Genomic DNA, 140,294 nt, shown 5'->3' with positions numbered 1-140,294 from the left:
CGGGGACCGTCTCTCCAGCCCCAAGAAACAGGTTTCTTAAAGAAAAGTATTTCAGAATGGCTTCATAGCTCTCAGAATGTATGTATAAAAAACTGTTTTAAGGAAACTTTTAAACAGTGGGCAAGCCATGACTACTGAGGGAGCAGAGTTAACTTTCTTCAGGGCGTAGCTACTGGTGAGTTTTCTACAAGCCAGCTAACACCACACCTGGCACACGTAGGCAATTCTAACTGAACTCAGTGGGTTTTCTAACACAGACAGTAACGTGGGAGAAGGACACATGATTTGGGAGAAGGAAGGGTAAGATGGAGCGGGAAAGGGATAAGCGGAGAATTGGGAGGGAATATGATCAAATATGCTCTAGACATGAATAAAATTTAAAAAACCTCAAAAACATTATGTGCTTTAGAATATTTCTTTTAACTGGGAAAATACTCAGATTTACTTTTAACAATATAGGCCACAAGGGCTTTATTACAACATAAGTGTATTACCGATCTCAAATACTAAAACAACTATGAATTAAATCAACTGTTTTCATGGTAATGATAATGGATGGTGAGGGTCCTAGATAAAACTGGCCTATCACAGAAGCCCTAAAAGAAAACGTGAGGTATCTGTCATAGAAAGACAACAACAACAACAACAGCCAAACATTGTGATTAGTGTACAGTTATCTAAAGTCCCTGATGCCTACAAGTAAGAAGAGTGTGTAACTTTCTGGCTTACAGAAGATGGTGATGTGAGAAACATGTCCCACAAGCTATCCTTCTTCCTGACAGCTCAGGAGCCATTCCCCTATGCTCACTATGAATGTCTTAGGAGGGGCTGGTTTGTTTTTTAAATCCCATTGCTTCTCTCTCTTGCTCCAAGATGATGCAGCATAGCATCAGGGAAGAACGTGCTCCTGTTCTGATATTTGTAGTAACAAAGACTTCTACCACCTCTCCTGCCTTGTCCTCTCACATAAAAAGAAAAACCCGAAAAATCTTTCTGGAAAATTCCTAGCCATCAAGGGAACGCAATTTATGAAATGGTTATGAGTCAATATCATTTAAATATGTGTGGTGTTACCATGTTAGATCCAACTGCTCGCTGTGGAGGTGTGCTTTGGTCACTACTCAATACATATGAATCTGAAAAGATTTTCTTCCTCCACCGAATCGCCTAGCATTTGGTTTTGATTCACAAGTACATCTACACCTTACATAGCTTTTATATCGCTCTAAAAGAAAATAAACATCCCAACACTTCCAAATTAATTAAAATGCCCCAACTTTAAACAGTCCCTTCTTTGTGTCAGTTCTATCTGTCCAAGGTGAATGAGCTCTGAAGCACAATATGCCAGGAAATTCGGAGATCCGGTACACTCATGTCCTAGCTGCAAGCACAACAGTCTGTGAGAATGGTGACATCACTCACTGCTGCCTACACAATTCTTGTGCAATAGTTACTTGGAATGAAGACTTACTCCTCTTTTATTTACTTCAAAATCATTCCCCAAATATGACAGCAATAAATCTTTTTCAAAAGGCTTAGAATTGCTCATTGTTAGAACATTAATGTTGAAGTTACCAAGTTCCATTCCAGATAGCAAAAGTTTAAACATGACCATACTAACTATAAACTTGGCTCATAACATTAATGATCTCACACCAGTCTGTAGGCACTACATGAGTGGGAAAAAAAAAAAAAGAAAAAAAAGAAAGGAAAAAAGAAAGACAGAAGATAGCAAAGAAAAGAAGCTAGCGAAAGAACACAGCAATGAATGCATTAAGCCATACAGCTTTCTGTTGGCAAGTCACTCTGAGCAAAGCCTCGCGTGGAGGTGCACTGAGTGGATTTCCTACAGAGGAGTTAGCATGCCTATCCTTTATAGGTGCTATAATAAACTAGAATCATGAGAGCAGACTACTGAAGTAAAAAATAGCTTATGATTCTAAGCAAGGGCTGTGATGGATATCATTAGAAGGACACCCATAAATAAACCTCAGTTCTAAAACTGAAATAAATAGTGGCAGACATGGCTATTTCTAAGAAGTGTTTCCTTTATTTTATACTAAAGTACAGAACATTGACTCTATTAATAATTTCTGACAAGGACTAACTGTATTAAGCAACACACTATGAAAATAAAAAAGTGCTAGCGAGCACTTCTCATCTATAATCTTCCATAATGCAGCTGCTACGTGTAGGGAAGTCAAAGTTAGGTCTTTATCTCTCACAAGTACTAGGAGATGTGTTACTGAAACAGACAAAGCAAGTAACAAAACGAACAAACCCAAAGGGGAAAACGATGAGCATTTCTTTCTGGAGAACCTGGTAGGCTGTACAGCCAATGGGGATGTCCAATGCAGGAGTCACTATGGCAAACAGTACAGCATGTTCTTAGAAAACTAAAAATAGATGTTCCACATGAACCAGCAATCCCACTGAATACAGCCTCACAAGGAGACATCTACATGTTTGTGTTTGTGATAACATTCACAGCAGGCAGGAGTAGAAGCAACCTAGATATACTTACAGATAGATGAAGAAAATATGGCATATGCACACAAAGGAAAAATATCACACTTAAAAGGGAAGGAAATTCTTATTACACACCATGGATGAGCCCTGGAGAATGTTTGCTAAGTGAACTGAGCCAGTCACAAGACTGTGGGAGTCTTCCTAAAAAATGGGACTGTATGGAGAGAGTGAAAGGGTAGAAACAGATCATTCTCCAGGGCCTACGAGGAGGAGGTACAATTTCAATGCTGCCAGGTGTATAACAATGTGAAATACTCAGCAGTATCAATCTACACACATAAATAGTTATGCTGGTTAATTGTACATGACTTTTACTTTGCCTACAGTTAAAATAAAAAACTTCTTAAGGTGAACTCTGGCTGGAAGGAGAAAAAGATTATGTCAATCCTTTGCTCGTTAGTGATTAGGCAAACTGAGTGTTGATGACATGCAGAAATAAGGTATAAGTTTCATGATGCTTCCCCAGAGAGATATGGAAGCTAAGGACTCAAGCCCAAAAGAGCTCTAAAACCCATTTTTATAAGAACAACAACAAAAAGGGTTTTGTCCTTCCTCACTTGTAGCCCAATGACTCCCATAGAAACATGGGTACGACTCTATGATATGGCAGCCCTGTTCCACTCTGGACCTTGTCTGCCTGTTGCCTTGTCTTCCTTACTGTTGGGTCCACTTTCCTACTTAGTTCTTTTCACTGCTGCTCTTGGTTCTGCCCCAGGAGCACAGAGAGGACAGGAATGAATAACCTAGCTCTTTGGCATGAACAACATTTTATGGTTAAAAAGCATCACCAAAAAAATGCAGTAATTTTGAAGTCTCTCGTTTCTTTGCAGTGAGTCCATTAGCCTAATGATAAACAGTAGGATAATATCACTTTAAGTTGCTTTCTCTTATAACAGAGTTTAAAGGACTGCCATGACAAAGACTAGCTAGGAATACTTAGCGTGACCCCCGTGAGAAAAAAAATCCCCATGGCTCAATATGATCTGAGTAGACACAAAGGCATGCCACACTGCTTATAATTTTAGACTTTCTATCATAAAGTGCAAATATGACAGGTTCTAGAGTAAATTAATTTCTGTTTTAATTAATCAACAAGTCTTACTGCAACATTTCTGGATATCATTTTGTTGTTCTTGCTGGTCCCCTCATGCCCTGCTAACACCTTGTAACTTGCCATTTCCTGTGGCCTCTTTTAGAATGTCCCTACTTCTTCAATCACCTGGAGTCAGACCTTGAACCACTACCTGGCTCTCTTGTTTTTTTCCTGGAATTACCCTCATAAATCTAAATGTTCAACAAAATACTTTAGACTAAAGATTAGAACAGAAGCATGATATGTTCTGATTAACCATCAAGTTCCATTTTATTTGTGTTAGAGATTTCATCTATTAAGCACTTAAGCTGCGTAAAGTGATTAGAATGTTTTCAATCACTGTGATCTCTGGGGTAATTTGCATGTATATAAACATGAACTAATACTAAGCACTAACTAGCACCAAACACTAAATTACTGAAGCACTCTAATCAATTACTTATATTTCATCCCTATCAAAATCTCTTGTGTCTTAGCACTAGAACTTTATTTCAGGAAATAAGGAAAGCAATTTGGGCAAAAGCACTGTGCTCTCTAAATTACACTTGTAGGCTACATTATGTACTAAAATTCTTTTGAATGGTTCTGAAAAGTCTGGTTTCAAGTACTTTTTAGAAGCTGTATTGGCTTTTAAATAGGTTGGAATTCACCTGAAAAGGGAAAGAAAATGAGTCAAATAAATTAAAGGTTATTAAAATTTCAACAACATACTGAATGAATGAACATGCAGTGAGTTTCCTTGTGCTTGGTATTTCACTGATATATATCTTCAACCGAAGTAAGCAAAGGGTTCCCTTTGTATCTCTTACTTAAGTTAAACCACATGAGTAAGTTTAATACTTGTCAAATTTATGATACATTTTAATTTTAACACCCATTTCAGTGATTAAGAGACGACAACTACATTTCTACTTTGATATTTTTCAGTATTAAACAAATTATGGCTGGATATGGTGACACACACTCCTGTAATTCCAGCACAGGCCAGATGGGTTGTGCAATGAGTTCAAGGTCAGCCGTGTATCCATATCAAAACCCTGATTCAAGACACAAACAATCCCATTTCATTTCCTGTTTAGGAAAAGTCACGATACAGTTATTTCTTGAAGTGCCTTTTTTGTTCTGTTACATAGTTATTTCCTCTAAGATTAAACCTTCAGGTCGGCTTAGGCAAGCTGAGCTGCCTGGAAGAAGCAGAGACCAGCCAAGATGTCGAGAATAGACTAAGAGCAACTTGAGCCACATAAAAAGAATACTTTGGGATTTGATGAGCTGCCTGGTGGGTGTGCAGTATACTCCACGTTTCCAGCTTACATGAGCTGTGTCCATGCTTGGTGGGCTTTGGTGACACAGGTGTTTTTGAGTCTTTTCTGCTCCTGTAACATCTCAACCATATTCCTGTAAGTAACCCCAGTAAAACTCATTGGCTCACCAAGCTGGACTATAGTGGTATCTGTATTTTGCTTTGTTGTTGGTTCCTTATTTAGTGAATGTTCACATCTCCTCAGGAATAATGTTATAATCATCATCCTCAAATTAAACAAAACAGAACCTATCAGTCCTTTTTTAAAAAGTTTTCTTCGTCAAACATAAGGTTTTTCCTGCCATTACAATTCTTTCTAATAGATGCAGATACATGAAAAACTGTATACAGTTTTAAATTCTATTGGAGTTGAAATTGAAGGGACTACCAATTTCTTTTGGGAATTATGCCAGTAATAGAGTTAAATTAAACTTGATACAAACAATTTTAATATTTTAAATATACTCTAAACACTATTTAATTAGAATTGAGATACTAAGTCAGGCATGGAGAGGAACACCCACAATCCTTACGTTTGAGAGGTGGAAGCAGTAAGATCAGAAGTTCTAAACTACCTTGGCTACACAGCAAGTTTGGGACGAAGCTGTCTCTAAAAATAATGACAATAAAATTTATTTATTAAAATTAATATATATGATGCATATATGCATCAAATCCTCGACTGCATTTTTAAACATAGAAACTGCTGTGTTCTTTAGCTTTTCTATGATGAATTTAGATGCCGGAGAAAAACTGTCTGATTTTCCTGATTAAAGTGTCACAGTGGTGTTTTCAGAATCCCAAGGTAAATACAAATAGCAGGTGTTAAAAATCTTTCAAAACCCTCAAGGTTCTTACTAAACAAGTAAAGATAATATTGGGCAAATGATCACTACCTTCCTTCTTATTGACATGGAACTGTTTTCCAAGTAGCTAGAGTTTTCCAAGGAATATCACTTTATTAAAATTAAACAAAGCCAATAAGTAAATAACCTCACACAGGGGGTAATCTTTCTTCTCCTTGTATGAAGGTGAGTCTCTGTATTTTAACTTGCTAATTCTGTACCAGCAGAGAACTAAGTGCTGGCAAGATTCTGGTACTGTCATTTCTATGGCCCATCAATGGGTTTTCTACTTTGTAACTATCTGTCCTTCCTTACCTGCCTAAAAGGCAATCTAGAAATGGATCAGAGGTTGTCTCAGTACTGATTGGTTGTAATAAAGAGCTGGCAGCCAATAGCTAAGGCAGGAAGGAGGAGGGCAGAACTTCTGGGCAGAGTGAGGCAGAGAGAAGGAGAGAATTAGAATCAAGATGGACACAGCAGAAACAGACAGGGACTGTAACGGTGGGGAGGTCTTGAGCTACCCATGTGACCAGTCAGGTTGTAAGTTAGATACTTGTGTTAAGTTAGATGAGGTAGCTGGAAGACTGAACTAGCAAAAGGCCTAAGCCTTAAACTTAATTAGTAGCCGCCATGACATTATTTACACTACTGGCGGTCCTTGAAAAGTCTCCCTGTAGGGGCACTGTTTTTGGTCCTGGAAAGATTAAGCCGTTCTGTGTCAATGACTCTTTTAGTAGGACTTGAAGACTACTATCAAAGCTTCACTGGTAAAGGAGTTTTGGAGACAGGTAAGAGTTTGAAAGCCGTATTAGACCCTTTTACCTGCTGTGTCAGAAACTGTAGACTGTCTTGATGAGATCCACTGCAGGGCATGTGGCATGGCTAGAGCGGTATTCAAGGGGATCAGATGACATCACTGTAAGGGCGAGTGGGAGACTAAGCAGGAAACTCAGAGGTGGTACACTAGTGAGAGCCAGTGACCACCAGCAAGTATTCTGTGGGTGTGTCCTTTTTGTAAATAGATCAAGTCTCGGGGGCCACATGCTTTGGATCACAACTGCACAGGTCTGCTATCACAACACAAAAGCAGCAGTAGATCATATATAGTCTAAGTAATGTAGATTTTTTTCTATTAAACTTTACTTTTTTAATGGGACAATTTAGATTGTGTTTATATAATTTAGATAAAAAAAAAATAAGGACCCGAACTTGGCAAATATGCTGGTGAAAATACATTGTTACTTTTCCTAAAAACCCTACTTTACAAAGACTTGTAGCTATCGTATTAAAATCCTAACACGTTTGTGCAGATAATGAAAAGGCTTATGGGTCCCCCAAAAACCTCTGTTTTCTACGTGAAGATGTACTTTCTTTTTAGTGAAGGAGAAAATGTTAAAAAAAAAAAAAAAAACCCCAAAGCTCAGTAATGATTAGCTCCCGTCTCTGCCCACTGCCCAGGCCTTTAAAGGGCCATCAATGTGTTATCACGAGAAGATCGCTGGCTGCAGCAGTTCTTCCTCTATACCTGGGTTCTGCTGCTGGCCCTCCTTAGCATCACGGCTCCTTTGGAACTATGTCCTACACTTGGCAAGCAGCTGCTGTTTTCTGACACCCTGTTACTTGTGTTTCTGATTTGTAAGCCACAGGTCAGAGATTTGGCTCTGGTGAGGACAAGCCGGCAGAGTTATGTCCCTTGGCTGAGCAGCCATCTGAAGGGCCATCTGCAGTAGGTTTTACCAGAAGGAGTGTGAAGGACAGATCCAAGGCAATTTCTAATCTGAAGTACTTTGTGCACGGATGACTCTGCCCACGCAGTTATGGTGCCATTATAAGAAGCAGGGGTCTTTATTTCTTTATTTTTATTTTATCTTTACTTCTTTCTCTTTGATCAATCAGTTGCCATGTCTGCTTTCACAGCCAACTCTTCTGTTAACCTTTCTCTTACACAATCACCAAAGATTCTTACTGATCCTCTGTTCCTAGTTCCTCCCCTCATAAATCTATTTTATCAAAGTGGTATTCCAGTAATCTTAAATAAACTGAAAAAATTGTCATTCCTCCAAGATCACACTCCTGTTCAAGTGTCCATATAAGGAGACAGTTAGGCCTCTCCTGTTCCTTCTGGGTTGCCAGCCCATGCTCGCTTGTTTTGATATTTCTCAAGTCCCTCTAAAAGGAATGAAGCTCCTTGTATACATCTTTATCAAAGTTTAACCTATTCCATTAAGCCTTCTTTGTCGACAGATGTCAACTATCCATGCCTTCAATTATTTTATTAGTGTTTATATCTATATGCCTACCCAAGAACTTCTGGGCCTAGCGTACTACATTTTTAGAATATACCTTTTAGTCCTTCTTTCTCCTTAACAAATATTTAAGGAACAAGACCTTACTTTCCCATCTTTTTATCTATATACCTAGTACAATTAAGGGCCTTGTGAATCTACTCCAAAGATACAAGGACTTCACTTATTCTCTCGTTAATAAACATTTCCTGAGTTCCTTCTGTATGACAGAAATAGAGGCTAGGCATTCATAGAGGGAATTACATTTAAAAATTGAAAAATGATTCATTCAATCTTCCATTGTTTGGTAATATATATTTTTCCCATCAGAAAAGAGACAGAGCAGAGAGCTCCTCAGCTTCTCTGGAGTCAGGTTTTCATAGTGTGACTTGTTATTTTCATAAGTTCCCTAGGCAAATATGATCATATTTAGACTTGAGTACAAAAATCACTCTCAGCTCAAACATAGTTGATTTTATGAATTAAGACCACTTAGATTATCTTGTTTCTGTTCTTTTTCCTTTTGATGCAAAAACACAAGATCTTATTGCCTATTCTAAAGCTCAGAATTATAGAAGTTGGCTTTAATACTCGTAGAAAATGGGCTTTCCAAATCTTTAGGTGTCACAGGGAAGGGCACCTGGGTGGTAACTTTGCTCCCTCCCTCTGCATAAGGAAGTGTTCTTGCTGAGGCTGAGTTTGGTTCAAGAACTAAGAAAGCCTGACAATTATAAGCATTCCCTTAAAAGGATCTCCACAGACTGTTAGTTCAGTTCTTCTGGAACCGTGATGAAAGGAAGCGCCTGCAAATCATTAACTCTTTTGGAACAGTGAATATAAATAGTGATAGAGGAACTGAACTTTCCTGACTCAGTAACCTTGCCACACTTAGATATATTAGCCGCTGTATAGTATATGTATTAAGGTCATTGAAAGCCAAAAGAAACTATGCTGAGATAGACTTCAACTCTTTCTCCCCAATGTTAGTAATGAGAAAACACTGGATCTTGATTAATTAAATTGTAAAAGAAAGTTAAAGGCATACAAAATATGTGTTCTCATATTTATACATAACCAACCCAAAACACTATACTATGTTAAAACAAGATGGTAAAACCAATCTAATCACTTTTATTGAATAAGCATGCTAGTCACGAGTAACAGGTCAAACACAAAACAATATTAATTGCCAAGACACTCTTGCTTAGCTCCATGAATGTATCCAGAAACCTCTAGTGAGACTGTTATATCAGTAAAGTAAATTTTTTATTGTTGCTGTTGTTTGTTTTCTTTTTAAAGGATAGTTCAATATTTTTAAGGAAAGGATACCCCAAACAGTGGAAAGGATACACTGCCTTCTCAGCAAAATACTATTAAAATTTCAACATTAAAAAAAATCCTAAAGGAAAATAGTTTGTAAACTAAGGACTACTCAGCTATCATACGTTGGAAAAGTAGAACACAATTTTACATTACAGTAAGGGATAAAACTACACAAGAAACACTGCTATCAAGTGAGCTTTCTGTTGTCCTCTTTTTAAAATGGAAACTATAGCAGCAAAATAATATTTCTTTAAGCCTGAACTACTTGCCTATAAAGATCAACCATCCTGCTACTAACAGTTGTAAAACTAATACTAAGTATTAATTTTGTAGAGTATGTGTGGTGTGCATGTGTATGCATGGGTATGGACACTGGAGGTTGACAGCTACTGTCTTCCTTGATTGCTCTCCAATTTACATATTGAGGCAGGGCTCTTGAATCAACCCAGAGCTCACCAATTCAGTATCTCACTAGCCAACTTCCAGGGATTCCATTTCTGCCTCCCAAGTACTGAGATTGCAGGAGTCATTATACCCACCAGGCACTTACATGGGTGCTACTACCCAGGCTCTGGGATCCACATGTGTTCTCCAAGTGCTTTCACTCACTGAGCCTTCTCTCTTGCCCCAATACTAATTACAAAATATGGTGACTTCATTAATATTTTTCTGTGTTATCCATTAAAAAGAATTTAAATCTTAATTAGTTTTAAGATCAAATTTGACACTTTGGTAGCCAAGTAAGCAATAAAATCACATTTTAAAATATATCACTAGACAAAGATTCTATTTGAAAAGTAAGGTTGGAGAGACGGCTCAGCAGGTAAAGGCTTGCTGCCAAGCCTGACACCCTGAGTTCAATTCCCAGAACCCACATAGTGCAAGGCAAACTGAGTCTGGCCAAGGTAGATATGTGTGTGTGTGTGTGTGTGTGTGTATGTGTGTGTGTGTGTGTGTGTGTGTGTGTGTGTGTGTTTAAGGCGGTGCACACAACATGTGCACATGTGAAGCAGGAGTAATTAAGCAGGCTATTCAAGAATGCATCATTTCAAAATTCTAATCTCAAGAAAGAAAACTGCAATAACATTTGGTGGTGGTCATAGTATTGACATTTTATACAAAGTGCCCATCCTCTGACATATTTAATATTATCAAAAAATACATTCATAAGCCTTAAAAGCTGAACTCACTAAATAACTACAGAGTGAGTACTCATTTTGAACCGTCCTCACTGGGACTGGAGAAGGCCTGAGGTTGAAAGTCTTCAAGCACAGCTACACACACCCACAGTGGACTACTGCAGACATGGATGTTTGTTTGTAACACTGGGTGGGGATGAGGTGGCAAGCACAAAGGGCATCCTTTCAAAAGTTCACCCAGCATATGGAAAATCTTACTTTCTCGTTTATATAAACTGAAACTGGTCCTGTAACTCAGATAAATACAAGTCTTCTGAAATAGAAACATCACGGCAGCCTGACTAAACTTAGTGCTGCTCTCAATGCTGGGCGTATATTCCGAGCTCTACCTTCAGCAGACAAATTTAAAGGTACTGAAAAGGAAGCGGTCTTTCTATCACCAGACTTCGGAATGAAGACTGAAGAGATGTTATGGACAATACTGGCCCTCTGTTGGTGACTTACACAGTATGATGCATTGTCTCCCTCCAGACAGTTGTGAACCACCCACTTCTGTCAAAGGTTGTACTAACTCACATCAAATTAGGCTTGATGTGAATGGGCCAACTTACTCCAACCACATACTAAATTAGGAACATGATTTGCTTCTTTTCTCTTTTTTAAAGGTCATATGCCTGGGACCTCTACAAACAGTAGTATTATTAAAGGGAAAATTCTACTTGGTTCCAAGAATGGTAAAAACATCTTCGCAGGGGAAACTGTTGATTAGCAATTGAATGAAAGTAAAAACATAACTGTGAAATAGAACCTAAAAATAGGATGCAGAACTCGGCAGAACCACAGGCCGGCAGTGCTATTTGTATCGAATGCCTTGAGAGTTACCTCTCCCTTTTCCTTCCCATTGTATCCTGGAGCCACTAAACAGCATTAGGTTACATGAAGAAGCTTGACAAGAAAGCATTCTCAGTAATAAACTTACCTGCAAGCTGTTAGCTGAAGTCCACTAAGTGATACAAAGTCCGTTCTTTATAAATGTAGGAAGAATAATACAGTGTACTCTTGTGGCTTTAATGAACTATCTGCTTATTTAAATACAAAATTGACATGTTTGTAGAATTGGGTGTGCTGTGTAATTTATACGGTAGCTTGTAGTGTCTTCTGATTTTTCCTTAGCCGGGCACTGTGGCTCATGCCTGTAACACCGGAATGTTAGAGACTCAGGCAGGAGTAACGCCAAGAGCAAAAGGCCAGCCTGGGCTACTACACAGGTCATGAACACAAAAACGGCATAAATAGTACCATGCAATCCATATCTTTTTTCTTTAGTGAAGAATAAAATGGGGGCTAGAGGGATGACTCAGTGTTAAAGCCTTGCACTATTACTGTGTGGTTGCAGGGGTCAGAGTTAAACTCCCATCACCCAGACCAAGTACTTTAGAAACTCTTCCTCTAGGGGATATAAAGCCTCAGACCTCCACAGGTCCCCGCCCACAGATACATACACTTTGAAAAAAGAAGAAGAAAAAAGGTGGGGTTTTTTTTCATAAAAATAAGAAAAATGGCTTATTAAAAAAAAGCCATAGAAATTGATCTATTTATAACCTTAAAGAAGTTTAGAGGGGGAAAAAAAGAACTTATTGAAATATATGGGATATTCCAATAATGAACAGTTTGTTATAACAAATATCTGACCATTAGTTGTGGCAAACTATTTCCTCTCACAGGAATGAATGCACATTATCTATATTTAGTAAGATAACATCATAGAGCAATATACAGCTATTTCCACTGCTAATTTACATAATGAAAAGTGGAAACGTTTGCTGTTTCCACACCCTGAGCCAAGGTATATAATTATCTTTGCCAAATGTTCAGCAATCTACAGAGTTTGAGTGCCTGAGACATCATGAGTAGCCAGGACTGCATCTGTTTTAGGGACATTTATTTAAGAAGGGAGAACTCTGACATAGTCTATAATCCTGTACGAGTGTGGTTTAGACTTTTATTTAAATAGAAAAATGGTAATTTGTTCAGGAATTTTTTGGAAACTAACATTTGCAACTAGAATATTTAAATAGTACTTTATAAAGATAGTACATCAAAAAATAGTGAAAACTTTAAGGAGAAATATTCCATTGTTGGTAGGTTTTTAGCTCACCATTGTGTGCTTTATATATAGCAAAATAAATAAAACTATACAAATAAATCTAACATCATACATAAAAAACCCCTATGGTATTAAGAGGGGACACAGGCAGGCTCTAGAGACTTCCAGTCTTGGTGCTGGGAGCCAGGGAGCTCCTAGCACTGCAAACTCTCTTCTTGTCCTGTAACTGGACCCAAGGACAGCCTTGAGAAATGATTCCCACCTCACCAATGCGACCTTACCTTCGGAGACGGCTCAGGGAAAGGACTAAGAGCTGAGGTGTACACAAGCTTGAAGGGGCTACATGGGCTAAGCACATGAAAAGGAGACCCTTGAATACACACGTGTCCTTGGTCTACAAAGAAACAATTTTAGTAAAAAAAAAAAAAAAACAAAGCAGAAAATAGAAGGAAAAAAGAAACTTGAGTACAAATAGAGATGAGTGAGTACTTGGAAGAACGTCAGGGTCCTCTCTGAAGGCACCACTGCACTGACAATTGCCAAAGTGCCAGACGATAGACACAAGGCCATGTCAAAGAGAAGATGACTCTAGGTCTCTCGCATGGACCTAAACAACGGCATCACGTGAAAGTACTCTTGGTTTAGGAAAGGAACACATTTACGACAATGAATAGTGGGCCAGCAGGAGGAAACTGGGTCAGAGCACTGTAGAAGGGTCCACTTAACACTGGGATGAGAATGTGCAGCGAGGCTGCAAAGAGGGTGGAAAACAAAGTCGTACTCATCACACGGCTGTCTAGACAGAAGCATGTCAATAAATGTACAAACAGTTCAAAATACTAAGGACAGTCTAGATACTAAACATAGATTATGTCATAAAAATAAAGAACTAACCTGAAGTCATGTGTGTTCCCAGTTCAAAGGTGATTTCCTCTCCACTTTATTTAGTGATGCTGTACATATTCCAGCAACTGCTGGTTATTATTCTAACAGAGTCATTCTAGGCAGCGTGACCAACCAATAGCACAAAAGCTTCTCTAGGGTCCCAAAGTTACTTTCAGTTTCAATCAGAACTCCGCAATCGATAACTGCGTGCCCTGAGCAAAGACTGAATTTAACTTAGGACGCACTCATTTCCATTACGTTCAGAAGCTCAGGGTTCTCCATCTACATTTTCTGGCTAAGCTGTAACTACTCAGAGCAGAAAGCTCTGAATAAAAGCCACAGGGAAATGAGAACTCAGTCTGAGCATGCCATGGGACTCAGCTTGCAAAGGCACTAGGTTGTAAGACACGAGAACTAAAGGCACAGCCTGCAGCAAACGAGATAAATAGGCAACTCTGAGATTAGCCAACTGTTCTCACATCACAGTACACCTGGCTTTTAAGGCCCCTTAAAAAGGAGAAAGAAGGACCACAAAGGTCCAGTTATAGAGGAGACAGTGACTCTGACTCCTCTGTCTTTGCTATCAGAGCAACTCAAGTGTGCCTTCTGTTACCTGAAGTAACCTATGCAAGGCATAAGGAGAGATCTCACCACTCCCAAGTCAAGACAGGCGCCATCACACTGCTCTAAGAATGATCTGATCTGAAAGCTTGAGTTTTTAAATATTCAAAAAATAGAAGATTACACAAATAAATTGTTAGGTCTGTGACCAAAAGTATTAATAGTTTATTATAAAATGTACATAAAAGATGTGAGTAGGAGCTTTTCACACATTAACTCATTTACCTCCATATCTATCCTTTTCCCTGCCTTGACTCTGAGGTCAATTAGGTTTCCCCACTGCATTTGCTTGTTGAGTTTCTATGTTGATTAATTTTATCACTGCTGTGAACATGTACTTGACAGATAAGACTTAAGGAAGAGAGGTATTTAACATAGGATTTCAGTGACTTCAGTCCATTATGGCAAGAATGCTGTAATGACAAGAATTTAGAGAAATAGACAGCCCCCAAGGACACGCTCTCTGTGAGGTACTTTCTCCAAACAGACTACTTTCTACAGTCTCATCACCTCATGCACTCTGTGGAAAGTTTTAACCCAGGGTTGTCCATGATGAGCCACACCTATAATCCTAGCATTTAGGAGGTAGCAGAAAGATTATGGGCTCGAGGTATCCCAAACTACAGAGTGAACTTGAGGCTAGCATGAGATATATGAGAACATGTCTCAGAAAAGAAACAAAATTAGTCCGTATGCTAAACCATTCACTAGGTAAGTGTCTCAGACAACACACCCACTGAGATACTCACATTTACATTTCACTAATCCCCAAAGATTGGTCAATCTAATCAAGTTGACAAGATTAACCATCACAATTTCTTTAGTCTCCCTTTTCATTGTCCTTTCTCCTTCTCTAATTAAAAGAAAGGAAAAAAAAGGTCTCATTATGCATCAAACTCTTGGTCTAAAATTTTCCTCCTGTCTCAGATTTTAGAATAGATGGGATCATAGACATGGACCCTGGTATCTAGTTGTTGCAGACCAATCTTATTGTTTAATTCTGTTGTAAGTCACTTTAAAAATGAGAAACCCTTTTTAGAGACCTACTTCTAAACCTTTCAGAGACCTACTTGTCAATCTAACATTCAGAGGTAGGTAAAGCAGATTTCTTTGATCTAGGGTCTGTATTCCATATTCATCAATCAGCATAGAAGCAGCTAAGAAGTGCAGTTCATTGACTCCATGAAAGCTCAAAACTAATTCAAAAGAATCCGCAAGATCAAACAGTTATGGCAATAACGTTATGCTGTGATCTGCCTTCTCACTGTTTTGACATTTGCAGTGCTGGTATAAAACCAACAGTAGATAAACCCTGAACTGTCCCAGGCACTCAGTCAGTGACAGCAAACTGTATGGTAAAGGCCTTTGATCTCTGCATCTTGTCAGGCACTAAGCAGTGATTACAACTAAAGGCTTGTTTCAGCGAAGAAGCACCTTGATCATGTCCTGACGAAACAGTGAAATTATCTTAACTTTTGAAAACTCAACCTTTTACCATAAGAGTCTTTGGGAGACCCTACTCATCCTGAACACAAGAGCATGATTGTTGTTTTGAGGAAAAACATTTCTGCAATTATTTCAATTGTGAGCTAAAATGGTAAGATTCTTTACACGTATACACCTGACATTTGAAAGATCAACTCACAAGTTCTCAAGTTTTGATTACTCTAACTAGGCAACAAAGTTTCTCATCTCAAGGAAAATTAGAAAATTTTTGTTAACAATGATAATATGGGTTTTCAATAAAAAGTTAGTGTTAAAACAAAATGGAAACTGGCTGTGAAACTGACCAAACACTGGAATACTTCTCTGGAGATGAGTGGTGATTTTGTATAAATATCATTTTTGTATGACAAAAGTGTATCAATGCTTGGAGGCTAAGTGTAACCTGATGAATCACTACTTCCCAAATGACCAGTGCAGAATGTTATGAAGCCACAAATGGGCAAGTGATTCACTCCAAGTGTAAAATACACAATGTGTTTTAATGAAAAACATGTTATGAAGAGTTCATTGACTTGGTTTTAGATCTCACATTATCCATAGCACAAGAAATTATTACCTGTTGGATTTTGGTACGGCATCAAAGGATAATTATAATTATCTGAAAAAAGATGCTCAATGCCCTTCCTTCCTTAAACTAGATATTTTTTTGAAGCCAGAAGTTTCCACCTACAAGTTAAAAACAACTCAGCACATACAATAGATTGAATGAAAAAACAGATTTAGGACTCCATCTGTCTTCTTTTAAATCAGTAATTAAGGAGTCTGGCAAAAATGTAAAAATACTACGACTCCTCTAAATGTTTTCTGTTTGGGGAATTTTTTTCCCTTTTTTTGGTCTGAAATGAATGCTACTTAGATAAAAATCCATAATGGAATTTTACTGTTGTTATTTCAAAAGTACTTAATATAAGCTTTAACTTTTCTACTTTAATTCCTAGTAAAGGAATCACTAATAGCATAATCCAAATAATCAAAACTCTTTGGAGTCTTTAATAATTTCTGTGATTCTAAAGAGTCCCAAAACCAAAAGTTAGAGGTTATTAAACCAAAGCCACACAGTCTCTCTTTTATACAGGACAATAGGTGCAGATACACAGTTGACATTAGGGGCAGGAGACATCTGTACAGAGTTTGGCCATAGGGGAATTTTAATCTAGCAACATGGCAGCTCTGGGATATATCCAAAGATCTAAGTTTATATGATCTCACAGGAATATGGACATGCCCTTAGTACATAGCTTTAAACCATAACAATAAAGGTAAGGTTAGTTTGTAAAAGGAAACAGCCATATTTGAAAGTGAAAATCTAATTGAGAGGCAGACAAAGTGATGAATCAGAGAAAGATTTCACAGAATGACTCAGAGATAGGATATGCCCAACTCACACAAGAACAGTACAAGAAAGAAAGGCTACTTAAGAGCAGAGAGGGGTGGGGTGAGAAAGAGAAAAATGGTGTGCTAGTGTGTATATGGCAGTACTACAAAAACAGGTTACATAGAGAACGAGCTAGACACAGGTGAAGACAGAATGAATGAACAAGCCAGAGAATGAGGAGGAGTCAGAAGATTAGAACATATTGCCAAAGTTATGAGGCTGAGCAGAACAATTAAGGCAAAAGTGAAGAGAAGCCAGGTAATCAATAAGCTTGGAAAATTAGATTGTACAGAGGCTAGAAGCTTCCATGCCTATGCCTATGCCTATGCCTATGCCTATGCCTATGCCTATGCCTATGCCTATGCCTATGCCTATGCCTATGCCTATGGACATTTATGAGCATGATGCCTATGGACATTTAAAAAAAAAAAAATACCCTGGGCTCAGCCAAACCATGTACTCACATAGCCTGGATACATCTCTTATCTCTTCCCTTCATCAAAGTGACATTTATATTTGGTTTCTTTTATATTCTGGAGTTCTGTGTCTGAGTTCAAGTAGGATACCCACACCCACATACATATGCTATTCTTCACTACTAAGAACAAGGCGACTAACACACACAAAAACCGTCTTAGCAACTACAACCCTACACTTCAAACAGTACTAGTAGATTTAAAGGTGTAGTCTTTACTAATCTGCAATCAACAATACATAATTGGGAAGCAAAAGGGACCAAAAGGCCAGGGAACCCAGTTAAACAATCCTGTGCAGAACAAGATGTGATGTTTGTAGAGAAACAGATTTGTATTTCTAATGAGAATTCAGTTCTGACATTGCCTTGTTTGATATATTGGTTACCCAGTCAAACTACTCAGGGCATAGCTGGAACATAAACACCTTGTTCTAATCACACATCACCTACTCTGTAATGGCTTCCTTAGGACTGCTCTGAAATCACCATCACAATTGATTGCAGCCCTCCAAAATTTCTATCCTCCTACACAGTCCTAATGACACTTCATAGACAATGCACACACATGTACTGTGAACAGATACAGATCACATGTTTAATTCTTGGTGTCAGTGTTTTTTCTTTCACTGTCCCAAATTAAGATTTTCAAATTGAGGAAAAGCAACTATTGATTACACTGGCTGTTTCTAGGGGGAAAAAAAATTCCTAAATCCTAAATAAGATACAAGTAAAATTGTGGTCATGAACCACTCATAAATTGAGACAGTAAGTATCCTGTCACTGAGCCAGTAATTCTAAAACTAGGAACTGACTGAATCTCCTGGAACTGACAAGTAAGGGCACAAGTAAAAGATTAAAACAATGAGTCACAAAGAGTCCAAGTAAGGACTGCTTACAGAAAACCTGAAGCTACAAAATATTTTTCTAGGAAATGACATTAGCAGCTTTATCTCTTGAAACAGAATAGTCTTGCATAAATACAAAAGCTATAAAACTCTACTTTTATTTCATGCAATTATTGGTATTTTCATTTATATGACCAGGACATTACTTATTCCTGCACAGGGCAGATGGACATTTAATACACTGCCGAGCACTGTTGTGATGAATTCCCTTAAGGCTGCTTCTTGGCCTGCTGTTTTACATGTACCCTTAACTACTTGGTGGATGAGCAAAATACTGTGAGTTTAGTAGCTGCATCAAAGCCTAATACGTTACTTTAGACTGTTGAGTGGGAGATTTCAAAAGACACTAGAGGAAAAGTAAATGCGATTTATGTTCAGCAAACTATATAACTAGTGACAAAATGATCTTCAATAAATGAGTTAACCCTCTAAGACTATCTGCAAACTGAGTGTTGTACTCTAAAAGCTTATATATCCTCACAAACAGAACCCTCCCAAATAGGACGAGTGCCCTTACAACTAGGAAGACCCTATATGTGTCTCTTGATTCTTATGTCCTATGAAGCTACTACATAAAAATGACTGTGAACAAGGAAGTGGTCATGTAGCACAGATTCTAATAGCCCCTAATTCTAAGACTCCTTAGGTTCCATAACCGTGAGGAAAGGAAAATCTCAGTTGTTTATAAGCCAGCTTGCCGATGATATTTTGCTATAGTGCCCCAAATGAATTAGGGTGTTAGGAGAAAATTAACATGGGCCCTCCAACTTTACACTTCTTTAATTTTACTAATGCTGTGACCATTTGGCAGAGACTAATTTAGTGGGGCAGAATATTAAATACTATTTAATGAAAACACCAGTGGCATTAATGATTTATCCTACCTATTTAAAAGTAACACAATGCACATTACTGTTAAGCTAAGTATGTCACACAATGCAATGAACAAACAATATCGAGTCACCTGAAACTTACAGGATACATGTTAGATAATATCTTTGCATACAGTCCCTAGAAAACTAATGAAATATAATTGATTAACCAGCTACAATTTATCAAATGAGTATTAACTTGTTATTACAGCTATCTAACAAGATAGGTACATTCTCTCCTTTAACCTAAGAAACTGAGGGCAAAAGAGACTAAACAATTCATATAAAAAACGAAGTTAAAAATTGTATATCTGATACTCTAACTTAGGAGTCTTTACCTCTAAAGCAAACTCTCTCCAAAACAGTATTTCTCATTCCTATAGGACGGCAAGTTTGTCAGAGTCAAGTTTTAATAACTGTGACAACAGAAAAGGTAAAAGTGTAAATCTGTGAATAAATCTTACTCAAACATGGGCTTAATAACTGAGAATATGGATAAATCTAATAAAATGAGTTCTGAGGTCAGTTGAAACACTAGACCAGTTTCTAGGGTACCTCCCAAATATCAAACTTAAATGATACAATAAATTCACTAAAACTTAAGCAGGTTAGCCAATCCACTTTCCCAGACACAGCAGAAATGAATATTTTTATGCTACATAAATTATACATTAACCACAAACGGCAAGTACATTGTTGAAAGGACTACAGGAATCCAAGGGAAGAATCGAGAGCCTGGTACACAATGCAGGTACCTGAACTAGAGACCATCGTTTTCTTAAGGAAGGGGAATGAGCTGCAAAAGGATGTGCTGAGTTGATTTTTTATTTCTATCACTTTGTCTATTCTTGAGATAAGACAATAAAACTTCCCCAAACACACACACAAATATTCAGAAGAATATTTACAACTAAAATGCTTGAACAGTCAAAAGAAAGGAAGTTTCTAATTATTACACAAGGCAAACCTAACACAGAAGACATGAAACTAACAGCTATGCTACGACTCACAGTGAAAACCCATCAGAAGGTTATGACGGAGACTACATGGGATAACCATGCGCTGGTATAGTCAGAACTTGCTATGTGGTCACTGTTTTTAGGGAATGCACGCCCTCCAAAAATCTGATTGATCGCGGAATTTTCAAATTGGTATAATTTAAACAAGAACTCAAGTTTAAGGTACCATCTAAAACAATGGGGTTACTTATAGAACATTGTAAACAAGCACAGCAGAATTCACATACTTTTAAGTACATGTGGAATATTTAACAAGATATATAATACGCTGGGCCAGAAGACAAAGCCTTACAGAGAATCATGCAGAGCCTGACTACAATGAAATTAATTTAGACATCAGCACAAGAAAATAGCTGGAAAACTCCCAAATATTTGGAGATTAAACAGCACATTCTGCATCATGTCAAGGAACAAGTTAACAAGGTCTTGGAGAAATATTTTGAGCTAAAGGAAAATGAAGGCATAATTTCTCAGTTCCTCTTCAGTCAAAGAAATCACCACCAGGAAAGGAGAAGGTAGGTGTATTAGGGAGAACTGGTTCGTTTGATTATGGGTGTCATGGGGTAAGTGTGAGACCCATAGCAAGTAGGCCATTAGGCAGAGTAGCCTGGAACTTTGGGGCAATGAACTGATGCTACTATCCAGGTGGAGTTTCTTTACAGCAATCCCAATATTCCTTTTGGGACTTCACGTCACTGAATTAGACCATCAGACATCTGGAATTGCCTGCTTTACCTAGCAAATTCACCAATTATTATATTATATTATATTATATTATATTATATTATATTATATTATATTATATTGGCTTTACTTGCATGTGTTTGAACAACTGGTATCTGCAGCCCAGCCAAATTGGCATATAAAAAGTGGGTCATTGGAATAAATTAATGAGGTGCATCGAAAGCTGTGATGAGGGGATACTTGAAGTTTTAAATGCTTGCATCAGGAAGAAGATGTAAGCCTCCCCCCACCAACTCCCCAAATAACTTCTATTAGAAATTTGAAAAATAAAAAGATAGAAGGAGAAAGGAAAGGAACAAGTTAATCACAGGAAAGGAGGACGACTACTACTTTTCAGACAGACTACTTCAGCTGGTTCTTGTTTCTTTAGTAACTGGAATTGAACCTAGGGGCTTCATACATCATACAGTTGCTCTCAACAGAGTGGCATGACCTGACCTCTTTGTACTCTTAGGACAGGATCCCAATAAGTTGCCCAGGCAGATCTTGAGCCTGCAATACACCTGGGTCAGTTTCATTAACAGTGGGGACTCCACACCTGCCAGCTTCAAAGGCTTGTAATGATATACAGAACTTGCCAGTTGCAAAGATCTAGCTGTAGCCTCTCTCTGCTTACATGGTCCAGAGAGAATTTTCACAGAAGCAGGAGCTACGTGTGCCTGAAAGGTAGTTAAAATCTTTAACTTATTTTCTTTCTTGTGTGTGTGTGTGTGTGTGTGTATGTGTGTGTGTGTGTGTGTGTGTATGTATGTGTGTGTTATATGTGTGCGTACATGTGCATATGTGTGTGCAGGCCAAGGGATGATGTCAGGAAGTCTCTCTTAATCTCTTCTCCACTTTATTCTTTGGAGATGGGATCTCTCTCTCTGAAAATGACAGTCCCTGATTTGGCTTGACCAGAAGGTCAGCAAACAGTAGAGTTCTTCCTATTTTCATCTTCCCAGCACTGACATTACTGCTATACAAGGTCATGTCGGCTTTTTGGTGTGGGGACCGCGGTCCTAAGCTCAAGTCCTCATGTTTGTGTGGTAAGCACATTTCTGTCTGAGCCATCAGGCCCTGATTCCTTCATTTTCAAGAAAACATTCAGTCAAGTAAGTGGAGAAACATACGTGTGCAAGACCTAGACTCTGGAGTCCTAAACTGCCCTTGGGAGCTCCTGTGGCAACATTCTGTGCCTTGGGTGCCTTGCACAGTACGAGGAAAACCTGTAGACTTGGGCTACTATGCTGTAGTCATAGGGTACAATGTCATCATGCCTATCTGCTTCATTTGTTTCTTTCTTTATGGAAATGTGTATTTCAATTTTATCATGGTAAAACATAAATCTTATATTTAATATTTTTTAAAAACATTTATTTACGTCTGTGAGTAACATCTATATTAATATATATTAACTTTAAGCTCATACATAGGCTAATATATAAAGCACCCCTTTGTCAATCAGAACCCCCACCTCCACTGAAATATTTACTAAAAAAATGAGAATAAAACCAAAACAGAACAAAACCAACAAAACAAACTTCCTTCTGTAGGTTAAAGGAATGGGACATCCATTCTTTATGGCTCTCCCCAGAGCAGAAGGCCTGAGGGGCAGATCCCAGTTCAATTTCAGCCATCACATAACAAGTTCAAACCCCAATTACCAATCTACTACCACACCAGGACTCTCTTTATTAATCACGCATCATTTTGTAAATGTCAAATATCAGGAAATATTGTCTGTAAAAATAATCATACAGAGAAAAACTTTAAACCACTTTCTTCACAAACTTCAAAAATGTGTAACTATTCTAGCAAAATCACAAGAGTAGAATAGGACATCTCTATTGCTAAAAATGCATTTTTAAAAGTGACATTTTATATTTATTTTCTTTAAAAAGACTTGAAATATATTTGTCAAAAGTGCTATGTTTAAAAAAAAACACATCGATCTTTTAAAAAATCTTGAAGGGTTTTCCAAAGCAATGAATGTCACCCAACTCGAAACAAGAACATTTATCTCTCTCAAATAAAAACAGTTGCATTTACTAGCTAAAGCTAGAATGTTATCTTCTAAATTTGTTTTCTTGAGTTAACATGTCATAATCATGTTTGAACATGAGCTATTTTTGTTTCATGATGTTGTAATAAAATTTTTATTATAAATAAGATGTCCTCAAGAATAATACTTTTATTTTATATGAATTCAAAATTAAACAAGTGAAATAAAAAAGGTAAATATTGATTCAAGCAAAATGTCATACGTTAGCAAACCCACTTTCAAATAAAAGGCTTTCCTTCTTTTTCTGAACAAAATTAACTACATAGTCTTTACTTATTCCAGTCTGGGTTCCGACTGCTGGCACTATACCCCTTTTAAAAATACCTTCAGGAAAATGAACCTCTCCTAGCCTATAACACTTCCTTGAGAATTCCTATGTGTTTAGAATATTGAGGCTATACCATCTGATACTTTATCATATTCATGTGTATGATTTCATCTATAAATGCATCTGACATAACTATGCTCTCTGGGGCCAAAAGAGATGTGTGAGGTGAGACAACAGAATAGTTCTGAGGAACAGTAGCCATTAATCTAGTACACAGGCTCAACTTCTCTCTTCACCCTAGGAACTGGGTCTACCTCTTTCACGTCATTGGTATTATATACTTTTTGTATATATAGGCCCTTCGATACTACTCAGTTTACTAAATATGCTTAGTAACTATTACCAACCCTTTGACGAATCGATTTCAATTGACGAGTAAATTTTTCAATTTACTTTCAGTATGTCATGGTTGGAAAAAGTACTAGAAAGTGATCTGCTCTGTAATTATAACCAAGGGAACTGAACTGTAGGGAATCAAAGGCCATCTACATTTTATCAATACAAGTTATCAGTAGCATCCTGTTTTCAAAATAGTTTTATATGTATTTATTTGACATCACTAAAGCCCTACTGAGGCAAGAAGAGAAGAAACTAATCTTACCTAAAGATAAAAACATAACTAAAACGTACTGATTTACTCATATCTCACTTATAGTTAACAACCCTGGGGTCTTCACAGGATCACAGTTTCTACTAAACTGAATAACTCACAATTCAAATAATATTTAAGATAGAACTAGAAAGAAATCTGCATTCATATGGTCACTAGTAGATTCCTACCTGTCCTTGAGCCACACTACCTCATTCACTAATGTGCTCCATTACTGAGTTTCAAATTATAGAAAGGGAAAAGAAGCATAATACAGTAATTTTATCAAACTTTCCTATTTATATTACTCCTATCCAAAAATGTGGAAAATCTACTATTCTCCCAACTTTGAATGTTTCAAATTTATTTATTCAATTTGAAGAAGTTTGATCTACATTTCTTGTGGTAACTTTTATAAATAAAGTTAAGTAAGTTATATTTCTACTTTATTACCCTAAAAGTTCCCTTGTGATCTGGTCCCAGTCTATCTTTCCAGCTTCATTTCCAACTGCATCCACTCTTTTAGTCACAACAGATTATTTCTCAAGAACACCCTGTACTTTCTTGGTTTCCTCTGTTAAAAATTCCTTTTCCCACTCACTTAATCTTATTCAAACTTTATATCTTCTTCAAGGACCAGGATTAATGCAGACATCCTGATCTATAACACTAAAATTAATCTCACCTTCCCACATGAAGCTACTGGGCAATCTCTGAACTTGTGTTTCACCCAGAGTTCACTGTGCTCAGACGGCTATCTCTCAGGTTCAGCAGGGAGCTGTTTTGCGGGCAAGGGTAGTATCTTTCTATCTACCACATGACACTGTGTGTTTGGGGGAGGGGGAGGTGTTAAATGTAAAGCCCCCAGCAAACTCGGTGCTGCCTTAACATAGGTGTTCATCAAACATGACGAACAAACATGACATGACAAACATGTCACCATTAGCCCCTCAGCTACCATTACAAGGGTTCTTTCTGAAAAGAAACTCAATTATATTAACATTCAATTTAATCTGGATGTTCTCCGCCATCTAAAGGACAGGGCTCTGGTTCTGAGCATAGGATTCAAGGCAGGCCCACCATGACCTGCACTACTGTACTTCTCTAACACTTTCAACCCAAATTCCTGAAGACATGTGTATCTGTGTACACAACCTCTTTCAGCTATCATGGTATCAAATTCTCACCTATGCCCTTGCACCTATATCTGCAAGGATCCATCTGCATCCTGGATACCCAATTCCAATATCCCACCCTGTAAACCATATCCAGGGAAAACATAACACAGTAGTTATGCTCCTTTAGTTCAGGTGTAATACTATACAAAATAACTCCATTTCTCTAATCAGATGGAAATGCAGCAATCAGCAAAGCAGGCTAAAAAACAGATGGACTGCTACTGCACCAGGAAGCACTATATGGAGGGCAGGAAACTGCTCTGTCAGGAAAATGGGGAAGTCCCATCTTTACAAAAAGCCAGATCTATATACATTATAATTTATCAAACATCCTAGAATATTAGTCAAAGCTTTCATTTTGAAAGAGCAAACAAATTTTCAAATGCATATATGCCCTCTATGTTGCTTTTATTTAAAAAAAAAAGAACACCCTGCTTTTTAAAACACTGTTTCTGAAAAACCCTTAGATTAATGAGTTTTATTTGTTTTGCAGTGTACAGATGTAATCTAGGGCACAATGTGTACTAGGCAACTGTTCTCTCATTGAGCTATGTCCTCAGCTCATTCAAAAAACTTTTTCTGAGGCAAGCTTTCACTGGTTGGCCCAGACTGGCCATGAAACCCCTCTGCGGCCCAGACACACTAGACTTGGGATACTCTTGCCTTGGTTCCAGAGCAGCTCGCATATAAGCAGGTGCCACTACTCCAAGCTTAGAAGTAGTTTAGCAAGAGATTTTGAATGATCTGCCTCTTGTGAATTTACATCATTTAAATATCATTTCCTACTACAGTTATATGTAGAACCTGCAGAGCTTAGCTACCCTTAGGCTGTGTTCTCCTTCTGCAGGCTAGTGTCCTAGGTTGCTCTAGGCCACCCAGAAGGACTTTAGAAGATGTTTGTTCTTTGGCCCCACTGATAACTGTTACAATCAATTGGCAAACCATACGAATAAAACTAAGGAGGCAAAAGAGGGGCATTTTTCTCTTGGTCTCTTTAGGAGGCCACAGTCTTCTATCAATCCCTGAGTTATACTACTAGAAAAGACTGAATAATTTGTGTCCCAAGTTGCTTTTAACATTATTTAACATATTCACCTGTGCTTCCAATAATATAAAATAGTCTAGCAACAAGCATATTTTCATTACTAATTAGCTGACTAAAAACACTGAGTAAAGATCTTTATCCATCTGGTAAAATGGAAGCATATTTTATTCCAAAAGTCTTATCATGATATATAGTACAAGCAAACAAACAAACAAAAAAGTAAAGAAAAAGAGAAAGAAACAATATTGTTTTTTAAATTTCACTGGAACATTACTGTACTCTACCTGTGAATTATAACAATGAAGACAAGACCAAGTAAGTAAGGCTGATGAATGAAATGTTTTCTTAGTTTTCAAATCCTTGACCATTTTCTAGTATAAAGGAGATGGAAATCTCACCTTATATCACAGTAAATGTACTTTCACACATCTGCTACTGACATTTTTGTAGGTAACAAGGTAAGTTCATACAAACTTCACTTAAAACTAAACTCAATCAAACTCCCACAGAATAAAAAAATACAAGGACCTGTAACACTCCAGTATTTGTGTCTGGGCAACACAGTATGTGACTGAATACAATGAAGCCACAGCAAAGCTTTTTCTTTTTAACTCCTTCCATAAAGCTGGTTTTTAAAATATTTCAAGTTACTGTAAATATTTTTGAACAAATAAGCGTATTTGGAAAACTTGCAATAATTTATTAAGATTATACAACTAAAAAACTAAACACTCAACCCAAAGAAAGGAAATGGGAAGATATAGCCTAACATTCAAAATTAGGAAATCTGTTTACTGTTTACAGAATCGAGAAAATCAAATGCACAGAAAAGAATAAATCTAACTTCCTATCTGTTGAGTACATACATATTATTGATCTAATGAATTTCTAAAGCAAACAGAGAGACAGAAATTAAAATAAAATTATTTAACAAGTTAACGGATGCCAACTGCCTTCAGTCAGGAGAAAAGAACTTTATAGTCAGAACAGAAGAAGCCTGTCAATTACATCTTGAGATTGTTTGAACAAGATAATTCTTAAAAAGTAGCTATGTCAATACTATACATTTTTAAAGTGGAAAGCAGACTAAGTTAACTACACAGACAGGAAGTAAAAACAGGAAAATGAATTGCAGAGCTTTAAGAAACATCAAGTAGAAAAAAAAATCATATACAAAGTTAACCTTTAAAATTCTGGGAACCCACTAATATGCTTAAAAGGGAAAACAGAAATCTGACCTAATGTTTAAACCTTACACAGGTACATGTGATGATAAATAGCGTTTATATCAACATACTTGCACACATACAATGAAAGGACTTAGGCAGATAGTTTACTTCCATCCAAGTAGGCCAGGAGTTTGGAAGGACAGTAATTCTAACACAACAAAGGTGGCAAATGCTGAGATCACTCTAGAGAATTTAATGAAGGCTTTCTTCAGAGCCGGTCATTATTTTGAAGGGTCCTTTTCATTTCATGTTGTCTCCGCTCAGAAACTAGACCATAAGCCATTTGCTACCCATCCTAAGTGTAAGGTACTTTGCTTCCTCAGCTGATCTGTCTGCCTGGGTTGCTCTAAGGTGAGACGCTGCAGTCTCCAGTTTAGCAACTCATAGTAAAAGAGTGGGGGACCAGGTAAAGAGTGGCTACCAGCCTTTGTAGCCTTCACATGGCTCTAAGTTGAAGTCTAGGGAAGAAAGGGGGAAGAAGGCCTGTCTCTGCTCTTTATTCTCAGAACTTACCTATACAACTTTCAGAGTGTGTGATCACATGCTAAAAAGTTCACTAAGAGTTTATACATAAATTAAGGATATAAATTGAATAAGGTTATAATAGAGAATGTCTACATACATATCCACTAGGAGTAATTATCTGGCTAAACATTCATAATTTGTTGCAAGCTTATAGGTTCATGGAGAGTTAAAAACCATAACTAAGTTGTCCCTGAAGTTTTGTATAGATAATATTTTATCAATATTTTATCTCCTGTCCTTGCACCTGTGGTGTTTATCTTTAGCTCCTTCTTTATGACCTTCAGTTAACGGTTTTTATAATCCCTTAGAAGGTGCTCTAGATTTTAAAAGTCTGATGTTATCTCAGAAGCAATTAAACAGTTCTGTAATAAAAGAGGCTTGGTTGTCTTTACCTGCATCATCATTCTGAAGTGGTGGTAACCCTATCATGCTGTCTGTTTCTGCAGAATAAACGTTCTTTGCTCTCACTTACTATTTGAATCTAGGGTCTTCCTTCAGCGATTTCGAACCCTAACAATTAATAGTTTATTACTGCATCTGCTTTGAAAACAGTGACCTATGTGAAGGCAATGATTCAGTAAACTAAAATTCATTCATTTAGATTATTCATATTAATGAAAATATTATATTAGTGGTTCTTAAGTTTTAAAATTTATTTGAAAATTGGATACTTTGTCTTTGATATTTCTTCCTTTGCTTATTTACTTAGAAAAAGGACCTTACTACGTACATCATGGTGACTTTAAACTTGTAATCCTCTTGCCTCAGCCATCCAAATGCAAGAACTGCAGGCATGAGCCACTGTTTCTAATTTTAAAAAGCAGATTCCTACACCTTACGATAAAACTACTAAGTGGAGCTTATCTGTTGTAAGGAGAGTGTGTCCTAACATACATTTTTGATGAAAGTACACTTCCTAAGGCCATCGGAAGTGTACTCCTCACAGGAATGGGGCACTCATTTTAAAAGTACAGCCTGAGAAAAGGCCTATTCCAAGTCACTTGAGTAAAGGAATGGGTGAGAGTAAGCTAAGTACTAAGTAAGGCCCAGAAGCGGAATATATCCCATTGTATCACAGTGTATCTCGGGCAATTCAAGGAAGCCAATATACCTGGTACAAAAGCAAAGAAAAGGTGGTTAACAGTCTGCAGGGGCTCATCGAGCAATGAAAGGCACCAGGGACTCAAGCATGAGCAATGCCTTTCTTACAAGATTATAGATTCAGATATAGAATGATTAGAGTTGATGGTAGGGAAATCGAACCAATCTTCCTTCCCAACTTCTGTTTTCTTAATGAAATAACAAGATTATCACCCAAAAGTAGGTAAAAAAGATATGTTAAATGTTGCAAACATAATATGATTATCTTACAGGAAAAATAAGAAAGTCAACTAAGGCAGCTATCAGAAATAATGAAGCAGTTATTCACCAATAAAAAGCAAGTACTATCTTCTCCTTGCCCCCCATTCTCACCCTAGAGGATCTTCTTTACTACAGTCCTAAAAGGAGTCTTACTGTGTCACATCCTATGAGTTTCTATTTCATAGCACAGAAACCCGAAGACATAAGATTGACATAATCCAATATTTTAACTCATGTCAAAAAAGGTCATAGGTGAGAAATTCAATATGGAACTATAGTTCCTAAAACCTTAAGGATCCAGGTCCTTTCTCCAGTCAACAAATCAGTGTACAAGGTTAGCAAGAAGAAGGGATCAAAAAGAAATAGCTTTTTCTTTCTTTTTAAAAACAAACAAAAAACATAAAAGCTGGTCTCATGGTCCATGAAAAGGCCATAGAGAAAGACACTGCAACCCAAGAAAAAAAATGTAATCAGGGGGATCCTTAGAACACATGGGACATGAAACAAGTGTGGCAGGCTGAAGGTTTACATGATGATGGGGGTAGGGGCACAGTTGGGTTGAGATAGAATGTAGCAAAAACTAAAGATGCATTAATAATTCTTACTAACTCCCAGTACTTTGAAAGCTAATGACAAAAATAAATTAAAAGATTAAAAAAAAAAAGCTTGATGGAGGTGTCCTGCATGGCTGGACAATCGTGCTCCTATAAGACAAGGGTTATTAAATGAAAACCTCAGTGCCAGGCATGGATTAGCTCCCTGCAAGCTAATAGTCAAAAAGGTCCTATGGGTCTCTAAAATAACATGGACTACTATCATTGGTTTTGGTTGGCTATTCATAACAACATGCTAAGAGTCTACTGTTGAACACACCATACATTTTGATAGAACAATATAAAGCAGTTAATCTTGAACTGAGAAAATTTCTCCTTACTGTCTAGCTTTCATAGTACCAGAAAGTGCTAGGCAGTCCCTCAGGGGGAAAAGGCATCAATGGTCTGGATCCTACATACTGTAGCAGTGATCTGGCAGGCAAGATGTGCCTGCCGGTGCAATACTGACATGACTATTTTAGGGGTAACTAAAGGCCTTTGATAGGATTTGAAGCCTGTTACAAAGGAGGAAATTTCAAAAGTTCATGGCTGGTGAAGTCATAGAAACTGTACAAGAACATATTGTTACTTTGCTAAAAATGCTCATGCTGTCAAACTGACTTCTAAATGTTATGTTTATATATCTGTAGATATATGCTGCTCTGAACCTTGATCCAGAAAAAGGTCTTTATGCAGTCAGCAGAGGTTAACACAGAAAACTATAACTGGTCAAAGTTCTATGAGGCACTGAACACTCAGCTCCATATGGACTCTCTTGTCAACCCACTCCTCAAGGCCCAGGAAACATTGTGGAAGAGGAAGCAGAAAGAATGCAAGAGTCATGTCAGTGATTGTGCTGTAGAAGACAAGAATCTTTCTGAGCGCTCACCCCAACAGCCACTGGGTTCCATCCTCCTACAGTCTATCCAGAGCATGCCCATTAAATGCTGAACTGAATATAAGGCTGTAAACCAATGTCAAATGTGTTGCACAAGTGCCACCATGGTCTTCTTTTTCTGTTCTTTCTTTTTTTAAAAGATTTTTTATTTACATTTCAAATGTTATTCCCTTTTCCTGTTTCCCAGATATAAGCCCCCATTCCACACCCCTCCTCTTCTTCTATAAGGGTGGTCCAATACCCATCTACTCCCCTTCTGCCCCCTGACATTCCCCTAAACTGGGGTGCAACCTTGGCAGGACCAAGAGCTTCTCCTTCGATTCATGCAAAGCAAGACCATCCTCTGCTATATATGCAGTTGGAGAAATGGGTCAGTCCATGTATAGACTTTTGGTAGTGGTTTAGTCCCTGGTTACTTTGGTAGGTTGGCATTGTTGTTCTTGTGGGGTTGCAAGCTCCTTCAACTCTTTTAATCCCCCAAAGGGGGTCCTGTTCTCAGTTCGGTGGTTTGCTGCTAGCATTCGCCTCTGTATTTGACAAGCTCTGGCTGTGTCTCTCAGGAGACATCTATATCCTGTTCCAGTCAGCATGCACTTCTTAACTTCATCAATCATGAAGTCATTGTTTTTGATAGCTGAGTAGTACTCCATTGTGTAGATGTACAACACTTTTTGAATTTACTCCTCTGTTGAAGGGCATCTGGGTTCCTTCCAGCTTCAGGCTAGTGTAAATAAGGCTGCTATGAACATAGTGGAGCACGTGTCTTTTTTATATGTTGGAGCATCAATTGGGTATATGCCCAAGAGAGGTATAGCTGGGTCCTCAGGTAGTACCATGTCCAATTTTCTGAGGAACCTTCAGACTGATTTCCAGAATGGTTGTACCAGTCTGCAATCCCACCAACAATGGAGGACTGTTCCTCTTTCTACAAATCCTCGCCAGCATCTACTGTCACCTGAATTTTTTATCTTAGTCATTCTGATTGGTGTGAGGTGGAATCTCAGGGTTGTTTTGATTTGCATTTCCCTGATGACTAAGGATGTTGAACATTACTTTTTTTTTTCTTTTTTTTTCCCTACCCCTGAACATTTCTTTAGGTGCTTTTTGGCTATTCTATAATCCTCAGCTGAGAATGTTTTGTTTAGCTCTGTACCCCATTTTTTAATAGGGATATTTGGACCACTGGAATCTAACTTCTTAAGTTCTTTGTACATTTTGGACATTAGTTCTCTATCAGATGTAGGATTGGTAAAGTCTTTTCCCAATCTGTTGGTTGCCATTTTGTCCTCATTACAGTGTCCTTTGCCTTACAGAAGCTTTGCAGTTTAATGAGGTCCCATTTGTCGATTCTTGATCTTAGAGCATGAGCCATTGGTGTTTTGTTCAGGAAATTTCCCCCAGTGCCCAGGTGTTTGAGACTCTTCCCCACTTTTTCTTCTATTAGTTTGAATGGATCTGGTTTGATGTGGAGGTCCTTGATCCACTTGGACTTAAGCTTTGTACAGGGTGATAAGAATGGATCGCTCTGCATTCTTCTACATGCTGCCCTCCAGTTGAACCAGCACCATTTGTTGAAAATGCTATCTTTCTTCCATTGGATGGTGTTAGCTCCTTTGTCAAAGATCAAGTGACCATAGGTGTATGGGTTCATCTATGAGTCTTCAATTCTGTTCCACTCATCTATCTGCCTGTCTCTGTTCCAATACCATGCAGTTTTTATGACTATTGCTCTGTAATACTGCTTGAAGTCAGGGATGGTGATTCCCTGAGAAGTACTTTTATTGTTGAGGATAGTTTTTGCTATCCTGGGATTTTTGTTATTCCAAATGAATTTGCAAAGTACTCTTTCTATTTCTATAAAGAACTGAGTAGGAATTTTGATAGGGATTGCATTGAATCTGTAGATTGCTTTTTGCAAAATGGCCATCTGTACTATATTAATCCTGCCAATCCTTGAGCATGGGAGATCTTTCCATCTTCTGAGAACTTCCTCAATTTCTTTCTTCAGAGACTTGAAGTTCTTGTCATACAGATCTTTCTCTTGAGTGGTTAAAGTCATACCAAGATATTTTATATTATTTGGGACTACTGTAAAGGAACTATTACCATTTCCCTAATTTCTTTCTCGGCTTGTTTATCCTTTGAATGGAGGAAGGCTACTGATTTGTTTGAGTTAATTTTTTATACCCTGACATTTTGCTGAAGATGTTTATCAGGTTAAGTACTTCTCTGATGGAACTTTTGGGATCACTTAAGTATACTATCATATCATCTCCAAATAGTGATATTTTGATTTCATCCCTTACAATTTGTATCCCTTTGACCTTCTTTTGTTGTCTGATTGCTCTGGCTAGGACTTTGAATACTATATTTAATAAGTAGTGAGAGAGTGGGAAGCCTTGTCTAGTCCCTGATTTTAGTGGGATTGCTACAAGTTTCTCTCCATTTAGTTAGATGTTAGCTATTGGTTTGCTGTATGTTGCTTTTTACTGTGCAATAGATATGGGCCTTGAATTCCTGATCTTCCCAGGACTTTTATCATGAAGAGGTGTTGAATTTTGTCAAATGCTTTCTCGGCATCTAATGAAATGATCATGTGGTTTTGTTCTTTCAGTTTGTTTACATAGTGGATTACATTGATGGATTTCCATATATTAATCCATCCCTGCATCCCTAGGATGAAGCCTACTTGATCATGATGGGTGATCGTTTTGACAGGTTCTTGGATTCGGTTTGCAAGAATTCTATTGAGTATTTTTGTGTCAATAAGGGAAATTGGTCTGAAGTTCCTTTTCTTTGTTGGGTCTTTTGTGGTTTAGGCATAAGAGTAATTGTGGTTTCATAGAAGGAATTGGGTAGTGCTCCATCTGTTTCAATTTTGTGGAATAGTTTGGATAGTATTGGTATGAGGTCTTCTATGAAGGTCTGATAGATTTCTGCACTAAACCCATCTGGTCCTGGGCTCCTTTTGGTTGGGAGAATTTTAACAACTGCTTCTATTTCTTTGGGAGTTATGGGATTCTTTAGATAGTTTATTTGTTCCTGATCTAACTTTGGTACCTGGTATCTGTCTAGAAAATTGTCCATTTCCTCCAAATTTTCAAGTTTTGTGGAATATAGGCTTTTGTATTAGGATCTGATATTTTTAAGTTCCTCAGATTCTGTTGTTATGTCTTCCTTTTCATTTCTGATTTTGTTAATTTGGATATAGTCTCTGTGACCTCTGGTTAGTCTGACTAAGGGTTTATCTTATTCACTTTCTCAAAGAACCAGTTCCTGGTTTTCTTGATTCTTTGTATAGTCCTTTTCATTTCTACTTGGTTGATTTCAGGCCTGAGTTTGATTGTTTCCTGCCTTCTATTCCTCTTGGGTTTATTTCTTTTTGTCCTAGAGCTTTTAGGTGTGCTGTTGAGCTGCTGAGATATGCTTTCTCCTGTTTCTTTTTGCAGGCGCTCAGAGCTATGAATTTTCCTCTTAGCACTGCTTTCATTGTGTCCCATATGTTTGGGTATGTTATATCTTCATTTTCATTAAATTCTAAGAAATCTTTAATTTCTTTCTTTATTTCTTCCTTGACCAAGTTGTCATTGAGTATAGCATTGTTCAACTTCCATGAATATGTGGGCTTTCTTTTATTATTCTTGTTATTGAAGACCAGTCTTAGTGCGTGGTGATCTGATAGCATGCATGGGATTATTTCTATCTTCTTGTATCTGTTGAGGTCTGTTTTGTGACCAATTATATGGTCAATTTTGGAGAAGGTATCATGAGGTGCTGAGGAGAAGGTATATCCTTTTGTTTTAGGATGGAATGTTCTATAAATCTGTTAAATCCATTTCATTCATAACTTCTGTTAGTTTCTCTACGTCTCTGTTTAATTTCTGTTTCCATGATGAGAGTGGGGTGTTGAAATCTCTTACTATTATTGTTTGAGGTGCAATGTGTGCTTTGAGCTTTAATAAGGTTTCTTTCATGAACATAGGTGCCCTTCCATTTGGAGCATAGATATTTAGGATTGAGAGTTGATCTTGCTGGATTTTTCCTTTGATGAATATGAAGTTCTTTCTTAATGACTTTTGATTGAAAGTCAATTCTATTTGATATTAGAATGGCAACTCCAGCTTGTTTCTTCGGGCCATTTGCTTGGAAAGTGTTTTCTAGCCATTTACTCTGAGGGAGTGTCTGTCTTTGTCTCTGAGATGTGTTTCCTGCATGAAGCAAAATGCTGGGTCCTCTTTACATATCTAGTCTGTTAGTCTATTTTTTTAAATTGGGGAATTGAGTCCATTGATGTTGAGAGATATTAAGGAACAGTGATTGTCGCTTCTTGTTATTTTCGTTGTTAGAAATGGAATTATGTTTGTATGTCTCTCTTTTGGTTTCATTGCAAGATTATATTCTCTCTTTCTGTATGGTGCAATTTCCTTGTATTTGAGTTTTCCATCTATTATCCTTTGTAGGGCTGGATTTGTAGAAAGATATTGTGTAAATTTGGTTTTGTCACAGAATATCTTGGTTTTTCCATCTATATTAATTGAGAGTTTTACTGGATACAGTAGATTGGGCTGGCATTTGTGTTCTCTTAGGGTCTGTATGACACCTATCCAGGATCTTCTGTCTTTCATAGTCTCTGGTGAGATGTCTGGTGTAATTCTTATAGGTTTGCCTTTCCATATCACTTGACCTTTCTCCCTTACTGCTTTTAATATTCTTTCTTTGTTTTGTGCATTTGATGTTTTAACTATTATGTGATGGTAGGAATTTCTCTTCTGGTCCAATCTATTTGGAGATCTTGTATGTTTATGGGCATCTCTTTCTTCAGGTTAGGGAAGTTTTCTTCTATAATTTTCTTGAAGATATTTATTGGGAGTCTTCACTTTCTTCTATACCTGGTATCCTTAGGTTTGATCTTCTCATTGTGTCCTGGACTTACTGTATGTTTTGGGCTAGGAGCTTTTTGCATTTTACATTATCGTTGACAGTTGTGTCAATGTTTTCTATGGTATCTTCTGCCCCTGAGATTCTCTCTTCTGTCTCTTGTATTCTGTTGGTGATGCTTGTGTCTACGGCTCCTTGTCTCTTCCTTTGGTTTTCTATATCCAGGGTTGTCTTCCTTTGTGCTTTCTTTATTGTTTCTACTTCCATTTTTAAATCCTGAATGGTTTTGTTCAATTCCTTCACCTGTTTGGTTGTGTTTTCCTGTAATTCTTTAAGAGATTTTTGTGTTTCCTCTCTACGGGCTTCTACTTGTTTACTTGTGTTTTCCTGCATTTCTTTAAGGGAGTTCTCTATGTCCTCCTTAAAGTCCTCCATCATTACCAAAAATGTGATCTCAAATCTAAATCTTGCTTTTCCAGTGTGTTTAGATATCCAATATTTTCTTTGGTGGGAGAACTGGGCTCTGATGATGCCAAGTAGTCTTGGTTTCTGTTGCTTAGGTTCCTGCGCTTGCCTTAGCCATTTGGTTGTCTCTGGTGTTTGCTTGTCTTGCTGTTTCTGGGAGTGACTTGACCTGCTGTAGGCCTCTGTGTCAGCTCCTGTAGAACTGTTTTCCTGGTTTCCTTCAGCCTTTCCTGAGAACAGGTGCTCTGCTCTCAGGTGTAGGCGCTCCTGTCTTCCAGCTCTAGGCGCTGGCAGGAATCAGAAGGGTCCTGCCCCCGATTACTCCTAGGTCCTTGCACCCAGGGGGCACAGTTGGCACTAGGCGATTCCCTCTTGGGTCTGGAATGTGGGCAGAGGGTAATCTCCTCTGACTTCTCAGGAGTGTCCATACTTCTGAGGGTCCAGCTCTTTCCCCCCATGGGATTGGGTGCAGGGATCTGTTTGGACGGTTCAGTTCAGTCCTGGGTGCAGGTAGTGGCAGCTGACTCTTCTTACATTCCTGTGTCCAGAGGCCCTGTTCGGTTTCCTCTTGGACCAGGGATGTGGACAGAGAAGTGGCAGTCTGTCCTGCAGTTTCAGGATGTCTGCACTTCTGGATGTTCAGCTCTCTTCCCCATGGGATTTGGGTGCAGGGAACTCCACCATGTTCTTCTTGATGAACATTCTGAAGGGGGCTGTCCAGATGTTTCTCAGCCCCAAGTTTCATGGTTGGTTTTAGATTTGTGTTGACTATTGATACTTATTTACTGTATAAATATAATTTATCATTTGTATCATGAAACAAAAAAGAATGTAAAAGTGCTATGAGATGCTGTCTTCTGGACATAGCAAGACTGTCATCAGACTCCTAAGTTCACACCAGCTGTGTTTACCTGCATAAGATCAAGCCAGTCAAAATTTCAGTATGGATAAGGAGGGGTTCATGAGGCCCTGTGTCTAGCTGAGGAGCTATTTGCAGTTAATGGCTTCTGGGATAAAGAAAGCAATTTTCTTTGGGGATGCGCCCACTGGTAGGCTGCTCATACTCCAGTAGACAGGCCCACACCCATGAATACATGGGCAGCACTAACTGGACTCAGTGGCATGTAAAAAATAAAGAGAGAAAACATGACCTTGAAAGTTGTTATGTTGGCAGAGATGAGGGATGAGGGATCGGTATGGAAGGTGTAGTCTAAGGGCATTTCAGTGTAGATATGGGGGCTGCATATGATCAAAATGCACTGTATACATACATATATGAAATTCTCAAATAATTGATAAAAATAATTTTATTTTATGTATATAAGTGTTTGCTTCTATGTATACATGTGTACCATGTGAATGCCTATTGTTTACACAAATCAGAAGTGGGCATTAGATCCTCTGAAACTGTCATTAGAGATGGATGTGAGCACCCATGTTGGTACTAGGAACCAAACACAGGTCCCCTACAAGAATAGCAAGTACTCTCAACCACCGAGCCTAATGAAAGACTGCTACTACTATCACTACCACCACCACCACCACCACCACCACCACCACCACCACCACCACCACCACCACCACCACAGCCACTACCACTACTAAATATTAAGCCACTCTAGGACTAATAAAATTCATTGTTAAATTGTTCCACAGTCTGACACACTTCTCCCTTACCTCATTAGTCAGAATATGGTTATATGGCCACTCAGAGCTACAAAGGAGAATGCTAACTGTTTTTAATGAGTTCAACTGAACACCGGAATCCTGATACTAAAAGGAGGAGAGATAATGGACTAGGCGACTGGGCTGTACCCACAAATCTAACTGGACCTGCCTCCGTCTCTAGTATCAATGCCATCATGAGTGAACATCAGACCAAAGCCTAGCCAATAAGAATCTGTCACCTCAATGATCATTTTTGGGACAAAAATCAAGAAAGTTTTTCTCTGAAGAGCTGATGTACAATAGGGGCCCCAACTACTGTCCTACAGAGAAACCGGTTTACAGAAGATTAGAAAAATTACACATAACAGCAGGGTCTGGAGCTGCAGAGAAGAGAACCTTCTAACCCTGCTTTCATGAAGAGCCATAGCAGTATTCTTATCAGAATTCTGTGTAACAGCCCCATTCCTTCACACTGACCTCCTTTGTTTGAGCTCTTTCCTTACAAGAAATGATCCTTAAGGTGTCTTATGAGGAAGTCATATTTTAATGTTCTTTGTTATGTCTCTTTGCTCTAGAGCAAGACAAAGGTGGCAGAAGGACGATGATCACGTTCATTACATAATCACAGTACCCCTGGCAATTCTCATCAAAGCGGAGGCTGGAGTAGATTCATTGCTATCCCAGCCATTTCCTCTTCCTGCCTGTGAGGGTCACTCGAAGGCCACAGGCTTAGCTACAGCTCCTGCTCTGACCACTGAGATGACCAAGTGATATGCGGGATGATATGCCACCTCAAAGCAGAAACCTTACAACCTAGCATGAGTCCATCATCACTCTCCCTCTGTTACGTTAAGTTATCTCTGAGGAAGCTGCATTCCAGGCCCTAGATAAAGCCAATATGGAGCTGACCTAGAGCAAGATAAGAGGTGTTTCAAGCTACTGAAAATTATGTCTTTTTATTTTTATATTTATGCATACAAACATTTACTTACCTGAGGAGATTGTCTAAATTATTTATTCATTTCTATGTCTCTCTCCCTCCACTCCCTTATGTGTATATGCATTTGTGTGTGTGTGTGTGTGTGTGTGTGTGTGTGTGTGTGTGTGTGTGCGCGTGCGTGTGTGCGCGCGCACGATATTTCAGTGTTTTGGCCTGTGTGGATGGTCAGAAGTTAATGTCCCGATGTCTTACTCAACTGCTTGCCATCTTACTTTTTTCAAATGGGTTTCTGACCCAACCTGTGCTCACTGCTAGGAAAAAAAAAAAAAAAAAAAAAAAAAATCCCGTGCCAAGCTGTCTTTAGCTAGACACATCTGACTGGGTCCTACTCTCCAGGCTCTGGAGAGGTGGAACAGATCGTTACAGCCTGGGCCCTGGCTGTGCTGCCATACAGCCATGGACAAAAGTCAAGACACTTTGCCTTTTAGAAATCAAGTGTTTTGGGACTCTTTGTTTCATTTGTAAAACCAAGGATAATACCACAAAGTATACCTTGTAGCTTTGTTGTGGAGGAAAAAAACTTGGCAAAGTGCCTAGTTATACTGAAAAGGTACAATAAGTATTTGGTTTCTGGTTTGTGGGAAACCAGAACAACTCCTTGGCTACAAACTATAAATATACTCAATGAATATGCAAAATCCAAGAGATACCCCAAGAGTAGTAAAAATCTCAAGAGTTGGGTGTTGAGGGAGAGAAGACAGGCCTAGACAGAATCACAAGACACAATCTCCCGCAGGCCCTTGTACAGTGTTCTGTGCTTTGTGACTTGCTGGTAGCCCTTGTCATCTTCCCTACTCCAAATGTGCTTGCGTGTTTAGTCAACAGGTGGATTCATAATGAGCCGCTGGGGATGACAAGAAAGCAACCAGTGTCGGAAACTCTTCAGTGGGACTACATATCCCAGGGTAGAGAATACTTCATCAAATGCTGAATGACTTAAAGAATGTTTTGCAATAAAATTTCAATAATACATTTCAGATGTATAAGTCTGTTCCCATAAACAACAGATGGTGCAAGATCAGTAGATTGCAACTCTAATGGGTAATAGAATAAATATATTCTATAGACATGCAAATGCCTCTTGTCTGTTTTGACAGGATGCCCTTCCCACAATGTCCATTTCACAGCTTCCTGTCTGTCTTATGGAAAGTAATTGTAAAAACAGAGCTGTCGCATTTCTGCAGGATTTGCTTGGATTCAAGTATAAGGGGCCAGGGTGTGGTTTGAAGGTGACCCCTTGCATATGGACTAACCAAGACTCAGTGAACTGACCTGGCACATTTAAAGTAGTATATTATTTCAAATAGCTCGAGGAACAGTTTTGTTGAGAATACCCAAAATTCCTGCAATAAAGATCCAAACGGAATGAAAAAGGAAACCTGCCAGAAATATTAAAGTATGATATGGTTTATATTACAACCAATACTAATCCAGAATTTTAACCATAACAGGTAAAGACAGTAAAATAAACCATCCAGTGCGGCATTACTCTAAAGAGTTGAGCTTGATGCACAAGTTAGTGTTTGAATAGTGGCTCTAAGGATTCCTCATCTTACTACAACTAGGATGGCATGTATGAAACCTGTAGCATTTGTCACTGTCTAGCCCAGGCTACCTCAAACTCATGAGTTTCCAACCTCACCCTCTTGAATGCAGGGCTGCAGGCATGGGCCACACCTCTGGCCCTCTTTTGCTTGTCCTACTTTGGTGTATTTTGTGAATATACATCACTTACTCACTGCCTGTGACACTTCACACGCATGTGCAGTAGAGCATGTGCCATCCTGTCTACAATTCTTGAACTTTCAGGACTTGTGTTTGCTGAGAACAGGACATTCTGAAGCTGGATCGTGAGACCTTAAGTGTGGGAGGTCCACACTGAAGCTGCGTGTAGCTGGTGAGGCCACGCCTGTTTTTCAGGTGACTGATGACAGAAGCAAGAGCATGAGTGTGCATGAGTGTGTGAGGGAGGACCAAGTGAGCAAACTCTTTTACCAGCATCCACTGCTAAAATAGATACCTAACCCACCCTTGAATAATCACACTAATTAGTGTGACTGTCCTCGGGCCCTAACGATCTCTAATCGTTAAGAGCCCATCTCTAATACTGCTACAAGTGAACTCTGGAGAAGCATCCAAACAACACCAATTAGAGAGTGAACTTCTGCAGACAGAAAACATTTCTCCTGTATCTTTATGTTTCATAACAGCTCTTACATATGCAGATATTATTAAAAGCAGGACCGAGTTAGACCTTAATATCTGCGTCCAACCAAAATGTTTGCTGAAAACACATTTAGACCACTATTACTTCAGACCAAAGAAATAATTACAAGTCTTATATGTAGACTAATTATCCAGAATTTAAGCCAGGTATTTCTGTTTTTTTCCCTCTTTCCACTCCCTGCCTCTGTCCACAGCACGAGGGTAAGAGGAGGAAGCGCCCTCCAACTGCTCAGTTCCATCCTGGCCTGTAAGGTACTGAGATCATGGTGGGGACATCTGGAAGCCACACTTCAGGAGCTCTAAGTTTACTTGCTAGAATGCACACGTGATTTGAGCTTTTAAATTTTACTATGCTTTAAAAATTATATTGTCATTTTTTTAATGTGTTACCTTTATTTTTTGAAATGTAATTACCAGGTTACCTTTTTTAATTTGTAAAGAAAACCAAACTTATGTACCATGGAAAACTTACACTTCCTAAGTGTGATTATCAATCAAAAGTAGCCCATCTCTCTGATATGTGTATCTATCACACAACCTGAAAGTCTGAGGAACAACATCTCTATAAGAGTCACACAACCTGAAAGTCTGAGGAACAGCATCTCTATGATAAGAGTCACACAACCCAGAAGTCTGCGGAACATTTCCCTGAGAGGTCTAGAATTCCTACAGGGGAAACAACTCAAACTTCTATGAGACATCCTAGTCAAACACTGTAAACTCAACAGAGGAATATGAAAGGGACTAAATTTAGTGTTAGCTTATTTTTCATCCAGCCCTCAGGAGTTATGAATATATCACTTTTGACTTTATGTTAATATGTTTCATAATTTAAAGCTTAACCAATTCATAAGGTCTTCTTCCTCAACTTTAATACTTGTGTCTTACTACTTGGTATTGCTCCTGCAGAACAGAAACTACACGATGAAAGGCAGTGATTCCGTATGACTGCAATCGTTACAACAAATGGTATCTGACTGGTCTCTCACTCCATCTGATGCTAATGTTTAACTAGCTATTTTGAATCAGTACAAGGATGCAGGAAATAAAAAGCAGGGCAGGAAACTCAATTGGCTTTTACATGACTAACTTGCAGCCACTGAGTGCCACCTACAGGCAAACACAACTCATTACATTAAGCTTTAGGCTAAAACTTTCCATTTCCAGAGATACTCAACCAGCTTGGGTTGACAGGAGGGAAAGTGAACATTTTAAGCCTTTATCCAGCCTTGGGCACACATGAGGAGAAATGGGGTTTAAGTTTTTATGAGCCTATACCAAGAATTCTGACGAGCTCATTTCATCATAGAGCCTCTTCAGAGATGGGAGGGAGTGAAGGGCATGGACAGAACCTTTGAGTGAAGAGAGAAGTAGGTAGAAATAAATGTTTGCTTCATATTTCTAGGAACATTTATCAATTACTTTACAGAAAAGATTAAAATCAACTAATATTCATAATGCTTATATTTATTCAAAACTTAGTGATAAACATTTATTTTAAGTGATCTCTACAAATACAGAAGTCAGAGGACAACTTCTGGGCATCAGTTTTCTCCTTCTGCCATGTGAAGTTCTTACCTTAAATTTAAAATTAATTTAGAGAATTAATTTTCCTAAATTTACTTTCCTTAGAGGGCTTACAAGTACTTCAATAAAGGTTTTATTCCTAATACTGTGAATGTACAAAGCACTCATAAACGTAGTGATTTATGGTTTAAAGTGTGCTAACAGTATGTCAAAAGTAAACTTTCACTAGACATTGTCTAGGATGCAAGTGTCTAAGAAGTCACATAAGAACTAGGCCTCAGACGACAGGACAGACGTGCCTCTGACTCACACTTCACCCCTTAGAGTCCAGAACCCCTTTAGGTCGCCACCACCTCTCACGCTCAGACACTGACAAATGTCTGTTAGTCTCCTCTCCTCTCTCCTTACCAAATATTAGTGGCTCTCCAATGTCCGATCCTGCATGTCTAAACCCCAAGATGATGCTGTGTGGTGACTAAGCTTTGGGGAGGTAACGTAGGCTCGAAGATGAAATCAGCACAAAGCAAACTGGTTAGCACTCTGCCTTTGACTGTACCGTCTACAAACCACGACCAGCAGGGTCTGTTAAACTGGTTAGCACTCTGCCTCTGACTGTACCATCTACAAACCACGACCAGCAGGGTCTGTTAAACTGGTTAGCACTCTGCCTCTGACTGTACCGTCTACAAACCACGACCAGCAGGGTCTGTTAAACTGGTTAGCACTCTGCCTTTGACTGTACCGTCTACAAACCACGACCAGCAGGGTCTGTTAAACTGGTTAGCACTCTGCCTCTGACTGTACCGTCTACAAACCACGACCAGCAGGGTCTGTTAAACTGGTTAGCACTCTGCCTCTGACTGTACCGTCTACAAACCACGACCAGCAGGGTCTGTTTAACTGGTTAGCACTCTGCCTCTGACTGTACCGTCTACAAACCACGACCAGCAGGGTCTGTTAAACTGGTTAGCACTCTGCCTTTGACTGTACCTACCGTCTACAAACCACGACCAGCAGGGTCTGTTAAACTGGTTAGCACTCTGCCTTTGACTGTACCGTCTACAAACCACGACCAGCAGGGTCTGTTTAAGTCAGAGCTTTCACCAGTCTCTTTAGCTGCCACAGACTACCATCTGTCAACCAGTCTCCTCCATTATTCACCATCAAGATCATAGCCACTCATGTCATGTTTGCGCAACATGACCACACCACAAATGACAATTCTTGAAAGACAACCCTTTATGGTAAGGATGAACACAATATTGAAAAATGTAATGTTTGGTATTTTCATATGAAACAAGCCAATTTAAGTCACTTATGAGAAGTGTATTAAAAATAAGCCTTAATTAGATCTTATAGAAAATTTAATTATATTAAATTATAACTTATGTTAGTTACATGTTATATATGTATTTTAAATTGTACTGAACCCAACAAGATAGAGTTCAGAATTTAAGAAATACCCACACATACATACTTAGATATATGCACAATTAAACAAACAACAAATTAGTATTAGTTTTGCCTACTAAATTATCTAAAAAGAAAGAAGAAAAAGTTGCAGTATAAGCTTAATCTAAAAGAAAATAACAATAAAAACTCCTTTAATCCATAAAAACCTTTAAATAGTACGTGGTTAAAGAACAGGGGGATAGAAACTATCAAGCAGTGATTATTTGAATTTCAGGTTTATCTGCTGCAAAGAAGAGGAATAAAGTAATTTCTAAGTTCCATTTCTGAACACAAAAATTATATCAGTAGAAATTTCTAGGGCTCGCTTTTAATTTTGGTTAAACAAAGCAAATATTGAGGGGCCTCTGCAATGCAAATGCCTCAACACTTAAGCTTCCCACACAAGGCTGGGAAACACACACGAACTTATTTATTTACTTCCATTGTATTGCACAGATCCACTGAAGAAAAGACATCCCATGACTCTGTAATGCAGTGATATTTAAGATGTATACCCTAGATTTGTAATGAAGAGTCATATAGGAAGGGAGGGAGGTTTCAAACTGAGTCAAATTTCAAAAAAGCAAAATGTCAAGTCACAAAATCCAACAAACACCACCAGACAGAACTTCCTGCATTTACTGAAACTTATCCACAATACCAATGACCAAGCAGGTGTGTGGTTTTTAGTCAATCATTCCACAATACCAATGACCAAGCAGGTGTGTGGCTTTCAGTCAATCAGACTTGAAAAGCATCTAAGAACAGTTTCGGCCCACTTTATTCACCATTTGGAGAAATTTTACTCACCGAAATTTTTGAGGATGTCTCTCTTATATAAGTCATTTAATGTTCTCATTGGTATTAGTAAATACGATTTTGTACATTCAGCTAATGTACTGTTTACTGTACATTAAATTTACTTTGATTCTGGTCTCGTTTAGGCCACGAGGAGGCTGGTTTTCACAAGTGGAGCAGTTAACAAACACTAGGCAATGGAGCTTACATCAGTGAATAGAGTACTCGGTCCCCTGAAGAGAGGCATGAAGTGGACGGCACGGACGCCCAGAACATCACGCCTGACTCACCTTCGGCTTGCGGGCTTCCTCTCCCCGTCTCCGGCTGCCTTCACATTGGCACTTGCATCTTTCTTCAACCGTTTTGCGATTCTTTCTCTCATCAGGTTCTTCTCATCCTCCTCCATGGAGCCATCGTGCTCTGCACTGTCATCTTCAGCATCCTGTGAAAGCTGAGGGTGAGAAGGATCCAGGCACTGTGTCCAGAGACTCATCTGAAATGCCTGCTGAGTTCTAGGCCAGGTTTGTTTAGTTTGTTTAAGGTGTTGAGGACTCTTCTCCCTTTGGGGTAACCCCTGAATTCTGCTCTAGGCAAGTAAGACAGGATCCCAAGGATGGTTGGCTCCCTTCACTCCCAGCTCTTCTGTGCGGCTCTCCCTTTACATCACCCAGGGTTCTTGTCTACACACAGTGCTATCCTTATCCCAGCAGAAATGTGGTTCCTGAGGCAGCTGACCAGCACATCAAGCAGGAACTGATTCAAGAAGGGGAGAGGCGGTACACTGAAGGAGCTGAGGCAAGCACCTTGGGAGAACACCACAGAGTGCTCCACAGACCCAAAGATCACACTAAACTCCCTTAGGCTCCTATAATCTAAGACACTCATCACTATTCTTTTGAAAGCTTTGCAGAGTCCCAGCTGCCTACCCTCTCCCTGACATAATCCCCTTCGAGTCATTTTCTTTATCCTGAAACACTGTCATTCTAGAGACCCAAATGTTCGCTTTTTTCCTGTCCTACCTCTTTAGTGATATATTTCTTGACTTTATTATTAACACAGAATTTTAAAAAAATACTACTAATAGATAAAACCTTCCCACCTCATATTCCCCTTCCCTCTTATTTTCATAGCACTTACTATTTATTTACATGGTCTTTGTTTCTCAGACAATTAAGGAGAATGTGCCATGACAGTTAAAGGTACGGCCTGCTGTCTTACTATTTTCTATTTAGTTTTAGAATAGTTTCCAGCAATGCTGGAGGAGAGAGAAAGAAAAACTACACCAACGGTGTGCTTTACTTCCTGTGGTCCATTGGACTGCTGAGCCTTGGGAAGACAGTCATGACTTGAGGACTAGGAATCTCACAGCAGTGATTTTCAAAGACTGGTTATTTGTTAAGAACACAAAATCCACAGAGGCATAATGACACCTGCCTTCAATCCTAGCAGTTGGGAAGCAGTGGCAGAGGCAGTCCTTTCTCTAAGAGTTGGAAGCCAGCCTGATCTACAGAGCAAGGCCAGCCAGCTCTACAGCTGAGACCCTGTCTCAAAGCAAAACAAAAACCACAAAAAACCTACGTATGAATATACATTTATACGTTGATTTTCATACATAGAAAATATCAGTATAGAATCAATCAGATAATTACTTGATTACTTGTAAATACAAGTCTTGTTGCAAACTTAATGAACCAATAATCTTTATGGATAAAAACTGCACATCTTTGGCAAGATATTTAAGTTATTTTTAAGAAGAGACCTGTCATGTTAGGGCCTGAGCAGATTTAAAACAAATCCTTTGCAAAGTCATTAGATTCTGTTTGAGTGTAGGACACTTTCTGGGGAAAGGACCCATAGATTAAATCATTCCTAAGCTTTGGGATCTAAAGGTAACCCATATTCTAGTCCATATTATTGTAACCAGATGCTTCCAGAAAACTCATCTCAAAATAGACAAATTGTCAATTAATTTTCATCTACCACCAAACCTGAAGCTTTTTCTCTCTTGTACCTTGCTAACAAGGCCACTAACCCAGAAAGTTGTGGTTATCTTAAACTCCTTCCTCAATTCCCTTCTTAAAGCAGTCTTCCTTCAGCAACTTCCCCATAGCTCCCTTTACTGTGGTCTGCTTCCTCTCATCTGTCATCTGTAATGTTGCCAATGATGTTGTTTGTAAAATGCAAATCTGGCCACAGTACCTTTCTTCCTTACCAATACCCTCCAACTGTTCCTCATTACATTTAAGATGAGACCAACTCCTGACCGTGGCTATGGCACTGTGTAAGGCTGCCGACCCCTTCACCCCCCCTTCTCATCTCACTCTCCCTGTCACCACCCCAGTCACCTGCTGTCAGCTCTTGGAACATGCATTTCCAGCTGTCCCACTAGGTCACACTGGCATGGGTAGCTCCTTTATATCCACTCCTCTTACTGCTCCCACAGCAAGTTTCTCCAGACTTTAAAGCTCAGCTTACCTTTCCTGAACAAAACCTAATCTGTGCTTAGCTCTCCACACACGCCATCTCCTCTTCTGGGACTAAGCTAATGTCTAGTCTCCCATAAAAGAGAACACTTTTCTCTTTCAGGAATGATTTTCTCACAAAATCAAATATTCATTCTCTCTGCTACAGCTAATCAGAGAACCCGCTCTTTGATACGGAAATAGGTAAATCTCTGTGGATACTAAATTATACACTCTTTTGAATTATGCAATGTATGCATTAATAGGTGTTATCTTGACACGGTATTTATAAAATTTGAAAAAATTATCATTCACATAATTCAGAAAATCTTGTGGTTTTTATAATTTTTACTGTACATTGGTAAATGAATTATTCCTAATATAAACAGTGAATTAATCCAGTAGCTGTATTTATTTACCTTATGCTAATCCCCAATAACTTCACAGAGAAACCAAGATTTACTTAAAACTGCACCTAAATAGCTGAGTAGTTAATGATGTGCCTTAAACCTCTATGCTAATCTGACTCCCTCCCAGCCCCAGCCAAGATACTTGCATATTATCATTGGTCTAACTCTTAGAACTCCCTCCAAAAGGTTCCAACTCCTCTCTCCTTAAGACACATCTGAATCTTCCCCTCCCTAGAAGATAGCTAGTGGCTATCCCACCCCATGCTCTATGCTGCCCCACCCTTGGGTGATCAGCATCCATTCACTTAGTAAATGGTAAGAACTGTTTACACACGCTTGAGACGTGGAATTCTCGGTATAAGCATCACAATGCTGTGTCCGAGTTGAAACAAGATGTGTGGGCAGAGAAATCAGCATTTGGATAACATAAGGGTAAACTTTACGCAGCCTACAAAACATTATTTCTACATTTATTTAGTGTGTGTGTGTGTGTGTGTGTGTGTGTGTGTGTGTGTACATAAGTGCATACTTGCCACAGCTTGACTCTCCTTCTCTGTGGGCAGGGAAACTGAGCTCCTGTCCTCAGGCTCCAGAGCAAGCACCTTTACAACTGAGCTATCTCACTGGCCTTTCCTTCTGCGCCCAACATTGCTAGCTAGTAATAAAGGTACAGCCTTAGAAGAGGCTCTTCTGAAGCATGTGTTAAAAAGGAGTGCACTGTTATAAACAGCTCCTCTATGAACTTCTCATATGCACGCAGGATGCTCACTGATCACATCTAAACCTTTAACACAAGTTATTGCATTTGAGCTTAGGTCCTGTGACACAGAAAAGGCAGAGCAGAAATTCACATGTAAGACTGCAATTCTGTAGGGAAATAGACAAATCTATTTAGAAGTAAATATTCTGATAGTAAGAGAAATTATTTTCATTTAAAAATTGCAATTATATTATATGTTTTGCTTAAAACAGTAATTTGTTTGTAGAACTCTGACCTATTTGTAACTTGTTCAAGCTGTATTTATACTAAAATGAATACTCACATCTTCTAAATCTCCTGTTGCATCATCTTTTTCACTACAAAAATAAGTAAAACAAATACATTTTAGCTTCAACATGAAACTAATAAAAGGATTTAATTATCTAAAGTGTAAACTAGTTTTCTGGAATTAATGATTTTTTTTCACCACAGCATTCTCAGAATGGCATTGTCAAGCAGATGGGAACATGCTCGAATGGAGCCACCTTTTATAAACAGCGGAAGAAATATGCTGCTCTATTAGTAGATACAAGAATTCCTTCAATTTTTTTTTAATTCAAATAACCACTAACAAGACTATTCGATCTACAGAAAACAACTTTTCTATAGCTTAAAAGATGCTGGCTAAAGAGACCAAGTCCTACAAATTAAAGGATATTTTGAAATACGATTTTTAAAGATGAATTAACCTCAGTACAACAGTATTTTATCTCCGTGTGAGACATGGGCCAATATTTTGTTGTAATGAATACATTTAACACCAATTCACCTCCCACCTCTCAAACAAAGGCAACGAAGACAATTAAGACAGATTGCTCTCAAGTCTGAAAGTTGTGAGAATTTGTACACAGCAGATGAGCCCAGAATGTGGTAACGTCTTCCAGTAACCTTGTACTCTCATGGTCAGACATGATACCAAACAAAACAACTCCGAAGACAGTTAGCACAGCAATACGGAACTAAACATGATATTATTACAACGAAGTTTCCAGTAGTCAGACTAGCCTGTGATTAATCACTTATCAAAATGTATTATTGCTTTGGCTGGGCTTATGAAATATAATTTATGAGCTCTGATTTTTAACAAACCAAGTGAATGAGAAGAAGCCTAACAGCAGGAAGTCAGGTCATGGCTGCACTGCACTGACCTTTCGACGGCCGGGACAGAGCTGAGATGCGGATCGTCCTTCAGCAGGTCATGGCTGCTTTTACTTCTCCCCTTCATGCTCTGGGAAGGAAGGGACGAACAATAGAGCTGAGAGTAGGAAAGGAAAGGTCTTCCGAAAAGGTAAGTTAACAAATTCACATGAAATTAGGTAGGGACATAGTATGCTTAGTAAAGGATGAGTTTCTGAATATAATCCTTCTATCAACTGAACACAGGATTTTTACTTATTTATGGTAATTAAGTTTTACTTATTTCTTTGTTTTATAAGGCACAGTCTCTCCATCTAGTTCTAACCTAGGATGGCCTTGAGTCTTCTCTGCAGCGCAGACTGACCTAGAGCTCATGATCTTTCTCTGTCAGCATCTTGCAATGGGATTCTAAGTGTGCAGCACCACTCATGGATCTAAACACTCTTTTAGGATCATCTCCCCAGAACAAGTGACGCTGTCAAAAAGAAGTCAGTGGCTCGCCAGCTCTGAGTACCTATGGTTCACATACAACTGATTAACTTCTACAACCCATGGATAAAAACAAGAATAAATTGAGACAAATGCGTACTACTACCCTTTAATATACAGTAATACACCACATCCAGAGTTGGCCTGTGACCCTCTGTGTCAACCTCTTCACTGACAAGACAGACAATGAAAATTACACTGACAAATAGTGGGAACAAGGTTGTAACTAAGGTCCACTGCAGGTGCATGTTACTTATTAGTAATGCTAAATTTATAAAGATGAATTCTTGTGCTCCTGAGAAATCACAGAGATTTTATTTATTTATGTTTTTAATTATTTATTTTACGTGTATCAAGTTTTGCCTGTTTGTATGTTTGTGTACCAAAGCCTGGATCCCTCAAGATCAGAACAGATCGCCTGGAACCAGAGTGACAGACAGCTGTGAGCTGCCACGTGGCTGCTGGGAGCCAAAGCTGAGTCCTCTGAACCAGTGCTCTCAGCCACTGGGCCATCTCTCCAGCCCTACAGAAAGATGTCAAACGCTCTTACGACAGCGACAGCGTGCATGTGGTTTGTGAAGTGGGTGTATGTTAATTAGCTTAACTCAGACATTCTATTGTATTTACATAGGTTGTACACTATATATATAATTTTATATGCCAGTTTAAATATATTACTTTTTTAAAAAGAAAGTTCTTCCCAGTGTTGCATGCTATAATACTAACCTTCAAGACCAAAACAGGAAGATTGCATATCTGAGGCTAGCTGGGGCTATTTAGCAAGGCCCTGTGTCTAAAAGTTAAAATTAAAAAAAGGACCAAAAAAAAAAAAAAAAAAGGAGGAGGAGGAGGAAAAGAAAAGAAGTCCTTGTTGAGCTCTCAATGAAAACTCACTTTAAACAGCTAAAAGAAAAAAGAAGTAAGACTTGAAAACAGGAAGAACTTTTAAGTTAAGCTGAATTAATCATCCCCACTCTAGGTTTTCCTTAACCTTTCAAATTAAGCGAGCACGAAGACAGAAGATCAAAGGCAGACTTAAACACACACCCCTTCCCACTACAGCAAACCACCAAAGCTGAGAAAGCGACCAGGAAGAAGGAAAAGTAGAAGGGTCTCAGACCCGGACGGAAGTCTGACTCTCTTTAATGCTAATGCTTCCTGAATGACCTATGTTAAGGTCATTATTTGACTAAAGTGTTTAAATGCTGGGAAAAACAACCTAAATATACTTAGTGAAGTCTACATAAGGAGCTTTGCAAGAAAGTCAAAACTAACCATGGGCGTGTTTAAAAATGAACACTAACTGGCACAGACCTGAACTTCACACAAAAAATACAGAGGCAACAAAAAAAAAAAAAGAAACCAGACAGAGTACAGGAGGGAAGGAAGAAGACAGAAAGAGCTATAGGGCATGCTGACAGAGGGGGACAGCACTGGTCCACAGCCAGGATGTCTGAGTAACCTTTAACTCTGACAGTCCATTCCTGTGGTAACCTCTCCATCCAGGCCATGCTGCCCAGTGTTTTAGGCAACACTAGTCTAGATGGTGTATTTTTTGTAGATGATTAACTTGGATCAGTAGTCTTTGGGATCATGTTCCATCATCTAAGCAAGTGAAGGCCTTAAGAGCAAATGTATGCAAGAATTCCCAGAATGAGAAGCAACATAAAAATCACCCCTGGGTATCCAGAGTGCAGTTTAAGATATACAAACTATTTTATTTTGTCCCACATATTTTGGACTTAATGGACTAACATACAGAATTATGTTTCAACCTAGAGTTAAATAAAAATCAGCCACAGTTTGACAAAGAAAGCACTCTTTGGGCAAAAGCACTCAATTAGCTATGAATCCACCTGACAGTGTTATCTCCCAGATTCCATTTCGTCACACACCATAGGAATGATGAGAAAGTCAACAGAGGGCTTTCCTGAGCCGAGATACGGTTATTACAGCATCCTTCTATCATGCAATCCAATCCGAAAGGAAACAGGTCAATCTGGCAAGTCACTTAACCTGGGTCTCAGTTTCCGCAGCTATAAAGGAAGGAAGTTGGACTAGATCCCTTGGAGCTATAAAATTCTATGATTTCAAAGAGGTTTTCATCAGGTAGTACACAGATACTGAAACAACGAAGAAAAGCTAATCCACGTGGGAGAGACACCTTGTCAGGAATACAGGAGAGAGGTGAAAGAGTGTGTGTAACCTCACACTGATAATCCACAAACCAGAGGGGACTCGGGTTTCTTCTCCCACATACAGTGAAGCCTCAGTTCAGACCTAACAATCTTAACTGCACTGCAATCTAATTCTGGAATAACGCTTACCACTGTGCAGTCATTGAAAAAGAAACCTGAGAAGCAAGTGACTAATGAAACAATTATTTTTAAGCCTTTTAGAAATATTTAATTTCATGCAAGCTCTGAAACTTCAAATTGTTCTGTCACTAAAGGACTCACTTAGCTTTAGTTTTAGTTATTTCAACACTTACAAATAAGAGTAAATTTTAAAACCACTTCTAATATTCAGCCTATTCTTTTTTCTTATCAAGGTATCATTTTAACAAAAAAAAAAAAAAAAAAAAAAGAAAGAAAGAAAGAAAGAAAGACAGGAAGAGGAACTTGAGGCAAGACTATGGTCTGAAAATAACTGTACATGAACAAAACAAACAGATAAAATTAAATTTGGCTTTTCTCCAGATTTCCAAGTAACTTCTGTCTTCTAAGTCAGTAAATTTCAAACTGTTGCTTTGTTTTCTCAAACTTAACTGCCCGCTTGCTACAGTAGACAGAACAGATAAATGGGCCAGAAGGAGCTCAAGTCACCAGGTGGAGGCAACACATGCTCTCCCAGCTGCTTGAACACAAGCTCAGGCTGCTTCTTAGGAAGGACACTGACAAGGTTTCTCAGCACCTCTCTATGCTGCTTGGACAGAGGGTGGTGGCCTCTGTCTAATAACTGTGATTACATTACAAATCATTCAAGTTTTAAGTTCAAGAATAAAATACCAATTATAACAGGTAATGTAATGCTCTATTTTAAGACAAAACCTTTAAGGGCATCTTTCAGGATGGTACAATGTATCAAAGTGTCTCTATTCACAACCCCAGCAGGTACATACTACTTTTATGTTTCACAAAGAAAGCCTGAGCGTGAAAGCCGTCATTGAAGATCACAGTGTCAGTGGGAAGTGGGCTCCACGGGTTTGTATGATCTCAATGACACTGAGTCTAAGCTCCTACTCTAAGGTCAATTCAGAGATGAATAGAATCTACTCTCAATGAGCTTACAGTCCGGAACTTTATTCAGCCATTAAAGCAAATATAAAGTATAGTGCTGGACTGATATGCAATGAGAATAGAGTCACATCCTTCCTTTGCAATAAAGCAAAAATATCTGTTTTTACAAGAATTGCAGGGCAATATGAGCAACAGACATTAGATTACACTCAGGACAGAGCTACAAACACTGGAGAAGACATCTAGAAAAGAAGGTAGTTTGGATGTTAAATAAATAAACCTCTAGCATCTAGTGGTGGAACAGGACACTGAGCAGGAAAACTGCTAGCAGTGATCCACACGGAGCCCTACTGTGGGGATCCTGCTGGTTCTCAACTATTAACTCCAAGAGAAGGCAATGCTGATTGTCTCAGTGCTCATTCACCTCCAGGGGAAAAAGTGCAGCTCACACATTTAGAACCAAAAGACTCTACAAGTGATTTTCTTTGGGTACAAATATCACAATCTGCTTCAAATGTAAGCAAATGTTCCCGTAGCGTTTTCAGATGTTTTATGATGAGACGCAGCAGTCTGTGGAAGGGATTGGTGAAATAAAAGGTCATGGGGCAATATACAGGCCAAGACTCTACAGTGAGACACCTGGCTAATCCCAGCTGTAGCTTCTTACTAGGTATGTGATCACAGTGAGATTAAGGTTATAATCCACAGGCATTATTGTGTACCTTGCTTTCCTTATGAATAAATCTAAGTATTTATATAAATAAGGTCAACAATACCTATCTCTAAGGGCTGTAATAAGAAGTGAGAATTAATGAAGCCAATGCAATATATAGAAATACATTAAAATGAATATTAAGTAACCGAGTTATTATATTATATGTATATAATATATATATTATATATATGTTATTATAATAATGATAAACACAGTCATATAGCAAAATAAAAGGCAAATAGTAACTAAATTCTGAATTTATAAATTTGAACCCTATTCAAAATACTTTAAGACTGGTTTCAACTGACAAAAAAAGTACAAAGATTAAAAATAAATAAATACAAACCATGCTTCTTTGAGAGGAAATCGACTCAGAATCTGCACAAATGACCTCAGAGTAGCACAATGTGCAGTCGCTAGGCGAGTGAAAGGCAAGTGTGCTGCTCCAGGAGAGCAGGAGACAGAGAAATGAGAAGGACAGGCCACTACCTGACTGACTCGGTTCACTTCCTCCTCCTCCTCCTCAGCTTCTTCTCCGAAAGACAGTAAACTAAAATTTCTATCAAAAGAGAAAGAAAATCATGAGAAAAGTTAGACAAAATTCACAAATACCTCACTTTCGAGCAATAGCATAGATTTCTAAGAAGAAATTCACTCTATTTACACAGTATTAGTCTTCAGTAGGAGGGTTCCAGGATCTTGGAGCGAATGGCTTGGCCTCAGACCGCCAACGGTTCACCTAGTACCCGCAACTAATGACCACAGATTTACTCTGGGTATTATCGTAATGAACTCACTGCCATATGACAGAAGTAAGCTTTTGATAGTTATCAAAGCTGGGAGAAAAATAAAAATGAATAAATATAGAAACCTGAGGGGCTGGAGAGATGGCTCAGCAGTTAAGAGCACTGACCGCTCTTCCAGAGGTCCTGAGTTTAACTCTCAGCAACCACAAGGTGGCTCACAACCATCTGTAATGGGATCTGATGCCCTCTTCTGGTGTGTCTGAAGACAGCGACAGTGTAGTCACAGACATAAAATAAATAAATTACACACACACACACACACAAATGTAAGCACTATTTTAATACCTGACAAATACACTTTAAAATTTTAAAATTAAGAAACACAAAAAGTTGATGGGTAGAAAAGGTCCCATATCTTTCAAACTAAACAATAACAGAAACTCAGGTAAGATAAACTATAAGTTATTAAAGCACTCTCTCAAGTTTTAGAAAAGTAAAACATTTGACAGAAACTGAATAATGAAAAAACATCTACATGCAAGCAATGACCACGAACACCTCTCACACCTGCTCTGAATGAACACAATAGGAAATGCACAAAGAACTCGGAATTGTCATCAGGCTAGATGGTAACACGCAAACACTATATCCTAACACGGTGACAATGACCTCTCAGCAACAATGAATAGGACTGAAAAGTCAATCATGAAGTCAAAGAAAGTCACACTGACACAAAGCGTGATTTCAGCACAGGACAGGTGCTGTTTGTCTTAGTGCCTGGCTCCTGTCCATCCGTGTATTAACGCAGTGTAGTGTTCTGACCGTGTGGGAGCCCACTGTGTACTCAGCACCTATGCTTCTGGTGCTACATGGAGCCCTCAGTTAACCTTCCTGACAACCAGGGATCGTGCTTATTACAATGGCCCCTGTGTTTGCCACGAGGCAAACAAAGCTCAGATAGACTGAAAAACTTTGCTTAAGACCTGGGTGTGGCGGGCCCATACATAGAATTGTCTGACTCTAATAATGAAATTATTAATGTAAGAAAAAGTTAATGTAAACAACATTGGTATAAATGCTAAAGTCTATTAAAAATAAATTACTATTATAAGACAATATCTTTAAGAAAAACAAAACAGTAAAGAAAATAGTTTTATTTAAAAATATAAAAAGATTATATTGAATAGCACCAAAGTGGATTAAATAAAGTATGCGATCCTATAACACACATTAAAAGTGTGCTTTATGATGCTCATGCCTTCTCAAATTCCTTCTACTAATTCTTTACACAAATGGTTATTTCTCAATAACCCAGCTGTGAGTTATAAGCTACAGTGAATACTAAGTATTTATTTACTAATACATGTTATATGGCCATGTAAGATGGCGTTTTTGGTTTAAGTTATATAATGTCATTAAATGTAAATGTTCACTTTAAAATAAACACGCTTATAATTCTGTTAGTGCTCAGGTTCAAAATGATATTCCCCTCTTTAGTAAGCAATCATGACAAGAACCAACTAAGTTATTGTCACTATTAAAGTTGAAAAAAAAATCTTTCTATTATGATTACTTTGTGCCTTTGGGTTTCAATTTCTTGATTTCTTCCTCTGCCTTCTCTTTCTTGGGCTTTTTAATTTCCCTTGGAATGATGTCATCAAAAGGGTTAAACAAAACCTATGAAAAGAAGTATTTTGAAGATATTATTCCGGTATATTTTTTATTTTACAAAGAAGTGAAGAGTGATACTGAAGTTCTCGGACATTAGCGTCGACTTCTTCCCTACGTAAAGCTCATCGATACAGTGCTATGCAGGTTGACAACAACCGTGCAGCTGCTTCACTGACTGCCCCAAAACATCACGTTCTTTCCAAGTAAGACACTCTACCATACCTATTCCACAGAAGGAAACATAAGGCCCAACCTACACATTTGGACTCCATATCAAATGCTCTTAAAGATTACTTCATTTCCTCAAAAGATAACTCTTAACTTACCTAAAATCCTATTCTTTGAGCAAAGAAATCTAATTCCTTTAACTCACAACCTAATTCATTATGGCTTAAGCTTTTCCTTCTTTAGATTATTATCTAAAGTTTCATATTGAAATCCAAAGCCTTTAATTTAAAAAAGTCCCCATCAGGAATTGTGCTTTATTAAATAGACAGGAATGAGCCGCGGTGTTTAGTATAGAGCCTTTATCTAAAGGTTTAACGGTGCCTCTTAAAGGACGCCTCACAGTCATGCTCCTACCTCACAACTCTTGATTCTATGTGGATTGCGGGGTCTTTCTTCATCATCGATGTCTACTTCTGTCAGGCGTAGCATGTTGTACACTGTATCCCCTGTAACCTACCACAGAAAAACAAGAAATGTGATCAAAAACGTGTGTGTTCATCTTTTAAATAAACAGAGCAATTTTTAAAATATTTTAAGTAAATGGTATACTTCTGAAAGTGTTTGAAAACAATTAAAAGAGAATGTTATGTTTAACTAAGAGTAAGTACAGTTGACACTGATGGTGACGCACACACTTGATTCAGGCTGGAAAACAGCTGTGCTCAATTTTTATCTTTATTTTTTTGCTCAGCCTCTTAGTAAACCTTCTTTGATGTTTCCCGTGTATATAATATGGTACTAAAAATACACATACAGCGTCAACCTCCTTACTGAGTGACAGTTCATTCAAATATCACAAACAAACTTGAACTTAAAGCAGCTTAAATATTAACAGTATGAGAAATACTATTAATCATTGCCTAATTTAATTTGCAGAAATATCCTAGAAGTGAAAATTATATTACCCTTCTTGTACAGATTTGAGGACAGAGGTTCAAAGAAGTTACAGTCCCAACAGTGGGAGCATCTCCACTTATGATTGCTATGCTATATGTCATCTCTCATGCCTAGATTATATAACAGACACTGTAAAACACAGCACAAGATCGGAACTCAAGTCTCATCTGGCTTAAAAAAAAAAAAAAAGAAAGAAAGAAACAGAGGCGGGAAAAGACCATTACCAGAAAACCCTGGGTTAGGAGTGCAGCCAAGAACAGAACAATGTGTATTTACTAATGGATGCTTTTAAGAAATAAGCAACAAGGTTGCATCTCTACAGTTTGAGATGACACGATTTCAGAGGTTCAGTTGTCCAACTGTACTCAATTGTTTCCCTCCTTTGATTGTCAAACCCTCTTTTGCATGGGATGTAAGGAAGCAATTCTTACTGAACCAGCAGAGGGGGCTAAAAAGCTATTCATGTTTACTGTGTCTAAGAATTAACAGGAATACTGAGATGAGAAAAAATGGTGAGAGGAAGATGTAGTCAAGATCCCACTTTAAAGAGAACTGCTCTAAACTCCATGGGAAGATCGCCTCCCTTGTTTGCTGTTAAGTGTGAGCAGGACTAAATGGACACCGTCCAAAGTAATACTTCTGGTAAATTATAAATACTAATACATCCTCCACTTTAAATTTAGGAAAATTTATCATTGGTAAACCTTAAATTACAAAATATTTTTGGCTAAGTATATTTTTAAAAGTGTAAAGCAGCCAGGCATGGTGGTGCATGCCTACCACTCGGGAGGCAGAGGCAGGAGGATCTCTGAGTTCAAGACCAGCCTGATCCACAAAACAAGTTCCAAGACAGCCAGGACACAGAGATATCCTGTCCTGCCCCCCCCCTCCAAAAAGAAAGGAAGGAAGGAAGGAAGGAAGGAAGGAAGGAAGGAAGGAAGGAAACATGTAAAACAACACTGGTTGCGTGGCCATCCATAAGTAGCTACTATCACTGCCATGACTTAAAGAACACATTGACACCTTGACAAATGACTGACTTGAAGCACAGGCAGTTCAGGTAGCTCTTTACAGTTCTTCATAATAAGAACATACTCCATCATTTTTGAAAATATTAAGCAAACCAGTATAACATTTTTTTTTTTTTTTTTTTTTTTTTTTGGTTCTTTTTTTGGGAAAGCAACTGTTATATAAGTTAATTGTATGTATCACAGAAGCTTAAAGAATAACATAAAATCAAAACCAAACTGTATTCTTAAAATAGGGACACAAACCTTTCCAAAGATGGTGTGCTTATTGTTGAGTTCATCTGCTCGACCCAGGGTAAAGAAAAACTGGCTGCCATTATCATGTGGACCGGCATTTGCCATGGCAACCAGTCCTCTCCTATTAAAACGCAACCGTGAGTGAAACTCATCCTGAAAGAATGAAAGAGATTTAGTGACTGTAAGACCCTTCATATTCAATCAGCTACTCAGCAGACCAGCAAGGCTCAGACAACTTCTAATCAAAAATGCCGAAGCTTTATTTAACTGATTTTGAAGTATAATCAAATCCAAATTTACTATCTGTTCAACACTCTTCAGCCTGAATTCAGCAGCTTGTATCTTCTAAATATATTCAGCCCCATAACTGTCTTGTGGAAGTCTACTTACAGAGGAAGGATGCTCAAAGGGAGTCAGATCTAAGTCTCATTTCCCTACTCGCCTTCAGAGTCCTCCAAACTCTTAAAACCGCCTATTGTTTTTCCAAGAAACCCATCCACAAACCACGGTACAGCCGCCAGCTACTGCTGCTTCCCATCTTGTTCCACGTGTCATGAAGCAATGGGTTTCTTCCTGCTTTTCAATTCAGAGAATCTACCATAAGTGTATTTCTGTGATTTCACTGTGTTTTTAAAAGTCCTAACCCATCCTGAGTGGACTCTTCTCAGAGATGGCTGAGTCTGACTTGGCAGAGTGTAACAGTGCAGGGCCTGTTTCTCAGGTGCTTTCTGTGTTCTGAGAGCTACTTAGAATTCCCCTTTAGACTGGACACTGGATTCATCCATGACGCATCCATCTAACACAATCAGTGCCTTTTAAGCATCAGAGGCTGTTTTTCTTTACTATATTAGTCTTAGGATCTGAACTCAGTACATCTCACCAGGAAGCAGACAGGCAAACACCTTGACTTTTGCCTTCTGGGCCTTCAGGAGAACTGTACAATATTCCTGTTGTTTAGATCCTCCTAATCTGTGGTATTTTTGTACCATGTGTGCTGACACAAACTAATGTCATCTGAGAGGAGGGAACGTCAGCTGAGAAAATGTCTCTGGAAGATCAGGCTGTAAGGCACTTTCTTGGCTGGTGTTTGATGAGAGAAGGCCCAGCCCATTGTTGGTGGGGCTCTCCCTGGGCTGGTGGTCCTGGGGTCTATAAGAAAGCAGGCTGAGCAAGCCATGGGGAGCATGCCAGTAAGCAGCACCCCACCATGGCCTCCACATCAGCTCCTGCCTCCAGGCTCCTGTCCTGTATGTGTTCCTGCACTCACTGCTTTCAATGATGAACTCTGAAACTCTGAGTGAAATAAACTCTTCCCTCCCCAAGTAGCTTTTGGTCATTGTGTTTGATCACAGCAATAGTAACCCTAACTAAGACACCATCTTTGTAATGATCTGTGACAGAAGTTAATATAACTGTAGTATTTTAAAATAGCAAAGCAAATAGCTTAGAAAATGTCAAAAAAGAGAAGTTCGGATAAATAACAGAACTAATAGAATATGGAATACTTCCTACACAGTAAGAGGCCCTAAAATTATGGGATCTAATTAACAGTGACACCTGAGATTTTTAAAATACCATTTCCTACTTTCCAGAGCCACTGTTATCTGAAATACAACATTAAAAAAAATTTCCAAAAAAAAAAAAAAAAACCACACAAACAAAACGAGAATAATCTCAATCATACTGTGTAAGGCACTGAGGTTTATGCCAGCAATCTGAGCACTGAGGAGGTTCAGGTAGGAAGACGGTCACAGATTCAAGACCAGTCTGTACTATATTACAATTCCAGCTAGGGCAGCAAGGCAGGACCCTCTTTGGAAACTGTAAAACAATTAAAAATTCCACTGACCCAAGAAAAGAAGAAAGGAAATTCCACACACTCTTTCCCACTAGAATAAATATGAAGTTTTCAAACATTTCCTGATTTTAAGAACTACTGACATTAATTCACTTAAAGACGCTAGCTAGCATTATTATAATTAGAATACTAACACAATTTTTGTCGTAGTTGAGACCATTATTGTTCCTAATTTCTTAAGTATTTTAACTCTTTCCTGTCTTAAGTTTATGCTGAGTCAAGAAATCACAGGTCAGGACTGGAGAAATTGGTCAGCACTGAATAGCACTTGTTGCTCTTGCAGAGGACCCGGGTTCAAGTACCAGGACCCACATAGTGATGTCAGAGAATCCAGAGCCCTCTTCTGACCTCTACAGTCAGCAAGCAGCATGTGGTACTCATACAACATGCAGGCAAAACACTCATACATAAAACAATTAATAAATGTAATAAAAAAATTTAAATAAGAAATCATGGGCCCATTCTTGACCAATATGTTTTTCCTGTTTTTGGCCTTCACTCTGCTCACTTTGGTGACCGTCTGTCTGTCATGCATGCTCCTTGCACTATAGAGTTCTCTGGTGTACAGTAAGTACATAGTGTTCAATAAGCTATGCTGTGGGAGACTGGTCCCTCAAAAGCTTTATACTGAGATCATTAGCTATACTTGTGGCTCTGACAAGCTGGAGAAGGCTGTAAAGATAATACAAGCAAGATGAAGGCACAGGGTGGGGCTCATTCTAACCCAGTAGGGCTCACGTCCTCTTACAAAATGTACAAGGGCCGGCTTTCTCTTCCCCAGGCCTCTTCAAGGCAAGAAGAGGGATGACCACTCACTGTGACTTGGACTTCAAAGCCTCTGCAAGTCCACAAGAAATAAATTCTTATTTAACCCCTAGTCTGTTGTAGCAGCTTAAGCAAAATCCCATAAGGCATTTAAGTCAGACTGTTTCAATCTAAAATAACACATGCAACATTCTCAAAATTGGCTGCTGAGAGCCAAGAATCAGGAAATACGCTGTATAAACTTCTTTCTGAATCCTGCTTCTCTCTCTCTCTCTCTCTCTCTTTCTCTCTCTCTCTCTCTCTCTCTCTCTGTCTCTCTCTCTCTCTCTGTCTCTCTCTCTCTCTCTCTCTCTCTCCTCTCTCCTCTCTCTCTCTTCTTCCCGCTCCCTCTTACTCACCTTTTAGTTCTACCTTAGTTTAATCTAGTACAAAGGCTTGCCATAAAATAAATCAGAAAGACTGCTCTTATCTCTGACTAATTTAACGCCACTGATTTTGCATACTACATGAGACATTCTTGTGAACACTATCACCTTTGAAGAAGCATTCCAAGCTGACCTAGAATACAGTAAATTGATCTGACCTTGAATGGGGCTCCATAGACAGATTCTCCACCAGTCCCGGTGCCTGTGGGATCTCCACCTTGGACTATGAAGCCAGGTACGACTCTATGAAAAATGGTGTTGTCATAGTAGGCTGAAAAACAATATATCAAGTTCTAAAATTTTGTATCGCTTTAATTATCATAGTTAATACACTGAGTCACAAGATTTCATTTCCAGAATGCTAGGTTGGCTTTTAAACCAAAACCTTTCCTCTCCACTTCTTATAAAACATTCAATTTTCAAACACTGTATGTTTCTACAGAAACAATGATGTTCATTTATGGGGGTTTTGCTTGTTTATTTGTTTTTAATCTATAGAATTCTCACATTATGAATTATTGTTTTTAAAATAAAAACAAGAAGTTTAATATACACCAATGTCTCTCAACTGGGGGAAAGAAAGGAGTAGCAATACTGCATACCAGGGGCATTTATCAACCTCTTGAAATATTTTTGGTCATTGAAACTGGGAAATACTACAAGCATCTTGTACAAGATGGCAAGAAGACTGCCCAGCATCCTAAAGTCTAAAGGATTGTTTCTGCAGCAAAGAAGAGGCAACGGGCAAAGGCCAACACTGCTGAGGCTGACAGAAAACTAACTCACCAAGGCACAAAAAAGTGCAAACCAGCAGATAGTTAAGTTATTAACTGATTAAAGTTCTAGCACTGTCCGTGCAGTCTCCTTTCTTAAAAAAGCTCAATAAGTGAAATAACATATTTTCGTCTAATTAAATATTTGTTCACTTTCTAAGTGATTTTCAGAAATTATTTATATATTAAAATATACTTTCTAGTCATAAATATGCAGCATAAATGATATATAGTCTCCCCTAGAATGTCTTCTCTGAGACCAGAATCATTGAGAAGGAAAATGTTAATTAGGTATGATAGAAGCACAGTGACCCATTGAGTTGTAGGACATCTCCTAAGAAAACTGAAAATCTGGTGCCTTTTGCTTTCTTTCTTTTCCTTCCTTGGTAACAGTTTAATACTATGTTTTGACAACTTTCAAAAATTATATTTATTTTAAATGTTTACCTATCTATACAGCAAAGACCTTTAAGTCCAAGATTAAATCTGCAATTACAGATCTTTGGGTTTTCCAAAGGCTGTGTCTATCTTTCAACAAGAAAGCCTGTGTCATTGAAGGTCCTTCCGTGCTTTCAATCATTTGCTTTTAATTCTGAAAACTACACATTGTTGGTGTTGTTATACTGAAAGCTGCATTATAAGATTCAGAAACATTGTAATTTCTTCAAATCATGCACTCTGAAGATTAAATGGAGTTTCCACATTACTTATCTAAGAAATATCGAACTTTTTATAAGCATATGCATGTTTTGTCTGCATGTATGTCTGCATACCACATTCATGCTTGGTGACCATGAAGGCCAGAAGAAGACACTGGATCTTCCGGAAGTAGAGTTCCTGATGGTTGTGAACTGCCATGCAGGTGCTTGGAATTGAACCCTAGGCCTCTGATAGAGCAGCCAGTGTTAAGTCTTAAGCAGACTTAGGAGCTCAAGTTCTAAGCCATCTCTTCATCAATGTGCTCAGGTTTTTAGTTAGCTAACAATAATTTCATTTAATTCTTGCCTGCTTCATTTAAGAAAATTGTTCTGGTTATTTCCATTTCTATAAAATTCCCATTCCTTTCTTCTATCTCCTGGTCTTCTTAGAAGAACGGGAGAATATTTTTTGATACACATAAGCTTTGTCAGCACCCACTGAACTCAGGCTCATTTCACTGCTGTATCCTGTCCAGATTCTTTCTGTCTCTATTCACCTGCTCCACGGACTGCAATTTACCATTCATCCTTCCCAGTGTTTTTGTAATTTCACTTTCCTGTAAAATTTGAGCTTCTTTAAACTGATTACCAGAAGTCAGACTTTCTTTGTCTCATGTGTTTCTTAGCTTTGTTGACAGTTATTCGAGGCTTCTCTAACTAAACTACCTGTCTGATTTTATTTCCTGCCTGCCTGCCACAGCAATTATTAATAATGGTCTTTGCAGACCTCTTCTCTTTGTCTCATCTGAGGGACTGGATTCTTTTATCATTATATCCTTAAACTTTCCCCCCGCCATGAAATAGTTATTTAATTTCTATTTGGAGAGCTTTGTCCTTATCATACAACAGGACACTCTGGATTCTTAAGTATCTTATGTCTGACACCACAAAGAACACTGTCTCTAAAAATCAGATGTAACTGGAAGACAATGATTTGCCATCACTGGAGACATTTAAAGTCATATGTAGGACATTTCGAAAGCCAATAAGAAGCTGTGAAAACTGTATGGAATGCAGAGCTGCATAAACAAATATTGAAGAACAAAATATACGAAGTGAATGTAAAATTTTTCAAAGCTTCTTATAAAGAGAAATCATCATGTTATGACTCAATGATTAACAAATCATCCCAGGTGCTAAGCTTTATGGAAAAACTGACTTTGAACAAATGATAAAAACTGGCTCTGCTTTTTTATTAAAGAGGGTGAGAAACAACAAAAAAAAAAAGAAGGAAAGAAAGAAAGGAAAGCTAATGTGAGGATGTGTGGAAAGGAAAGACAATGTTTGGGAAAGAGAGAGGGGCTGACTGAAAGAATAGAAAGCTAAGAAGCCAAACACCACGTGCATGGGCAGAAGGCAAAGAAACAACAGAGAAGACCAGACAGGAGGCACCTACAGCCATGGAGATGGAAGTCCAGGCCCAGGCTATGGGGGGAAGAAGCTGCAATGTGCTTTAGTGGTAGCTAACAGAAGTTTCCAGTAGGGACGACCACTATACCATTAGATCAATTCAGCACAAGAAGGGAAGAAATGGGGGTTAGCTCAGTGGTAGAGCACTTGCCTAGCAAGCGCCAAGGCCCTGGGTTCGGTCCCCAGCTCTGAAAAAAAAAATGAATTAAAAAAAAAAAAAAAAAAAGAAGGGAAGAAATGAATATAGTTCTGAAATGATAATCACCTGGCTAGAGACAGCCCGAGAGAGAAAGGGTGATACAGAATGAGAGGCATGCTCAGGGAATGAGTCACCATCGTTACAGAAGGACAGATGGAGCACACAGCAGTCAAAGGAGATCAACTCAGGTATAACTTGTCTGTGTTAATTTTATCCCGAGGAAAGCTGTTACTCCTGCAGTCTATTTGTACACTGCTCAAAGCCATGTGGCTAACACCATCTCATTACTTGTTACCTCTGGATAATACCTGACCACAATGAAAAAAACACATTGTAGTTTATTCTTTTCATTCTTTAAAGAGCTCACCCCTCCAGGGTTTTACTTAGAGAGTCTCACTGTGTTGCCCATGCTAGTCTGAAACTCAAAATGTATCTACATCAACCTTTCAATTTCCGGAACTACAGGAGCAGCCCATCACGCCCAACATACATGCCCAACAATGCCCGATTAAGGCAAGTTTCTTTCCAGAATGTTAATGAAGGTAATACTGACCCTCCAAACAAAGCTGAATGAAATTTCTGCATGCTTTAGGGGCCTCTTTTGACCACAGCTCTATGTCAATATCTCCAGCCGTAGTTTTTAATAAAACCTATAGAAAGAACATGACATCATATTAAGTATTTATTTTGCTTGATTGGTTATTCAACTTGCAACACAAACATGTAACATTTTTAATTTTATAAGAAATATTAAAATTTCAACTTGGGATTTGTTATACTGGACAAATGTCAAATACTCATTATAGCTCAATCATCATCAGATGACTCAACACACTATTTTCAAAAAAAGCACCTTTTCTAATCACAGAAAACAAACTCCATTCATTTAAAAACCAAGAGTGCAAACTTAGTTGCATTATTTCCAATAAAATAAGTTAGCAAATTATGAAATTAAGGTTAATAAACCCCCTGAATTATGACATTATTAGACAATTCTACAATCATTCAGGGATTTTATCTCTGAAGCCTACTTTCACACTGACGTCATGCTATCCCTACTTTGGAATAAGTATTTATTCTGTATGCATGTGTACAGCTGAACCTGGAGCTCAGCAATCAACCAGACCGCCATCGTGGTCCGCCCACCTGCTGCCAAGCCCCCATGGTCTCCACTCTGGTTTCAGTCGTGCACCCACGCCCGCTTTCCCTGAAGATGCGGGAATTTAGGACGCGGTGTTCATGTTTACACAGCAGGCACGTTAGCAACTGAGCTATCTCCCAGCCCCTTGTGCTTTGTCTCTGGCTTCTCAGTGTAAGTCTGATCGCCTCATAGTCCAGTCTGGCCTCAAGCTCACCCCCTTGACTCCTGCTCTTCCTGCTTCAATCTCCCAAAGTACTTGGATGACAAGCATTTGTCACCGTGTTTATTCATGCGGTGCTGGAGACTGAACCCAGTGCCAGTGTACGCCAGGCAAGCACTCTACCAACTCAGCTCGAGTCCCAGCACACGGAATATTCTTATCTAAATCTGGCTGTGACTTGCTAAGATGGTTGTTTTAAAAGTCATCATCTCTATAGTAGGTAGGATCATTTCATAGTCTCCTTTTTACTGGTTCATGCCAGCAGTTACTCCTTGCAGAACCAGATGCTTTATAACAACCAGAACCTCTGCTAAGCCCAGAGGGGGTTAATAGCTTATATAACGACTGGCTCAATAACTACAAATAAAAAACAAACAAAAAGTCAGACCCCAAGTTTGAGCATTGTGGTACAGCTGAAGTCTGCAGTATCAATTTTTCTTTCTACCCCTACTGTACAATGTAGCATTTATAATCTGTATTACCACACAGAATGTTCTTGCAAATAAGGACAGCAGAATAATTAAAACCAAATTGATCCTCATGAGGAGTCTGTATATAAGTCACACTTAAAAAAAAGAAAGAAACAAAAACTCCTTTGCCTTGTCACAAATACAGTTTTGGAAATGGGAAATTTAAAAATCATTCAGAAAAGTCCTGTCTTTTAAGGATGCCCTAGAAGGTGTAAAATTGAAATAGAATACTTTCATTTTGTTTTTTTTTTTTGAGACAGGGTCTCTGTATAGTCCTGGCTGTACTGGAACTCACTCTGTAGAACAAGCTGGCTTTGAACTCGAGATCATCAGTCTGCCTCTGCCTCCTGGGCTCTGGGTTTAAAGGGGTATGCCATCATCACGCCGCAGTGAGAATGCTTTTTCAACAGCAAGGGAGAAGAGTACCTCCCTCTCCTCTCCCACCAGCTTATACATCTTTGCTACAACTTTGTTTCAGAAGCCTAGGAAAGGCTATCAAAAATTGTGCTTCACTGATGAATGCGTATGTATGCACTATGTATGTAATGCATCACTGATGAATGTGTTATACCCATGCACTATGTATGTAATGCATCACTGACGAATCGTTATGTATGCACTATGTATGTAATGCATCACTGATGAATGCACTATGTAATATGTATGTAATGCATCACTGATGAATGCACTATGTATGTAATGCATCACTGATGAATGCATTATATGTGCATTATGTATGTAATGCACTACTAATGAATGTGTTACATCTTTAGGGGTCTTTTCTGGCAACATGCAGCTCTTTTACAACTACTCTTCAAGAATTATGAAAATGAAAGAAGTAAAAATATCTACATTATGGTAGATTTTTTAACAGTTTTATTAACCTATAAAGAATATGAAAAAGCCAAGCATGGTGCTATGTGCCTTTAATGCTAACACTCAGGAGGCAGAGGCAGGCAGATCTCTATGTGTTCTAGGCCCTCCTGGTCTGAGCAAGCCCCAGGTCACTATATAAGACTATATAGTGAGATCCTTTCTCAATTTTTTTTAACCTTTATTACATTTTTTATTTAGTTGTTTTTATTTATTTTTGAGTGTGAAAAAGACTACAAAGGAAGCTGGATAACTCCCTCCATCTCAGAACGAACCTGAAATGACACTGAGTACTATTTCCTGACTTTCCATAAGTCCTGACCTATTTTAATGTTCCTTATATACTGAAATGAAGCATTGTTTAAGGGGACCTAGGCTTTTCTTCTTAGCAACCTTTAAAAGAATTGTATGATGTTACAAGGGCCATATTTAAAAGTAGTTATGATTTTAATTTTGTAAAAACATAGCAAAAGATGAATAATATTTATTGAGGATGCCTATATATTTACCCCACTAAAGAGTTCATTGGGTTTTGGATTTAGCAGCCACTGCCGCTATTTCCAAAACATCTCATTTCCCTGAATAAAATTCTGACCCATTCTCGGTCCCTCGCTTTCCCACTATCCTCACCTTTTGGCAACCACTAATTTATTTTCTGTCTGTATGGGCGGTGCCATCTGAACATTTCATATGAATGGAATCATACAAAATGTGCCCTTTGTATCAGACTTCTTTCACCAAATACATTTCACTGAAATTAAAGAGTTCTGTCTTCCAGTTCCATATATTTAGATTTAAAATGTTTAAACAATGAACAGAAACAATGGCTTTATAATCTTAGTGACAAATATTTCAAGACAGAACAAATATTTAGTACAAAGCTCATTTGTAACAATAATAAATGGAAACATATATTCCCAGCAACCTTCATAACTTCTAATTATTTGACAAATTTCCCATGCTTTCTATGCTTCAATGTTACCATTTTTAAATATCTTTCTTATATTTTTACATTGTATTTGTTTTGTTGGAGACCGTCTCCCTGAGGCTTTCTTTGTAGACCAGTCTGACCTTGAACACACAGAGATCCATCCACCTCTGCTGGCTGAGTACTGGTACTAAAGGAGTGTACCACCACACCTAGCAAGTTGTTACATTTGCTTGTTTGTTTTTAAAACAGGGTTTTTTGTATAATCCTGGCTGCCCTGGAACTTGCTTTGTACCAATGGCCCTGGCAGAGCTGCCTGTCAAGGAAGCACCACGAGGGTTCAGACTTTAGGGACCCAGGGCTTCCCTTCCACTGGTGCCTTAGGATATTCATTGCAACTCCACGAGGTCAGAGTCCAGGGTCAGTCCATGTATAGTCTTTGGGTAGTGGCTTAGTCCCTGGAAAGCTCTGTTGGTTGGCATTGCTGTACATATATGGGGTCTTGAGCTCCTTCAAGCTCTTCCAGTTCTTTCTCTGATTCTCAACAGGGGTCCTGTTCTCAGTTCAGTGGTTTCTGATTATTTGTATTCTGGCTGTGTCTCTCAGGAGCGATCTGCATTCACATTTTGATCATCCGTCTTGAGTTTCATTTGTTCTAGGCATCTAGGGTAATTCAAGCATTTGGGCTAATAGCCACTTATTTGGGGAGTGGCAGCAATGGGGGAGGGTTGGGAGGAACACCATAAGGAAGGGAGGGGGGAGGGGGATGTTTGCCCGGAAACCGGGAAAGGGAATAACATTCGAAATGTATATAAGAAATACTCAAGTTAATAATAAAAAAAAAAAAAAAGAAAAAAAAAAAAAAGAAAAAAAGATAAGCACCACGACTCAAGATGAAGTTTCTATATTAGTAATGTTATCTTTCAAATGGCAATTGTGAAAGCTGGCCTAGTTAATCTGGGTAACATAGGCCCATGTAACTAATCCTTAAAACTTAGATCATAAAATAAAAGAATGACTCACAAGTACCCAGACTCTGTGTGTGTGATTTCTTTTCTTTTCCTTTTCTTTTAATGTGGGTTCTATAACATGTGTCTTTAATCCCAGTGCTCTATGCTGAGCCGAGGAGACAAAAAGGGGTTCTCCAGAAGCTCACACACAGGCCAGCTAGGCTGACATAGGCAGCATCACACAACAAAAAGACACTGCCTTAAACTAAGTGGAAGATGAGGGCCATCATCTAAAGTTATACTCTGAACCTTCGAATGTATGCAGTGGGACAAGCGTGAAACAAGACACGCACGCACACGCACGTGCGCACACACACACCCCTCACATATACATACACAATTTTAAAATATTTGTTGAAGGAATGAGCTCCTGCTCAGAAGTGCTTTTACTCTATGAATGTGTCAAATCATTTCCTCCAGAAAAACAACCAGTTCCAGCATAGCTAAGGACTCATATGAAACCCTCTTTTATTTCTTAAAAATGTCATACTGTCAAACAACTAAGTCTGGGCATGATTCACTCTTATTTATGCTCAACACCTCTCAGAAGCTAAAGAAAACATAGTATGTATTAATTCATCTGCCTAGCTATTCTTTCATAGTGCATGAACTCCACGGTGTATGTGAAGCAATGTTCTAGGTCAGTGGCTCTCAATTCCTAATTCTGTGACCTTTTAATACAATCCCTCATGTTGTAATGACCCTCAACCATAAAATTATTCCCATTGCTATCTCATAACTGTAATATTGCTGCTGTTATAAATCCAAACATGAATATCTGGTATGCAAGATGTTAGATATTCAACCCCTGTAAAAGGGTTATTTGATCAAAGTGGTCACAAACCACAGGTAGAGAATCACTGTTTCTAGATGCTTATCTTCACTGATAGTGTTTGCATTCTATATAGGAAAGAAACAAAAGTAATATATATATTAAATACTTGGAAATTGTTGAGACCCAGGGCATCACTGAGATTTGTTATTTTATAGGCCTCTTTGTTAAGAGTGATGTTTGAACAGATAAAATAGCATACTAGAGAAATGAACAGCAAAAGTGAAGGTCTTGCATTGGGGAATGAATGGTCAGTCTATTTTATCTCTACAAGCATTTATTAGTTAAAATTAATATTGTCCTCTAGAAATATAGCTCGGTATGAAACCTATCAGGGAATCGATTCCCATTCCTACCCAGTAATATTCCTCACTCCCCCGCTGCCTCTGACAATTATCTCAAAAGATATGTCCTCCAAGATGTTTTCCCCATCATTTCCTGTTTTTCACTCCACCTTACTATCATGGCAATACAATCTCTTCTTCAATTCTTCCCAACCAAAGGCAGGTGTGTCGATGCACGCCTGTAATCTCGAAATAGGGAATTAGCAGCTAGATATATATATATTTGTGTGTGTAGCACACCAACCTTGCTTTGTATCATCAGCACCTAGTAGAGTGCGTTGTGCCAAGGAGGCCTTCAATAAATGATGGTAGAGAATGCGCGACCTCCAAGTTAAACAACCAAAAAATGAACAATCTTAACATAAGTCTTAAAAACAACAGACACTAGAAGGCGCTCACGTGAGTTGGATCAAGGAAGTTAAGGGGTCAGAAGACTAGCGAATAGAGAAGTTGCTCAATAACTCTCAAAAATACGCTGAGACATGTCACCGTAAATAGTATAAATGCAACAGTGGCCACAAGCAGGGTGTGGAGGGCAGTCCTTTTGGTCTTTCAACTCCCTTGCCACCCCCAATCAGGGTGCTCTTAATTAAGATGTCCAGGTGGTAGAGGCTCTCACCTTCCCATTCGTGGGCGGCTCCTGGATGTAGATGTTACTCATCTTGCTCACTGCTCAAGACTCCGTTCCTTAGTGTGGCCGCGAGCGAATGGCGGGTCTCTGACGATGCCCACCTGTTAGTAGATAATTCTTTACCTGGGTACTTGGGGAAAACTTCACTCGGTCAGAGTTAGACAGGACAGCCGTACTCAGCACTAGCTACTCCCCAAACTATCCCCTCATGGACGTCGCCATGTTGCTCCCGGATCGCAGCACCGCTAACTCCGGGAGGGGGGACTTCCCTGTTCTTCAGGAAACTAGAAAAGACTATAAGACCTCTGCAACTTTAGAGAATTTGTCGTGTCATTCATAATACTAGCTAAACGGCCAATCCGTAAATCCGGGTGCTGCGTCCAGGTCCGGTGTTTGCAGATAGCACTCACCTCCCGAAGCTGGCCGAAATGGTTCAGACCACGTGTGCTCCGCGGTAGGACACCCCTGGAAACTGGGTCCGCAGCTTCTTAGTTCCGCCAACCCTGGATGTGCATCCGGCCTTCTCCTGCCCTGTGAAGTTGTAGTGACCGGGTGGGAGAGATCCCTCTGCTAGTGCGTTGTCCTCGCTAAGGACCTGAACCTAACGCGATCTCGAAAGCTCAGGACTCCGGTGACCCCACTCACCTGCATCATGGCAGTCCCAGGTGAAGATCAACCGCAGGGCTCTCTCACTCCAGAGGAATGAGGCGAGCAGGGGAGTCCAGGACCGGGGGTGGCAGGGAGCACTTGGGGATTCAGGCGAAGGCCTGAAAATTTAGAATCGGTTGATTTACATGAAAAAGTTTACACTACAAGTTCAAAGAGGGCTGGGAAAGATCATCTCTGTCATTCCTGTGCAAGCCCAAACTGCACAGGATTACAGGGAAAGTGTATTGTAAGAGGGACAAGAGAGTTGGTGACAATGAGAACTGTAGGCCTAAGGGGACAAGTTGCCCGTAAGACTGTAACTTTCACTGAATTTCAAAATAAAATTCGAAGAGTGAACTTTTGGCGAATCCAGGTGGCTATGTACATTGTAGTGAAAGTCATCCAGTCAAGAAGTGCACCTGGGGCTTATCCTAGCTCTTCCAGCCTTTAGTTACAGTGTAGCTGTAGGCCGGTTGCTGTGCCCTTCTGGGGCCTCAGTTTCCCTCTCAGTTTCAAGAAGGCGCTTCCTTGAATTGTATCAAAGATTCTTTTGTAGGTTCCACTTTGGTGTTCAGAGGTTTCTAACCTAGACACGGCACACTGGGCTCCGGGGATGTTTTTGTTTGCGGCTCCAGTTTACTGGGGAGCCTCAAGAACTTCCCCAAGCCGGCCTTGTCAGAATGTGTTTCTGCAAAAGCCCTATTATCGGGCGGGTGTTTTTAAGAGATATACCCACCTTACATCTCCAAGATTCACAATGCATAGTACTGTAGGAAAGACCCTGAAAATATTTATGAAGCCCCAACTTTGCTTTAAAAACTACCTCTTCCCGCTACTGTTTGACCCCTGGTTTTGTTCTGTGGCAGCCTTTTCTGAACTTTATTCTAGAGCCCGCGGTTGCAGGGTGGGGGTGGGTCTGCTTTCCTAATTTCTGCAGTTTGCAAAGGAGCACACCTGGAACTGTGAGAAGAGAGATGACTGTATGTTCTTTATTATGTGTATGGTGGCGAGCATGATAGAAGACACCCTTGCTCTCTTAGGACTCAACAGGGAACAGGAGGAATTTGCAGAAAGTGGAACTAATGCTGCGGCAAGCAAAAACAGTTAGGACACCTAACAGGATTCAGAGAGGACAAATCACGGATGTTCCAGATGAGAGCTAAAGAAATATGAGAGGGTTTGGGGATTTAGCTCAGTGGTAGAATGCTTGTCTAGCAAGTGCAAGGCCCTGGGTTCAGTCCTCAGCTCCTGGGATGGGGCCGGGGGAGGGGGGGACAAAAAAATGTGAGAGGGCAGGGAACCTGCAGGGAGAGGGAGCAGATATAGAAAGGAAGAGAAAATAGAAGAGCTAACCATCAGCTAACCTGAGAGAAATGAGAAATTAACTAAAAAGATAACACAAAGTATCTTAACTTTTACTATGTAACCCACATACCTGATACTATGTCAAACATTGTATTTTTTTTTCCTTTAATAACCACTACTGTGAGATAGCTGATGCTATTCTCACTTCACAGAGGGAGAAACCAAGAGCTAATGTAGGTTATCCAAGCTCTTCCCCACTACGCATACAAATGCGTTCTCCAACGTATCCATGGCACAATAGATTTCCTGTGACAGAAGGACCTTACAAGCAAAAACAAAGTGTTAGGATGTTAGTAGACAGCAGGCAACCACTTAACAGATTTAAGAAAAATTACATTTTTAGGATTCAGTAACCTGGAGGAGAGTTAGTTACCTTAGAGAACTGTTGGTGCTTAAGAGTGTTTCTGCTGGATTATGTTACCATTGAGGAAGTGGTCCCATTAAGAGAAGCAGCTAACTTGTAGGTGTGTTGGTGGTGGTAGAATCATTAAGAATTGATTGCTTTGTTGAGGTGGAAATGGTGGAACCTGGTTCTTGACATTAGCTCATTGAGAAGGCTCCATAACTGGGCAGACATCCCTCAAGATCAGAGATGAGAGGCGGCGATGAGGTCAGCCTGGAGCTTGTGTTAAGGTGGGTCTGACACAGGAATGGAAGTGGCCAATACACAGCATGGGAGTAAACAGATACTAGGCAAAAAGTCAGAATCAAAACAACACTTATTATAGCAATAAAGGGATAACACATGAGGAACTGTATGAACACAGTGGGTGATGTGTGAAGGGAAGACGTGACTAGAGCCTAGGAATAAGAGCGTTTAAGGGGATAGAAGAGAAAAATGAGCCTGCACAGTACTTGTCTAGGCACTTTGAGAGGCTCCGGTGACCTCTGCATCACACAACTGCACCCAGAGTTGGCCTGCTATCACTGTTCATTATTCGAGCAGGTGCTCTGAGCACCCATGTGCTATGAGCACCCCAGGAGGCACACCGTAAAACTTTAGGAATGAGAATGTGCTCCTTAAGGAAAGGGACAAAAAGGACTTTTCTTCCAGCTTTGTTTGAGATGCTCTTAAACTTGAAACCAGTGTTAAAAAAAAAAACAAAAAAAAAACATGTTAACCTTTCAATTCAAAATAATGTTTCAAAGCATAATAATAATTTGTGTCATTAAGCTAGATGGAACGACTTACATAAACTGCTTAAACCCACCAAAAAAAAATCAGGATAATAGGCTTGACAGGTGGCTCAAATGCACAATGCCACTGCTTTAGAAAATGCAGACACAGAAGGTGTTAAGGTAATTTCTTGGATGATCGATCCAGACGCCGCATGGAAGGAAAATGGGGCTCCATTGAGGTGATCATCAAGAAGGACAAGTATTGTGTCATGCTCTTTTATTTTAGGTGTGATGGATCCAGCTTGGGGTGACTCCGCGCCTGGTTATTATAAGGTATAACTATAGAGTAATGAGGCTGCTTTTCACAAACCACCAGCCTTGTCTGCTTCTGTGGTCACGTGCTTCCACCGCCGTTCCCTCAGTATTGTATGCCAGCTTAAACCATTATGTAGGTAACAATGAGATACTGAAGACCGTAGAAAAAAACTTAGACACTTAGTTATTTGACAAACGGCATTGAGCATAGGGTTCGGTGAGGTTTACTTTCTTTGCAACATTTCTTTGCTTCCTAACAGTTGTTCAGTTTAGCTCAGCTGTTGCACTCGTGTCAGTAAGTCACCATTCTCCGTCAAGAGTTGACCTGGCCCAAGTGGCCATGTGTGTTACTGAGCAGGATGGTGCAAAAACTGGCCTTTTTCCGTCTCTCAGTGAAGTCCGTGTAGCCAGGGACGAGGATGACAGTAGCTAAGTCAACATTCCAGTCTCACATCCCTTCAGCATATTGCTGAAGCACCTATGTCATAACAGAAGAAGGAAGTCATACCATAGCCAATTTTCCTCATTCCTCAGCCTTACTATAGGTAACTTCTTTTCTCTCTCACATGGCTGCTGGAACAATGTTCACGAATCAGGTCTGATTCTATCATTCCTGAGGGGCAGACAGCAATCTGTGGATTTTGTAATACTCTTTAAGCCACTTAACCTTTCATAGGCTCTTTCCTTGTCCCCATAACTAGGGAGGCAGTATCGTGAATTTCTTCAAGCTTCTAAAACATTTGAGTTCCCTTCTGTGCAAGAATGGTGTGTGTACCTCTGAGCATGACCCAATTCTCTTCTACCTTTTCCTGCCCTTCTTATGTATTCTCCAGTGACAGGGGAAAAGAAAGCCACCTGACTTGAACTCCTTTCTGACCTCTCTTTGTCATCCCTTCATTATTGGTGTCCTCATCTTACTTGGAGACCATTGCACAACTGCCTTAGATTTCCACCTGTCTGCCACTTTTTTATGCTTATGAACAAAACTATATGCTGTTTCTCATGTTGCCCAACACAGTCTGTCCTACAGTACAGCTACATGTACACTACTCTAGGGAATCCAGTACGAGGTAGCTTCTTGAAGCGAGGAGCTTCATTCATTTTTATGGCCTTTCTAATACCAGTTCAGAGTTATACCCATTTACAGGATTTATAGCTCATTTATGACAACCACAATCCAGTGCTGGAAATCTTGATTCTGTTTCATTAGACAATAGATTATATACCAGGACTTATGGGTACCTGGCCCCAGTTAAGGTCTCATTGATTTGAAGCAAATCAAAGAGGGAGGTTAGGGATCTTAGGCTTGGGAAAGACCACAGACTGCTGTTCATCTCTTACTTGGAGGCAGTTGTAACATGTTTTTGAAGGAGACTTCAGATCTTTCTAACTTGTCCCTGTAACTCCTTGCTCTGTGAAGCTCAGATCTGCCTGAAACTCACAATACAGCAGGCGGGCCTCAAGCTAACTGCTCTAGCTGCAGTCTCTGATTGGTGGGCATTACACGTCCATCTTAGCTTTTTCTCATAGATTATTTTGTGAGGCAAATGGGAGAGTTTTATATGTTTGCCTAAATCAGCTATTTCATATCAGTAGCTTAAGGGATTCTAACTGGATTGGTTTTATCTCTCTTTTAGAGTTCAAATGATTAAGAAGGCATTTTAAACTATACAACAGGCCCTCTTTCAAGAAATTCAGTTAGCTTTTTAATCTGTGAGAAATGTCTAATTTCTGGTTTGTTTGTTTGTTTTCTATTTTAGTTTCATTACTCCATGTAAGACCCTAAAGGAGAGTATATCTACAACTGTTAGTATAAACCAGTAGAAGGGTTAAACACTTGGGAATTTTATTTTCCCATTCAACTTTCACAGGACAGAACTGTGTTTTATACAGGCAGCCCTACTCCTATATTTAAAAAAGAAAGAAAGAAACCTCAATAGTTACTATTCTACTAAAGGAGCCCCCAAAGTATGTTAACTTAAGTGATAAGATTATCAAAGGGAAACCTTGTGACAAATCCAACACTCTCTTACTGAATTACCATATTAAAAGTGAAAAGAAGGCACCCTTGGCAGAAGTGATACAGTTGCTAAGTGATGCAGAGAAAGCTTAGTTGCTTTAACTGCTTACTTTTGGAATTAAATTATTATTTCTACAGAGTATTAGGCAGACAATAAAAATAGGAAACTAAGTTCTACTCATCGCTGATATGGCATTTGAGGGGCTCAGTAAAGAAACCACCTAAACGGCTGCTCTGTGATTATGGGAAAAGGTTTTTATAGATAAGAGAGGGAGAATAGAATAGCCAGAGGCATGTGGGAGAGTCTGCCTGGGCGACCTCTCAAGGACACAGAGAAGCCGACTGCCAAGGATGTGGGGACAGAGAAGGTAGCAAAAATGGTTGGAGAGTCCTGCCAGTTATAAGGGGTTATGTTGAGGGGGCAAGGGTTAGGAGGTAGGGAGGGGGGTGGACAAGTTAGCTGTAACAGCCTGGGAACTAGTTGGGGCCCTTATCTGTTGGAGGGGGGGCTTGTTGAAGTTATGGAGAAGTAGATGGCATTTCTGGTGATTGCCTGGGGGGGAGGAGGGGAGATGGAGAGAAACGACATGTCTGTAGGAGTAGATAAGAAAGTAATGGCTTTTCCTGGCAAGTAGAAACAAGGTTTCTGAGGAATGTTTGAATGTCCAGCCTGTGCTGAGGTGGCGGGGGTTGGGGGGAGGGTGGCCTTGGAACCTGACAGTTTTCCATGTTGGAGGTCGACTTTGAGCCTCGTGTGGGATACATGCTAGAATCTCAGCTATGGAGAGCTAGAGACATGAACAGTGCTATCCCAACTATCAGTGAAGCCCAACTATCCTGCAGAGTAAGTTACTGGCCAGCCAGCTCTATACATCTTCTCTCAAAATTAATTAATTTTTGTCTTGGGAATGATTGGCAGTGTACAAACTGCATGTATGTCAAATCCGATGTTTTCTCCTTATTTTTTTGACAGAGCAGCCAAGAGAATCTCTTCATGTTTCCTCCTTCCGTTCCTTTCAGCCCTGCTGGTCCAGGTTTTGAAACAATGTTTCCACTATGTAACCCCCACAGCTTGTGATCCTCCTGCCTCAGCCTTGTTCTTCCCTAATCCTTTTCTCCCTTCCTGTTGTTTGCTTTTTTTCCTTGCCAACTGCTTTACTAAAATACAATTTACATATACTAAAAGGCCTGCAAACAAAAATGTTTAAAGAATTTGTGAATAGGTATGATAGACTATAGAAGAGAAGAAATAGAAAGTAAAGTTCAATTTCCTTGTATATAAATGCAACACCACAGATAGTTCTGCTATAGTTTCTTCTTTCTGTATGTTAGAGATTGTTACCCTTCATTAAATACTGGCCTCATTTCCTTCAAACCATAATTTATACAGTATTCTACTTATATTTAAACTCTTTCTGTTCTTAAAGTTACTGTTGCTGTGGTTAATTTTATACATAGTTGTTTTGCATTTGTGCAAGTGAACTAACTGTATGAGTTCCCAGGCATGGGGTTGCTGAATTAAGCCCTTGTGGTTGACTTGGTGTGAAGCTAATTTACACCCCACTGACCCTTCCAGAGCATGTCCATTCAACAGCCTCTTCAAGCCTTTCAACCTGTGCTCCTCTGATAGGTCAAAGAATCCTGGTACCGTTTTCAATGGGCATCTCACATATAAAGAAAAGTGGGCATCTTCTACGTGTTTTAGATTAATTCCTATTTCTTTTTCCTTACACTGTCTGGCCCATGTTTCGGTGCCTTTTCCCTAGTAGCCATTGGTTGTTCTCTAGAATGTGCTGGGGAGTATTCCCTTTCTGGGAGTTACAAGCATTGTTTCACAAACTTTCAAGTTTTTGAGTTTGCCCACTGTCTTCTACCCCCTCTCCCAACACACACACACACAACCTGGTCCTATTTTATGCTTCTGAGGTAACCTTCTGATTGTAGGTCCTGATTATAAAGGAGAACTTGAAGGGGCAGGCATCACTGGCCAGCCTAAGCCAGCGTAGTGGTAAATAAACCAGGAACATCAAGCCCCTGCACGTGGGAGGGAGAGGGGATCTCTGCTTGGGGAAGGGGCCTCACAGTGCGGCTTTGTTAATCAGGTTCACAAGGACTTTTCAGTACCACTGCTCCAACTAGAGTCCTTGTCTGAACAACAGAAACTATTGATTAAGCTGCAAAAGAAAGATGCCAAGGAGAATCGAAGAAAAACCTCGCCAGCAATGCTCACAGAAAAAGGTGAAGCGAACCAAACTGAGCAACCTGTCACCCCCGTCAGTGCCTCGGAAGATGGGCCCCGCCCCCTCCCACAAATAGCGTCTCAGGTAGCCCAAACTGGTCTCAATGTATGCAGGCCAGACTAGACTTGAACTCACGACCCTCCTGCCTCAGCCTCCCAAATGTTGAGGTTACAGATGCTAGATTTTGGCAACAGAGAGAGCTATGACTATATCACTTTTTTTCAGGTCTTTTTTGTATTGGTCTCACTGGCCATCTTGCAAATAACTACAAATGAAGCTGGGATCTTAATTCAGCCAAAGGCCAGTGAGGGAGTGTCTTGTAGGGAAATTTGCTTAGTTCTTTTGTCATAAAAAGTTTTGTCTCTGTTAACCTGAGAGAAATATTATATTCTGTCCCTTCTAAAACTCCAAAGCACGTGAAGAATGAGTTCAGTTCTAGCACAGGCTGAAGCGAGACAGTTTTACACCTGTCTCTTAGTCTGTTGCAGAAGTAATAATGGTGCATGAAGCAGTTTATTCAACATCTGTGGTTTCTATGGAAACAAACTTAACACTGACCCGTATTCTCTGAGCTTTTATTGTCAATGTGCAGTTATTTTCATAATGGAGAAGCCTTAGATTAGATTAATCCAGTTTTATTCCACTGTGAATCCTGTTAACTTGGTGTGTGGATTCTCACTGGGCAAAGTGGAGACACAGAGTCTATAGGGAAGGGACCAGTACAAGATGCTTAAAAACTTCAGCAAGGATGCCCTTTCTAATTTAAATATGTAAATATTTGAAAGTGACAATAGAATTTGAGGTGAAAGCAGGCTTCAGAAGAACTGTAACTAGTGAGTTCTTAGGAAGATGTCACAGGGTAATGAGTGATACCAGAAAGGTGAGCTGTCACTCAGAGGCTAGCTGTCACTCAGAGGCTAACTGACAGTAGGGAAATGTTGCAAACGTCTGTGCTGTGGAATTTCCAAGAAAGTTCCAGTATTAGAGGCATGCTGTGTGTGCTCTCCCAGGGTTCTCTGAGATTGTCAGCAGCAGTAGAGCTGTTCAAACATAAAATGTTATAGGATATATTTACCATAACAGCTCATCGAGTGTATTATTTTTCCCTAACTAGAAGTAGGAAGAACTAACTAGTGTTTCAGTTTTATCATGGTAAAGAAATAGTTTAAGAATTACTTTTACTTACAATTACTGCTGTTTTCTATCCGTTCTCTACATTTTCTATATAGTCTTACATGGGGAATGATAGCTCGCTCCACTTGAAAGACTTAGAACATGACACCCCCTTCCTCAGAGAATAGAAGGATGCTCCATGGGCCTCTCATGACTTCACAGAAGCCACTGGTAGAAGATAAGATTCATTGTGACATTCAAAGGAATATTCAACCATAAAAGAGAATACAATTCTGGTGCCTGCTAGCCTATGCTAGATTCTTGAAAACATTGTGTCAGACTTTTACAAAGGACGAGTAGACTAATAGAAGGTAGACTAGAGTGACTGAGATTTGAGAAATGCACATGTTTAGTGAGTGGAGTTACTCACCCTGAGAACTGTCCATCATTATGACCGCTCTCCATTCTGCTGAACTGTACATCTGAAGCTATTAAAATCCTTCTTTCATGTGTATTTTATCACAATCTTAAAAATCAGTTTTCATTCATTCCTAGTGTTTATATCTTCAACACCTTCTGTATGTACTGATCACACAGAAATATTTGTAAACTTTTATCAAATTGGAATGTGTGACTGCTTTGTTTTCATGTCGCAAAGTTCAAGTGCTGAATTTAAATGTTTTTTTAATACCTTAGGATTACAGTGAATTTTATAGATGGAATTTCACCAATTTTCTTGAGAAAGATGGAATTATTTTTTCTGAAAGACAAAAAAAAACCCATTAGTTGCACCTTAATGTGTAAGTGCATGTAAACACACACACACACACACACACACACACACACACACACACACACACACACGCTGAGCATAAATTAATTACATTTCAACATTAAGCCATAGTATCCTATGATCCTTTTCCCCCATGTTGTGGGATTCCTAAAATGTTTAAGTTCTCAGTTTTAGTGCTGCGTTCCTATTGAATTAGCAAAAAATATGTTCTTAAAATATTGGTCAAATGATTTGGGTAAACTAATTCACTTTCAGTGAGTTGACTGTTCATTAAAATACTAATGTTGCTAAGATTAGAGGTTTTTCCCAGGAATTTTAGTACAAAAGGTTATCTTAGGTTTTTAATCATATGATAAAGTCCTTATTCTCACTTATATGTATTTCCCCACATGTTTTTCAATTGTATTTCAGGTTGCAACAAGGACAATGTCCGAGCAGGCTGCAGAAAATGTGGCTACCGTAAGTGTGCTGAAAAGCAACATTCTGTCTACCGTGATTGTTTTCTGGGGCCATTGCTTCCTGGGGGCTGGATGGCTTGGTATCCTGACCTCTGTGGGTGGCCCCAAGCCCTTCCTAGGGTTTGTATTGGACTCGATATGTGGTAATTAGAGAAGATGCTGTGAGATACTAAGGTTGGCTGTGGACTGTTTGGAGAAAATAGAACTAAAATCATGGAAAACACAAAAGGAAAAGACTATGTATAAAGAAGAGTATGTGATGCTGGAGAGATGGCTAGGTACTTTAGGGCACTTGTCCTTTAGAGGACAGGGGTTCGATTCCCAGCACCCATGTGGTAACTCATAACCATCTGAAACTCTAGTTCCAGAGATCAGGCATCCTTCTCTGACTGCTACACGCACATGGTACACATACATACATGCTTGCAGGCCACACATCCCCAAAAATAGAATAGGTAAATCTTTTTAAAAAATGTAAATATGTATATAATTTTTGTATGTGATATCTATATCTATATATACCTATATATAGATATATATGTGTATGTGATATCTATATCTATATATACCTATATATAGATATATATATGTGTATATGATATAGACATATATGATATACACATAGTATCTCTCTCTTTCTGGATACTGGATGAAGAGGTAAAGGCATTGAAATGATTATTTAATGTTTCCTGAATGTATCCCTTTGAATAAGGATTTGATTGGTTCCAGAATGCTGCTCATGGGCAAAAAACTGTTGAGTTAAATGATAAGTTCAGTGTGATTAATCTAATAGAATAGAAGGTATACCCCAAGCCTGTGTGATCGCGTACTGTATCACAAATGTGATTTTATTCTGTAAACAGCATTCCTGGAGCTTACGTCAAGCAGCTCTACAGTCCTCACCAATAAATAATTATCCTGGAAGCACTTGCTGTCTCTAAAGTTGTTTGACATCCATGCCAGCTACACGGAACTGTTAGGATATCCCAGTTCATCGAAGGGTTATGTTCTAGCAAATGCAGGTGATTTAAGAAAGAATACCAAGGGGTTGGGGATTTAGCTCAGTGGTAGAGCGCTTGCCTAGCAAACGCAAGGCCCTGGGTTCGGTTCCCAGCTCCGGAAAAAAAAAAAAAGAAAGAATACCAAGAAATTGATTTATGAACTTTGTCATTAGAAAAAAAACTTACTAACAAATACCACAGACCACAGTTAGACTCTGCGAAGGTTTCTTGATCTTGATTCTTATGAATATTGATGCGTCTGGTGGTTCTGGCACAGATGACTCGGGCGCCCGCCTCAGCACTTACTGGATGTGCAGTAGTTGGCATGTGGCTCACCCAGTCTGTACTTTGGTTTTCTTTCTGCAAAATGACAGTTACAGTATTATACTGATTACACTTTTACTGCTGTGAAGAGACACATGACCAAGGCAACTCTTATACATCAAGTATTTAATTGGGGCTGGCTTACAGCTTCAGAAGTTCAGTCCATTATCATTATGTCAGGAAGCATGGTAGCTTGAAGGCAGACATGGTGATGGAAGAGCCAAGAGTTCCATGTTCTTTATCCAAAGGCAGCCAGGAGGAGGCTAGCTTCTGCAGGTAGCCAGGAGGAGGCTAGCTTCTGCAGGCAGCCAGGAGGAAGCTAGCTTCTGTACTGGAATGGGCTTGAGAGACCTCAAAGCCCACCCCCACAGTGGCACACTTCCTTCAACAAGGCCACACCTCCTAATAGTGTCACTCCCTATGGCCAAGCATTCAAACACAGGAATCTATGGGGGCCAAGCCTATTCAAACCACCACAAGTACCTAACCTCATACAGGTTGCTGAGTACTTAGTGCGCTTGTGCTGAGTAATGACTTCAGGTCGCTGGCTCGCCATAGTAGGTCCTTACTGTTCGTGGGCTGTGACTGTTGCATATTAGGAAACTAAAGTATGGGCTCTTCCTACAGGGTAGGAGAGTGGAGTTCAAACTCTAGCTACCAGATTTCATGCTGTGTGGTGCTCTCTGTTTTCTTACTTGCTATAGTGGCAAAATATATTGCCTTAGTGAGGGTTTCTATTGCTGTGAAGAGACACCATGACCACAGCGACTCTTTTCTATTATTATTAAATTTATTTACTTACTAACACCCTGTATCAGCCACTCCTCTCCTCCCAGTACCCCTCATGCAAGTCCTCCCCCATTCTACCTTCTCTTTTGTTTGGCTTCCCACTGAGGCCAGCCAAGGCAGGCAGTCCATTTAGGGGTGGGGGATCCATAGGCAGGCAGGCAACAGACTCAGGGACAGCCCCTGCTCCAGTTGTTGGGGGACCCCCCTGAAGACCAAACCACTCATCTGCTACATAGACCACAGCAACTCTTATAAAGGAAAGCATTTAATTGGGGCACCATGACCAAGGGCATAAAATATTTAATTGGGGCTGGCTTACAGTTTCAGAGGCTTAATCCATTATTCTCACCATGAAAAGCATGTCAGTGTGCATGCAGACCTGGTGCTGGAGGGAGCCCAGAGTTCCACATCTTGATCCAAAGGCAGCAGAAGGAGAGAACTGACTTGAGATTCTAAGACCTCAAACCCCTCCCCGACAAAGACACCCTTCCTCCACACCTACTCCAACAAGGCCACACACCCTAATTTTGGCACTCCCTATGGACCATTGTTGTAAAAATATAAAAAATAAAAAATGTAAGATTGTCTTTTACCTTGCTTAGGTCTGGCACCATGGTGCCCCAAGATATCTGTTGGGTATCTTAATTTTCAGTCAGCAAAGCGTCTCACCTGCTCTGCTCCATCCACTATCACACTGCCAAAGGCCTCTCTCTGAACCTGACAGCAATTTCTCTGCCTATCTAGTTCCCAAGGCAGGTTTCCATGCCAAAAACACACATCCCAGCTCCATGGTGGCCTAGACCAGCCGCCCCACACTCCATTACACTTAAATCTACACATGAAAGAACACACAACACAATATCCTTTGATCCGATTGATAAGATACAATTGCCCACCTAAACATACAAAGCCCAGTACCAGCCATCCCTTAAGAACATTTATAACAACCTGTAAATACACAGAGCTGAATCTTAACATCACCTGCCATATTGTCCTGCCACAGCTTCTCTCCCTCTCCCTCCTGTCTCTTCTTCCTTTCCGTTCCAGTCTCCTCCTTTTCCTTCAAACTTTTCTCCCGCCCATCCTTCCTTCTCATCCAATGACAGGCCTCCTTCTATCTTGTACCTGCCTCCCCTGTGACATCATCCCACAGGCCATGAATTCACATGGATCTACCAGGGCCATTCCTATTCAAACCACCACACGTATCAACTGTAAAATCTTAACCTTTCTCAGTATATATGTTTCATTTCTGTAGAAATATTCTTAGGAGTAGAATTACTGAATTGCCTTGTGGACTTTTTGAGAAGCCCCTAACTTTTGCACACTGACTATACTTTATATTCTTACTAATAATAAATAGGGCTTCCCATGTTCCCTCATCCTCACTGGCATTTATTACTTTTACAATTTGATGAAATCTATGGATGGGTGTTGATGAGAATATCTGACCATTTTCCCCAGTTCCAAATACAGATGGGGTGAAAACCCTCAGATTTCCCAAGTGAAAAGCTAATGGCAGCATCATCTTTTGTTACTCACAGCAAATGTTTTCCAGTCAAACCTGGGTTTTTCTTATGACTCTTAGTGAACTCAATCTGGACACTGTGGCCAGAGGACAACATGGATATTTAGAATGTTGAAACCAGCCCTCAGGGAAGGGAGAGTACATACAGGTGACATCAATCACCCAGGGTCAGCAATTTAATTAAACATGCCTGTCCAATGGAAATCCATAGACAACCCTAAACGACTAGTTTCTAAGAACTTATAGGCTTATAAATATATGGATGTTCTGGGAAGATGGAACACCCAGAAAGGGGCCACGCCCACAGACACACCCAGATTTTCCCTGTGCATATCTTCCTTTTAGCTACTCGTGAGCTGAGTACCTCATAATAAAGTGCAAATGTTAAGTTATCTGCTTCCTTCCACTGAGTCAGCCATTGCAGTGAATTACTGGATCTGAGGAACTTTTGGGAACCCTGTGACTTTACTTTGAGCAGTCTTTGTGAGTAGGCTATATTCATGATTCACATCTGAAGTTGGGGAACTTGTGAGACTGAACCCAGACTGCACTAAGCCTACAAAGTGTCCAGACTGGGCCCCAAGACGTCTCGATGGATAACATGCCCCCCACTCAAGCCGTAGCAGTCTGACCATCCCCACAATGCACATAAAGCAGAAGGAAAGACCTGACTCTGCATAGTTACCCCCTGACCTCTGTATGCACACCTTGGTGCAGATGTACAAGCACACAACAAGAATAACTAGAACTCAGACATGAATTTAATTCTGTGATACTCAGTGTCCAGAGAGCAAAGAACTAGTTGTCGGTATAGAATGAAGGTTACATACACATTTACAAAGAGAATATTAACCATACTGAAGCTGTGAAGTTTATTTCCATATTATTTTGGTTTGCTTTTCTGCAATAACTTGGAGCAGCTGCTCATATATTTTTTTGGACATTTGTATTTCTTTTCTGAAGATATTCGTCTCGACATTTTTTAAAGACTGTCATGGGGTTGGGGATTTAGCTCAGTGGTAGAGCACTTGCCCAGCAAGTGCAAGGCCCTGGGTTTGGTCCCCAGCTCAGAAAAAAAAGAAAAGAAAAGAAAAAAAAAAAAAAAGACTATGTCATGTTTTCATTGAGTTTTAGTTGTTCCTTACATGCAGTTAGTAGACGTAACATACTTATAAGTATTTTTCTCATTCTCTAAGTTATCTTTCCCTTTCCTGTGCTCTTTGCAAGAGAAAATTAAGTTCGATTAAATTAAGTTTTATCTTTTTCTCTTTGGTGCTGTATGTTGTGGAGTCACATTTAAGAGTCTATTGACAAACCCAAAATGGCGAAGACTTACTCTTAGGCTTTATTCTGAAAGCTTGGTGGTTTGGGGTGTTTCATTTTGTGTCTATTGATTCTCTTTGAGTGTGATTTTTACATATAAATAATATTACTTCACGTTTAGGAGGGCACTTGCTTCAGCTGGCTGCTGACCTCCCCCTCGGTGAGAGACTGGGCGGGCACTCAGCGTCCAGTTAGCCATTGCACTGTTCCTTATCTGGTCACCGTGATAGAATGCCTGAGGAGACAACAGGATGGGAGGGATTGCGTCTCCTTAGCTCATGGTCTCCTGGGCTCTGTTGTCTCTGAGCTCACCTTCAGGCAAAGCAAGATGGAGGATGTGTGTGGCGGAGAGAGAAGTTCTGTAGGCTAGCACCTTTTTCCCTTGTCTTGCATCCCAACAACTTATGGGAAGGCACAACCCACATTTGGGGTGTGCCGTACTGAACCCCACCTGTCACTAACTAGGAGTCTGATGATTTGGCTACTCTACTCAGCCAGCCCCAGGGATCCCCCGTGTCTGGTGTCAGAGGACTACAGCTGGCCACCATGCCCACCTGACCTTTTTGTTTTGTTTTTAACAATGGCTATAGTTTTAGAGGATCCAAACTCTGATCCTCACAGTCAAATCAAATGGCAAGTGCTTTGTCACTGAGCTAACTCCCCAGCCCCTTACGTTCTACTAACTCTTTACCATTCATCATCTGAGAGTCGATTTAGAAAAGAAGCCACAGGGAGACAAATAGTTGGAGACACAATGATATCCTAAGCGTCTTTCACTTACACCTAGTAAGAAAAACAACAGCAACAGACAAAATACAATCTCCATTGCAGTGTCACGAGCAATTTACCACGTCACTGTATTAATGTGAAGCCAGACCAGCTGTGGGGACTCCTTAGCATTTTCTTACATGTTGATTTCAGTGCCAGGCATTTGGGCATAAAGCTAACTTGACTAAAGTGAGATTGCATCAGGAATTCTGGTCCCGATAGCAAGCCAGCCTACAGTGCAAAGCCCTCGTGTCTGTGCTAAGTGCACTGGAGGGAAATAATGTGATAATAACAGAATCAAACCCAAGAAACCTAACTCAAAAGAAGGAAAGGCCACCACCCCACTGCTGGCATGCAAAGGGTCTTAAAGGGAAAGTAGAGGGCGCGTGCTGGATGCACAGGGAGTCACACATTCACTGAATGCCATCAGAATGTGTGCAGTTAAGCCCTAGAGCCCTGATGTGGCAGGATGCCTAGAGCAGAGCCTCTTACATAAAGCCAGGATCCCTGTCCCACCTGTGAGGCAGAAATTAGGAAAATTTCACTTAACCACTTAGGGAAATTAGCAAGACCACTCGTGTTTGAGAACCTGCAAAACAGCAATTACAAGGTGAGAACAATAAGGACGTGGCATCCAATCTGTACCCTGCAAGTGTAAGGAACAAACTGTACCGTTTGCATTGAGACAGGAACTATTTCTCCAGCGCTGAGAAATCGCTATTCAAAAGCAGTCTTCCAGAGGCTGCCGCTATAGCTCTACTAGTAGATCATTTGCCCAGCGAGCACTAAGTTGTGAGGTCAGTCCATTGTGCCATATAAACCACAGGCATAGTGACCCACACCTGTAATCCCAGCTCTGTAAGTACTTTAGACGACAGGACAGGATGGGACCGAGGCAGAGCTTCCAGAAGGTTTAATAGAATCACTCAAACACTCTCCCTTCCCCCCCCCCCTCTCTCTCGTGCTCGAGTGCTTTCATGCCTGTGTTTCCCTTAAAATATTCCAGGTGAGTGTGAAAAATTGTTAACATGTGGATGACATGGTGCAGACAGTAGTTCTGTTCTTGTAAATGGCATTTGTAAATATCTAAAATACACAGTAAATGCTTTCCCTAGTTAGCTCTCTGGTTGCTGTGACAGAGTCCCAGCCAGGAAGCATACTTACAGGAAGACGGGTTTCTTTAGGCTCACAGTTTTGAGGTGCCGTTCATCCTGGCAGAGAAGTCATGGCAGCAGGTGCTGAGGCAGCTGGTCACATTGTATCCACAGTCAGGAATGTCGTTGCTAAGCTGACTTTCTGCTTTAGATGTGTGTGTGTGATCACTTACGTGCCAGGGCAACATGTGGACACCAAAGGAAAACTTGAGCAGTTTGTTCTCTTCTTCCACTGTGTGGGTCCCAGGGATGGAACTTATATCGTCAGGCTCAGTAGGAGCAAATGGCTTTACCCACTGAACCATCTTGTCGGCCCCTTTGTACCCTCTCTGTTCAGTCCAGGATCCAGCCCAAGGAATGCTGCTACCCACGTGTAGGGTGAGCCTTCCCACTTCCGCTAACCTAATCCAAGCCCTCAGAGCAGGCAAGAGACTTGTTTTCAGGTGAGCCTCGATCCTCTCGAGATCAAATCAGCAATAGCCATCACAGTGAACAATTATCGAAGCTTCCTTACTAGAACAATTTTAAGCAAACTGATATCAGAATTTAAATATTAGTTTTTGAATCCTTTAAAGGGGTTGATGCTTACCCGTTGTGGCAACTTAGATGATAGCTGTAACTGCATGAGTTAATAGTCAAGCTGAGGAGGAAAAGCTGCAGGGAGGAGATCAAATATAAAGTTTCTTGTATAAGAGGATGCTGTTATTTACCCTGGGTGGGGTGGCGGGGGTGGGGAGCACCCTCATAGAAGCCCGGGGGAAGCGGGGTGGGATGGGGGTTTCCGGAGGGGAAAACTGGGAAAGGGGATAACATTTGAAATGTAAATAAAGAAAATATCCAATTTAAAAAAAAGTTCCAACGAAGATGGGAAAAGTTCTGCTGGAAGAGCGTATTCACTCAAAACACATAGGGAATAATACTAAACCACCTTCACCGAACACAAGTTAGGCTTTGGTGTTACTGAACGTACTCGGTTGCCTACTGTGGCGTAGCGAAACAAAGAGCACAGATGCGGATGTAGTTTTTTCCTTCTTGTTTTCCTTATTTAGCTGGTCATCTGACTTTCGAGTGCCGCAATTTTCTTCGAGTAGACCCCAAAAGGGACATTGTGTTGGACGTCAGCAGCACAAGCAGTGAGGACAGTGACGAAGAAAGCGAGGAGCTGAACAAGCTTCAGGCTCTGCAGGAGAAAAGTAAGCCGTGGCTTCTCTCCATTGTCCTCTTCTGAGTCACCGCACGCTTATGTAACTGCTCCTCACAGAGGTGCCTTTCCTGTTGCATGCGAGGGCTACAGCATAGGTGAGAACATCCGCCTTGATGGAAGTCATTGACAGATCAGTAATCAGTTATGAGACCAGGAGGCAAGTCAGCCTGAGTCCATAGTTGGCGTTTTTGCTTTTTCCTCGTCTGATGCCCATTACACAGGTATAGCACAAACATTGGATTGTCAGGTCCCACTGACAAATAGCAGAGATTTTAGACAATCGGTAACTTGCTAGCAATAGTAAGAACACAAAGAATCCTAGGCATAGGCAAGCAAGAATCCTAAGTCTGCCAATATAGAAGCCTCAGGAATTTCTTTTCTGCTTTTGGACATACTCTCACCAAGGTTTACCGAAGCGGGTGGGAGAGTGGGAGAGATGGCTCAGCAGTTAAGAGGGCTTCCTGTGGTTCCAGGGGAACTGAGTTCAGCTCCCACCTCAGGAAGCTCACAGCAGCTTGTAAGTCCACCTCCTCTGGCTTCCACAGCATGTACACACAAGGCATACAGGTATACAGTCACATAAGCAAAAGTAACATTTAAAACCATTAAAAGATTAATGTAAGAAGCTTTTATATTACTTTAAAGCAAAACAAAATCCAGCCGCAGTTGGCTGTAAAAGGAGCATCTCTCTCTTTCGTTTTATAGTCTTGAGTATAAAAGCCTTGTTATTGTAGTGGCATAAACATGAAGTTTACACGATTACGTACACTTTAGAGAGCTTTAAACAGTAAGTTTTGTGTCATTCCCACCTAGGGTAAGAGAAGCAGCTCAGTGAGAGGAGGCCAGCGGGGCTGTCTCAGAGTCTGTCTTTTTGGGCTACCTCAGATGCTTAATACCATGAACTTCCTCCTTAGCTGCTCCAGCCGAAGCCCATTGCATGTGTGCTTTTCATGTTCATGTTTCTTTGGCTCCTCTTCCTCTATGACACAGAAGTTGGGTCATGGGTCTGTTGTTTGATTTTTGTAAATGTTCCTGTTTTCCTCTCGGTACTAATTTCATTGCAGTCAACAAGGTGCCTAATAGGATCTCATCCTTAAATTTGTTAAGACAAGGTTTATGTGCTAGTGGAATCTTCCAGGGTATCCTAGCTGAAGATCTTACCATTACATTATTTTTACCATTCATGAAAGAAGCCATCTAGGAGGCCTTTGGTGGCTTTTACTTCTTACTCCTGTCTTTGTTGTCTTTGTCCTTCTAAGCTATAAACTAAAATCCGTGCGTGCACACACACAGCATTCTAGGACAAGGACTCGTAGTGACTTGGTTTTCCCCCTTACCTTCTTCCTTACAGGAATAAATGAAGAAGAAGAGAAGAAAAAGGAAAAAAGCAGGGAGAAAATTAAATTGAAAAAAAAGAGGAAAAGGTACATTTTAATGGATTATTTACTTGCTGGAAAAGAAAACTGGAAGCTGTTAGCTGAGCAAGGATTACAAATTTCATTTTCCATGGAGTCCTGTTAATGAGTGCTTATTGTCAGTGCTTTCTGTATGAGAGCGAGATGTTTAGTTTAGTAAAATAGCAAGTAACCTCTACATTAGAAAATAGGAATCAGAAATGAAGTCACCGCTCAGTCCCATGTTCTCTGGAGCAGATCAGGTCCTGAGCAGTAACTACACCCCTTCCTCTTGTACATTTGTATTCTGCACGTTGCCTTGATAACAAGAGCTGATCTTAGCTGGGTACACATCTAAATTCTTCACTTATAGTTTGTGCTCATCTTAAAATTGGGTTCTAAATACCCATATTCTCCTATCAATACCATGACTAATAAATTAATTAATATACTAATGGAATTTAATAGAATTTTATAAGCCCAGACTTTTCAGAACTTTCACAACCCTCACTAGTCATTTTTGGATATTTAGTCTGGTAAGACTTTTAATGACTCATTAAAGAAATTGGTCAAATTCAATAAGCAGTCTTATTCATACTAAAATAAGTAGACATGTTTTAAGCCCTTGATCATAGTAAGGGCTGGTCTGGACTTTATTCTCTCAGAATTTCTTTTTAATCAGGTGTTGCCTGTTTATAATTTTATAATGTACTTGGTTATGTATATTTTAATACATCAGAAAATTTGTAAATTGTAGAAAACAGCTCACTTTCAAGTGTTGGGAGTTAAATAGTCTATACTAGGAGCATAGAGCTCAGGTTTCTGACTGGTGTATTATTATTTCTGCTAACGCAAAAGGCTGGATTGCTTACAGGAAACACAAGGCTATATTGTGTTTCAGGTTCTGATATATTTGTGTGTCCATATAACATATGGGTATACCCATATATACACACATATGCATACACACACACACACACACACACACACACACACACACACACACACACATTCAGACCTGTCTATGCCAAGCCTTAGGCCCTGAAACCCACACTTCTTCATGCATGTAGAGATAGCTACCTAATAGTGTGCTATTCTCAAACTTAGTTTTGCCTTAAACCTAAGAATCCAGGACCAAAACAACTAAAGAAAAATGCACAGGCCTATAAGAACGCGTGTGAATGCAAATAAGTAGGCCAGCAAGATAAAAAGAAAGACGTGAGGGACGCTTGGGGTCAGGGACAGAGACCCTGAACCCTGCAGGCTTACAAGTTCACTTTTGCCCCTATGTCTGTTCTGCAGTTTCTTAGTTTGGGTTATAATCCTAATATTTACATTGTGGAGCTAGCTTTTAAACAGTTTTTTATCTAAGACGTATGTCTTAGTTAGGGTTTCATTGCTGTGAACAGGCACTGTGACAAGGCAAGTTTTATAAAGGAGAACATTTAACTGGGGCTGGCTTACAGGTTCAGAAGTTCAGTCTGTTATCATCAAGGTGGGAGCATGGCAATGTTCAGGCAGGCATGGTGCGGGAGGAGCTGAGAGTTCCACCTCCTATTCCAAAGGCAGCTAGGAGAAGACTGGTTTCCAAGGAGCTAGGACAACGGTTTTAAAGCCCATGCCCACTGTGACACACTTCCTCCAACAAGGTCACACCTACTCCAACAAGGCTACACATCCAAATAGTGACCCTCCCTGGGCCAAGCATATTCAAACCGCCACAACATAATTTCATAATTTCCCCCTTCCCTTTTCCTTCCAACCCCCCATACACCCCTCCACTCACTCTCAAATTTAAGGCTTCTTCTTTTTAAGCTTTCAAATATTATATTTTTATGTGGATACATAGATAGATGATAGATAGATAGATAGATAGATAGATAGATAGATAGATAGATGATAGATGATAGATGATAAATAGACTCCTAAATATATAAATACAACCCGCTCAGTCCACATAATATTACTTGTATGGACTAACTTTTAAGATGCCTGCTGCATCTTAAATTAACTCAGCTTCTGTGTTGTCACATATATTTTTAGTTTGGACATAGGTAAAATGCTGTACTTTACATGATGAGATCTGAAAAGATGACCTTTTTCTTTTTTATTTTTTAGTCCCCACTCTGACTCCACATGCCCAGATGAGGGAAGGAAATTCTATGGGTGCTCCCTCTCAATTTCATGTTAAAATATTAGAAGAATATAGTAATAAATCGTCCTCCTTCACCTACATGAAAGTATTCATTTTAAAACCTCCCTTTCTATAGCTAATAAAAATCACTTGGAAATACAAGTGCTCATTTCTATCACTCTGCAAGCAGGAAGAGCAAGTTCATTATCATGAAAAATCACAGGAATTACAGGAGTGCTTTTATTTTGTTAATTTTTAGCTCTTACTCATTCACACTGAAGAACAATTAGGATCCTCTTTATACGGAGCCATAATTGCATCCTTTTGTGACTTAAGAGAACATGCTAACAAGTTTTTACATACACGAGTGGGTTGTCTGCATGAGGTCAGCGAGCTCCACTTCAGTTTCCTCTGTCAGATTCTGAAGGGTAGGCAGCACAGTCTGCAAGCCTGCGACAGGCCCAGAAATGGACCTTAATTCCCTAGTGTCGAGCAGAATGGAGACCGTAGCTTCATCGGCAATTGTGAGTAAGCAGGGAAAACCGAATGCTGCATTTAACGAGACTAGAAAGCAACTTTTTAGTATCTGTGTTTACTCCTCCTCTCCCAAGACTTGAGGCAGCTCAGGTCCTGTGCAGCTGAAGACTCCAGTCCTAACTGCAGCGCCAGTCACGCTGTGTTCTTGCCCACAGGTCTAACTCCAGCACCACTGAAGAGGACTCTTCAAAACAAAAGAAACAGAAGTATCAGAAAAAAGAAAAGAAAAAGGAAAAAAAGAACAAATCCAAAAAAGGAAAGCATCACAAAAAGGAAAAAAAGAAGAGAAAAAAGGAAAAGCGTTCTTCCCCTAACCGTTCTGAAGTCACCAAAAAGTAACAGAGTCTTGGGCCTAACTCAGGAAATTGAAGAATTCAGTTTTTTGAAGTATTGAACCTTCCTTGGAATTGCTATATAATTACGCTTTGCAGAAAAATCCCAGCCTCTTCCATAAAGACGTTTTTCACCTCCTGGGGCCCTTCCCTCCCTGCCCGTCTGTATTAAACCCATCTCCTTACTTGACAGCTTGTCCCAAGTCTAGATGTGTGTGCACTCACAGCACATCACTTTGGCTGTTTGTGTCTCGGTGTCTAGCTGTCTCTCGGTAAGTTAATTAGCACGAGGCTTTCCTGCGATCAAAGGAGTAATCTACATGGCAGCTCCTGAGTCATGTCTGCCTTCCAGTGGTAAAGCTGCCTCGGCGGTAGTGATTCGCTCTTGATACTGAATAGCTTTATGTACTCTGTAATGTATGGAATAGTGAAGCTCTTCACTATTGTTTTAAACCTCTAGACTTTTTAAATAACATCACTGAGGATAAAACCGCTTTACTGATCTTAAATAGTAAGTTTTTAAATGAGTGGGATCTACAGGAAGATAATAATGAAAGTATTTATAACAGTGTCATTGTTTTATGAAATGCTTGTTTCTGGCACTTGCCTCCCATGATTTTACAACAATTAAAACAGCCCTGTTTTTAAAACAATCATCTAGCTTACTAGAAAGTCTGGCAGGGAGATTCTGTGCTGGTCCAGACTATTAGGGTAGATGCTGGGTTGATCTACAAATGGGCCACATTGGCATATCTTAGGCGATACCTCAAACACAGGGCTCTCTGTGCGGTAACAGCAAAGTCCTCATTACAACTGATTTCTACTATGTCCAGTGTATGCAATACTTGCATATATGTGTATTATGGCAGTTTTTAATGAATGTTTGCATATATATTTATTTTTTCTGAAAGGGTTTTAGAGTGAGTTTCACACTGAACTTCTGGCTTTGTGGATAATCAATGTTGATATTTTCTCTTTCACTTCAGTCACAGATCTTAGTAGCACTGTGAGAATTTTTAAACTAAGATTTTCATCCCGTACTTTTTAAAATTGAAGACTTGGAGGTAGCACCATGAAAGCCTTTGTATAGTAAAGAAGTTTGTATATAAATAAGAATGTCCAGTGACATGTTAGCGGATTTAAGTGTTTCTTACATTTTTAATTTCATGGTCATCAGTGTAGTTTAACATCTAGTATTCCCTAATGCCAGCATGTTAACTTACCATGCCGTAAAAGCATTGAAAACCAACCTGTTATCATAGGACAGCTCCAGAGTTTCTGAGTGCCTTGTTATGCTGCACTTAATACATCTTCCGATTGGTAAGTACACTTGTGCTGGGCAAATTTATGGCCATAAAATCAGATACATACACGTGGCCTTGCAGGCTGAGAGCTTTACCAATTTTCCCTTTACCCAGCACCCAAACTGACATTTCCTGATTGCCTCAGGGATGCCTGGGAAGTCCCCTAACACCCTCGTCTCTCTCTGCTCAGGTTGCAGAGAAGCTGCAGCACAGCCTTCCACACACCGCTCCCTCACACTGACATACGTGCAGCTTCCGCTCTTCCACGAACTGGCTACTCTCCCAGCCCATAGAAACATAATCTTGTTTAGAGTGTTATCAGTTGTTTGAACTAAAGCACAGAACTTTGAGATTTTTAAGGATTTGTTTTGTCTATGCTTACTTTGTGAAAGTTCAGTTATCTGAATTAATAAAACATTATTTGGATTAATAAAAATAAATGTCGTTTTTAAAATACTTTTTTACAAATAGCAGGGAGCTCCACAGTTAAACGCACACTTTTGCCGCTCCTAGGGAGGACCTTAATTTAGTTCCCATCACCCTCTCTGGGGGTTCATGAACCCCTCTAACCCTGTTACTCCAACTCGGAAGGACCCCATACCTTCATCTGACTTATGTGGTAACTGTGGAGATGCTCAGGAAGATTCACACATGCACGTAAATTTAAGTTGTTGGTTTTTTTTTTTTTTAATTTTAAGCTTAAAAAGAAATCGTGAATACTACATAAATGGCCTCATCCCATTGTGAGTCTAACACTATTAGCGATGGCAGCTGAAAATGAATAGTTCATCGCATTTATAAGTTTTACTTCTGCTAATCTTAAGAAAATGTAAATTGACATATGAGGGTTATTTTTCCTTCCAGTTGTGACAAAGCTACTGATCCAGAAGTGTCACATACAGTCAGCTTCTCATTCAGCAATCCGCCCCAGAAAATACACGATTTCAATGGACTGGTCATTTCCCCAGAAATAATCCTAATAGTATTAATAAGTTTCCCCATAATATTAGTATACCTTATGAAATATCTCATCTGAGTAAAGTCATTTCACTAAAGTAAGAAGTTGCTGTTCTTGTCGTTGGACTGAGATGGAAATAGGAAAATTCATGAAATTTCTTTGTAGGCAATACAAAAGAAGTGGAAAGAAAACGTTGGTTAGTAGTAACTGTCCAGAAGTGCTCATTTTGTAACTCTGTAGCCTGGGTCTGAGCTACCCTGACTACGCCCTGTCTCCTCTCACCTCTGTGCAGCCTTTGGCCGTACCTCTCTGAGCACGTTCTCTCTCCTGTGGAGCCCCCAGCAAAGTCCATAGCTTCTCGGAGCCTTGGCGCCTCTTGCTTATGAAATATTATGCTATGTTTTCTCAGATCACATGTAGCCCTTAATGTATCTGATTATCAATAATATTTAAGTGCAGTTCAAACAGTATCTTTTTTTTAGCAGGGACTGTAGGTACAGCCAGCATTCTGTAAAGTTTGCATTTATTATTTTAACTGGTAAACATATCAACTTAAGTAGATAAATGGTATTTGATTCATTTTGTTACGGCCCAGTTTTATGCCATTTTCACCAAATGCAGACAGAGTTTGCATGTTTACAAGATTTCTGTCTGTAGCAAAATTATTGGAAGCTGCCATTTTTAAGCTGACTGGCCTGCTCCCAGGGTTTCCCATTCTCTTCTGGGATCTGTTATCTACAAGCTCTAAGGTTTGTTTTTCTTCGTTCCTTGCGTTAAGCACATCTCTTCCTATCCATTTAGTGGTAAATGACAGGCTGGACAACCGTGGGTATCTTATTTACAACTCTGTCTACAGTTAAAAGAGTATGTTATCCGTAGCCTTGAAGTAACTGTGAAGTAACAGAGTTCTTACTAGCGGCTGTAGACTGCCCCGCTGCTTCCCTGAAGAGCTTGTCTTCCAGCTGGTGGGAGGGCCACTCATTCGGACCCAGAAGATTCATGGAAAGAACTACAGATGTTGGCAGCAGTTAGAGGCGCTCCTGAGCGAACATAACGCCCGAAGTGTATGTTCTTAACGTTGATGAGAGGAGTCTGGGTGCTTCTTGAGTTGAGTGAGTGCTGTCAAGAAACAGGATGATGAGCTGGAAATGAACAGTGTGTCTGAAAGAATGGAAGCTTGGTGTGGCTAATACATCTATGTAATTCAGGGTGTCACAACTGAGACACCATTTCAGGTTCCTGCATCCAAGGGAGAGAGGCCTTAGGCTGTATGAGGCTCCATGACGCTCCATGTTTGCAAACTTCCATTTAACTCTCTAAGACACAGAGCTTTATGGAAGGAAATGGCGTTTGCTCAGGTTTGGTCTCATCTGTTTCATAATCCTGTTCTACAGTTTTTTAAAGTCGGAAAGGCTGCCACTGAAAGTCCACATAGAAGATAGTTTGAGCGTTTTATGCTCTGTTTATAAATTATGCAATAGCTTGTATTTCCTAGATCCAAGAATAAAAAATAAAAATGACTTACTGTACCATCAGATGTATCTCAGAACTCATCCTCATCTACATTCTTTTTTTCAAAATGGGACTTGCTTCACCTTATTCTGAACAGGCTTAAAACTCTCACTGTGTTAGCACTGGTGAAACCCAAATTTAATTCTCAGTGAATAGACAGTGCTTTAGTGAAATAGGGCTTCTTGCTCTTAATATTACAATCGACTTTGAAGCACCACTGTTCAAAGTTACAGAGAGACACATCCCTCGGGTAGCCTGGAAGTGAGCCGCTACCTCGGCAGGTGAGGTTTCAAAGATGTCGGCTGCTCACCACCCTGGACTTCAAACTTTTTATTTAGACGGTGTGCCTTAAGAACAGAGGCGACAGTGGTGACAGTTGCTAAGGCCAGGGCCTTTTGACCTTGCTCATGCCTCTCCCTTAAATTCAGACTCTGCAAGATCCCAGCACAGCAGAGGTCCAGGGTCCGTCTCCTTGGACACTGTTTATGGTGACTGTTTATGAAGCCATGTCAGACTTCATTTTGCCTTTCCCACAGATAGGAAGAGCATGGGCTCCAGTCTTAATTTCCTCTTCCTCCTACCTTTTAGGAAAGTAAAACGGTATCCATTCCTCCACTGAACACTTTCTACCTAGATGCCCACTGGAGATGATCCAGTAACATACTGACTCCTGTGTGTCAGGCAACGCATTTCCCTCTGTAGACCAGGCTGGCCTCAAACTCAGAGATCTGCTTGTTTCTGCCTCCAGAGTGCTGGCATTAAAGGAGTGAGCCACCATGCCCGGCCAGAATCATTTAAAAGAAGCCCCAGATGGTGTGAGTTCTCCGTGGGTCTGAGGCCAGCTTAGACTACACAGTGAGTTACAGGGCAGCCAGGGCTACACACAGAGAAACCCTGTTTCAAAAAGCCAATAAATAATAAACTACTTGAGAAGATCACATAAAAAAATCCACAAATAAAATGCATCTTTATTTTTATTTAATTTTTTGCATTCTTTATTCTTAATGCTCCCTCTCTTGGGTAAGCTTTCAAAACAGGGATTTAGCTAACAGGCGATATTGATTTGTGCTGTGTCCATTGTTCTTTCTTGAGTCACATCGTTGGCTTCGTAGAAGGTCTCGTTTGTCGAATTTGATGCTGCATTTGAAATGAGGCCTTTGGCTTTTCTATTTACGTTGCCTGGAAATACACAAGACCAGATGAAATAATTAGTCTAACTTACAACATAAAATCCGTCTTTTCAATGTTTGTGCTTGAATTGTTATAATAGCATGGAAAACAAGTCCTGAAGATATTATCAACATGAGAATCAAGTCCATTCAGGACAGTTTTGAGCCACTTGTTCTGAAAGTGAAGGGAGATAATCTGTCACAGGGGTATGAATTTCAGGGATACGAATTTCATTGCCATATTCTTTCTCCACGCCTCTGTGGGAAAGCACACATTTCACAAGGTGGTGACAATTTCAGGGTCGCTCAAAGCATGACTCCCTATAAATAGTAAATAGACTGCATTAAAGCTCATCATGGTAATTTCAAGGCTCCGAAGGCTTTGCCACCATAAGCAATTAGGATGTGAGTTGGTTTTTTTGTTGTTCTTTTTTTTTCTAAGAGCACATTCATTCCGCAATCCGATCCACACACCTCGTATGAGTCCACCGTGAGCAAGGGCTGGGGAATGTGTGTCTTCTCTCACTAGCCCTTCAGCTGACAAAGGACGATGTGGATTGTCCTCCCGTGGACGGTCTCTGTGCTTGTGTCTTACACCAGCATTTATTTAGAATGCAAAGGGTTCGACTTGGGGGGAGGGTTCTGAAAACTTCAAGCCTAATGCTGTTTCCTTGGCTCCTACATGTTTCCTTAGCCATGCTAACATACTTTTATATTTGAATCAAACTTTCAAGACCTCTCTCTCTGCTTCAGCACGCAGAGGTTCTGTGTTCTTCGTAGCACAGGGGAAGGACCCTCGGGGTGTTATTTGCTAGCCCAGCCCTTTGGATGCTGGGGTTTGTTTCTGTTCTGGCAGCTCTGTGGCAAAAGCTAGAGGAATCCATCAAAACTGCCTGCCACTGTCTGACTTGTACAAGCTAGAAAAACTCATTCAGGGTTAAAAAGTCTGTCCGTCCAACAGCACTTGTAAAAGCCCTGACTCCCCAGCCTGGCTCATCATCATCTTGGCTTCCAGATCCTTCCAAAGGCTTCAAAAACCAACTCAATTACCCCTAACAAAGCAATTTCCTATCCAAATGAGAAAAGATCGGTTGTAAACACCCATGAATTCTCCAGAAACTAGCCTCTGGGGAAAAATCCAAAAGCACTTTGAATGGATTCCCTCCAGCAGTTTAAGGTAATTGGAGATACAGAAGGACAGCCCCAGTGAGAGCAGAGTCCCCTAACTTCTCCTGGGACCATTTTAAGAGAAGGCTCCACCTCAGCAACCTGCTTTTCCTAGTTTTCCTATCACAGAAACTGGTTTCTTATCCAGCCAAGTAGGGATAAAATCTTCTATCACAAAGTCACAACACAGATTTGATTTTTAAGTAAATCTTGTAATGCCATTGAACTGCCAAAGGTTTGCTGTGCACAGAAAGTTTTTCTTGTTTGTTCCTGTTTAGTTGAGTACAAATGAGACCCTCCAGCTCGGGTCTTCCCTCAGTCCCTTGTAACTGAGCTTTCATGTGTCAGTCCTTACTTTACCCTTAGCCATTCTATGTAAATCTTAGCCTTCCTTTAATCCTGGCCATCCTAGGCTGGCACTTAAAGCTTTGACCTTTGGCCAAATTTAAATCCAGTTGATCAAAAGAAATTCTACCTGCTCTTTTTTGCAGCTATGACAACCCACTTGTTCAGAGAACAGTTAAACTTGGGTTTACTTCAGAGCTGGTCCTCAGGGACCAACTTTACCATGTAATTGTGAACTCGGGTCTTGACAGCCATCTTGAAACAGGGAAATAATATTGCAGGTCTCTGTCTCCTGGCCACACCTACTTGGCAGAACTGTGAGGGAGCTTTCTTGCCATTGTCCATCCTGCTTGATTTAGCATCTGTCTGTCCTGCCACACTGGAGCCCTAAGCAGCTTCCAGTTGCTGATCTAGCTGGACAGCTTTGGGAAACAATCTCAAACCTACACCCAAAGTCGTGCTGTTGCTTTTCTTCTTTCGGTTTCTCTGTGTGGTCTGGGCTATCCTAGAACTCGCTCTGTAGACTAGGCTAGCCTCAATCTCAGAGATCTGCCTGCCTCTGCCTCCCAAGTGCTAGGATTAAAGGCGTGCACCGCCACTGCCTGGCTTGTTTTGTGGGGTGTTTGTTTTGATTTTTTTTTTTTTTTAAACAGCCTCGCTATGACCTAGGCTAGCTTGGGTCTGGAACTCAGGCTTTTCCTTCTTCCGTTTCCTGGGGTTAAAGGCATGCACCGCCATGCCTGTCAAGTATTTACTAAATCTTTAAGTGAGTATTTAACAAGGAAAGACTGACTTCTATTTTGCTTCCTGTTTCTAGCTTTGGCCGCTTGACCTTGTACTCTAAAGGGCACATTTAGTCCTCACAAACACTGACTGTTAAAGCAATTTGTTTTTCTACATTCTAACTTACAAAACAGCCTTAGGAACTCTCTGATTGCTATTTTTTAGAACCCAGGAGAAGGTTAAATATTCTTTCAAACTTACATTTGTGTGTGTGTGTGTGTGTGTGTGTGTGTGTGTTTCACAGGTATGTATGTGGAAATAAGAGGCAAACGTGTGGGAGATGTGTGTCTCCTCCCACCGTGTATATTCTGAGCTCTGACTCAGATTCTCAGGCTCAGCATCCAGTCCCTTTACCTACCGAAAGCAACTCGAGAATAAAAAGATTTATTTGGTCCACGTTTACAGGTTACAGTTTCATCACTGAGGGAAGTCATTGTAGGAACTCAAGGCAGAACCCACGGAGTAAGACTGCCCGCTGACTCATTCACTGGATCACACTCCACTATCTCACAAGTCCCAGGCTGACCTGCCTAGGGATGGCGCCACCAACAGTGGACTGGGCCCTCCCTCAGCAATCATTAACCAACTTGGTTTCTCAGAGACGTATCTGCAGGCCAACCTGATTAAGGAAGTTCGTCTTCAATTGAGTCTCTTCCCAAAAGACTCCATGAGTGAGCGGTATTTTATGATAGTGAATCCAAAAATCTTTTTTTCCCCTATGAATACCAAAATGAATTCTTTAAAAGCTTTTGTGAAATAAAATATTACCAAGTAGAGTCAGGAGTCCAATTTAATGGATTTTCAGCATTTTTCTCTGAGTATTAAGTATTAAGTAAAGTGACTCCCAAATTTATCTATAAATTTACTATAAAAAAAATCACCTGATCATTTCAAAATTTTAGAGTGTGATTCAAAAGTTCATTTGGAAGCTTAAGCATTACAACAAGAAGCCAAGATGTTCTTAAAAGAAGCTTAATGGCAGGAAGGGGATGGGGCCTTGACATTAAAATAATGTAACAGCAGTAATTTTAAAATCTATCCCAACAAAAATAATCAGAATGAATAATCCAACAGAACGCAGTCTAAAAACAGACCTTACTTAGTACACAAAACCATTTGTGACAAATGACCATTTAGGTTGACAATAGAAAGACAGATTGACTAATGGATATTTAGACAACTGACTCATCTGGAAAATAAAAGAGGCAGATTTCCTACTTTGCTTCTGGAGAGTTATTAAAGCTTTAAATACATAAAAACAGTAGAAAACCTACAATCTATGAAAAAATTAATACCTTCATAGGAAATGTATAAAAAGTAAGCAGTGTGCTACAAAGAAAAAAAATAAAATGTTTGATTAGACAAATTTGGAAAAAATACTATTTTTTATGAAATTAGTAAAATAGATATTTTAAAATAATAATCCCAAAGGCCATAGAGATTGTGGAAAAGTAAGTGAATATGAAGTAGTAATTTTCTGGAGGGTATAGTAACTATGCCCACAGCTTTTGATATGTGTGGATACTCAGAGTAGGTGTTTCTGGTAAGGATTTTTGCTAAGAAAATATTTAGATGTTCAATGTATCTGTAAGATAATGATGGAAGTGGAAGTTAGTAAGTTAATTAAATATGATGTAGCTACTGTTGAGGTTTGGTCTGGTGCTATATATTGTAATGCTAAAATCTATAACCAAGGGGCTGGAGAGATGGCTCAGCGGTTAAGAGCACAGACTACGCTTCCAGAGGTCCTGAGTTCAATTCCCAGCAACCACATGATGGCTCACAGCCATCTGTAATGGCATCTGATGCCCTCTTCTGGTGTGTGCTAAGAGGGCAATAGTGTACTCACATAAAATAAATAAATCTTAAAAATGAGAGCTCTACCCTTCTGGGTAGAGTTAGCACTCCTACAGAAAGAGTAGAGGGAACGAGCCAGCTTCATTTTGCCCACTCGCTCCTTGCTCCATGAGGAGACTGGACACCCTGGCATGCTTCTCAGAAGCAGCTCCTACTCAGGGCCAAATCCACTCCATCTTAATATTGGACGTCCCAGACTCTGGCACTGTAAAAAGTACCTTCCTTTCCTTATAAAATTTACAGTCGAAACTATTTCGTTTCAGTGGCACAGAGGACTACGATAAACAGCGGAGCAGTGGAATAAATTTTAAAGCTGTAAGAGGCTGGAAAATTGTCATTTACAAATATCATAATAACGGTTGTCAAAAAAATCAGTGACTGAGTGAAAATTTACAGAGGAACAGGATATTTTGATGGTTTCAGATATCTCACTGCAATCAAGTTAATATCAGTAATAATCAAGCCAACTAAGATCGTGTGCTGCCTGGGGTACTGTAAAAGAAAAAACAGACAAACAGAAATTGAGGGACATTGAACAAAATAGATGTTTGGTTTTGTTTTGGTTTTATTTTTGTTTTGTTTTTTTTTTGGTTTTTGTTTTTGTTTTTGTTTTGTTTTGTTTTGTTTTTTTTGTTTGTTTTTTTTTTTTTTTTTTTTTTTTTTTTTTTTTTGTCTTTCAAAACTGCCCAGGGGCATAAAAGAAAAAGAAAGGCTGAGGATTAAGGATTAAGGAAAGAAGAAATAAAACCATACAAATGTAATTCTGGGTCAGATCCAAGATTAGAAAAATTGGCTATTGAGGTTGGAAAACACGAACGCACACCCCAACATGTATGTTGCTGCATGAGTGCTTTGGTGACTGGCTTGAATGTGAGGGCAGGGTTCACACAAGAGGGAGGAGCTTTGTTCTTAGGAAACGATATGGATTTTATAGGTTAAAAGTCATACCATTCAGAGAACATGCAGAAAGTATCAACGATAGAACCAAAGAAGCAAAAGAGTAACCATCAGTTAATCTGCCGAGAGATATACAAATGCCTTATAGCCTCTGGAACTCCTCCTCTAAGAGTAAAATGACACGGACAGCACAAGTCAGCACTGCGCCAAGTCATAAATGGGTTAAATGATGGCAGAGCGCTCGTTTATTGGCAAAGAAAGATACAGTTATTCTAGCTTATTAAAGGGAGAGGGAGGAGGGAGCAGGAAGGACGGAGACAGACAAACAATGATGGATAGATAGATAGAAAGATAGATAGATAGATAGATAGATAGATAGATAGATAATAGACAGACAGATGATAGGCAGATGATAGATAGATAGATAGATAGATAGATAGATAGATAGATAGATAGATAGATAGATAGATAGATAGGGAAGGAGGGATAGACAGACAGACAAACAGACGGGTGGACATTCCCACTATATAACCTAGACTTGCCTCAAACTTGCGTCCATCCTGCCTTACCCTTGTGAGTGCTGGGATCACAGACACAGGCTGCCACACCCCTACTTTGATCTCATTTGCTTTATGTGATGTACGGTAGAAAACTCTCCCTGGAAGATACTGACTGCAATGCTGACATCGTCCACCTTTGTGCTGAGAGTGTTTGTCTCTCAGTATTTCCAGGTTTGTACACCGAACATGAGCAAAGAGAGAGAGGAGAGAGGGGAAAAAAAAAAAAGAAAAACTTTTCCTTCTGAGGAATCGAGAGCATCTTCTAAGAAGAAACACAAGACCATTTCAAGTCCGACTAAGACTCAATTTGCACATGGGCACAGTAAATGATTCTGTGATTTTGTTTCCAATTTACTTTCTCGGTATTGTGTATGCGGTTTGGCTTTTCACCTACGTAGCTGTGTCTTACTGCTAATTTACCGATTCCTTTTCGTTTCTAGTTTCCACCTTTCCAAGGCAACCACCAAATTCCAGCTTGAGGGAGGGTGCTTGTTGTTTCTGTCCAATTGAATCATTTCCTCCTAGCTGTTTTCCTAAGGGTGCCTTTCTAATTTCCATCAGAAACACCACTTCTCTTGATCATCCCCCACCTCCGCGGCACCTCGAAGCCTCAGGGTGTTCCGCTTTATCTTCCTGAAGCAGCAGTTTTGCTTCGATGTGGGTCACAGATGTCATGATCAGAGCAGAATGAGCCTGGCACTACGCAGCCGGTTGATAATTCTCATCACATTTAAAAGCAAAGCGAGAAACGATTCAGTGCAGAAGCTCAGGAGACTGACAGCAGACCTTTCCCATTCTAGCCCTGAGAACGCTGGGACCCCGACTTCATCTCTGATATTCCTGGAAGAACCTCACCAAGGAAACATTTGAGACGTGGAAACCTACAGCATAGTCTCTCACTGCGCCACCCTTAACCATGATTATTCTCCAACAGCCTTGGATGAGCCCTCGCCCTTAGAACTGTCTGCACACAGCCATCTTTTGCTTGGGAACTCCGTGTCTGAGGCAAAAACAACACAAGCCACAGTACTCTTCTGAATACTGACCTTTGAAATGTGCGGTAACCCCAAAACATAAAAGTGTTACAAGAAGAGAACAATTACACAACACGACTTAGAAGCCCACCAATTGCTCAGCGAGAGGTGCTCTGTACAGTGTGGGCAGCAAAGTTTATGCCATTAACGCCTGCAGCCAAGGCCAAAAGAGACCTACTTGCCTTTTCAAGATCAGTTGAAAGGCTGTAAAGCCTTCAGCTGTATACATTTAAAATTGAAATACAATGGAATAAAAATAGATGGAGGAAAAGTCCTAGCAGTAATCTAGGATTAGCCTATTTTAGACCTACACTGATGTCCTCTTTAGGAAAAGAAAAGATTCAGAACCCTGTATCCATTGCAAGAACACACTTCTGCCTAGCCATTCAAATTGCCTGAAATGAAAACAAGCTCCATTATGAAAATTAATCTAAATAGTCTTCTCCAAAGAGGAACACAATTGGTTATCAAATGCCAAATGGTCAGCCTTGAAAACATACATACATGTAACATTATACAGACTGAGCAGGTCGTTCTTATGTATTTAGGAGTATGTGTGCACATGTGTGTGCATGTGTGTGCATGTGTGTGTGTGTGTGTGTGTGTGTGTGTGTTTGTAACAACATTATAAGAACAATGAGTGGGAAAAAAAGGACATGAATTTGAAAGGGAGCAGGGAGGAGTATGTAGGAGGAAAGGAGAGGGGAAATTATGTAATTTTATTTTAATCTCAGAAAATAAATAATTTTAAGAAATTAAAATAATGTGAGATGAATTTTTAAAAGATAATGTTGAAGGAAAAGGGTTCTAATGGGTGAAATCAGCTTTCCTCAGATGTACTATTTACACACCTATGCAAACAATTCCTATGTTTAACACTCTCCTTAAATGCAGTAATACTCTTAGCCTGTCTTCCCCATAGCATGAACAATGGTATCACTTGCTAGATGGTAGAAACACTGAAATGGACTAATATTTAATAAAGTGAACAATGTTTAATTTTCACTTTAAAGGGTTCAGGAGGAACCCATTTTTCTATTCCAGCAGCGCATGGATTACCTTTTTTTTTTGTGCTCTGCAGTGTGATTAAAAGAAAATCAACCCACAGGACCAAAATTACCTCCTTTGAAAGCAATGGTAAGAAACTTATTATTTTACATTCTATATGCTGTTTTCTAATATATAGTATATATTATATATCAACATACATATATATATACATATGCACATTATACACACACACACACACACACACACACACACACACACACACACACACACACATATATATATATCCAGACTTAGGAAAGGTCTATTAAATTAACTTTTCTACCTTGGTACATATATTTTTGTGAAGAACAAAGTGGGGATATTTCATTGCAAGAAAGCAGTTTCATCTAACTTTATAAAAAGTGCATTAACAGGCTTCATCCACTAAATAGCAAAAAAAAACAAACAAAAAAAAACAAAAAAACATACCAAATCTGAATTGACATGCCAGCAATTCTGCTTCTGAGCTCACAGAGCAAACATGGAATAGAGTTTTGCAATTGTCCTTGATCTAAACTAGGAAAAGTAACTACTTTTATTTATCACAGACACGTATATAGGAGACACACTCAATGCATGCTTGATGACTGCAGCAATGACTAGACTTGATCTGTGTTTCACAAAATACATCCCTGAGATCAGTAAAGATACAGGACTAATACCGTCAATTTATTCCAGGAATGTTTGAGCACTATAAGCATTGGGAATATTATTTTGCTGGAACTCAGGTTTTAGTCAGAGTATAGAAAACAAATAGATAAAAAAAAAAAAAATTCTAGAAACTTTCAGGGGTTGGGGATTTAGCTCAGTGGTAGAGCGCTTGCCTAGGAAGCACAAGGCCCTGGGTTCGATCCCCAGCTCCGAAAAAAAGAACCAAAAAAAAAAAATTCTAGAAAACAAATAGATAAGTAAACACTAGTTAAGTTAATTGTATTGCATGTTAGTGGTAAATGCTTGTGGGGTAATTGACTAGGAAGAATGAAAGTTGACTTAAGAATGCAGGTAGGGAGGAATTCCTCCAGGGAGGAGAACTTCTCGGGAAAGAGTTAAAGACACTGTAAGTCATGAAGCAGTCTGACCAAATGGTAGTAGCATGTGCCTGTGCCCTGATTGAGAATCTCAAAGAATGGCGAAGGGGCCAAGGTGGGTTGGCAAAGGAGATTAGGAGAAAGGAAACCTAGAGGGCCAACCACAAAAGGTCACGGTCATGGTGAAGAGTTGTATCCATTGTGAGGGCTGGGGAAACATTTGATTTAGATTTTAGCAGGCTTATTATGACTGCTCTGTGGACAGTAGGCAGGGGCAGAGGGAGAGGGGGACTGAGGAGTTGAGAAGCTGTGTGGGTAATAAGGTTCCTTCCTACATGATTCTTGGGCATAGAAAAAAAATGGAACCATGGTTTAAAATCAACTAAGCAAATGAGACAATAATTAGCTTTACAGTCTGATTATGTGATAACCACCAATCAATCGCATGGTTGTGCTCACGGAGAAACTGGGTCAAAGTCGATTGGACTAAATTCAGCTCTGAGCCTGTCGATTTGTCCCCTTGGTCCCAGTACTTTGAGAAGAGAACTCCATCTTGCTGTACTATGACAAGAGGACACTGAGGCTGGGGGGAGATTCTTCTCTTTCTCCCCAGAGGAGACTAGATCTAATGCAGGCACACAGTGATGGTCACATATTTGCTTAGGTCACAAGGCAGGTACTTCATAAACATGGAAGGTTCTCTCTTCAGCTAAAATACAACCTGTGAGCAGAGAATTTCTTCATAATTTAAAAAGGATTTTCCTGTTATTTTTAGATGGAAGCAGTATGCCATTCTAAATATGGCAGCATAGATCCTAAATTTATATATTGTTACCTACATGTTCTTTTTTAAAATATGTTAATATATATTTTGAATACACACATGTCAACATTTATGATTAGTGTCTTTGAATACCCTAATGGAAATCAATTTCCACAATATTTTGATAGTTTATAATGATAACAACTGATATCTGTATACTACTGTATGACTGAGATAATAAAGGAGACACAGAGCTCTCTGGGTAAATTATGCCTGAAAGCTTCTTTCTACTTTATAGTTACACTGTGTATATTACACTGTGTATATATACATACACCAATAGAAGTAATTAATTTATAGGATACTCAACAGCAGAGAACATTCTGTTTGTTTTTCAGATTTTTTTGAGCACCCCCGAATTCTTTTTGATTCCTCCTTAACTCTTCATTCTAGGTGCCAGTTGGATGACTGACTGACCAGTCCAGAATACAATACCAAGAGCATCCTAGTGGGCATTTTGTTGTTTTGCATATTTGACTTCCTTGGCCACACAAGAACAAACACCAAACTTTAAATGTTACAAGAGGATCAAGTGTTGATCACTAAACAGGAATTAAATATATCAAAGTGAATTTTCCGGTTCACTGACTCACTGTCCACAAAGGCATTTATAGTCTGCTAGCTTCCACTGAACATCATTTCCCTGAAGTATTCTGTCACTTAAAGCTAATTCGATGTGAACTCTCGCAGGGATACAGTGTAAGGTGAATCTTTAAACATTTGCTTTTAACAGTGTGCCGTGTCACCCAGCTAAGAGTTATTCTTTTGGCTATGGTACAGGTAGTTACTACAAATAACAGATTCAGCTTACCTTCTAGGGTAGAAGATGCCTCTAGGTGCTGAAGTTTAAGGCCATTGTCTAATCTTTGAGGTTTTGTGTACAGAAATAAGTAGCAAAGGACACAGACACTGATGACAAAGGCAAGTAAGACAAGGGCAGCAATTCCCAATCCAATCAGAGCACCAATGCTGGGGAAACAGAAAGAAGCCATGTCATCGAAACTGCTGTGCACTCAAGCTGGGACCAATAATTCACCATTCAATCTTGCTCCCATTAATTCATAACCAAATCCTGTCTTACCATAAACTATACATGATTGAAATTTTCATCTTGATTTCTTGTCACATTTTGTATTTAAGTAGTTTTAAAATTCGTATGTTAATACCAGTGTGATGTCTATGAGATAGACCAAAGTTCACATGAGTCTCTAAGAACTTCATAAATTTCAGTCCAACAAATCAAGTTAATTGAATAAATACCACACTTTAGGAAGATCAATTTTGCAAGCAAAAGATAAACAGGAAAATAATTTTTCTCTGTAAGAGTCAGGAAACACATATATCAGAGATATAAAACGTTTCTCTTAGAGATATATATGAAAGATACCACTTATTAATATACTGCCAAGGACCAGCCTTAGCTTGGAGAGGGATTCTAAAGAAAGGGTGGTTTGGAGTCATATAAAGAATGACTCAAAGTCAATTTGCAGGGTACAAGCTGACAGCCTCGTGTTCTGCTCCTGCTTGCTCTCCAGACAGCTCATCAAGTTAGCTCAGCTCTCGCAGATCGAAGCCCAGTCTTTTACTTACATATCAATTCAATCATCCACCCCAATTTCCCCTTTGATTATCAGCATTTTTTGACCTTAGCCCTTTGATTCTTAGAAAAAAGACAGCAATTACATTTTTTTAAACATAGCAACGAATGCAGAGATCTGCTAACTTTGTAAACACAGATAGTAAGCTAGTCAGGTGGGATCCGGCTCTGAGATCATCATTCCCACCATCCTGGGCTTAAACTATCTCTGTCCCAGGCTGACCTTGAACTCAGGAATCTGCTGGCTTTTGTAAGCACAAACATAATCTTAGCTGGGTGGGATCTTGCCCTGTGACTACTACTCCCCACATCTCTCCTTAATACCTTTCTTACAAACTGGCTTACAGTGCAGCTGTCTCTGTTCTTTTAGGTCCAGGAAGCCCCTCATATAATTCATATTGCATCCTTCTATTTTGCACAGTTGAGAAATCCTATTATTTATTTATTGATTTATTTTTGAACATGTGTTTTCGGAGTCCTTTCCCATAGCCTTGGGAAGGTTGTCCTGAAGGTCTCAGAATTTACCATTTTTGTTGAGGGCATTAGACACAACCTTGCCTCTTGGACTCATGCTGTCTCTGATTATCATGGAGTCATTAATTTTGGCAGGGAGAACATTCCTCAGTAACCTTTTGCAGGGGGAATATTTCCTGAAGGAGGAACATAAAGTAAATTATGCTCATTAGTATACAGACAAACCTCACGCCTAGCAACCAGCAACACTTGTGAAGGCTCTGATTGTGCTCCAGGGATGAGAACCATGTCATTACTGTCCCTTCCATGGGCATTCAGGACTCAGCTATATACACAGCCACAACCATTGAAAGGAGGAGAGAGTTCAGCTAAAAGAAAACTGGTTTCGTAATGTATCAACTCTGAGATTTCCCTGCCTAGCACCAGGAAAGAAACCCTTCCCCTAAAAGTCAAATGTGCACTCAACTGTCATTTTCTTTGCACCACCTTTGTAATAATTCAATATGTGGTTACATATATGGCTAGACACTAACGTAGTAGGTCTTTTTTTTTTTTTTGTAAAGTGCACTCAGTACTATCAAATAAGAGAGGGAATTTGAAAAAGCAGCACCATGTTGAACTGCACGCAGACGTGTGTCTCTTGAGTCATGTGTAAACAGCTATAATTAGGTCTTAGGTTATTCAAGAGCAGACTTCAGTCAGTTGTGAACACTTTAAGTATTTACATGTGTTTAGTTTGTAGAAAATATTCAACAGATGAAAGTAAATACTAATTAACTGATGATTGATCTGCCTGTAGCAATTTGGAATGCACATCACTGAGAAGTAATGATCTCAGTCTTCATTATCTTCCTGGCTTGCCTTCAGGCTTCTGCTTTCTCTCAGAGATTAGGCCCCTGGCAAGCTTGACTTTTAGCGAAAGGAAGGAAAGGGGGAATTTGATGGGGACCCCAGGAGCATCACTGCTTTGAGAGAAGGAACAGTATTGAAGGCGACAGGCTATTTACTCCACTCTCAGCTAATCCTGGCGAGATAAAACACGCTTGAGCACGAGAGCTTGTCTCCCAAGCTGCAGACAACAGTCTCCCATGGAGACAAAGTTCCAAATTCTCATGCTTGGTTTATTAACTGTCCCAAACAGCCTTGCACATAGAGAAGACTGGGGAATTGTATGTCAGAGTTCAAACAGAGTTATGTCCTTGAACCTGGAGGCAGCCATGTTGGTTGCCCTTTGCTCTAATAGGATTAGAGGGGGAAAAACATCCTTGCATCTTGTTGCCTGCAGGCCATGTAGGGGAGGGTTAGGTTCCCTTTCCTATACAGACATGTAAGAATGTAACCTATTTAGTATTATTTTGTGCACAAAGCAGATAGATGAGGCATCCGGACAGACTCCTGAAATGAGAAACCCAACTGCTGAAAAATAATTTTAAAAGTAAAAAAGTGACTTAGTAATTAAAACGTGTTAACCTAATGGAACTGTGCATATACATCGTGAATGTTTAATGCACAAGGTTTTTTAAAAGACTACACAATGTGGAGGAAACCCAAAAGGCATGTTAAGTCTGCTGCAGTGCCATGACTCCATATTACAGAAGCATTGCTTTGTCCCTGAAGACCTCCATGTAAAGGTGGAGATCCAGGAGTCTCTTAGGTTGGTCGTGTCAACAAATATTTATTCAGTATCCATCCATGAACGACCCTGCCCAATACGCCTCATTTTCTTAAGCGCTGGAAAAAGTTACTGAAGTAGACCCTTTGAATTTAGGGGCTTAGAAAAGGAGGGAAGAAAAGAAAGGGCCAGACACTGGAAAGGGAGAATTGTCCTTCTTCCTGGCATTCCACAGTGGATGCTTTTCCAGCTGTTAGAAAGTGTCTGAAGCTGCCAGCACCTCCATACAACCATTTCCTACTTAACACCTTCCCTCGCCTCAAGGTAGCTCTGGCTGCTTGTCCCTGGCAGCTGTGGAATCTCAGTTCCAAAACCAGTGACTTCTGTAATATGTTTCGCAGTTGGAGTATTTTAAATTAGGACTGAAGAGCAAAGAATAGAAGAGAAATGAAGCTCTCATAAATTTAACCTCCTGTGGTTTTTTCAGAGCTCAGAAATTCACAGGAACCCCTGGTTCAATGTTGCCAACTGATGCCCCCAGTTAAATTGATTTTCCTATTTCCCCTGACACTGGGCTAACTGTCCGTTTTGTCCTGATGAAGGTAGACTCAGCAGGCTGATCTCTTCTTTGTATTCTCGCAAACCTCAGGAAGGTTTTATGGCCCCTTCTGCTTGTCACTGTGGCATTTAGAGATCTGAAGATCTTGGGCACCATTTCCAATAGAGTGTGATTTGGGGTGTGATTTGGGGACTGCCAGGCTCGGCTGGCACTGATTCTACCCTCACCAACACCTTCAAACACTTACAGATGAATGGCTGAGCTTGTCTGGAAAAGCCCAAATAACAGGGCATCACTTTCTTCCCCCAAATAATCTATGGAGTATAAGATAAGTTGGCATAATTTTCTGCCAAGTTTGTCCTATTTTAGCATAACTTCATCAATGAACTTCCTGGAAGGCCTTTTGAAACTTCACTGAAGTTCGCAATATAGAAAAATAGTACTTGTTTCATTGCCTCAAGAAATAAGTTGGCTATTGATCTGACATATGTGCCCAGTTCTGGATTATAATGAGAGAGTCCGCTTGCTAGCTAGTTCTCTCTCTCTCTCTCTCTCTCTCTCTCTCTCTCTCTCTCTCTCTCTCCTCCCCTCCCTTCTCTCCTCTCTCTCTCTCTCTCTCTCTCTCTCTCTCTCTCTCTCTTCCTCTTTCCTTCTCTCTCTCTCACACACACACACACACACACACACACACACACACACACACACACACACACACGCACCACGCACTTTATGGTGGAGTGGAAGTTCTTTCCTAAAACATTAAGGTTCCATTCATTCTGTAGAAAAAAAAAAGAATCAAGTTTAAAGTTTCAAAGTTTGCAGTCTTTGAGGGGGAGCATTTCATCATGAAAACATGCATAAAGACAAACAGAAACAAGGCGGGGAGGGGGGACCACTGTAAGAAAAAGAAGCAAGAAAGGCTTTGCAAGTAAAGCATCCGGACACCAAGCCGCGCTCAAACAGTTCAGGTGCAGGGAAAAGGTGTCCAGAAAGGCTGCACTGCGTGTGTAATCAGAGCCACTCAAGCTCTTCCCTCTTGCTTGACCTTTCAGTCCGGTGGTCAGTGTCTGTATCCGAACCTCTGAAAAGAACAAGTTGTAAACCCGGTTGTATGTATGCACCTACTCAAGCCAACACACATTCAGAGAGAGAGAGAGAGAGAGAGAGAGAGAGAGAGAGAGAGAGAGAGAGAGAGTCCAGCTGCCCAGGTTCCAAAGAAACCTCCTTTTCCATTCAAATGTACCAAATGAACAAATACCTAAAGAGGGATTAAAACCTCCAATCTTGACAGTAGAGCCTTCTGCTTGTCACACAAGCAGTAGTCCCTGGGGTAGGCTGTATACAGGGTGCCCACTCGTCTCCAGGGTTCCCTGCAGAGTTATCGTTCAGAAGCCTGGAGCCTTGGCACAAAGACCTGAACCCGGTGGGCGCTGGGTCACCTTCCTGATTCCAGCTTTGTGTCTTTCATTGGTCACTTTCCCAGGTTTAGGAGGAGGTTGCCTTGCCCTGCCCTGCCCTGCCCTGCCCTGCCCTGCCCTGCCCTGCCCACCCCTGCCCTGCCCTGCCCTGCCCCAACCCTGCCCTGCCCTGCCCTGCCCTGCCCTGCCCTGCCCTGCCCTGCCCTGCCCTGCCCTGCCCTGCCCACCTGAGGCTCCACATGTAGCTGTGCTTGTAGGGGAAGTAGCTGCCCGGCTCGCTGCAGCAGTACTTGAGGTCTGCGAAGCCGCAGCAGTAGAGCAGCGCGGCCCCATCGCCGCGCCGCGGGCACTGGAAGGGCTCCACGAAGCTGCGGTTGAGGCTGTAGTAGCCTGAGCACAGGCGGCTGCTGTCGCTCATCGCTGCCGGCCGTGCGCAGGACCCCGAGGTGCGTGCGTTGTGCGCTCGTCCCAAGCCCCGGCGACTCTGAGCACCTCTGCGATCTGGGGTCCGAGTGCTTGGCACTCAGCCTCTGAGCCCTCTGGGCTCTACTTCCCGCTGTCCACGCGGCGCTGGAGCGCTCTGCTCTCACCGCTGGGTCTCGTCTCTGAGTGGTCCCTTTCTCTGGTGGCCCAGCCCTCTGCCTCTTCTCCCTCTCCAGAGCTCCGACTGTTTTCTTTGCTCTCTGCGGACTCCCACTTTCATTCACTTCATCCACAACCTGTAGTAGTTAGCCTTCACTCCGCATCAGAAGAATCTCTATAGAGAGCAGCAGAGGTGGGCACGGATGCAGTTTACACAGGTACAGCCAAAGTGTCATCTTTGTTTGCCCAGTGACATGGCAAATAGAGTCTGGCTCGCAGAGGCTTTACCTGGGTGGGGCGGACAACTGATCCAGGTTGGGGAGGCAGGCTAGGAAAGGGACCTTAGATTAGCTGTAGTGAGAGCACAAGGTATTGAAAATCAAGTAACAACTAACTGTGGGTGTTTTAAAAACATACAGCAGCACCCCATGCTCACCTAAATTACATGGAAAAGGGAGGGAAGGCAAGAGATGGTGGAAAAGAAAGTGAGAACCTTCTAGAAAGCGAAGCAGAAAGGGAAGGATTTTTCAATCACTTCTGAAGTGCAGAAACCTCTTTTCCCTTTGATTCTCATTTTTTCTAAGTGATCTGTCCAGTGTTTTGAAATAACAGTAGTCATGTGTGCTTACTGTAGCAAGTCAAACAATACTGAGGGGTATATACGACAAAAATAACAATCGAGTTAACTCGAAACTAGCAACTAGTGCCTGCAGAATTTCTAGGGCAGAGCATGGTTCCATTTTCAAGTTCTGCTTCCTTCCTTTGGCCAGGGGCTTGATTGGAAGGCAGACGTCATGAACTTGCGCGCTGGGTATTTTTATATTCTTATAAATATTCCTGAGCTATGCTCTGGAACGCAGTTACTTGGAGACAGTTTGATTCTTTCCCATTTGTTTTTCAGCCTCATTGGTCGGGATCAGCATGGACTAAATTCTTCCCTACAGAGATAACACTTTCTGAATATTCTATGCCATACGTCAGGAATCGCCAAGCTTACCAGTGGTGGCAAGTACCCCACCATCCCCAGACCTGCTGAAACTTTAAGGATTGTTCTCTCCACTCCTTTCAGTGTTACTTTTCCCAGCCTCAGACAGCTTCCTACCTGAGGTAAACAGACAGATCAGTACTAAGCTGAAGATTCTTGTGACCTTCAAAGCTAGACTACAGGTCACCTGTCCGGTCACCCAATTCTCTCCTCTCTGGAACCATGTTCCCTGGCTTCCCTGGCTTCTTTCTCGGCTTCACACTCTCAACTCAACCAACTGGACTCCACCTGAACTCTCACCCACCCTGCACAGTAGCTATGCTTTCTACAGAGTGGAGGGGAGGGGGATGGGTTGGAGAATCATCACAAGGCTTCTTTCACCTGTTTCCACTTAGACACCACCCTCCTGCAGGATGTCATATCCATGGCCAGAACTCATTGTGTCGTAGAGATGGGAATTCAGCCTGGTTTCCAGCATGCAACACACAGACTCAGCCAGAGACTGGACCCAATTTAGTTAGGTCTGGACTTGGTCTCTCTCATAGAACTGTAATTCTATCACATGCACAGGAAGGCAAAAGAAAGTAGTGGGCATAAAAGAGAAAAACAAGGCAGAAAGGAGTAACAAACAAAGGTTGACGGCTTTGTGATTTTTGTTTGAGTCCTTTCTTGCACCTTCCTACTCTTGAGGCCCCTGTTACTCAAGACCAAATGTCCCTTTCTGGTAAATGTGCCTTCAAATAATTTTAGTTTTGACACTGGCCTCAGTGGGCTTTGAACTTGCTATGTCATCAAAGGTAACTTCAACAGTCTGGTAACTTCTGTCTTCCTCTAGTATTGTTTGCATGGCCGGGGTTGGGATTTGAACACAGAGCTCCCTGAGTGCTAGGCAAGAACTCTACCAACTGAGTTGCATGCACAGCCCTCAAGTCAGTTTCTGTTACAGACAGGCAACTCACAACAACATAGCAATCAATAATGGACCCCATATATATATAGGAGGTAGGGGGATTCCTATGCAATTGTATTGCCTGTGACATTATAGCAATCTTAGTTTGTGTACATACACTCTATAATGTTCACACAACCAAGTCAATTAGTAAGGACTCCCAGAATGTTCCATCAATAAATGGTTGGTAACTGTTGATGCAAGAAGAAGTTTCTGCCTCATACCACAGGATGTTTTCAGGGGAGCACCTGAGGAGGGAGTGTTGAAATAATAAAATAATGCTCTGTCTTAATTAGGGTTTTACTGCTGTGAACAGACACCATGATCAAGGCAACTCTTATAAGGACAGCATTTAATTGGGGCTGGCTCAGTTTCAGAGGTTCAGTCTATTATCATCAAGGTGGGAACATGGCAGCATCCAGGCAGTCATGGTACAAGAGGAGCTGAGAGTTCTACATCTTGATCAGAAAGCAGCTAGAAGACTGGCTTTTGGGCAGCTAGGAGGAGGGTATTAAAGCTCACACCCACGGTGACACACATACTCCAACAAGGCCACACATCCTAGTAGTGCCACTCCCTGGGCCAAGCATATACAAACTATCAAATGTTCCTTAATTGATGGGCATGCTCCATTGAAGCAGGGAAAGTCAGACAAGCTGATATGTGGTATATGGAGAATGAGCATTGTGGGGACAGAGCTTGGAGGTCTGCAGGGTGGCATCTGGGGAGCGAACGCTGCCAGAGCTCAATCTTAGATGGCACAGCATTCTGGCATAAACTCTCTGACCATGAATGCTCAGTAGAGAAGGAGAAGAAAGAACAGTAGAATCAGTCAGGAGATTCTCATTAACACAAGCACCACAGCAACCGTCTTTGCCCACACATCCCTCAGGTACAGACAAAATACAAAACACACAGCTGCCAGACTCCAGGCAGCAGCGACTAGCCAGAGTTTAAGCCAATAGAGCAGCTTTTTAACACAGGATTCAGTGGCTGTCAAGACCATGCCTTCAAAACAGCTTAGAACAGTACCAGCTGAACATGGTAGCCTGAGTCTGCATTCCCAGCACTAAGGATCATGATTTCAAGGGTGACTGAGATATGGAGGTTCAAGACCCTGACCCAATCTACACAGAGGGCCATCGATATAGTAAAGTGATTGTCTAGCCTCAAAAGGTCTTGGCTCAATCCCAAACAGCACCACCATTGGTGGTGGTGGTGGTGGTGATGATGATGATGATGGTGGTGGTGGTGGTGATGATGATGATAGTGATGATAGTGATGATGATGTGGTGGTGGTGGTGATGATGATGATGATAGTAATGATAGTGATGATGTGGTGGTGGTGGTGGTGGTGGTGGTGATGATGATGATAGTGATGATAGTGATGATGATGTGGTGGTGGTGGTGATGATGATGATGATAGTGATGATGGTGATGATGGGGGTGGTGGTGGTGGTGGTGATGATGTTGTTAGTGGTGATAGTGATGTTGTTGGGGTGGTGGTGGTGGTGATGATGATGATAGTGATGATAGTGATGATAGTGATGATGATGATGATGTGGTGGTGATGGTGGTGGCGGCGGCAGTGGCGGTAGCTTGAATGAAATGCCCCTCCATAAGTCTTAGACATTGAAAACTTGGTCCCTAGTTGGTGACTGTTTGGGAAGGATTGGGAAGAGTGGCCTTGTTGGAGGGGGGTTTCTGGGGATTCACTTAAGGTTCCAAAAGGCCACACCATTCCCAGATAATAGTCTCTGCCTCCTGCTTCTAGACCAAGAGGCGAGTTCTCAGGTGCTCCTGCTGCTGTCCTTTTGATCAGCCACTGTGGACTGTAACCCTCGGGAACCGTAGGGACAACTTAGATGCTCTCTTTTATAAAATGCCTTGATCATGGTTTTTTATAACAACAAGAATAATTTATAATATGCATAACAAGTAATATAATACAGAAGAAAAATTTTTTTAAAAGGAAATGCTAACTTGGTCTGATATTCCAAGTCTGGAATTCCCAGCCACTCCGAGAGCCAAGGTAGAAAGACTAAAAACTCATTAGCTCATTACTTACCTGCATGCTTTATCGAAACTGTCTCAAAATAAAAAACCGCTTTTAAGGTGGGAGAAGGGCTGCAAGTGGGTAAAAGCACTTGCTGTGCAAACCTAATTAACTACATTCAGTGTCCAGATCCCTTGGAAAGGTGGAAAGAAAATTGGTTCTGCAAAGTTGTCCTATGACTTTCATACATGTACCATGGCCTACCACTACCTTATCATATAGATACCCAGATACATCAACACACACCACACCACACACACACACACACACACACACACACACACACACACACACACACACACACACAATCAATCAATCAATCAATCAATCAGTCAGTCAATCAACAATGTCATTTTAAAAGAGGCCTGGGATTTAAGTCAATGGTAGCATGTTTGCCTAACACAATGTAGTGCTCTAAGTTCAGTCCCCAAGTGCCACTAAAGACACCAACAGATCATCAAATCATTGGTTTTGACACTGCTTTGTGGTCCCACCTGAGGCTCCCCTAGCAGAAGCTCTGACAGGGAGTACAATGTGACTGGCCAAACACCCAAAGGTCATAAGCTACATTGTTTTTCTCCTTGAATCTCTGTGTCTCAGTAAGAGGGGTGCTTCCCCCTTAGGGAGTACTCTGGAAATAAGATGTTTTGGGTGGGATAATAACACGGTATCCCAATGACCTGGGTACATCGACACCTAGATGCAGGGCTTCTTCACGTTGTGCAGAAGTGCGGGAAGACAAGCCGTGTCTGTGACCTCTATGTGTTCTATAAGACATCATTCAGGTGAAAAGCCCATTTATAATGATCTGTGCCCAGGACCCAGCCCCGTGGTACAAATAAACACAACACACATTTGAATTTTCCAGGAATGCAACTGCTTTGTAAATTGAGGGAAGATGGTTCTTTGTTTGGGTTGGGACTTTGCCAAGAGTTGTTTTCTCTTTCAGGAAAATCGTATGCCAGAAGCAAGACTGCTGAAGGTTTGTTGCCTTTGCCAACACTGCCCACCAGGCCAGGCCGTATGCAGTCACTCAGCCATGGCTTAGAGCTGTTGCACGCGGAGTACATGAAGAAGTATTACAGCTTTTAGTATAGCCATACTCTCACATTTTCATATACAAATGGGTATTTTTTTTATTGTAAATGACATTTATTTCATCTTCATATTGCAGTAAGAGGTATAGTTAGTGTACTCATTGGCTGTATCTGCTATAATAAAAGGCAATACACCCAGTATTTTGAAAAAATGATTATTTTGTTATGATTGGAGAAGGTTAAGGTGTCAGTGGGGTTGCTTCCTCTGCAAGCTTTGAGGGAAGATCTGTGTCAGGCCTGGTTCCTTTGCTTGTAGATGGTCTTTTACCAGGTATGATCAACAACATCTCTCACTGTGCAGGTCTGAGTCTACATTGCCAATTTTAAACAATGACACCTATTTCATTGGCTTACAGTCCATCTACATGGCCTCGTTTCAGCTAAATGACCTCTTTAAGGGCCCATCTCCAGAAATGCTCTGAGAAAGTAGCAGTTAGGCCTTTACAATATACATTTTTAGGGTGTGAGGAGGGCACAAGTCGATCTGCAACAGTTTTAGGCAGATAGAGCATTACTCTGTATGAATTTTATTCTAAGATATCCAAAGGAAGACATTTAAAATACTATTACAAGACAAGAACATCAAGTCTGACAGTGATGGGGGCTATTGATGCAATTTCTCATGAAGACAACAGGAAATAGTACGCAGCAGCAGTGAGATCTGCTCCTGGCTGCTAACTTCCAGCTAACAAGGTTTACCCAAGATGTCCATGATAAAACAAGCAGGGGAGACTAGAGAGACCTAGCTGGCTAGTAGGCTGAAGGAGATAAGGGTTTGCTGAAGCCAACTTGGCAGTAGAAAGAATGGAGGACTCATGAGTACTTTGTTCAGCGCCTTTAATGGGTCCTGTGGTGGTTTGAATATGCTTGGTCCATGAGAGGTGTGGCCTTGATAGAATGGGTGTGGCATTGTTGGAGGAAGCACATCACTCTAGGGGTGGGCTTTGTGATCCAAGCTCCACCCAGTACAGAAGAAAGTCTCCTGCTGCTGCTGCCTTTGGATCAAGATGTAGAACTCTTGGCTCTATGAGCAGCATGTTTGCCTGGATGCTGCCATGGTTCCTACCATGATGACAATGGACTGACCCTCAGAACCTGTAAGCCAACCCCAATTGTTTACCTTTATGAGAGTTGCCATGGTCATGGTATCCCTTCACAGGAATGAAATCCTAGCACAGGTCCTTATTTCCAAGGCTTGGATAGTCACTGTAACTCTACTTTCTCAGCTTTGTTTTTTTTTCCCACCTCTAATGTGCTGTACTGGTGACTCAGGCTTCTTCCTGCCCCAGAAATAACTTCATATCTGCTTTTCTATCCAAGGAATGCTCTAACCTTTTTTCCTTTTTCTCCAAATTGTGTGCAATTCTCAAAGCCAAGCCATGTTTTTTTTTTCCTCCCCATAAAGATTCCTGTAACTAATAGAGCAACCAGCAGATAGAGTAGAATTTGGAAAGATATATGTATATGTATATGTATATGTATATGTGTATGTGTATATGATGTCTATGTATATGATTTATCTGTATATGATGTATATGTATCTATGTATGATGTATATATATGCAGATGTATATGTATATGGTATATATGTGAATGTGTATGTGTATACATATTTATATGTGTATGTGTATGCATATATATGCATATGTATATGTGTTGTGTATATGCATATGTATATGTGTGTTTATGGTATTGTGCATATTCTTGTGTGTGTATGCATATACATATGCGTATATGATGTATATGTATATGTATGTGTATGTGTATGATATATGTATATATGTATATGTATGTGATATATATGTATATGCATATGTATATGATGTATATGTGAATGTGTGTATGTATGCACATGTATATGCATATATATGCATATGTATATGGTGTATATGCATATATGATGTACATGTGTATGTGTGTGAGCAATGAGGAAAGAGGGATCACAGAAGCACTACCAGTATGGCTTATACATTATTAGACATAACATATGAGTAAACATGGAGAAAAACAGCAAATAAGTTATTTGTTTGCAACAAAAGGAGCCTGAGAAAGAGAGTGGGCCCAGTGTAGGAAAACAGGACACTGGTGGGTCTTCGTGGCTGATATGGTTAACTCACTCTGTCCCTTGACAGAACTGTGGTCTTCAGAAAAACAATGAAATGGAAGTAAATGTATGATCTGAATATGACATATCTCCCATGGGCTCATGGTTAAGAAACCTCCTCAGTCACATATGTCTACTCCCATGATGTTCTGCCTAAGTGTCTGGGGTCAAGAATTCTTGAATGTTACTCTCCCGAAACCATAAGCAAAACAAATACTTCACCTATTTAAACTCTCTTGGGTGTCCTGTTAGTGACAGATATTCCTACATTCCTATGAGTGTCTCATCAACAAGACAGTTCCATTTAATGTCCACATAACAGCCCCCATTTACTCTCTAGAAACATGTGTCAAAGAACCTCAAAATAGACGTCAATTAATTCTATTTGCTGTGTCTCTTTTTCTGGGAAGGTATGAACAAAATTTTATTTGCCTTGAATAGGGCACTAAAAAATAGAGCAAAAGGAGGAGGTGGGGAGGAACCAGGATGGGTAGAAGGAGGGAAAACTATAATCATGATATACTGCTTGATAAAATAATTTAATTTTTAAAGGGGGGGGGATGAATAGCCAAGTTAAAAACATAGACCAAAGAAATAACCCTCAAATGAATCTGGAATCAGGCTTCTTTACTAGCACAAGTGACAAGTTCCTTGCCTGAGTAGGTGCATCATCAGAAAACCCACTCCAACAGGCAGGACATACAACATATGTGACGACCCTTGATGAATCACTAGGGAGGGCTTCACTGCAGGAAAGAGATGAGGGGAGGCTTTGAGATATAAGCAGAGGAAACAGGATGTCTTAGACACTGACGGAGCCAGAACGACTATGCAGCCTTTTCCCAAACACATGGCCAACGAGTTGGAATGGTTGGGTTGGTGGCAAGACAGCGAAAAAGGAAGGTGATCCTGTGTCCCTGGAAAACAGAAAGAAAGGACTGAAATCAAAGGCAAGCTATAAGAACATCAAGAAAGTCTTCGAACCAACAGCGAGTTGGAACCACGGAACTCAACATTTAATGCAGCTCAGTGTCTCATTCTCCACATAGAAAAGTAAAAAGTCCACTTCAGTTTTGGAGGAGGGCTAAGAATTAAGAAGAACACAGGGCATGGTTGAGAATGGTAGCCATGGTAACATTTTTTCCCCCGTGATAAACTTTGCATCAAAAATTGGTAAAAGCCTACTAGCTGCCAAGAGGAAGTAAAGACAATTTCCTTTAGAGACATCTCAAAACCAAAAGACTGATTTTACATGAAAAGACGTAATGAAAAGTCCATTCATAAAATGCTTATTCCACTTACATGAGCTTTAATTCACACATTCTTAGCAATTATGCTTGGATTGCTCATGAAGATTCCATAAGATATTAAAGCATGGTGAGCCGTCATCTCAAGCAACTGGAAGATTCTAATAAGTGTGGTGCTTCTCTAACATTCAGCCATGGACAAACTACGAGAAGAAGAGAAATGCACCCTGTAGGCCAATGCGTGACAACCTGACTCTCTTGGCCATTTAGAAGTTGGAGCCGGGACTACTGCACTAAGGCCACTAGCTCTTGTTTTTAAAAGCCCGGTTTGGAAGCGTCCACTTAGAGACTAGGAGCTTAGGCGCCACTGCAAATGACCACAGTGAGAGTGTCATCATTCATGTATCACACACTAAGCTAAAGCCATGTGACTAAGTTTTATAGCTGACATTAGGAAGTCAGCCCGCAACAGTCGTCAGATACCAGGCTACGTACGGCCCTGTTAAGGTAATATGCACGAGTGGCAAAAGCAAACCTTGAGCACACTAGGGGAAATCAGCCACACATTTTAGAAGTTTCCCATCACTGGTCGTCCTTATTCCTGTGTGTGGACTTCCATTATCTGAGGACAGCAGCAGCTCTCTGTTCCTTCTGACTCATACCACATATAGCCAAGACTGGTGCTAATGATTGCCATCTCCGGATCACCCAGCATGCCAGGTGCTGTCAGGAACACGTCACAGGTTGCCTCACTTAAACTGTATAATGTTATTTGAGGTAGGAGCTGATCAATTCCTTTTCAAAGACAACCAAATTGAGAAGACGCAGAAAGTTGTTTTCCTCAAAGTTCATAGACCAGTGAGGTTGTCTAGCTAGTAATGGGAGGAGTAAGATTCTGATCCTTCTGTCCAGCTTTCATTTTCAGCCTGATTCCAACATCACCTTAACTCCATTTTCTGCTCCTTGGCACCTCCGATGACTCATGAGAAGATTCGTTTTTAAAAGGATATATAGTGTGTGTATAAATGTATTCGCACTGTACATACATGTTTTCTTTAAAAGTTTTTTTTTTCATTAATGTGTTTTTTTTTGTTTTTTTTTTTGGTTCTTTTTTCGGAGCTGGGGACCGAATCCGGGCCCTTGCGCTTCCTAGGTAAGCGCTCTACCACTGAGCTAAATCCCCAGCCCATTAATGTGTTTTGATCATATTCTTTCCCCTCCTCATCTCCCACAAGACCCTCCCACCTCCCCGCACACAAAACTTTATGTGCCATTTCTAAAAAGAAAAGAAAGAAGAAAAAAAACACCCTTAAGAAAATCCAACAAACAAAAAAGAGAGAAAAACCAGTAAGCAAAACTACCAAAACAAAGCAAAAAGCACACACACACAGACAGAACAGAAAGAAACAAAACAAAATAAAATCAACTGGTCAACTGCTCCTGGGCATGTATTGATATAGCCAGTGACTCTTCATTGGAGAAAACTGTTTTTCCCTTTTCCAGCAGGTATCCATTACATAATTTCTTGGTTAGGGTTGGGACTTTATATCCATTTCTCCTTCCCAGTAGTGGGTTCTTGTCTGGCTTAAACCTGTGCAGGACACAGGCGATTGGGGCAAAGCATTGCCACATCCAGATGCTTGAGAGCGCACGCCCTCCTATATAGAACAAATGAATATGAAGACAAGTAGCATATTATTAGGAAGTTGTCGCTGTCACCAGTAAGGGGAACAAAGTGAGTATCAAACCCATCAAATACTCAGGACTTAAAACTAAGACACTATACTTTCATATCTCTTTAAGGAGTTCACAAAATCAAACACCTACTCCCATTCCAACACCCCACAAAAGAACGAACAGAAAATAACACAAAAAGGGGGTGCAGTTGGGAACGACAGTTAAAAGAACTGGCTGCTCTCCCGAAAGACCTAGGTTCAGTTTCCAGGACCCACGTGGCAGCTCACTACTGTGTGTAACACTAGTTTCAGGGGACCCCGGATGGTCTTCTCTGGCCTCAGTGAGCACCAGATAGCACACAGTGCACATAGATACCTGGAGGAAAACACCCATACACACAACCTCAATGTTTCTTTCTCAAAAATTAGTTCCTAGTAAAGGTTAGCTATACAGCAGCCAAATTGCTGGATTTTTGGCATAGCCTCTAAGTACAGTAATGTGGTTTGCCCTGGAGTTATCTGTATTTTGATGCTAATTCCACTGCCCCAAGGACAGCTGCCTAGTCGCATGCTCAGGACTCAAGTGACTTCACCAGAACCTTCTCCCATTGAATTTGTAAAATAACAGGTGAGAGGAGATACAGGATAGAAGGAGGCCTGTCATTGGAGGAGAAGGAAGGATGGGCGGGAGAGAAGTTAGAAGGAAGAAGAAGAGACTGGAACCAAGAAAGAGAAGAGACAGGAGGGACAGGGAGAGGAGCTGAGGGACAACAATGGAGGCTGACGTTAAGATTCCACTCTGTGTATTTACAGGTTGTTATTAATGTTTTTTAGGGATGGATGTATACTGGGCTTTGTAGGTGGGCAATTATGTCTTATCAATTGGATCTAAGGTTATTGTGTTGTGTGTTCTTTCATGTGTAGATTTAAGTGTAATGGAGTGTGGGTCGGCCAGTCTGGGCCACCATGGAATTGGAATCCATGCAGATATCTTGGGGCACCTCGGTGTGGACCTAGTGGGGATAAAAGACAACCATACTTATTTTTTATTTTCTATAGTTTTACAACAACACAGTAACTTCACTGATTTAGCAACCTTTTGGTGACTTACCCTCAATCTAACAATGTCTTTATACTCTTTCCACCAGTGCTAAGAACAAAAATTAAATCTGGGTAAGAGGAGAACGGTGAGTTACTCTTTATACAAATACCTAATTCACAGTCATTGTTAAAAGGAGAGAGGAGTCAGTAGTGACTATTAGGTTAGTAATTGAGGTTTCTGTGCTTAGAAGGATGTCAAAAATCCAGTCAGTTGGTTGTAATATAGCTCAGGACCCAGTTGCGAAAGATAAAATTTATAGTCAGCCTACCAGGTTATATGTTCTGTGGCCGGAAAAACAGCTAGTCTCCACTGGTCTCGGGACAAAGCTAGTCTCAACTGGTCTCGGGACAAAGCTAGTCTCAACTGGTATCGAGACAAAGGAATCTGTCTTTACTTCTGTCAGGTCGTGGGTCTGAAAATTGCGCAGAGATGGGTCCTACTGGTTTACAAGTTTGCATGTTAAAAGAAATAGTCATGCTTTTCACATTCTAGGGCTCAGACTCCCCGTCGGCCTCCTCAGATCCTCGTGCGTGCTGGGAAATCTTGCTTCCTGTGATCTTCATGAAGTAAAGTATGCATGTTCTTAACTTTGGTTGAAATCTCAAGCACTGGACTATTGATGGCAACATCTGTGCAGGCAACATCATGTCTCCCATACAGTCAAGGGCTATGGCAATAGCTTAGGTGGGCTTCCTGGGCTCCACGAGTGTAGGGGAGACAGAACTCTCTGAGCTAATGGAGGCTCAGGGGGTCTATTTGTCTGCCAATGTCAGCCGCCCCTCTGAATTCTTCTATAAATAAACACGGGTAATTAAGTATGGAAGGTGGGTGATGTGCTGGAATAGCAGGCGTAGTAAAAGCAAGAAAGGTTTTTAATTACCATTTGTGCCACTCCATTTTCTTCTTAGAGTGCAGTAACCGGGGGAGCATGAGCTGAATAATTTTCAAGCCTGGAACACATTTGGTGACCACCTCGTTGACAGGAAAACGAGGTTTACCACCTGTCTATAAGGCTTTACTCTTTTTGGAGAGAAGAACTATTTATAAAATATATCCCAAAATTCTACTACTTACTTATTTTATATGTTTATATGTTTTTCAATTTTTTAAATTTTTTTTTTCATTTTTAAACATGTGGCACATTACCTAGGTTTTGGCAGTATTGTGGTTAACTAGCACAAACTTACAAGATTCAGATATTGAAAATGGAACTAATCACCTCCTAAAATTCAATTTTAAGAAAAACAACGTAGATTGTTGTCTTTATGTGCAGGTGAAGATCGGCACAAGGTAAGGCAAGGCTTGTGACCGGGCAGTGAAAAAGCGAGGCGGGGACAGAGTTCTTGTAAGGGGAAGAGAGGAGAAAGAGGAGAACCAAGATGGAGGTAGAGAAGGACGGACGACCCAGGTCTGTGTGGTCTTAAAGGGCCACAGGTGTTTATGAATATTTCTTAAGGGATGGATTTTTATAGGACAATTTGTCTTACCTAGGTGGGCAGTTTATATCATTATCAATTGGGTGTGAGTTTATTATGTGGACCGAACGCGGATTGAGAATTTAAGATATAAACCTGATTGCTTAATTACAAGCTCATTGAGTTTGATCGTAACAGGTTACTGGGAGTTGTGACTATAACCATTAGAGGGCAGCTGCGACCAGGCTCAGAGAGTAGACACTTGGCAGCTTGGGATGGAGATTGGGAATTTAGCGGGTGAGATGCTTTGCTGACTGAGATGAAAATATCCCGCTGATGCTATGTAGCCCACTGGTGCCAGCACTAGCGAGGAATGGTGAGATTTATTTTATTAATATTTACCGCAACAGAAAATTATGACCAGGGAGATGAGTCAGTGGGTAAAAGCTCTTGTTATCAGGTCTGGAGACCTAAATTTAATCCATAAAACCCATATGAATTCGGAAAGAGCAAAGCAACTCCACAAAGTAGTTCTCCGACCCCAGATGCGCACTGTGGCATGCACCGCCCCCCACACATCATGTACACAGGCACGGTAACCATACAATATGACTTTTAAAATTCAAAATGAAATGCAAAGCTAAATATCAATCTGAGGGGTAGGCAATTTAGTCTCAAATACACTTGGGGAGTAAATATGTCCTTGGGAAGACTTTGCAATTCAAAATAATTTTTGAACAACTCAAAGTGTCTGACGGGAACAGTTTGCCTCAGGGATAAGAATAAGAACGTGCTTTTTTTGTGTCATTAAAAATGATAATAGTGCTGACTTCAAAAGGGATGTATTTAATATTTATTTATTTATTTGTGTGTGCGCATGCGCACACATCCATATATTAAGGGAGGGCAGAAAATGGCCCCAGATGTCCTCCTCTCTCACTCTTTGCCTCTTCCTTTGAGAAAGAGTCTCTCCTAGACCCAAGGCTTGTATTTCTCAGTTAGGCTGAAAACCAGCAAGTCCTATCTATCTTCCTTTGCCCATCCCTCTCAGAGCTGGGGTTGTAACTTTAATTCTTTTCAAATCCCATTTTTAATGATGACTCTTAAATGCTTTAACCTCCCTTTTAGTCTGCCACAACCTACAAGAGGTAGGTAGAAAGGATACGGAGAAGTGGACCTGTTTAGAGAGGTTCTTTGTTTGGAAATCGGCAGTTCAGTTCCCAGGTCAGCAGCAACACCTTGATTCACTAGCAAACACCTCAAGGATTCACCAGCAGTCCAGTTTGGTAGTCGGGATAGCAAACACGAATCAGAAACCATAGGACTACCTAACGTAGACAGCCAGGCCTCAGCCTCAGCACGAGTCAGCAGGAGGGACCAGGAGGAACACCAGAAGCGGTGAAGATCAGCGAAGACTTGAGACCCACAAGAATTGCACAGCCAGCTCTAAAAACAAGCCTAGCTCAGTCCTTGTCACTGTCCTTCCAGTCCTTTTGTACTTTCCCCAAACATCTCATGTCCTCCATGGGTCTTGCCTCAGCCGGAGTCTTGCCTCAGCTGACGTCACTCTACCAATCGGCCGGAATCTGTGGAAGCTGCAATAAACTGCAGCACACCACCAGAAGATTTGTGGTGCTTTTCTCTCTATGGAGTTCCAACAAATGGAGCTCAACTATGCAATGTAAGGTAGACCAAAACATGCTCATCATTAGCAAAGATTCCCTCATCACGTGTTCTTTCATGCATTTGCTTCAGCAGAACATCTCTCTCCTGTGTCTGCTCCAGTGAAATGTTCCTTTATGTGTCTGCCTTAGCCTTTCACACCTGTATCCACTTTAACTAAACATTTTTTTAAATATGGTTGCCTCAGCAAAACACCGTCCAACCGACTTTCTGAAAAACCCTTAAGTTTCCACTTCAGGGGATATAATCCTGACTTGTTATATGAGTGCTGGTGTCGAAACTCTGGTCCTCCTGATTATGCAGTAAGTTCTCAGGCTGCTGAGTGATATTTCCAGCCTCTTACCCTATTTTGCTTTCTTACTATGTATAGCTATGTGTGATGATTGGTTTTGTTAATTAGCACAGTCAGGATAGAATCACTTGGGAAGAGACTCTCCATGATGGAGAATCTTGATGGAGCTGCTCTGAGAGCTAGTTCATGTGAATCTGTCTTGATTATGTTAATTGATGTGGGAAGACCCAGTCAACTGAGGGTGGTACCATTCCCTAGGTTTGGGTCTTAGACTATATTAGAGAAGGTGATCTGAGTACTAGGCAGGCATACATTCATTTCCCTCTGATCTTGACAGTGCATATTATGGGACGTGAGTGGCTGCTTTAAGTTCCCGTTACTCTCTGCAATGGTGATTTATAACTTGGGATTGTGGGAGGAAATAAGCCCTTCCCCTCTAAGTTGCTTTATGTCAGGATGTTTTACCACAGTAACAGAAATGAAGCTAAGACAGCACGTTTCATAGTTTTTAACAATGTCAATGAAACATATTCTGACTTTCACAAAAATCCTTCGTATTTCTACATGCCAGTACATATGTGAGCCTAAATTAGAACATTTATATATTATTTAATAACTTTTCCTTCTGCTTGCTCTGTAACTATAAAAACATATTATTTTATTATTTTCTCCATCCTTTCATATTCCACATCTCCCACAGATCAATCATATATACTTATTTAGCAATAAACTACAAAATACTAGAAATTATTTAAATGAATTTCTGTGTTATTACATATACCTTACCTTCAATACCTAAATTTAAACAGCATATACATTTAGATAGTACCGAATAATGAAATGATAATACAGTGACTAATTACATAGATATAAGAGCTTTAGTTACCTTAATTTATTAATTCTCTATGGCACTTTGGAATCTTATTCTTTTTTAAATTTAAAAACTATGCACCAGAGTGCAAATTGAAATCTATAACATTCCTCTTTGGTCTGTGCATTTTAGTCCGTATGTGAAATAATTGACTTTATTTATAGAGTACGTTTTATATTAGAAATTTGCATTTGTACTTGGTAATCGTTTTAAAGCCATGGAGTACATGAAGAGAGCAATCACTATTGTATGAATAATTCAAAGAACAGTTTGTCCCAAAGAGGTGAAGGAGTGGAAGGGAAAAAAGATTGGTCTGGTGTCAAATATGCTGGCTGTGGCCTTAATTCTGGCTCCCTGTCTATCACAGATTTTCAAATGGGACTTCCATAGTCATGGGAACAGCTTCTGTTGCTCCTGAATAATTGAATACTGCCCATCAATAAAACAGATTAATTCTGACATATTGGACACCTCTGCTTTATGCTCTGTGCTTGCTTGTTTGGTTTTGATAAAAAGTCTTTGTCTTATTTGCGGGTTTATTGCTGTGTAGAGACACAATGACCAAAGCAACTTTTATAAAGGGAAACATTTAGAGGGGTTGGCTCACAGATTCAGAGGTTTAGTACATTTTCATCATGGTGGGGACATGGCAGCATGCAGGCAGTCTTGATGCTGGACGAGCTGAGAGTTCTACATCTTGATTTGCAGCCAGCAGGAGACTGTGCCTCACTGGGTGTAGCTTGAGCATATAGGAGACCTTTCGGCCCACCCCCACAGTGACACACTTCCTCCAACAAGGCCACACCCACTTCCACAATGCCACAACTCCTAATAGTGTCACTCCCTATGGACCAAGCATTCAAACGTGAGTCCATATCTATTCAAACCACCATCGTCTCTAAACATAACCCAGGTGCTAGGAAAAGCTCAACATCCCAGTGTTTGTTAGGAAAAGATGAGTTGGGATGGGGACAGGAGTTTGGAATGAGCATCTCTTAACTTTGTTTTCAGATTATAAATCTAAAACATAATATGGCAATTAAATTTAATTAGCTAGACTAATTGATGTGTTGCGGATAAAACACTGTGGGTGCTTGAAGAAAAGATTAGCATTTGAATCTGAGGGGCAAATAAAGAAGATTGTTTTCATAGTCCTCAGAGCACCAATACAAGAAGCATCCCCCATCATCCACTGAAGACTCGGATAAAGAATATAGAGGAAGGCAGATTTCCTCCTGAGCTGGGACAGCCCATTCTCTCACCCTGAGTATCACTGCTCCTGGTACTTGGACCTTTGGAATATGGGCTAAGATTTCAACATTGCCCACAGCCGGGTTCTCTGGCTTAGATTTTTTGGGCTTTATAGATAGCAGTGGTGAGACGCTTTTATAATCACGTCAGCCTCAGCAAAGCCTTCATAATAAACCTCTTTATACAATGATTTCTCCTTATATACATATATCTCCAATATATTCTCTGGAAAACACTTACTGATATATAGAGCTAATTTTTCATTAGGGGTGTGTGTCACACAGTCGAGAGTACTGTAGACTTTTATTTTGACAACGATTTTTGTAAGCACAGAATTTTCACGTTAGAGAAGTAAAAATGATTGCATCTGTGGTACTTTTAAAGCACACAAGCATAGCAATATTATATTCCACTTGACTTGCCACTTCTTAATTACAGTTTGGCTTTATTTTTGTGAGATATAACAGTATTCATCTTGATTATATTATTGTTCTGTGGGCTTGCCAGTAAAGCACATTATTGTGGATAATGTGGATGATAGTGTGTCTTTTAGGATAACAAAAGATCACAATTTTAGAAGATAGAATACATCAATTAAATCACAAAGTTTGACCATGGATGTTTTAGCAACTACCCACCCAATTCTGCATAATGTCTGAAAGGTCTTTAAACCACCCTACAGATGAAAGATTTTTGTCTCCCAGGATGTTTTCTTTTCCTTTTATTTATTGCTTTTTGAGACAGTTTTCTGTATAGCTCTCACTATCTTGGACTTCCCTCTATAGACCACACTGGCTTCAGACTCAGAGATCTGACTGCCTCCCCCAGGCACTGAGATTAAAGCCATGAGCTACCATGCCTGGCGTCAGGATGTTTGCTTATCAGCACTATCCTTAAGTCTTTCATCCAGAACAGGTTGGGTAGTCAGACAGGGAGGCCAAGGTTTTCTATATGAACATAGAGAACAAGCTGCTGTTTCTCAGAAGAGACCCACGGACATTCTCTTAGCTCTGCATCATTCAGCAAAGATGAAGAACCTTCTTATTAGTAGAATTGGAAGCCCTGGGTGATACCCCAAATGCCAAAGTAGCCTTTTGTCTCCAACTCCACATAACACCAAATTAATCATCACAGCCAAGTGGCTCCCCACCGACTGCATCACCCTTCTTGAAAACCACACTCTGCTCTCCTGCTGACTCTGTGATGTCCCTTGCTTCTCACAAATCACTTCCCGAATGAATGAACGAACAAACAAACAAACAAACAAAGAAGTTGACTCCTCTTTGTCTCTAACGGAATTTCTGTTCTACAGGCAAATTCTGAGATCCTAAGTTTTGACTCAATTGTTCAGTCCTAGAATTCAGCACCTAGGAAGGAAATGTCCATCCCCAGTTCTGTCTACTTAGTTCAGGTAGAGATACTCATTTACCTTTGTAGCCTCATACTGCAGCATCATGGCCATGCACAAAGATGAAAACCAGGAAATTTTCCCAGGCAGAAAAATCCCAGTTTCCTCTCATTCCTTACCTCTCTCTTGATTATATTCTTAATCCTTTCTTGGGTTTGTTATGTCCTAGCTTTGATTCAGCAAGTTTTCCTATAGCCAACGTAGGTGATGTTTCTCTCTCTCTCTCTCTCTCTCTCTCTCTCTCTCTCTCTCTCTCTCTCTCTCTCTCTCTCTCTCTGTGCATGTGTGTATGTGTGTGTGAGAGAGAGACAGAGACAGAGACAACAGACAAAGGCAGAGAGACACAGAGAGAGACAGAGAGACAGAAAGAGAGAGAGAGAGAGAGAGAGAGAGAGAGAGAGAGAGAGAGAGAGAGAGAGAGGAAAGCCAGTCTCTAGGAGCTCTGACGCACCTGAGAACAGAGGTAAGACCACCACTTCTGTTCACATTCCTGGCCCAAGAGAAAACAGCCTAGAGTCCTCTAAACACAGGAACCCAGGAGCAGTCTAGGACAGGATCTTTCTGGTTTTTGCATGCACTGGGAGCTGAACCTGTGACACGGTCTCTGTACCCAAATCTAGTGGGGGAAGAGATCTGGACTCTCAGAAGTGCAGAATATCCTGAGAGCTCAGGGAAGAAAACCCCTTCTGCTCACATTCCCGGCCGAAGAGGAACCTGCCTAGAGTCCTCAGGACAAAGGAACCCAGGGGCAGTCTGGGACAGGATCCTTCTGGTTTCTGCCTGTACCCAGAGCTGACCCTGTGACACAGGTCTCTGTACACAGATCCTGATGGGAGAAAGCTGGTCTTCAGAAATGCTGACACACAGGCTTAAGGGAGGATCAAGCAAGACCAGGTAACACCAGAGACAGCCTGATGGCAAAAGGCAAACACAGGAACTTAAGCCACAGAAACCAAGATTACTTGGCAACACCAGAGTCCAGTTCTCCCACCAAAGCAGATACCAAACACACTGGAAAAGCAAGATTTGTATTTAAAATCACATCTCATGATGATGATAGAGGACTTTAAGAAGGACATAAATAACTCTCTTAAAGCAATACAGGACAACACAGGTAAAGAAGTAGAAGCCCCTGAAGAGGAAACACAAAAATCCCTTAAAGAATTACAGGAAAACACAACCGAACAGGTGAAGGAATTGAAAAAAACTCCAGGATTTAAAAATGGAAATAGAAACAATAAAGAAATCACAAAGGGAGACAACCCTGGAGATAGAAAACCTAGGAAGGAGATAAGGAGTCATAAATGCAAGCATCACCAACAGAATACAAGAGATAGAAAAGAGAATATCAGGGGCAGAAAACACCATAGAAAATATGGGCACAACTGTCAAAGATAATGAAAAATGCAAAAAGCTCCCAGCCCCAAATATCCAGGAAATCCGGGATGCAATGAGAAGACCAAATCTAAGGATAATAGGTATAGAAGAGAGTGAAGATTCCCAATTTAAAAGACCAGTAAATATCTTCAACAAAATTATAGAAGAAGGGGTTTGGGATTTGGCTCAGTGGTGGAGCGCTTGCCTAGCAAGCGCAAGGCCCTGGGTTTGGTCCCCAGCTCTGAAAAAAAAAAAAGAAAAGAAAAAAATTATAGAAGAAAATTTCCATAATCTAAAGAAAGAGATGTCCATGAGCATATAAGAAACCTACAGAACTCCAAATAGACTGTGCCAGAAAAGAAATTCCTCCTGTCACATAATAATCAAAGCACCAACTGCACAAAACAAAGATAATATTCAAAGCAGTAAGGGAAAAAAGGTCAAGTAACATACAAAGGCAGACCTATCAAAATTTTACAAAGATCCTGGTCAGATGTCATACAGACCCTAAGAGACACAAATGCCAGCCCAGTCTACTATATCCAGCAAAACTTTCAATTACCATAGATGGAGAAACCAAGATATTTCATGACAAAACCAAATTTACACAATAACTTTCCACAAATCCAGATCTACAAAGGATAATAGATAGAAAACTCCAACAAAAGGAGGGAAACTATAGACTAGAAAAGGTAAGAATATAATCTCCTTGCAACGAACCAGAAACAAGAGAGCCACACAAACATAATTACATCTCTAACAACAACAATAACAAGAAACAACAATCACTCTTCCTTAATATCTCTTAACATCAATGGACTCAATTCCCCAATAAAAAGACATAGATTAACAGACTGGATACTTAAAGAGGACTCAGCATTTTGCTGCATAAAGGAAACACACCTCAGAGACAAAGACAGGCACTACTTCTGAGTAAAAGACTGGACAACATTTTTCCAAGCAAATGGTTCCAAGAAACAAGCTGGAGTAGCCATTCTAGTATCGAATAAAATCAACTTTCAACCAAAAGTTATAAAAAAGATAAGGAAAGACACTTCATATTCATCAAAGGAAAAATCCACCAAGATGAACTCTCAATCCTGAATATCTATGCTCCAAATACAAGGGAACCTACATTCACAAAAGAAACCTTACTAAAGCCCAAAGCAGACATTGCACCTCAAGCAATAATAGTGGGAGACTTCAACATCCCATTCTCATCAATGGACAGATCATGGAAACAGAAACTAAAGAGAGACACAGAGAAACTAACAGAAGTTTTAGAACAAATGGATTTAACAGATGTTTATAAAACGATTCATCCTAAAAAAAGAAAAATACCTTCATCTCAGCACCTCATTGGTACTTTCTCCAAAATTGAACATATAATCAGTCAAAAAAACAGGCCTCAACAGATAAAAGAAGATTGAAATAATCCCATGCATCCTATCAGATCACCACAGACTAAAGCTGGTCTTCAATAACAACAAAAAATGACAGAAAACACATGGAAGCTGAACAATGCTTTACTTGGTCAAGGAAGAAATGAAAGAAAGAAATTAAAGACTTTTTAGAATTTAATGAAAATGAAGATACAACATTTCCAAACTTATGGGACACAATGAAAGCAATACCAAGAGGAAAACTCATAGCTCTGAGTGCCTGCAAAAAAAATCAGGAGAGAGCATATGCCAGCAGCTTGACAGCACACATAAAAGCTCTAGAACAAAAAGAAGCAAATACATGCAAGAGGAGTAGAACACAGGAAATAATCAAACTCAGGGTTGAAATCAACAAAAAGGACTATACAAAGAATAAACAAAACTAGAAGCTTCTTTTTTTTTCTTTTTTGGAGAAAATCAACAAGATAGATAAACCCTTAGCCAGAATAATCAGAGGGCACAGAGAGATTATCCAAAATTAACAAAATCAGAAATGAAAAGGGAGACATAACAGAATCTGAGTATATTAAAAAAAAAAACAGATCCTCCCACAAAAGCCTATATTCAACAAAACTGGAAAATCTGAAGAAAATGGACAATTTTCTAGGCAGATACCTCATACCAAAGTTAAATCAGGATTAGATAAACCATGTGAACAGTCCCATAATTCCTAAAGAAATAGAAGCCATTATTAAAAGTCTCCCAACCAAAAAAGTTCAGAACCAGATAGGTTTAGTGCAGAATTCTATCAGATCTTCATAGAAGACCTCATACCAATACTCTTCAAACTATTCCACAAAATAGAAACAGAAGGAGCACTACCCAATTTCTTCTATGAAGCCACAATTATGCTAATACCTAAACCACACAAAGACCCAACAAAGAAAGAGAACTTCAGACCAATTTCCCTTATGAATATCGATGCAAAAACACTCAATAAAATTCTCACAAACTGAATCCAAGACAAAATCAAAATGATCATCCATCATGATTAAGTAGGTTTCATCCCAGGGATGCAGGGATGGTTCAATATACAGAAATCCATCAATGTAATCCACTATGTAAACAAACTCAAAGGAAAAAACCACAGGATCATCTCATTAGATGCTGAGAAAGCATTTAACAAAATTCAACACCCCTTCATGTTAAAAGTCCTGGAAAGATCAGGAATCCAAGGCCCATATCTAAACATAGTAAAAGCAACATACAGCAAACCAGTAGCCAACATCAAACTAAATGCAGAGAAACTTGAAGCAATCCCACTAAAATCAGGGACTAGACAAGGCTGCCCACTCTCTCCCTACTTATTCAATATAGTCCTCAAAGTCCTAGCCAGAGCAATCCGACAACAAAAGGAGGTTAAAGGGATACAAATTGGAAAGGAAGAAGTCAAAATATCACTATTTGCAGATGATATGATAGTATACTTAAGTGACCCCAAAAGTTCTACCAGAGAACAACTAAGCCTGATAAACAACTTCAGCAAAGTGGCTGGGTATAAAATTAACTCAAACAAATCAGTAGCCTTCCTCTATTCAAAGGATAAACAGGCTGAGAAAGAAATTAGGGAAATGACACTGTTTACAAGCAAGTGAAAGATCTGTATGACAAGAACATCAATTCTCTGAAGAAAGAAATTGAAGAAAATCTCAGAAGATGAAAGGATCTCCCATGCTCATGGATTGGCAGGATTAATATAGTAAAAATGGCCATTTTGCCAAAAGCAATCTACAGATTCAATGCAATTCCCATCAAAATTCCAACTCAATTCTTTATAGAGTTAGAAGGAGCATTTAGCAAATTTATTTGGAATAACAAATAACCCAGGATATTGAAAACTATCCAAAACAATAAAAGAACTTCTGGGGGATTCACCATCCCTGACCTCAAGCAGTATTACAGAGCAGTAATAATAAAAACTATATGGTATTGGTACAGAGACAGACAGGTAGATCAATGGAATAGAATTGAAGACCCAGAGATGAACCCACACACCTATGGTCACTTGATTTTTGACAAAGGAGTTAAAACCATCCAGTGGAAAAAAAGATAGCCTTTTCAACAAATGGTGCTGGTTCAACTGGAGGTCAGCATGGACAAGAATGCAAATCAATTCATTTTTATCACCCTGTACATAGCTTCAGTCCAAGTGGATCAAGGACCTCCACATAAAACCAGAAACACTAAAATTAATAGAAAAAAATATGGGGAAGAGCTTTAAACACATGGGCACTGGGAAAATTTTCCTGAACAAAACACCAATGGCTTATGCTCTAAGTTCAAGAATTGACAAATGGGACCTAATAAAACTGCAAAGCTTCTGTAAGGCAAAGGATACTGTCATTATGACAAAACGGTAACCAACAGATTCGGAAAATATCTTTACCCATCCTACATCCAATAGAGGGCTAATATATACATACATGCATACATACATACACACACACACACACACACACACACACACACACACACACACACACACACACATCAAGTTGTTAGACTCCAGAGAGTCAAATAACTCTACTCAAATATGGGGAGCTAAACAAGAATTCTCAGCTGAGGAATATTGAATGGCTGAGAAATACTTAAAGAAATGTTCAACATCCTTAGTTATCAGGAAAATGCAAATCAAACAACCCTGTGATTCTACCTCGAACCAGTCAGAATGGCTAAGATCAAACACTCAGGTGACAGCAGATGCTGGCGAGGATGTGGTGAAAAAGGAACACTCCTCCATTGTTGGTGGACTTGTAAGCTGGTACAACCACTCTGGAAATCAATCTGGAGGTTCCTCAGAAAATTGGACATTGTACTACCTGAGGATCCAGCTATACCTCTCCTGGGCATATACCCAAAAGATGCTCCAACATATAACAAAGACACCTGCTCCACTATGTTCACAGCAGCCTTATTTATAATAGCCAGAAGCTGTAAAGTACCTAGACTTCCTTCAACTGAGGAATGGATCCAGAAACTGTGGAACATCTACACAATGGAGTACTACTCAGGTATTAAAAAACAATGACTTTATGAAATTCATAGGCAAATGTATTAAACTAGAAAATATCATCCTGAGTGACATAACCCAATCACAGGAAAACACACATGGTATGCACTCACTGATAAGTGTATATTAGACCAAAAGCTCGAACTACCCAAGATATAATCCAAGACCACATGAAGCTCAAGAAGAACAAACAAAGTATGGATGCTTCCATCCTTCTTAAAAGGGAGAACAAAAATATTCATAGGAGGAGCTATGGAGACAATATTTGGAGCAGAGCAGAGACTGAAGGAATGGCCATTCAGAGCCTGCCCCACCTGGGGATCCAGCCCATATACAGTCACCAAACCCAGACAGTATTTCAGATGCCAAGAAGTGCATGCTGACAGGAGCCTGATATAGCTGTCTCCTGAGAGGCTCTGCCAGAGCATAACAAATACAGAGGTGGATGCTCACAGCCAACCATTGGACTGAGAACAGGGTCCCCATTGGAGGAGTTAGAGAAAGGATTAAAAAAAAAAGCTGAAGGGGGTTGAGGATTTGCTCAACCTTGCCTAAGAACACAAGGCCCTGGGTTCGGTCCCCAGCTCGAAAAAAAAAAAAAAAAAAAAAAAACAAAAAAAAAAAAAAGCTGAAGGTTGCAACCCCATAAGAACTACAATACCAACCAACCAGAGCTCCCAGGGACTAAACCACCATCCAGAGTGTACACATGGACAGATCATGGCTCCAGCTGCATATGTAGCAGAGGATGGCCTTGTTGAGCACCAATGAGGGGAGAAGTCCTTAGTCCTGCCAAGGATGGACCCCCCAGTATAGGGTAATGTCAAGGCGGGGAGGTGGAAAGGGGTGGGTAGTTGGGGAGGGGGAACACCCTCAAAGAAGAAGTGGGAGGGGAGATGGGATGGGGGTTTATGGCCTGGAAACCAGGAAAGGGGATAACATTTGAAATGTAAATTAAGAAAAATTTTTTTAAAAAAGACAAAAAGAGAGAGTGAGATACAGAGAGAGCGAGAAAGTGTGTGTGTTTAGTTTCTCCCTTGTTTATTCGCAGTACTAAGGATTAAACCCAGGACCTTGTGCATACTGGTCAACCACTATTCACTGAGCTCCCCCGCACCCTTTAGTAACTACAGTGGCAGCCCAGGCGTGCCATTTCTCTACAGTGTCTCCTCTACTTTCTGTTCTTCACCCACTGAGCTCTGCTCCCCAACCTTCTGCTCTGAACGGGAACAACTGAGGTCAGTATACGTCCAACTCCTCCACTCAGCCCAGCTCAACTCTGTCCCCCCACCCCTAGTCAAGACCGCATTTGGTGGGCTGGCCTTAGAAGAGCAACAGGATGGGCAGACCCATGTGTCCCTTCAGGAAAGTGACCTGATGCCGTTCCCCAGCCTCAGCATGTGGGAAGACACGCCTTCCTTCTTTACGTTGTCGATATGGAATTTTCTTTTTCTAGTAGATTTTTACCTATACTCAGACCAAAGCCAACCATGGGAGAACACTAATCTTTTTGTTCTCCGTGTAGTCTTATAAAATCTTCCTGAGTCCACAGACCCTTTATTAGAAATTAATGGTTTCTTTTCCAACTGATAAAGAGTGGAGATTTCATTTGTT

The 140,294-nt window shown here is 40.1% G+C and overlaps 3 protein-coding genes across 4 annotated transcripts; 1 reads left to right on the top strand and 2 right to left on the bottom strand.

Annotated features, from left to right (window-relative positions):
- Positions 1 to 45,107: 45,107 nt before the first annotated feature.
- Positions 45,108 to 71,846, bottom strand: LOC116897222 (spliceosome-associated protein CWC27 homolog). 2 transcript variants are annotated; one of them, XM_032898943.1, is made up of 10 exons: positions 71,416 to 71,846; positions 65,532 to 65,628; positions 62,057 to 62,169; positions 58,860 to 59,003; positions 57,043 to 57,141; positions 56,363 to 56,466; positions 54,533 to 54,602; positions 49,612 to 49,691; positions 48,747 to 48,780; positions 45,108 to 45,282 (listed from the first exon to the last, which is right to left on the bottom strand). In XM_032898943.1, the coding sequence occupies exons 1-10, from the start codon at positions 71,455 to 71,457 to the stop codon at positions 45,118 to 45,120; spliced, it is 948 nt and encodes a 315-aa protein (XP_032754834.1). In that variant the 5' UTR covers positions 71,458 to 71,846; the 3' UTR covers positions 45,108 to 45,117. The 2 variants fall into 2 exon arrangements, with proteins under 2 accessions (XP_032754834.1, XP_032754835.1); XM_032898944.1 differs by having other exon boundaries at positions 45,108 to 45,273.
- A 62-nt stretch (positions 71,847 to 71,908) lies between these two features.
- Positions 71,909 to 95,730, top strand: Srek1ip1 (SREK1 interacting protein 1). The gene is made up of 5 exons (XM_032898942.1): positions 71,909 to 72,092; positions 81,452 to 81,499; positions 89,435 to 89,578; positions 90,941 to 91,013; positions 93,810 to 95,730. The coding sequence occupies exons 1-5, from the start codon at positions 72,080 to 72,082 to the stop codon at positions 93,991 to 93,993; spliced, it is 462 nt and encodes a 153-aa protein (XP_032754833.1). The 5' UTR covers positions 71,909 to 72,079; the 3' UTR covers positions 93,994 to 95,730.
- Positions 95,731 to 98,732: 3,002 nt separating this feature from the next.
- Positions 98,733 to 114,573, bottom strand: Shisal2b (shisa like 2B). The gene is made up of 3 exons (XM_032896871.1): positions 114,361 to 114,573; positions 109,285 to 109,442; positions 98,733 to 98,939 (listed from the first exon to the last, which is right to left on the bottom strand). The coding sequence occupies exons 1-3, from the start codon at positions 114,549 to 114,551 to the stop codon at positions 98,806 to 98,808; spliced, it is 483 nt and encodes a 160-aa protein (XP_032752762.1). The 5' UTR covers positions 114,552 to 114,573; the 3' UTR covers positions 98,733 to 98,805.
- Between the last annotated feature and the right edge of the window lie 25,721 nt (positions 114,574 to 140,294).

The sequence above is a fragment of the Rattus rattus genome, chromosome 3 (genome assembly GCF_011064425.1).
Source record: "Rattus rattus isolate New Zealand chromosome 3, Rrattus_CSIRO_v1, whole genome shotgun sequence".
Lineage (NCBI taxonomy): Eukaryota > Metazoa > Chordata > Mammalia > Rodentia > Muridae > Rattus > Rattus rattus.
The sequence above is the reverse complement of the archived record's forward strand: the minus strand, read 5'-3'. Positions and strand labels throughout refer to the sequence as shown.

Bases quoted from the DNA above. Each gene is read 5' to 3' on its own strand.
- LOC116897222 (XM_032898943.1), bottom strand. From the start codon at position 71,457: ATGAGTAACATCTACATCCAGGAGCCGCCCACGAATGGGAAG. The intron at 62,170-65,531 runs GTCAGTATTACC...ATTGTTTTTCAG, and splicing joins CATTCAGCTTTGTTTGGAGG to CCTACTATGACAACACCATT. The intron at 54,603-56,362 runs GTAATCATAATA...CTCTTTTGATAG, and splicing joins TTGAAACCCAAAGGCACAAA to AAATTTTAGTTTACTGTCTT.
- Srek1ip1 (XM_032898942.1), top strand. The intron at 81,500-89,434 runs GTAAGTGTGCTG...TTCCTTATTTAG, and splicing joins CTGCAGAAAATGTGGCTACC to CTGGTCATCTGACTTTCGAG. The intron at 91,014-93,809 runs GTACATTTTAAT...TCTTGCCCACAG, and splicing joins TTGAAAAAAAAGAGGAAAAG to GTCTAACTCCAGCACCACTG.
- Shisal2b (XM_032896871.1), bottom strand. From the start codon at position 114,551: ATGAGCGACAGCAGCCGCCTGTGCTCAGGCTACTACAGCCTCAACCGC. The intron at 109,443-114,360 runs GTGGGCAGGGCA...CTGTTTCCCCAG, and splicing joins AGCTACATGTGGAGCCTCAG to CATTGGTGCTCTGATTGGAT. The intron at 98,940-109,284 runs GTAAGCTGAATC...GTGTATTTCCAG, and splicing joins GGCATCTTCTACCCTAGAAG to GCAACGTAAATAGAAAAGCC.